Source organism: Gorilla gorilla, chromosome 2, assembly GCF_029281585.2.
Source record: "Gorilla gorilla gorilla isolate KB3781 chromosome 2, NHGRI_mGorGor1-v2.1_pri, whole genome shotgun sequence".
NCBI lineage: Eukaryota > Metazoa > Chordata > Mammalia > Primates > Hominidae > Gorilla > Gorilla gorilla.
The window spans coordinates 28,798,951-28,936,906 of NC_086017.1; the positions used below are offsets into that span (position 1 = coordinate 28,798,951).

The 137,956-nt window shown below is 37.1% G+C and overlaps 1 long non-coding RNA gene across 1 annotated transcript; it reads left to right on the plus strand.

Moving 5' to 3' along the window:
- Nucleotides 1-8,155: 8,155 nt before the first annotated feature.
- Nucleotides 8,156-121,067, plus strand: LOC134757991 (uncharacterized). Its single transcript, XR_010132681.1, has 3 exons — nucleotides 8,156-8,327; nucleotides 11,056-11,170; nucleotides 120,919-121,067. It is a non-coding gene; the product is annotated as an uncharacterized lncRNA (long non-coding RNA).
- Nucleotides 121,068-137,956: the final 16,889 nt, after the last annotated feature.

Genomic DNA, 137,956 nt, shown 5'->3' on the forward strand with positions numbered 1-137,956 from the left:
AACAGAGTAGACAATTCATATTTACACTCATTTGTAAAAATTTTCCTAAAATTGCTAGCTATGTACCTAAATTCCTTTATGATCCCCATTTCTACTGATGGTTGGAAAGTAATGTAAACTTTCCAGTTACAGGTAACTCAATATTTTCCAGTTTAAAATCTCCTCATTTAGTGAGTGTTCACTCAGTTTAACTTCTTCAGGTGATACTCACCATTTCCTGTTCCAAATGGTGTCTGGAATTGTGCAAATGTCTTCTGGGGCTTACTCTTAGTGAACTCCGATTGAAGTGTAGCTTGTCTCACCTTACTCTGGGCAATGGCCTTTTTTCCTACTGTTTCTGCTGTTCAAGTGACTATAACAGATATACCTTATTACTTGTTGTCACAGAAAAATCAAGTCTCAAGGTATCTATCCTTATAGTTATGGGTTGAATTATATCCCCTCAAAATTCATGTGACAAAGTCCTAATTCCTAGTAACTCAGAATGTGATCTTATTTTGAAATAAGGCCATTGCTGATATAAGTAGTTGAGGGGTTATTAAGATAAGTCCCAATCCAATGTGACTATGTCCTTACAAAAAGGTAGAAGTCTGGAGAAAGACATGCAAACCAGGACTATGCCATGTGAGGACAAAGGCAGAGTTGGGGGTGATGCTTCTACAAGCCAAAGAACAGCAAATATTTCCAGCAAACCACCAGGGGCTAGAAGAGAGACATGGAACAGATTCTTCACAGTCTTCAGAAGAAAGCCATCCTGGTGACATCTTGATCTTGGACTTCCAGCCTCCAGAACTGTGAAACAATAAATTTCTGTTGCTGAAGCTGCTCAGTTTGCAGTATTTTGTTACAGCAGCTTCAGTAAACTAATATATATTCATCCTTTCTTCTGGATGTTATGTTTGTACTTGGTTTTCACTGACTTTCTAAATCTTCTGATTTTCAGCTGTAACTTCTACTTCTTGCTTAGATTGCCCACTCCACTGTATCTCATATGTGATCACTTTGCAATTTGCTATATTGACCCATGGAAGACCAACTGTTTTTACTTCTTAGGTATTTCCAGTTACCCCAGTGAGAGCATGAAAGAAATTTTGAATCCCTTCCACATCACAGAGCTGTCAAGGGATATTCCATTGGCAAAATTTCCTGCTGTTTCTCTACCCAAATATGTCTATAATATTTTCCATTCCACTATAACCATCTCATATTAGCACAAGGAAGAATCTTGGAAGTCAGTCTTAGTTCAGAGTTACAACTGGGAAGGAAAATACATGCACCTTAGGGGTTCAACTTCCCTTCCAACTTCCCTGGAGTTTTCCTCTCCCCTCTCCTGTGCCCCTTGGATTACAGTTAATGGAGGTGAGTTGACTGGATTCCTGAAAAATCCAGGCTGCTTTTTTACACTATGCTTAATCCTTCCAAATGCTCTTCTTCCTCTCATGAGTGGTATCTTCTTTCCTTTTTCTGATTGGCATTCCCCATATAAGATTGCTTTCTAATTTTCCTCTCAACATTATTTTTTGGTAAAACTTAGTGATCTATGATTCCACCAAGCCTGATTTTTGATAAGCAGAAGGTCTTCAACAATTAGAAATCCATCTCTCCCACTAAAGCTAGGGGTTCAATAATTTTTCTAGCCTTCATGTTCATAGTCCTCTTTGGGAAGTTGAATGCTGAATACTGACTCTTTCTCTCCAAATTCCTGTTATAAACATCCCAATTATCTCTAAGGCATTAGGTGCCTCAGATTAAACAAGGTGAGGATCATCAGTAATGTGGAAAAGAAACACACATTAATGTCTTCATATTACCCAGGACTTCTCAAAGCTTTTCATGTGCTAACAGGTGTTATGACTCTACAAACATGGAGGATATGGTATATATAGCACTTTACAACTTATTTGAACACAGATCCTTTATCTTCAGAGAACATCTGGCTAGACTAATATCCCATTAGAAATGAACCGATGAGCAAAATGATGTGTTGCAAAACAGGAAAAACTGGAAGCAGGGTAATGAATTAAGAGGATACATCATTTGTCCAAAAGAAAAGTGATGAAGACCTGAACTGGAGAAATGGCAGTGATCATGAGATTCAATAAGGATTTAGATTTATTATTTAGTATTTATAAACTATGTAATATTGTCAGAACACTTGACTTACTTAATGAAATTGGATTCTAGATGTTTCCATCTAGCAATGTTTGTAATTTGTTGAATTTCAAGAAGACAACTGGTTGAAATCAGAGGCACATGTATTTTAAATACATGTTTATAAAACAGATGTGGAAGGAAGACATATTTCTTTTGGGCTGGCACTTAAGGAAAATTTTCTTAAGGCATCCAATTACATTTTATTCTGCCTCTCTCTTAGTTCATGAAATGTATTAGAAAGTTCTCCTTGGTTTCTCAAGGTCTTTGAAAACAGACTTACCAATGTGATGAGAAAACTTGAAAAAATTCCCCAAATTGCTAGTCAGTAAAATTTTAGATCCAAAGCAATTTTAGTGTTCTAAGCATTCATTTTTTTTAATTCTTTTTTTTTTTATTGCTTACATATTTCTTTTTTTTTTTATACTTTAAGTTTTAGGGTACATGGGCACATTGTGCAGGTTAGTTACATATGTATACATGTGCCATGCTTCTGCGCTGCACCCACTAACTCGTCATCTAGCATTAGGTATATCTCCCAATGCTATCCCTCCCCACTCCCCCACCCCACAACAGTCCCCACAGTGTGATATTCCCCTTCCACTGTCCATGTGATCTCATTGTTCAATTCCCACCTATGAGTGAGAATATGCGGTGTTTGTTTTTTTCTTCTTGCGATAGTTTACTGAGAATGATGATTTCCAATTTCATCCATGTCCCTACAAAGGACATGAACTCATCATTTTTTATGGCTGCATAGTATTCCATGGTGTATATGTGCCGCATTTTCTTAATCCAGTCTATCATTGTTGGACATTTGGGTTGGTTCCAAGTCTTTGCTATTGTGAATAATGCTGCAATAAACATACGTGTGCATGTGTCTTTATAGCAGCATGATTTATAGTCCTTTGGGTATATACCCAGTAATGGGATGGCTGGGTCAAATGGTATTTCTAGTTCTAGATCCCTGAGGAATCACCACACTGACTTCCACAATGGTTGAACTAGTTTACAGTCCCACCAACAGTGTAAAAGTGTTCCTATTTCTCCACATCCTCTCCAACACCTGTTGTTTTATGAGTTTTTAATGATTGCCATTCTAACTGGTGTCAGATGGTATCTCATTGTGGTTTTGATTTGCATTTCTCTGATGGCCAGTGATGATGAGCATTTTTTCATGTGTTTTTTGGCTGCATAAATGTCTTCTTTTGAGAAGTGTCTGTTCATGTCCTTTGCCCACTTTTTGATGGGGTTGTTTGTTTTTTTCTTGTAAATTTGTTTGAGTTCATTTTAGATTCTGGATATTAGCCCTTTGTCAGATAAGTAGGTTGCAAAAATTTTCTCCCATTTTGTAGGTTGCCTGTTCACTCTGATGGTAGTTTCTTTTGCTGTGCAGAAGCTCTTTAGTTTAATTAGATCCCATTTGTCAATTTTGGCTTTTGTTGCCATCGCTTTTGGTGTTTTAGACATGAAGTCCTTGCCCATGCCTATGTCCTCAATGGTAATGCCTAGGTTTTCTTCTAGGGTTTTTATGGTTTTAGGTCTAACGTTTAAGTCTTTAATCCATCTTGAATTGATTTTTGTATAAGGTGTAAGGAAGGGATCCAGTTTCAGCTTTTTACATATGGCTAGCCAGTTTCCCCAGCACCATTTATTAAATAGGGAATCCTTTCTCCATTGCTTGTTTTTCTCAGGTTTGTCAAAGATCAGATAGTTGCAGATATGTGGCGTTATTTCTGAGGGCTCTGTTTTCTTCCATTGATCTATATCTCTGTTTTGGTACCAGTACCATGCTGTTTTGGTTACTATAGCCTTGTAGTATAGTTTGAAGTCAGGTAGTGTGATGCCTCCAGCTTTGTTCTTTTGGCTTAGGATTGACTTGGCAATGCAGGCTCTTTTTTGGTTCCATATGAACTTTAAAGTAGTTTTTTCCAATTCTGTGAAGAAAGGCATTGGTAGCTTGATGGGGATGGCATTGAATCTATAAATTACCTTGCGCAGTATGGCCATTTTCACAATATTGATTCTTCCTACCCATGAGCATGGAATGTTCTTCCATTTGTTTGTATCCTCTTTTATTTCATTAAGCAGTGGTTTGTAGTTCTCCTTGAAGAGGTCCTTCACATCCCTTGTAAGTTGGATTCCTAGGTATTTTATTCTCTTTGAAGCAATTGTGAATGGGAGTTCACTCATGATTTGGCTCTCTGTTTGTCTGTTTTTGGTGTATAAGAAAGCTTGTGATTTTTGTACATTGATTTTGTATCCTGAGACTTTGCTGAAGTTGCTTATCAGCTTAAGGAGATTTTGGGCTGAGACAATGGGGTTTTCTAGATATACAATCATGTCATCTGCAAACAGGGACAATTTGACTTCCTCTTTTCCTAATTGAATACCCTTTATTTCCTTCTCCTGCCTAATTGCTCTGGCCAGAACTTCCAACACTATGTTGAATAGGAGTGGTGAGAAAGGGCATCCCTGTCTTGTGCCAGTTTTCAAAGGGAATGCTTCCAGTTTTTGCCCATTCGGTATGATATTGGCTGTGGGTTTCTCATAGATAGCTCTTATTATTTTGAAATACGTCCCATCAATACCTAATTTATTGAGAGTTTTTAGCATGAAGTGTTGTTGAATTTTGTCAAAGGCTTTTTCTGCATTTATTGAGATAATCATGTGGTTTTTGTCTTTGGTTCTGTTTATATGCTGGATTACATTTATTGATTTGTGTATATTGAACCAGCCTTGCATCCCAGGGATGAAGCCCACTTGATCATGGTGGATAAGCTTTTTGATGTGCTGCTGGATTCATTTTGCCAGTATTTTATTGAGGATTTTTGCATCAATGTTCATCAAGGATATTGGTCTAAAATTCTCTTTTTTGGTTGTGCCTCTGCCCAGCTTTGGTATCAGAATGATGCTGGCCTCATAAAATGAGTTAGGGAGGATTCCCTCTTTTTCTATTGATTGGAATCATTTCAGAAGGAATGGTACCAGTTCCTCCTTGTACCTCTGCTAGAATTCGGCTGTGAATCCATCTGGTCCTGGACTCTTTTTGGTTGGTAAGCTATTGATTATTGCCACAATTTCAGATCCTGTTATTGGTCTATTCAGAGATTCAACTTCTTCCTGGTTTAGTCTTGGGAGAGTGTATGTGTTGAGGAATTTATCCATTTCTTCTAGATTTTCTAGTTTATTTGCGTAGAGGTGTTTGTAGTATCCTCTGATGGTAGTTTGCATTTCTGTGGGATCGGTGATGATATCCCCTTTATCATTTTTTATTGCATCTATTTGATTCTTCTCTTTTTTTCTTTATTAGTCTTGCTAGTGGTCTATCAATTTTGTTGATCCTTTCAAAAAACCAGCTCCTGGATTCATTAATTTTTTGAAGGGTTTTTTGTGTCTCTATTTCCTTCAGTTCTGCTCTGATTTTAGTTATTTCTTGCCTTCTGCTAGCTTTTGAATGTGTTTGCTCTTGCTTTTCTAGTTCTTTTAGTTGTGATGTTACAGTGTCAATTTTGGATCTTTCCTGCTTTCTCTTATGGGCATTTAGTGCTATAAATTTCCCTCTACACACTGCTTTGAATGCGTCCCAGAGATTCTGGTATGTTGTGTCCTTGTTCTCATTGGTTTCAAAGAACATCTTTATTTCTGCCTTCATTTCGTTATGTACCCAGTAGTCATTGAGGAGCAGGTTGTTCAGTTTCCATGTAGTTGAGCGGTTTTGAGTGAGATCCTTAATCCTGAGTTCTAGTTTGATTGCACTATGGTCTGAGAGATAGTTTGTTATAATTTCTGTTCTTTTACATTTGCTGAGGAGAGCTTTACTTCCAAGTATGTGGTCAATTTTGGAATAGGTGTGGTGTGGTGCTGAAAAAAATGTATATTCTGTTGATTTGGGGTGGAGAGTTCTGTAGATGTCTATTAGGTCCGCTTGGTGCAGAGCTGAGTTCAATTCCTGGGTATCCTTGTTGACTTTCTGTCTCGTTGATCTGTCTAATGTTGACAGTGGGGTGTTAAAGTCTCCCATTATTAATGTGTGGGAGTCTAAGTCTCTTTGTAGGTCACTCAGGACTTGCTTTATGAATCTGGGTGCTCCTGTATTGGGTGCATATATATTTAGGATAGTTAGCTCTTCTTGTTGAATTCATCCCTTTACCATTATGTAATGGCCTTCTTTGTCTCTTTTGATCTTTGTTGGTTTAAAGTCTGTTTTATCAGAGACTAGGATTGCAACCCCTGCCTTTTTTTGTTTTCCATTTGCTTGGTAGATCTTCCTCCATCCTTTTATTTTGAGCCTATGTGTGTCTCTGCATGTGAGATGGGTTTCCTGAATACAGCACACTGATGGGTCTTGACTCTTTATCCAATTTGCCAGTCTGTGTCTTTTAATTGGAGCATTTAGTCCATTTACATTTAAAGTTAATATTGTTATGTGTGAATTTGATCCTGTCATTAGGATGTTAGCTGGTGATTTTGCTCGTTAGTTGATGCAGTTTCTTTCTAGTCTCAATGGTCTTTACATTTTGGCATGATTTTGCAGCGGCTGGTACCGGTTGTTCCCTTCCATGTTTAGTGCTTCCTTCAGGAGCTCTTTTAGGGCAGGCCTGGTGGTGACAAAATCTCTCAGCATTTGCTTGTTTGTAAAGTATTTTATTTCTCCTTCACTTATGAAGCTTAGTTTGGCTGGATATGAAATTCTGGGTTGAAAATTCTTTCCTTTAAGAATGTTTAATATTGGCCCCCACTCTCTTCTGGCTTGTAGGGTTTCTGCCAAGAGATCTGCTGTTAGTCTGATGGGCTTCCCTTTGAGGATAACCCGACCTTTCTCTCTGGCTGCCCTTAACATTTTTTCCTTCATTTCAACTTTGGTGAATCTGACAATTATATGTCTTGGAGTTGCTCTTCTCGAGGAGTATCTTTGTGGCGTTCTCTGTATTTCCTGAATCTGAACGTTGGCCTGCCTTGCTAGATTGGGGAAGTTCTCCTGCATAATATCCTGCAGAGTGTTTTCCAACTTGGTTCCATTCTCCCCATCACTTTCAGGTACACCAATCAGATGTAGATTTGGTCTTTTCACATAGTCCCATATTTCTTGGAGGGTTTGCTCATTTCTTTTTATTCTTTTTTCTCTAAACTTCCCTTCTCACTTCATTTCATTCATTTCATCTTCCATCATTGATACCCTTTCTTCCAGTTGATTGCATTGCCTCCTGAGGCTTCTGCATTCTTCACGTAGTTCTCGAGCCTTGGTTTTCAGCTCCATCAGCTCCTTTAAGCACTTCTCTGTATTGGTTATTCTAGTTATACATTCTTCTAAATTTTTTTCAAAGTTTTCAACTTCTTTGCCTTTGGTTTGAATGTCCTCCCGTAGCTCAGAGTAATTTGATCGTCTGAAGCCTTCTTCTCTCAGCTCGTGAAAGTCATTCTCCATCCAGCTTTGTTCCATTGCTGGTGAGGAACTGCGTTCCTTTGGAGGAGGAGAGGCGCTATGCTTTTTAGAGTTTCCAGTTTTTCTGTTCTGTTTTTTCCCTATGTTTGTAGTTTTATCTACTTTTGGTCTTTGATGATGGTGATGTATAGATGGGTTTTTGGTGTGGATGTCCTTTCTGTTTGTTAGTTTTACCTTCTAACAGACAGGACCCTCAGCTGCAGGTCTGTTGGAATACCCTGCCGTGTGAGGTGTCAGTGTGCCCCTGCTGGGGGGTGCCTCCCAGTTAGGCTGCTCAGGGGTCAGGGGTCAGGGACCCACTTGAGGAGGCAGTCTGCCCGTTCTCAGATCTCCAGCTGCCTACTGGGAGAACCCCTGCTCTTTTCAAAGCTGTCAGACAGGGACATTTAAGTCTGCAGAGGTTACTGCTGTCTTTTTGTTTGTCTGTGCCCTGCCCCCAGAGGTGGAGCCTACAGAGGCAGGCAGGCCTCCTTGAGCTGTGGTGGGCTCCGCCCAGTTGGAGCTTCCCGGCTGCTTTGTTTACCTAATCAAGCCTGGGCAATGGCGGGCGCCCCTCCCCCAGCCTCGCTGCCGCCTTGCAGTTTGATCTCAGACTGCTGTGCTAGCAATCAGCGAGACTCCGTGGGTGTAGGACCCTCCGAGCCAGGTGCAGGATAAAATCTCGTGGTGCGCGTTTTTTAAGACCGTCGGAAAAGCGCAGTACTCGGGTGGGAGTCACCCGATTTTCCAGGTACGTCCGTCACCCCTTTCTTTGACTCGGAAAGGGAACTCCCTGACCCCTTGCGCTTCCCAAGTGAGGCAATGCCTCGCCCTGCTTCGGCTCACGGCTCACGCACGGTGCGCGCACCCACTGACCTGCGCCCACTGTCTGGCACTCCCTAGTGAGATGAACCCGGTACCTCAGATGGAAATACAGAAATTACCCGTCTTCTGCTTCGCTCACACTGGGAGCTGTAGACCGGAGCTGTTCCTATTCGGCCATCTTGGCTCCTCTCTCAGCATTCATTTTTTTAAGTTGTATTTTATAGACCTGATCTTGCTCTGTCTCCCGGGCTGGAAAGCAGTGGCAGCATCATGGCTCACTGCAGCCTTGACCTCCCAGGCTCAAGCAATTCTCTCACCTCAGCCTCCTGAGTAGCAGGGATCACAGGCATGCACCTCTACACTTGGCTAATTTTTTTCCTTTCTTGTAAAGACAGAGTTTCACTATGTTGCCCAAGTTGGTCTTGAACTCCTAGGCTCAAGCAATCCTCCCATCTCAGCCTTCCACAATGCTAGGATTACAAGTGAGAATCACTGCACCTGGCCTACCAAATATTTTTAAATAACATATTGGAATATCTTTCATGGGCCTCCACTGATTTATACTTTTCACTAAGACTAGAATATTGTGTTTATTATAATGTAATTTAAGCACAAGAGGAAAAAAAAGACAAATTTAGTTATAAAATTAAATTAGTTCATATTAAATATGGCTAGAAGATTATATCTATTTAGGCCTATTAGAATAGAACTGAATCATCAAAATAGAACTGGTGATTTTTAACTAAAAACAGTATTGCAGTTCTTCCTTTTAGCAATAAAGGTAACAATTAGATAGAGATTACTAATAAGATCTGTTTCACAAAAATGGCTTATTTTTTTATGGTGTTACTATAGTAATAAAAATTTTAAGAAAGAAAAAAATAACAAAGGAAGTAATAATTTGGAGAGTGTGGCAGATTGCTGAAAAAAATGAACATAACTATTTTCATCTCTTCCTTTTACTCATGCCCCTTTGCACTGCCACTTGCAGTATCTTGAATCAAAAGGTAGGCTTTGCTTTTCCACCCGTTATATATGGTCTGAACTTGTAACTTGCTCTGACCAATGAAATGCAGTGGAAGTGCCATTGTGGCAGTTGTAAACCTAGGTTTCCTGTGCCCTTGGCAATTCTATTCTCTGCAGAAACTCTTTGAAGCCTCCACGTGGACAAGTCTAAGCTAGTCTGCTGGATGATGAAAAACCACATGGAGACCACATGTGCCATCCTATTTGAAGCCATCTTAGATCAGCCAGCCCTACTAACTGAGTGTAGTTACATGGGTGAGGCCAGCTGAAACCAGAATTGCCCAGCAAAGCCTAGCCCAAATTACCAACCTGTAGAATTGTGAGATAAATAGATGTTTGTTGTTTTAAGCAACTAAAGCATTCCAAAACTGTTGTTTTGGAATGGCTGGTTATTCAGCAACTAATTTGGTGCTTCAGATTATTTCTGTGCTTAACTATTTTAATCACCTCTCAGTAATCTTCCTCTTTTAATAGCTTCTGATTGCCCACACAGTAAAGTCTCCATAACTTTAATCAGATTTTCAAGGCCTTTCATGATTTCTCCACAAGATAAATTTGAAGTTGAAGTTTCTGCTACTTTTCTCCATTCACCTTTGAATGATTTTGCCAAAATGAATTATCAATAGTCCTTGACTATGAAACACTATCAATTGAAAAGTCTATCATTTGTTTAATACACACTTTATTTCACATCCTTACAGATGGTAAGTTTCTTTTGAAATCGATTCTAAGATAAATCACGTTTTTATAGACAGTATAGTCTAGAAATATAATGTGACTGAGAAATAAGAAAGCAGAGTCCTTATTATTTTCTACATCTTAAGTTCTCTGCTGCCTGTCCCTGTCTAGAACCATTCCCTCTGTTTTGTATGCTCCAGGTCTACAAATTCTGCTTATATATATCTACATATCCTGCTTATCTAAAAATCTACACAAATATCTTCCCACTTAGAAATCATTGAGGACCTTTGACTTCATTGAGCTAAATGTAATCACTCCTACATGAATTTTCCTCTCAAATGATTAGAACTACTCACAGGCATTTTCCAATTTTATTGGCAACTTTTCCTTTGCTATTAGACTGTATGCAGGTTGAGGGCAATACAGCACTTATTGAATATTTCACACTCTCTTTTTGCCACTCCAATGCAAAGTTCTAAGTACAGTGTCTATTCCACCTTGCTCAATATATATTTGTTCACCAAATAAGTCAAAAAAAGTACACATTTAACAAACCTCAAGGTTTCTGACTCTTCATATTTGTTTTGTCACTAATTAACCATGAGACCTTAGGCAATTTGCTTAATCTCTTGGGGCTGATGCCTCAAATTACGTAAGAGATGGGATAGTAGATGTGTGAATGTTCTATGTAAACTGGGAGATCAGTTTGGTGTTTTAGCATTGTTTCCTGTTCTGAAAAATGAGGCAGTTGAACTTGATCTAGTTTTTAAAAGCCACCTGTAAGTAGCATTCCACAATGATAATATTGCCAGTTGTTGCTTTTTCTTAAGTGTGTTGGCTCAAAGTGTGAGATGACTTTTAAAAACGAAGTACAGAACTTGCTTCCTAAAAGCTTATCTTGGTAGCTGATGCACTAGTGAACGTTCCTACTATGATTATTATTCCAGACAACTTTGCACCATGCGGACAGGTCAAATGAGACCAGAAGTATTATGAACCAATGCTAATCAGGACTGTTTCCTGCACTCTGAGACCAAAGGGGCCATTCTCACAAAGAAAGAGGTAGGTATTATTACAGCAATATAAATCACCCAAGAGTTTGGTTCAAAACTTTTTTGATTAACTAAAACTTTTATTAATAAAAGTAGATTAAAGACATATTAAGAGTTCAATATTTTAAAGAATCACCCTTAGGAAATAGGCATATAGTGATTGGTGTTGGATGTAATGATATACCATAATTAATGTGAGCACTACAGAGTCTAGAGCCCCACATCTCTGCACTGTGATGAATTTTCCAGTTCAATACTATTCATTTCAGTTAACTTTGACTCAATTTACATTTGTATCAATTCAAGGTAGCATTTGATATTGTGGAAAGAGGGTTGGCTGTTAGAATTCATGAACTTCCATATTAACTACTACTTGTGTGATGTTTAGCAACTCACCTATTGTCTCTAAACCTTAGTTTCCTCATCTGCAAAATGGGAATATTATTACCTACCTCATATTTGATATAACGTCCCTAGCACAATGATTATATCGTCTTCCTCCCACTCCTTCAATTCATGCCAGTTCAATTTTACTTAATTTAACAAACATCAACTATTTTTCAACTATATTGCTGGAACACAACAATGCATATGTTGCATCATTACAAATACGGGCTTCTGGGAAGCCTCTGTAATTGAAAAGTTTTTCCTTGGGAAAATATGTATTATTTGATTATGTAAGGAATCAGTTATTGTCATGTTTTATTTATATCTAATCCAGTGAGTTTATTAATGTCTAAATCAGTGGGAAGATCACAAAGGTAAGCTTGATATTTTCTCCAAAAATTTGGTGTCTACACCCTATTTTTCTATAAAATGAACACATTTTCTTAAATTTTAGGAAGACAGTAGTCTTCTACAACCAGGTCAGTGGACATGGCCTTACTGAAAGGCATAAGTGAAGCTAAGCATTGCAATGAATAAGCTGCCCCTGACTCCTCTTGTGCCCCACTTTCTGCTCAGCCCTATTACTTTCCCAGCCACTGCTGTAATAACCAGTTCCACATGAGCTTTTCCACTCAAAACTCAAAATACACGCAACCCAGAAATGTGAACGAATTAGGAGGCCAATAGATAAATTATTTCCTTTTCTATCTCCCAGACAGATGGGTCAAAGATGTATTTTATAAGGCTTTCCAGAAAATCTCATGTGATGAACATCAGTCACATAGCAGGGGTCAACTCGATCATGCATCCTTGTCTTAGTTTTTTCTCCTTTCCTGTTTCACTCTACCTATCCCTCATTCCTGTTTCCTCATATCACTTTAGGGAGAACTTCAGCTAAGACTGAGCACAGTGGGGCAATTTTTAAGGCTTAACTCCTCCCCATTCCATAGCTCTTAGCGTGGTAAACTGGTAAGGGTGGTCAAGTTTGTATAAGGGATCAACGAGATTCTAGGAAAGAAAAGATTAAAATGTCCTTCTCTTTGGGGTTAAAGATTATTAGAATGACTCTGATTTATTAAGATTGTCCCAAGTGAGGCTGATCAGCAGCAGAAGACACTCAGGGCCCTTAATGTGAAATTTGTTATGAGTGTAAGGGTGGATTTCAGTTGTTGCTGTAGACCAGGGTTGAGCACAGTGTGAGGATCAGGCTGGAACTGCCACCTAACCTGGACTTTGTGAATGCACTTGGGGCAGGTTACCTGTGCATATGAGTACTACACAGGCAGCTGTAAAAATGAAAGCCCAGTCCTCAGGCAGTATAAGCCATTACAGATAAGGGTAACCCTGAGGGGAGGTGCTTCTGTTTTCTGCTTTCCCTGTAAGCTGCTGTGCTGAGCAGCAACGTCAGAACTAATGCATGTGGTCATCAGTGGATGAGCAGGATTACATAAGGCCTTTACTGTGTGTAAAACAAGATTCTGCAGTTTCTTCCTGTCAGAGACTTTTGAAACCAGGGCTGGGGCCTAAGAACAGAACAAATGTGGCAATGGTAACGTCAGTGGCTGCTGCTTGGATGGAAGCATCCTTACCCTGAGGGGAGTGGGCCTGGAATACAGATGAGTCAGTGCCTCAGAGCACTGGAACTAGTTGGCTAAGGCGGGATTGAACCAGGAAGAAGAGAGATAGGTTTGTGGTAGTCAATCAAGATAGAAGCTGGACTTGCAAAATGAGTCTTTCAGGCTTTATGTAAGGGTAGCAGACAATTAGGAGGCACTATCCTATGAATATCTCATGACCCAAGTTCTATGGATTCTTCCAAGTCTCACTGAAAAACAAACAAAAATCTTGGCATGCTTCTGATCCTTCTGGTGACTCAAAGGTGGGAAAATGAAGCTATCAAGGCAAGAGATTATGACAGTTAAGATTTCTTGACTCTCAGCTATTGTGGCTCTACGGTTTTTGTTTTTTTGTTTTTTGGGTTTTTTTTTTTTTTTTTTTTTTTTTTGAGACGGAGTCTTGCTCTGTCGCCCAGGCTGGAGTGCAGTGGCGCGAGCTCGGCTCACTGCAAGCTTCGCCTCCCGGGTTCACGCCATTCTCCTGCCTCAGCCTCCTGAGTAGCTGGGACTACGGGCGCGCCCGTCATCACACCCGGCTAATTTTTTGTATTTTTAGTAGAGACGGGGTTTCACCGTGTTAGCCAGGATGGTCTCAATCTCCTGACCCTGTGATCCGCCTGCCTCGGCCTCCCAAAGTGCTGGGATTACAGGCGTGAGCCACCACGCCCAGCCCGGCTCTATTTTTTTTTTTAAATTTAGCTGAACTGCAATTACAATTCCCAGAATCTCCTTCCTTTTATTGTTCCAAGCTACCAATTGGCCATAAGAAAATTCTGCATGGGGCTAAAAGGCAGTAATAAAATAATGGTCATGTTTATGCTTGAAGGGTTGGTGCAGAGTCAGGACTGGTTGTAGCTCATGCACCTTATCACAGGTATTCTGGCTTGCCCGGTTGGTGTGAGGCAGTAGTCGAGCACTGTTCTTCCAACTCTGGCTAGGTCTCATCCTTCACCTTCTGTGAACCCTGGGCCAGGATTCTGTTTATCTCCATAAGAGGATTGGCTTCTCCAGCAGATCACTCTCATTAACCAAGCAGGAAGCATGCAATTGAGTCCCAGATCTCCTCAGAGGTTCCAGCTGGTCCTGCTCTTCCTATTTAACAGCCACTTTTCTTTTTTTGCACAGCAAGCCCTGCTGATATCAGGCCCAGAACTAGATGCAAACACAATAGCCCCACATCTACTGTTTCACCAGCTCCCACAATATTAAATGGTAAAATCTCTATGAGAAGCCCCATATTTTCAGTCACTCCTGGAACATTCACTTCTCTGATCAATTCCTGCCTGATGCCACGGACAAAAAAAAAAAGGTTTCGATGTCACAACTTTGGGCAAGAGGCATTTCAGCCTGCTTTGGCCTGATTGTACTTGTGCTGCTATATGGGGGTATGGGTGGGGACAGGTGGGGTTAAGGTAAGAATGGTGATTCATGAGGGGAAGATTCTCCAAGGGGTGTCCCTTGTGTGAATACAGCAACATTACTAAAAGAATATAAAAACACTCTACAGGGAAATGAGAAGTGAGGAAGGTAAAGGGAGCAGACTGGGGACAAATTGGAGAGTCTACCTCTTTAAGAGAAGGCAGCAAATCTGAAACCCACTGTTATTAGGTGAGAAGAATGACATTCAGATTGCTGGATCTGATTTCATAAAAGGTTGGAAATTGAAGTTCTTATACAAAATTTCCCATTTTTTAAATTGATTTTATTTAATTTTTAATTGTTATGGGTACACAGTAGGTGTATATATTTATGGGATACATGTTTTGATAAAGGCATGCAATGGAGTAATCACATCATATGGGGTACATCTTTTGATAAAGGCATCCAATAATAATCACATCAGGGTAAATGAGGTATCTTTCACTTCAGGAATTTATCATTTTTTTGTGTTAGAAACATTCCATTTCCACTCTTTTAGTTATTTTAAATGTACAATAAATTATTGTTGACTGTAGTCACCCTGTTGTGCTATCGAATACTAGGTCTTATTCATTCCTTCTACTATATTTTTGCACCTATTAATCATCAGAAAATCCTCCAAGTCCCCCGTTACCCTTCCAAGCCTCTGGTAGCCATCATTCTACTCTCTTATCTCCAAGAGTTCAATTGTTTTAATTTTTAGCTCCCACATATGAGAACATGCAAAATTTGTTTTTCTGTGCCTGGCTTATTTTGCTTAACATAATGTCCTCCAGTTCCATCCATGCTTTTGCAAATGATAGGATTTCATTATTTCTTATGGCCAAATAATATTATATTGTGCATATGTATCATGTTTTCCTTATTAATTCATCTGTTGATGGACACTTAGGTTGATTTCAAATCTTCCTATTGTGAATAATGCTGCAATAAACATAGGAGTGCAGATATTTTTTGATATAATAATTTCCTTTCTTTGGGATATATACCTAGCACTGAGATTGCTGTGTTATGTGATAGTTTTCTTTTTTTATAATTTTTTGAGGAAACTCAATACTGTTCTCCATAGTAGCTGTATTAATGTATGTTCCCACCAACAGTGTGTGAGTATTCTCCTTTTTCCATATTCTTGCCATGATTCCTCAGTCTGTCTTTTTGATAAAAGCCATTTTAACAGGAATAAGATGATAACACATTTTAGTTTTGATTTGCATTTCTCTGATGATTAATAATGCTAGCATGTTTTTATATACCTGTTAACCATTTGTATGTCTTCTTTTAGAAATGTCTATTTGGGCCTTTTGCCCATTTTTAATCAGATTATTAGATTTTTTTCCTATTGAGTTATTTAAGCTCCTTGTAGAGTCTGGTTATTAATTTCTTGCCAAATTGTTAGCTTGCAAATGTTTTCTCCTATTCTGGGGATTGCCTCTTCACTTTGTTGATTGTTTCCTTTGCTGTGCAGAAGCTTTTTAGCTTGCTGTGATCCTATTTGTCAATTTTTGCTTTGGTTGCCTGGGCTTGTGAACCATTACTCATGAAACCTTTGCCCACTCCAATGCCCTGGAGAGTTTCCCCAATGTTTTCTTTTAGTAGTTTCATAGTTTTAGCTCTTAGACTTAAATCTTTAATCCATTTTGATTAGATTTTTATATATAGTGAGAGAGAGGGGTCTATTCATTCTTCCAGGTATGGATATCCAGATTTCCTAGCACTATTTATTGAAGAGACTGTCCCTTCCCCAGTGTATGTTCTTGGAACCTTTGTCAAAAATGAGTTTACTGTAGGTAAGTGTATTTATTTCTGGGTTCTCCATTCTGTTCCTTTGATCTATGTGTCTCTTTTTATGACAGTACCATGCTGTTTTGGTTACTACAACTCTGTAATATAATTTAAAATCAGGTAATGTGATTCCTCCAGCTTTGTTCTTTTTGCTCAGGATAGCATTGGCTATTCTGGGCCTTTTGTGGTACCATATAAATTTTAGGATGTTTTTTGTCTTTCTATGAAGAATGTTATTGGTATTCTGACAGGGATTGCATTGAATCTGTAGATTGCCTTGTGTAGAATAGACAGTATAACAATATTGATTTTTCCATTTCATGAACATGGAATATTTTTCCATTTCTCTGTGTCCTCTTCAATTTCTTGCATCAATGTTTTATAGTTTTCATTGTGGAGATCTTTCCTGTTTTGGTTAAGTTTATACCTTGAAATTTTATTTTATTTTATTTATAGCTATTTTTAATGGGGTTACTGTCTTAGTTTTTTTTTTCAGATTATTTGCTTTTGGCATATAGAAAAGTTACTGATTTTTATGTAAATCAGAAAAGTTACTGATTTCATTTTGTATCCTGCAATTTTACCCAATTTGTTTATCAGTTCTAATAGTTTTCTGGTGGAGTCTTTAGGTTTTTCCAAGTATAAGATCATATTATCTGCAAACAAGGATAACTTGACTTCTTTTATTCCAATTTGGTTGTGCTTTATATCTTCTCTTGTCTAGCTGATCTAGCTAAGACTTCCAGTACTATGTTGAATAACAGCAGTTAAAGTGTGCATCCCTGTCATATTCCAGATCTTAGAGGAAAGACTTCATGTATTCCACATTTGATACTAGCTTTGGGTCAGTTATGTATGTCTTTTATTGTGTTGGGGTATGTTCCTTCTAGAGCCATCTTTTTGAAGGTTTTTATCCTGAAGAGATGTTGAATTTTGTTGAATGCTTTTTCAGCACTGATTGAAATTATCATATGTTTTTTGTCCTTCATTCTGTTCATATGATGTATCGTATTGATTGAGTCACATATGTTGTAACATTCTTGCAGCCCTGGCATAAATCTTACTTTGTTGTGATGAATGATTCTTTTATTGTGTTGTTTAATTTGGTTTGCTAGTATTTTGTTCAGAATGTTTGCATTAATGTTCATCAGCGATATTGGCATATAGTTTCTTTCTTGTTGTGTCTTTGTCTGGTTTTGTTATCAGGGTAATACTGCCCTCATAGAATAGGTTTGGAAGTGTTCCCCCTTCCTCTATTTTTTGCAATAGTTTGGGTAGGGTTGGTATTGGCTCTTCTTTAAATTATTGGTAAAATTCAGTAGTGAAACCATTGGGATCCAGAATTTTCTTTGATGTGAGACTTTTTATTATAGCATTCATCTCATTACTTGTCATTGGTGTATTTAGGTTTTGAATTTCTTCATGATTCAATCTTGGTAGGTTTTATGTATCTAGGGATTTACTTATTTATTCTAAGTTTTTCAATTTATTGGGATATAGCTGCTCATAGTTGTTGCTTCTAATGATCCTTTGAATTTCTGCAGTATCAGTTGTAATGTCTCATTTTTCATCTCTGATTTTGTTTGTTTCTTTCTTTTGCTCTTCATTTGAATAAAAGTTGCCTTTCAAAAACTTGACTTTTCATGTTTTTCATCTTTCATATTTTTGTTACAATTTTAGCTATTTGTTCTCTGATATTTATTACTTCTTTTATCTACTAATGTTCAGTTTGGATTGCTCTTGCTTTCTAGTTCTTTAAGATGCATCATTAGGTGTTTATTTGAGGTTTTTCTACTTTTTTAATGCAGGTACTTACTGCTATAAACTTTCCTTTTAGCAATGCTTTTGCTGTATCCCATGGGTTTTAGTATGCTGTGTTTCCATTTTCATTTGTTTAAAGAAATTTGCTTTATAATTTCTTTATTGACTCACTCCTCATTCAGAAGCATACAGTTTATTTATATATGCTTGTATAGTTTTCAAAGTTCCTCTTCTTGTTGATTTATACTTTTATTCCACTGTGGTCAGACAAATTACTTAATAAGATTTCAATTTTTTTTAGTTTTTAAAGTCTTTTTCTGTGACTTAACATATGGTCTATTCTCAAGAATGATCCATGTGCTGCGAAGAATTTGTATTTTGCAACCGTTGGATGAAAGGTTCTCCAAATATCTATTAGGTCCATGTGGTCTATAGTGCAGATTAAGTTTAGTGTTTCTTTGCTGATTTTCTATATGTCCAATGCTGACAGTGGGGTGTTTAGTTCTCCAGCTATTATTGTATTGAGGTCTAACTTTCTTTAGCTCTAATAAAATTTGCTTTATATATCTCATTGCTCCAGTGTTGTATACATATATATTTAAAATTGTTATTTCCTCTTGCTGAATTGACCTCTTAATCATTATGCAATTACCTTGTCTCTTTTTACAGTATTTATATTAAAATATATTTTATCTAATGTAAGTATAGCTACTCCAGCTTTTTATATTTTTGGTTTTCATTTGCATGTTATATCTTTTTAATTCCTTTATTTTTAGTCTGTGTGTCTTCAGAGGTGAAGTGAGTTTCTTGTAGGCAGCATATATTTGGGTCTTTTTTTTTTAAATCCATTAAGCCATTTTATGTCCCTTGATTAGAGAATTCAGTTCATTTACATTCAGTGTTCTTATTGATAGGTAGGAATTTACTACTTTCATTTTGTTATTTGTTTTCTAGTTGTTTTATGGCCTTCCTTCCTTCCTTCCTGGCTTCCTTTGTGGAAAAGTGATTTTTCTCTGGTGGTATGTTTTGATTTCCTGCTTTTCATATTTCGTGTATTTACTTTTATTTATTTATTTATTTATTTATTTAGGGCCACCACAATGCCTGCAAATTATATCTTATAAGCCACTATTTTAAACTGATGACAATTTAACTCTGGTTCTAAGAGAAAAAACAAGCAAAGAGAAAACTAACAAAAACTGTGTAATTCAACTTCATCACCCTACTATTTAACTTGTTTCTATTTGTCATTTTTACTGTTTTTGACAAAGCTTTTGAAGTTATTATTATTATTTTTTTTTGAGACAGGGTCTCACTCTGTTGCCTGGGCTGGAGTGCAGTAGCATGAACTCAGCTCACCGCAACCTCTGCCTCACAGGTGCAAGTGATTCTCCTGACTCAGCCTCCTGAGTAGCTGGGATTACAGGAGCACTCCACCATGCCCAGCTAATCTTTGTATTTTTAGTAGAGACAGGGTTTCACCATGTTGGCCAGCCTTGTATCAAACTCCTGACCTCAAGCAATCTGCCTACCTTGGCCTCCCAAGGTGCTGGGATTACAGGCATGAGACACTGTGCCTGGCCTAGTTATTATTCTTCATAGGCTGGTCTTTTAGTCTTCATACTCAAGATATAAGTAATTTACACACCACAATTGCAATGTTAGTGTATTCTGTGTTTGTCTGTGCACTTACTGTTATCAGTGAGTTTTGTGCCCACAGATAATTTCTTATTGCTTGATAACACCCTTTTTTTTCAGATTGAAGAACTTTCTTTAGCATTTCCTGTGAGACAGGTCTGTGTTGATGAAATTCCTCAGCTTTTATTTGTCTCAGAAAGTGTTTATTTCTGCTTCCTGTTTGAAGGATGTGTTGGATATATTATTGGATATAATATCCTAAGACAAGATTTTTTCCTTCTGCACTTTGCATATGTCATGCTGCTCTCTCCTTGCCTGTAAGGTTGCCACTGAAAAGTTTGCTGCCAGACATTGGAGCTCCTTTGTATGTTATTTGTTTCTTTTCTGTTGATACTTTAGTGTCCTTATCCTTGACCTTAGGGAGTTTGATTATTAATTATCTTATTTAGGTTACATGTGCTTGATGTTCTATGGCTTTCTTGTACTTAAATATTGATATCTCTCTCTGGATTTGAAAAGTTCTGTGTTATTATTTCTGAATAAACTTCCTACCCTAGTCTCTCTTTCTATTTCCTCTTTAAAGGCAATATCTCTTAGATTTGTCCTTTTGAGGCTATTTTCTAGATCTTGTAAGTGTGTTCCATTCTTTTTTCTTTTTTCTCCTCTGACTGTATTTTCAAGTAGGCTGTCTTCTGTCTTCAGCCTCAGTATTTATTCTGCTTGATTAGATCTGCTGTTGAGAGACTCTAATGCATTTTTCAGTTTGTCAATTGAATGTTTAAGTCCCAGAGTTTCTGCTTGACTTTTTAAAAATTTCAATATCGAGTTTTGCCCTCTCCCTCCTGAGTGTTAGTGTGCCCAGGAACATAATTACGACTCAAGACATCCTTTCCTTGGGATTTTGAAAGTATCCAGTATTACAGATAAGAAGATGAGAAGTCTTTCTGGTCACCAAATTAAGATGGCCAAATAGGAACAGCTCCGATCTACAGCTCCCAGCGTGAGCGACGCAGAAGACGGGTAATTTCTGTATTTCCATCTGAGGTACTGGGTTCATCTCACTAGGGAGTGCTAGACAGTGGGCGCAGGTCAGTGGGTGCAGGGCACCTTGCACGAGCCGAAGCAGGGTGAGGCATTGCCTCACTCGGGAAGCGCAAGGGGTCAGGGAGTTCCCTTTCCTAGTCAAAGAAAGAGGTGACAGACGGCACCTGGAAAATCGGATCACTCCCACCCGAATACTGTGCTTTTCCGACCGGCTTAAAAAACGACGCACCACGAGAGTATATCCTGCACCTGGCTCAGAGGGTCCTACGCCCACGGAGTCTCGCTGATTGCTAGCACAGCAGTCTGACATCAAACTGCAAGGAGGCAGCAAGGCTGGGGGAGGGGCGCCCGCCATTGCCCAGGCTTGCTTAGGTAAACAAAGCAGCCGGGAAGCTCGAACTGGGTGGAGCCCACCACAGCTCAAGGAGGCCTGCCTGCCTCTGTAGGCTCCACCTCTGGGGGCAGGGCACAGACAAACAAAAAGACAGCAGTAACCTCTACAAGCTTAAATGTCCCTGTCTGACAGCTTTGAAGAGAGCAGTGGTTCTCCCAGCACGCAGCTGGAGATCTGAGAACTGGCAGACTGCCTCCTCAAGTGGGTGCCTGACCCCTGACCCCTGAGCAGCCTAACTGGGAGGCACCCCCCAGTAGGGGCAGACTGACACTTCACACGGCCAGATACTCCTCTGAGACAAAACTTCCAGAGGAACGATCAGACAGCAGCATTCCTGGTTCACGAAAAACCGCTGTTCTACAAACACAGCTGCTGATACCCAGGCAAACAGGGTCTGGAGTGGACCTCTAGCAAACTCCAACAGACCTGCAGCTGAGGGTCCTGTCTGTTAGAAGGAAAACTAACAAACAGAAAGGACATCCACACCAAAAACCCATCTGTACATCACCATCATCAAAGACCAAAAGTAGATAAAACTACAAAGATGGGGAAAAAACAGCAGAAAAACTGGAAACTCTAAAAAGCAGAGCACCACTCCTCCTCCAAAGGAACGCAGTTCCTCACCAGCAATGGAACAAAGCTGGACGGAGAATGACTTTGACGAGTTGAGAGAAGAAGGCTTCAGACGATCAAACTACGAGCCACAGGAGGAAATTCAAACCAAAGGCAAAGAAGTTAAAAACTTTGAAAAAAATTTAGACAAATGTATAACTAGAATAACCAATATAGAGAAGTGCTTAAAGGAGCTGATGGAGCTGAAAGCCAAGGCTCGATAACTATGTGAAGAATGTAGAAGCCTCAGGAGCCGATGCGATCAACTGGAAGAAAGGGTATCAGCGATGGAAGATGACATGAATGAAACGAAGCGAGAAGGGAAGTTTAGAGAAAAATGAATAAAAAGAAATGAACAAAGCCTCCAAGAAATACAGGACTATGTGAAAAGACCAAATCTACGTCTGATTGGTGCACCTGAAAGTGACGGGGAGAATGGAACCAAGTTGGAAAACACTCTGCAGGATATTATGCAGGAGAACTTCCCCAATCTAGCAAGGCAGGCCAACGTTCAGATTCAGGAAATACAGAGAACGCCACAAAGATACTCCTCGAGAAGAGCAACTCCAAGACACATAATTGTCAGATTCACCAAAGTTGAAATGAAGGAAAAAATGTTAAGGGCAGCCAGAGAGAAACGTCGGGTTACCCTCAAAGGGAAGCCCATCAGACTAACAGCGGATCTCTCGGCAGAAACTCTACAAGCCAGAAGAGAGTGGGGGCCAATATTAAACATTCTTAAAGGAAAGAATTTTCAACCCAGAATTTCATATCCAGCCAAACTAAGCTTCATAAGTGAAGGAGAAATAAAATACTTTACAAACAAGCAAATGCTGAGAGATTTTGTCACCACCAGGCCTGCCCTAAAAGAGCTCCTGAAGGAAGCACTAAACATGGAAAGGAACAACCGGTACTAGCCACTGCAAATTCATGCCAAAATGTAAAGACCATCGAGACTAGAAAGAAACTGCATCAACTAACGAGCAAAATCACCAGCTAACATCCTAATGACAGGATCAAATTCACACATAACAATATTAACTTTAAATGTAAATGGACTAAATGCTCCAATTAAAAGACACAGACTGGCAAATTGGATAAAGAGTCAAGACCCATCAGTGTGCTGTATTCAGGAAACCCATCTCACATGCAGAGACACACATAGGCTCAAAATAAAAGGATGGAGGAAGATCTACCAAACAAATGGAAAACAAAAAAAAGCAGGGGTTGCAATCCTAGTCCCTCATAAAACAGACTTTAAACCAACAAAGATCAAAAGAGACAAAGAAGGCCATTACATAATGGTAAAGGGATCAATTCAACAAGAAGAGCTAACTATCCTAAATATATATGCACCCAATACAGGAGCACCCAGATTCATAAAGCAAGTCCTGAGTGACCTACAAAGAGACTTAGACTCCCACACATTAATAATGGGAGACTTTAACACCCCACTGTCAACATTAGACAGATCAATGAGACAGAAAGTTAACAAGGATACCCAGGAATTGAACTCAGCTCTGCACCAAGCGGACCTAATAGACATCTACAGAACTCTCCACCCCAAATCAACAGAATATATATTTTTTTCAGCACCACACCACACCTATTCCAAAATTGACCACATACTTGGAAGTAAAGCTCTCCTCAGCAAATGTAAAAGAACAGAAATTATAACAAACTATCTCTCAGACCACAGTGCAATCAAACTAGAACTCAGGATTAAGAATCTCACTCAAAACCGCTCAACTACATGGAAACTGAACAACCTGCTCCTCAATGACTACTGGGTACATAACGAAATGAAGGCAGAAATAAAGATGTTCTTTGAAACCAATGAGAACAAAGACACAACATACCAGAATCTTTGGAACACATTCAAAGCAGTGTGTAGAGGGAAATTTATAGCACTTAATGCCCACAAGAGAAAGCAGGAAAGATCCAAAATTGACACCGTAACATCACAATGAAAAGAACTAGAAAAGCAAGAGCAAACACATTCAAAAGCTAGCAGAAGGCAAGAAATAACTAAAATCAGAGCAGAACTGAAGGAAATAGAGACACAAAAAACCCTTCAAAAAATTAATGAATCCAGGAGCTGGTTTTTTGAAAGGATCAACAAAATTGATAGACCGCTAGCAAGACTAATAAAGAAAAAAAGAGAGAAGAATCAAATAGATGCAATAAAAAATGATAAAGGGGATATCACCACCGATCCCACAGAAATAGAAACTACCATCAGAGATTACTACAAACACCTCTATGCAAATAAACTGGAAAATCTAGAAAAAATGGATAAATACCTCGACACATACACTCTCCCAAGACTAAACCAGGAAGAAGTTGAATTTCTGAAAAGACCAATAACAGGAGCTGAAATTGTGAATAATCAATAGCTTACCAAACAAAAAGAGTCCAGGACCAGATGGATTCACAGCCGAATTCTACCAGAGGTACAAGGAGGAACTGGTACCATTCCTTCTGAAACTATTCCAATCAATAGAAAAAGAGGGAATCCTCCCTAACTCATTTTATGAGGCCAGCATCATCCTGATACCAAAGCTGGGCAGAGGCACAACCAAAAAAGAGAATTTTAGACCAATATCCTTGATGAACATTGATGCAAAAATCCTCAATAAAATACTGGCAAAACGAATCCAGCAGCACATCAAAAAGCTTATCCACCATGATCAAGTGGGCTTCATCCCTGGGATGCAAGGCTGGTTCAATATATACAAATCAATAAATGTAATCCAGCATATAAACAGAACCAAAGACAAAAACCACATGATTATCTCAATAGATGCAGAAAAGGCCTTTGACAAAATTCAACAACACTTCATGCTAAAAACTCTCAATAAATTAGGTATTGATGGGACGTATCTCCAAATAATAAGAGCTATCTATGAGAAACCCACAGCCAATATCATACCGAATGGGCAAAAACTGGAAGCATTCCCTTTGAAAACTGGCACAAGACAGGGATGCCCTTTCTCACCACTCCTATTCAACATAGTGTTGGAAGTTCTGGCCAGGGCACTTAGGCAGGAGAAGGAAATAAAAGGTATTCAATTAGGAAAAGAGGAAGTCAAATTGTCCCTGTTTGCAGATGACATGATTGTATATCTAGAAAACCCCATTGTCTCAGCCCAAAATCTCCTTAAGCTGATAAGCAACTTCAGCAAAGTCTCAGGATACAAAATCAATGTACAAAAATCACAAGCATTCTTATACACCAACAACAGACAAACAGAGAGCCAAATCATGAGTGAACTCCCATTCACAATTGCTTCAAAGAGAATAAAATACCTAGGAATCCAACTTACAAGGGATGTGAAGGACCTCTTCAAGGAGAACTACAAACCACTGCTCAATAAAATAAAAGAGGATACAAACAAATGGAAGAACATTCCATGCTCATGAGTAGGAAGAATCAATATCGTGAAAATGGCCATACTGCGCAAGGTAATTTATAGATTCAGTGCCATCCCCATCAAGCTACCAATGACTTTCTTCACAGAATTGGAAAAAACTACTTTAAAGTTCATATGGAACCAAAAAAGAGCCTGCATTGCCAAGTCAATCCTAAGCCAAAAGAGCAAAGCTGGAGGCATCACGCTACCTGACTTCAAACTATACTACAAGGCTACAGTAACCAAAACAGCATGGTACTGGTACCAAAACAGAGATATAGATCAATGGAAGAGAACAGAGCCCTCAGAAATAACGCCACATATCTACAACTATCTGATCTTTGACAAACCTGAGAAAAACAAGCAATGGGGAAAGGATTCCCTATTTAATAAATGGTGCTGGGAAAACTGGCTAGCCATATGTAAAAAGCTGAAACTGGATCCCTTCCTTACACCTTATACAAAAATCAATTCAAGATGGATTAAAGACTTAAACGTTAGACCTAAAACCATAAAAATCCTAGAAGAAAACCTAGGCATTACCATTCAGGGCATAGGCATGGGCAAGGACTTCATGTCTAAAACACCAAAAGCAATGGCAACAAAAGCCAAAATTGACAAATGGGATCTAATTAAACTAAAGAGCTTCTGCACAGCAAAAGAAACTACCATCAGAGTGAACAGGCAACCCACAAAATGGGAGAAAATTTTCGCAACATACTCGTCTGACAAAGGGCTAATATCCAGAATCTACAATGAACTCAAACAAATTTACAAGAAAAAAACAAACAACCCCATCAAAAAGTGGGCAAAGGACATGAACAGACACTTCTCAAAAGAAGACATTTATGCAGCCAAGAAACACGTGAAAAAATGCTCACCATCACTGGCCGTCAGAGAAATGCAAATCAAAACCACAATGAGATATCATCTCACACCAGTTAGAATGGCAATCATTAAAAAGTCAGGAAACAACAGGGACTGGACAGGATGTGGAGAAATAGGAACACTTTTACACTGTTGGTGGGACTGTAAACTAGTTCAACCATTGTGGAAGTCAGTGTGGCGATTCCTCAGGGATCTAGAACTGGAAATACCATTTGACCCAGCCATCCCATTACTGGGTATATACCCAAAAGACTATAAATCATGCTGCTATAAAGACACATGCACACATATGTTTATTGCGGCACTATTCACAATAGCAAAGACTTGGAACCAACCCAAATGTCCAACAATGATAGACTGGGTTAAGAAAATGTGGCACATATACACCATGGAATACCATGCAGCCATAAAAAATGATGAGTTCATGTCCCTTGTAGGGACATGGATGAAATTGGAAATCATCATTCTCAGTAAACTATCGCAAGAACAAAAAACCAAACACCGCATATTCTCACTCATAGGTGGGAATTAAACAATGAGAACATATGGACACAGGAAGGGGAATATCACACTCTGGGGACTGTTGTGGGGTTGGGGGAGTGGGGAGGGATAGCATTGGGAGATATACCTAATGCTAGATGATGAGTTAGTGGGTGCAGCGCACCAGCATGGCACATGTATACATATGTAACTAACCTGCACATTGTGCACATGTACCCTAAAACTTAAAGTATAATAAAAAAAAAAGTCACCAAAAAAAAAAATTTCAATCTCTTTGTTAACTTTCTTTGATAGGATTCTTAATTCCTTCTCTGTGTTATTTTGAACTTTGTTGAGCTTCCTTGAAATAGCTATTTTGAATCCTCTGTTCTGAAATGTTACATATGCCTGTCCTTCTGGGATTGGTCCCTGGTACCTTATTTTAGTTCAGTTGATGAGGTCATGTTTTCCTGGATGGTCTTGATGCTTGTGGATGTTCAGAATGTCTGGGCTTTGAAGAGTTTGGTACTTATTCTTATCTTTGCAGTCTGGGCTTATTTGTACCATCCTCCTTGAGAAGCATTCCAGGTATTCAAAAGGAATTGAGTGTTGTGATCTAAGTTTTTGGTCACTACAGCTGTATCTGCACTAGCGGGCACCCCAAGCCCAGTAATGTTGCAACTCTTGCGGTATCATATAAGTATCACCTTGGTGGGCTTGGATAAAGTCTGGAGAAACTTTCTTGATTACCAGGCAGAGTCTCTTGTCCTCATCCCTCAGTTTCCCCCAAACAAATGGAGTCTTGCCATGTTGAACTGGAGTTGGTGAAGGGTGATGCAAGCAATCCTGTGTCCACCACAGCTGGGACTGTGCCAGGTCATTCCTGAAGCCAGTATGGTACTGAGTCTTTCCTAAGGCCTGTGATGACTACTGCCTGGCTACTGCTGATGTTTATTCCAGGTCTAAGGGCTCTTTAGTCAGAAAGTGGTGAATACTACCAAGACTGGATCTTTCTCTTTAGGGCAGTGGATTCCCTTCTGTCCCAGGGTGTGTCTAGAAATTCCATCAAGGAGCTAGGGCCTGGAATCAGAGGCTTCAGGTGCTGCCTTATTTATTGTGGCTAAGCTTGCATCCAAGTTGCAAGACAAAGTCCTCTTTACTCTTTTACTCTTTACTCTGCTATCCTCAGGCAGAAGGAGTCTTTCCCTGAGCTGCACTTCCTGGGGTTGGAGGAGGGGTGATACAAGAACTCCCTTGGCCACCCCATCTGGTGTCTCACTGGGTCACATTCACCCCAAGTCCACTGGCTCTGAGCCCAGTGCAGCACAAGGACTTGCCAAAGTTCTGCAGTCCTTGTGGACTGCCTTTAATATTTATTCAGGACTCCATGGCATTTAGTTTCTGGTGGTGGCGCTAGGCAGAACTCAGGTTCTTGCCACTGGAGTGGAGGAGTACCCTCTGGCTGGGACTGGTTTAAATGTTTTTTCCATGGTCACTGGACAAATTCTGCCCTGTGCTGTGTTCCACTGTGACAGGGCAGGACTGAGTTTCAATACCAGTTCCCACAATCATGTCTCTGTCCCTCACCCAAGCATACACATTCTCTCTTCATGAGCTGCCAAAAGATGAGGACAGAGTGGTGTAGGCAATGCAAGACTGTCCTTCCTGCCCACTTCAGTGCCTCTTCCCTTGATATAATGTTGGAACCAGCTACCGTGATCACTTACCTGATTTTTGTATCTTATGAAGATGCTTTCTTGTGGGGATAGTTGTTAAATTTGGTATTACTGCATGGGAAGAATTGCTGGATTGTTCTATTTGGCCATCTTGCTTCCCCCAAATTTCCCAATTTTAAGTGCCTATAACAAAAACAGCAAAGTAATAATAACTTTAGAGAAAAAAATCAATGTCTAAACTGAACAGATTCTGTCTATAGGCCAGATTTGGTCCAGTGTAAGCAGGAACTCCAGTCAAATTATCTGGGTTCCAATTTTTGCTCCAGGATGTACTAGATATGTAACCTCACATGAGTTAGTTCTGTACCTCAGTCCTTAACATATAAAGTGAAACAAATAGCACCAACCTCCTACAATGTTTATGAGATGAAATGAGTTTCTAATATATTTCCACGTTTCTAAGACACCACTGAATATAAGATGCATCATTATTTTATGTACCCCTAAGAACGAAAAGATGGCTGCTAATTAACCTATGACACAATGCTTTCTTATCACTCGGAATTGTTGTTTTATAATTATTTAAACAGCTCTTTCAGAGTTATTTTCACAGTAATTTTTATCATATGTCACTCATGGGCATATATGTGTGTCTGTGTGTGTGTGTGTGTGTGTGTGTAAGAAATACTAAGTGAAATAATTTGGTTTGTATGCTTAAAACCTCCCCACATTATTAGCCTGACATGAATTAGTTTTCCATTGTGATTTAAACACAGTATTATTGTTGGTGCTATTAGCAGCACTGGTGATGTAGCAGTTAAAAGAGTGCTCCCCATTGTCTCCTGGAATTTTTTCTAAGTCACTGAAACCATAACAAGAGTTTTCATGTTGGCACTTTCTTGATCTTACTAGATGTCAATGGAGAATTTTCAAACAGAAAGACTTGTGTTCTTTCTTTAAATGGTCCTTAAGTTAAAGATTGTTGACTAAACATTCAAAGGATTTCAATTGTTCAGCCACTCACCAAGAATAACAACAAAAAATGTTTGTGCATATACAAACATCAACAGCTACATAATCACTGCTGTTTTTCTGAGAATGACTGTCAAAATTTTATTAATTATAAGATATTTTTTATTTTCCTAGTTGATAAAATGTAAAAAAGTTTATTTGAAAAGCTTTAAAGAAATATCAAAACGTTTGATAAATAAAAATAAATTTTTATAGAGAAAAAGGCTAGTCTTTTTACTTAAGTCTCAGCTCCATCATATATTATCTATATGGCCTTCTTTAAGGCATTGACCTTTTTATCTGTAAAACAAACATAATTTGACTTGCAATCATTGTATATGACTGTGTACATGGGTGAATGGATGGTCATGTGTACAGCATCTTGTGTATGTCAATTCAGCTATCTGAGTCTGAGGTTTGAAAGAACCAAAATTGGGGAAAAAAAGGAACATCAAAAGATTCATGAATTAGATCCCTTTGGAAAAGGCAGACCAAATTTAAAAATTTCATCAAAGAAGGAAATACAGATACGTAATATTGGTTTTGGCCAATAAATGTAACCTGTTGAGAACAGAGGAGAAAAGTTGATGAGGAAAGAGAGAAAATAGCTCGAAGAGAGAAGCATATGCCTGCATTGGACATTCTGGTTGGGTGATCTCAGAAAGCTTGCGTCAAGATCCATTTGTCTGACCTGGGATGTGTGGTCACACAAGTCCAGGAACAGTCATTGTTTGTGACGCTGAAGACTCAGGGGCCTCCTTTTTCCATTAAACTGGATTCCAAAGTCCCTCCTGTCAGAAAAAAAAAAAAAAAGAAACACTGCTTCAGCTTTTTTGGTTCTTATTTACAAATTGGCCTGTTGGTCTCTTCTTATCCTAAGCTCCTGAAAGTATCTGGACTTAGAAAATGAGGTCAGTGCCAGAGAAAAGTAAGGCAGAGGGAGCAAGCTACCTCCCTCCTGCCCCACATCCAAGGATCACAAATGATTCGGAGAGCTGAATGAGGCATTGTATATTTCATTTACAATGATTGTACAACAGCTGTATAATCGATGTTGTTGAAGATATGAATGTTGTTCAGAGTGTAGCATAAATGTCCACAGTGAGCTGCAAATGTGAATAAGAATGGCCCTGCCTGCATAGTAATTGGTATTATTACTGGAATGAATGGGAAAGCCACATATGGATGAATGGGTGGGGCTACAAAAGGGTATAGCCTGAGAGACAAATGGTAGCTTTTATTTTCTCTTATCCATGCCTGTTATTTCAAATAACCATCCACAGTGGGTGGAGGAAAAGGGATAGGAAGTAGGAATATAGTGGAGAAAGCGTGAAGCTGCTTATCTACTACTTTATATCATGCCCCTTCCTGTCTGCCAGTGCCCACACTTATTAATTATAATAGAGTATATCACACATCCCCTCCTGGAAAAAACAAAATCTGTCTGTTACAAAGGGTAGAAGGATAGACTCAGGTGAAGGGTGTGGGGGTGGGGGGAGACATAGGGAAGAGAAACACTTCAGGTTAATTGGAGCTGAGAATATAAAATACTCGTCTTAAAGTGTGTGCTTCAGTTATGAGAAGGAAAGTGTCGAGATCATAATGTTTTCTGTGCAAGATTCAACACAGCATGGGTGTTTTAAAACAAGCAGTAATCATTTCTCATGGAGAAATTATAAGCAGCAGCTCCAGGCTCAGGACAAGCGCATGGGAGAGCCGTTCTTTTCATTTCTCTAGAAAGGCACAAGGAGAAACACGGTAGTTAGCAGATGAGTCCCTTGAACCAAATGGCAGAGTTAGTGACGAAGAGAATTATATAGTTCAATTTACTTATTGCTTTATTCATTCAGAAAGAAATGACACTGAATTCTCCTGGAATTTTGCATATTAGGAAGGAAGAAATTTTGGTTTTAAAAATCAAACTGTCTGGCTTCTGCAGAGGTTGCAAAGCAAATTGGTCAACTTCATAATCGGGAAATAACAGAAAATTGTTAAATGATTTATTTGGCAAAGCTGGCTATGTTATTTCTTTTAGAGAAGAGACCTTTTCAGCCTGATACAAAAATAGCCTTTGCCCTGATAGACACAGTTTTTGTTTGCTTGCTGTCATCCTGGGTGCACCTATGTGGCATCTGAATCACTATTAGGTCTCTGTTTAAAGATTCATTTTTTTACCAGAAATAATTTCTCTAAAGTAATAAACAATGCGCTGCATAACACCACTTTAAAAATTCTTAGAAATAACTGCAAGGAAATTAGTTACAATTATTCACATAGTTCCTCAAAATGATAGCACATAAGAAGAAAGAGGGGTCCCTCTCACCCGTTTTTTGAAGACCATCTTTGTTTACTTCATTCCCAAGTATTAAGAGATTGCATGATCCATTTGCATAGGATAACTAACATATACCACATCATTTGCACGTCTGCAAGTACACGTGAGTAACCGTAATTACACGTGACACCAATTACTCTATTACTTTGTATTAAATTATAATGGAAAATTCCACTAGAGAATTGAAGCCTAATTGCATCTTAATTTGCATAATTTTGCATATTAATTACATCTCAGATGAATAATAAATTTCAGCAGATTTTTAATTTATGCATAGACACAAAAACAAGTGGAGAAATAATTTAGAAAAAAATACCAGCAACTATTACTTAGGGCATTCAACTAATTTTGCTTAGTTTAGCAAAACAAAACTTGGTTTGTTTAATATAGCATCTTTAGACTGATTGCTGTTTATTGCACAATATGTCAGTCTTGAAATATAGGTGCAGGCATGATTTTTCTTAATAAAAAAAGTGTTCAATTGTAGCATTTTAAGTTCAGTTTTTTATATTTTGATAAAACTGTATTGGAGATAATATTGTTTCATTGGAAATATCTTTAGTTGTGATACACTTTGATTGAGACTTAATTTCTGTTGCAGTTATTTTAAATGCAGGGGATTATAAAAATAGAATATAAAAATATCTTTGTGAAGGAGATCACTAATAAAATATATCAAGTGTTTTCTTTCTTGAATTTACTATGAAGTCACTCAAGATTGTTTTAGTGATTTTTGCATGAATGATTCAGAGTGAGAAATTCCATGTGTTTCGTTTTGTAGCATATAACAATTTAGAGGAATGGCTTTCAAAGATTACTACTATTTTCTGACTGTTTTCTTTGTTTCTCATTGCTTGCATGGTAAACAGTAACATTTGTTCTTAATTGCTAGAGACCTGGGTTTTAAATTTAGTCACCTTTACTTTGGATTTATTAAATAAACAGAAGGTATATTTCTCAGAGTTAATTAATGCATTTTAGTTACATAGCTGTATCTAGGTTGACAGTCGTTAAAAAAAAAAGAAAAAAACACCGACTTAGTGTTCCTCAAATGACAATATGTAACTGAAAATTCACTCAGTGTTCCTCAAATGACAATATGAAACTGAAAATTCATTTCGTCCACTTCTTGCCTAAACCCAATCCATATTGCTTTATACCTGCTGCCACTGTTAAAGGATGGGTGGAAACCTTTAGCTCTGCCTCCACTAAGTCTAATACTATGATCATTTGCCAAATTATACAAAAAGAGAGGATGACACGTCCTAATAAATCAGGAAACTGTCAGGATTAATAATCTCAGCCGTCATCTGTTTTCCTATAAAAGCCCTACTGGCATCAAATATTTTCCAGTTTGTTTTGCAGTTCTGTTGGTGCAGAAACTGGACCTGTGCCAGCCTGGTGCCGTGCAACCTCCAAGAAGCCGTTCTATATGTCTTTTATCACATTAGTCTGAATTTCACAATTGTGCTGGTTCACAACGCAGTGAGCAAGAAGTCTTTACAACATATGTTCCCCTTCTCCGGTTACCAATCATTGTTACAATTTGCTATTTGATAGGCAACACTTTGAGCTTAAAGGCTTAGATTTGTCTTTGTTTCCTAATGTTTCAATATTTTCTGTTTGCATCAAAAAAGTTTGCCTCATTCTTAGGCAAGCTAGAACCAATGGAAAAATAAAAACTCACCAGTGCTTTCTTTATTACATGAATTTCTTTTAGGTGTTTGACTCTGGTCTTTGGTTTCTGTTGCCAGGTTACAGCCCTAGGAACATCTTTGATTATTTGTATGTTTAAAAGCAGAAATAGTTTAGCTATCTAAAAGAACCGAATTGATGATTGCATCTGTTTTTTCACTTTTTTTGTTCAACCCTTTTGACCAGGTTCTTATATTGAAGAGAGATTTGAGCTGGATGAATGCCTCAAACCAACCCAGTCTTTCCAACATTTAAACAATGGTTCCCTCTTGTGGCTATGCTTCAATAGTGCGATTTAGGAAAGGAGGAAAGTAAAAATCTCGTGACTATAAAACAGATTTTGACAAGCATACTGTAGTAATCTACTTGCACCTTGTATTTAGAGGCATTCCCAGAACTCTCAAGTCTTTCTGATTTATTTTTCAGTAAGGTATAAGTTTTGGTGTTTGGGATGAAAGAATAGCAAAGCATCCTGATGCTTATTTCCTGGTGGTATCAGAAAAATACTCTCCTATAGGGGATAGAGTCCACATTTTGGGACATTTTTGAATATGTTAAAGTGTATGTTGGAAAAAAGGCAGTTTAGGCTGTCTCTGTAGCTTTAGAAATAAATGTATAACTTCACTATTAAAAATATAAATGATTTCCTAAAGGAACATCATAAGTGTACAATTAAATCTAGATTATGCTTGTCCTTTCAGATTTTATCCTCAAAGATCATCTGAGAGGGGGTAAAAATCTTACAATTAACCAGCTCCTCTAAGATGATCTTTCCAAGCATCTTTGATATATGCTTTTAGAAATTTATTTTGAGTCAGATTTCCCCAGGGGCCACCATCTTACACTCTCCGAATTACTGTAATAAAGAGCATTCTTCTGACACCGCAACTGTAAACAGCCCACAAATACTTTCTGTCTGTGTTAAGCTATGTTCAGAACAGCAACAGCCAAGACATGTCCCTTAAGTAGATTTTTTTTTTTCTTAAGACTGTGTTTAATGTAAAAGTAAAGTGTCGTTAGTAACAGAGACAAGAATCTGCACCACGGTCATATGACTGTATCTACAAAAGATTGCAACCATCCACGCAAGTCGGATGCGATGTGTTTCAGTACACTTCAAAATTCTGAGTAATAAAAATGCCAACTTTCAATTCTACTTTAAGGATCCTTTTGAAAGAATGAAAGCATTCGTACTTGTCAAGCCATTTTCAAGCCACAATATTTCTCATTCACCACAGAGTTTACTTATTTGGAAGTTTAACATGGAAAATGAGGTTCGGGATGGAAACGGACATGATTTCTGTGTGTCGAAGGAGGGTGATGGAGAGCTAGTCGTCAAGAAGCAAGAGTATGGCAATAATATAATTACCGACGACATATCACTTACTCTTCTGATTCCAAATGAACTCCTTCCGTTCCCTCCCTCATTTAGCACAGGCTCAGGCACCAAGTTACAAGTCTCTTCACTTCATTGCCAGGGCAGCTCCGCATGTTTTGCTCATGAGCCTCCATTTTGTTTAGAAGTGCACACCTTTCTATTGTTAATAAAAACACAGGCAGTTAATTTTTTACTATTCACCTGCAAGATGAGTCACATCAAAAGCTCTCATAAGAGAGGAAGGTTATGTATTAAGGAAATAGGACTAGCATCAACTTAAGTTTCAGCACAGATTCCAAAATTAAGAATGATTTTTCCCCCCTTAAAATAGTGAGCTTAAAAAGCAAAGTTATTTCCCATTTTGGTTCTCTGATGCCACTTTCTACCACGACTGGGCTTGGGAGGCACCTTTGCACATGCATTTCCTTTTGTCAGATTCAACCCAGGTCTGCTCTGAAGCTTCCTGTGGATTTAATGCCGAATCCACTATAATTCTTTCCCTTGGAATTTTTCCCTTTCTTTTGTTCATTAAAAATGTATAAGACTAGGCTGGGGGTAGTGGCTCATGCCTGTAATCCCAGCGCTTTGAGAGGCCTAGGCAGGCGGATCACCTGAGGTCTGGAGTTCGAGGCCAGCTTGGTCAACATGGTGACACCCTGTCTCTACTGAAAGAAAAGATACAAAAATTAGCCTGGCGTGGTGATGCGCACGTGCTGAGGCATGAGAATCGCTTGAACCTGGGAGGCGGAGGTTGCAGTGAGCCAAGATCATACCACTGCACTTCAGCTCTATCTCAAAAAAAAAAAAAAAAAAAAGATATGATTAAATGAAACAATGACCAGGAGATGTTCCTCCACAAATGTGTAGTGATTGATTACCCTCTTGTGGGTATTAAAAATGTCCATCAACTGGTTTTTTTATATGATCTGTACCATCAAACTGTTAATTGCTCCTTGCATTTGCTCACTTTTTGTCTCTGCTTCTGTCTCTCTCCCTCTCTGTTTGTCTGTTTCTCTCTTTCTTGATGAGATTATCAATGTAATTCACTTGCACAGGAAAAATAAAACCTAAAAAGCCAATTGGCTCCTTACCTTCCTCCTTCATTCTCTTAGGAAATCACAGAGGCACTTGGAAGTTAGCAAAACAAAGAACGAAATAGGGGAACTGTAACACAGAGGAAACCAGAATTTAATGATCCAGTAAAATGTCAACCAAATATTCAGGCTTTGAGACTGACACTTATTTGCCAGCTTTTTATTAATATTTTGCCAAAAAAAGGTGAAAGAAATCCTGAGGATTACCTTATATTCTGACCATTGTTTAATAAAGAGACTTCAGCAAAAAAAGAACAGGTAGAACATAATCTCAGAAAGAAAAAAAAAAGACATCCTTTTCCATTAGCTATATTTAGTTTTTAAAAATCATCACATTTATCTCATTTTTTCTTCTTTTTCTTCTTTATGCTTTTATCAATTAGATCAGCTAAACTTCAATATACAGTAGTGCTAGTCTATAGACCAAAATCTGGAATGCACAAGCCCACTATTTGTTGTTCTTTAGAGTTCTGGTCAAATTTACCTCTTTCAAGAGATTCTTCTTGATTTCCCATGTAAAAATGAACAGTTGTTTCATCTAAGCTCCTATTCATTATTTTATTTTCATCTGTTTTATTTTGAATTTGATTGATACTGCACTTACCTCCATCTCCAGATTGTAAACTCCATGAGGTCAGGAATTCTTACTACTTATTCATTTTTTAAGGAGCACTCCATAAATGCCAGTCGACCAAATGAACCCAAATCTGACAGAAAAATATATGATTTATGCAAGAGCTGGTTTTTCCTTCCACGGAGCAATAACTCCTGGTAGGCACATAGAAGGGGGGTTAGGAATGTTAGGAAGTGAAATTGATCATCATGCTGGCAATGGCACAGTGCCTAAAAGGAAGATGTAAGTTCTCCAAATTGTTCTCTCTATTTACATATGTGTATTTATATATATGTGTGTATGTGTGTATGTGTGTGTGTGTGTGTGTGTGTATTGAGGGTTTAACTTCCAATCCCCAGATATGTACACACATATGTAAATATGCACACACACATTACACATATATACATCAAGTTACTGGAACTTTGCTCTAATTAAGAACACAACCTGAAGTTTCAATATGGAGAGGAAAATATGTATTTTTTATTGGCCTTGCTCTTGGTTAACCACTTTTATTTTTCAGATTCTCTTTGCTAAACCTGATTCCTGGTGTGCTATGATACAAAGATCTGTGGCTGTCATGGGGTTGCAGATTTTAGCATTAGAAAGGTGTTAGGAATTTATCTGTCTCAACTTTCCAAATGTATGGAACAGGAAATTGAGACCTAGGAAGACAAAACATCTAGGTCTTCTGACTTGCCAGCCAGTGCTTTTCCCACTCAAACTATTAAATTGACAGAAGGGAAAATCATGTGGCAATTTGTGCTTTTAAAACAGAGAATTTTTAGAGGCAATCTAATTATTTTTATATTACATTAAGAAAGGAAGAAAGGGAAGAAGAGCGAGGCACCAAAATCAAGAAGGTAAGCTCTTTGGAAAACCTGGTTTTCATCAGCTGGTCATAACCTCTGGAGCAAAGACTGGGCCCAGAGGAATATTCCGGACTGATCTACTCTTGGCAGAAACTGCTTTTTGGGTGAGTAAGCCGCCCACTAGCCTTTTTTTTCTCCCATCATCTAGATAAAAATGAGTGTTTAAAAACTGTGCTAAAATTTTCAAAAACACCTTAAAAAGATTCCATTACTTAAAGTGATTTGGATAATTGTGTTCAATGGTAGCCATTATTTAAAAATATAATTAGTTGCTGAACTCAGAGAAGGAGGGAAATTTCTGCAGGTGTTTCTCATTATTTGCTATGCATACAAAATATCTGCATAAATTACCATTATTATTCCAATGTATACTAAGAGACAATAAAGCATTAGCAAGCAAAGAAGAACGTTGTTGACCCACAGACTGTGAGAGAGAGGCCTGGATGCACAGTAATAGTGTGTTGGCCTTCAGTGCTGTTGCTGCACATGTGCAACCGCATTCAGAATTAAAAGAAACAATTTTGCACCTGTAACAATGTTACATATGGAATGTAACTCCATCAGAAAGATATTTAAAATAGGGGAGGGGGCAGGGAGAAACAACAAAACAACTGGAAAAAAATAAGGCTATAATTGTTTCAAAAGGTTGACACACACTTAAACTAGGTATCTTGGATTTCTTTGAGTTTAAAGCCCTAGTAGAACAGACAACTGAATGTTTTTAAGTATGTGGTGCATTTGCTGTTTGTCTTTCATTATTGTTAGGGTTTGATGGCAATGTTATTGTCAGTATGGTCCAACAGAACTCTCTACAATGAAATATTCCATAGCTGCACAATCCAGCAGTAGCCATTAGCCACATGTGACTATTGAGCCTCTGAAATGTAACTGGTGCAACTAAGTAATTGATTTTTTACAGTTTAATGTTAATTAATTTAAATATAAATAACCACATCTGGTGGCTAATATAATGGACAGCATAGGGAAGTTAATTGCATTGAGTTGTCCTTGTCAATAAAAATGGTAACTAATATCTTTTGAGTATTTACTACATACCAGGCACCGGGCTAAATATTATCTCATTTAATTAACAACACAACTGTATGAAGTAGGTACTTTTATGCTTGAGAAGACTGAGGTCCGTAGAAATTAAGGTATTTGTCTTGATGTCACCAGACCAGCATATGAAGGGGTCAAGATATAATCTAGGCAGTCTAACTCCAGATTTCTCCCTATGAACTCTTGTTAAGGTGGCATCAAGAAGCAACACGCTGTTGAATTTACTCTACTAATCCACAATAAATCAACTTCTGTCAGTCTCTAATATGAAATCAAATGATAAATGAATATGTGTCACAGTGGAAGTAAAGATTATCCAGTGATCAATCCAACTCTTACCATTGACAAGAGGGAGGCCCAAAGCAGATGAGTTCAAATGTGTTAGTGCTTAGTAAGCTTAAAACCAAGGTCATTGTAATATATGCAAATGTAGTGAGTATCCCAAGCTGCACATCACATAGCAAACACTCAAAAAATGGTGTGTGTGCATCTTCCAGGGAAATTTGATACAGCGACCAAAGAGGAAGATTTGGAAGAGATGTTGGGGCCTGATCATTTGGTGATGAAAAGCAAATGAAAAATACTGCCTGGAGGCCAGGTTCAGTGGCTTATGCCTGTAATTCCAGCACTTTGGAAGGCCAAAGTGGTTGGATCACCTGAGCTTAGGAGTTCAAGACTAGTCTGGGCAACATGGTGAAACCCCGTCTCTACTAAAAATGCAAAAAATTAGCCAGGTGTGATGGAGTGCACCTGTGGTCCCAGCTACTTGGGAGGCTAAGATGGGAGGATTGCTTGAGCCTGGAAGGTGGAGGTTGCAGTGAACAGAGATTGAGATTGTGCCAATGCACTCCAAACCAGGTAACAGAGTAAGACCAAGTCTCAAAAAAAAAAAAAAAAAAGAAAGGAAAAGAAAAGAAAGAAAGAATGAATGAAAGAAAAGAAAAGAAAAATACTGATTGAGAAATGAAAGTAAGCCACTAACAATTTGATACATCATTCTGCTTTTCATTTATAATTCTTGCATGGTATGAGCAACACTCTGCCAATATAGTATCCTCAGCCTCTTATAGTTCAAGAGTTCACAAACTGGTTCATGCTTAAGACCCATCCAAACAAGAGAATGCTGCTAAGGGATAAGTCAAAGGAGAAAACAAGGCAGAAAATTGGTACATCTTACTTTTAATAACTCCCATATTATAATGGATATTAACAAAAACCTGTTTTAAGTCTTGCTGCCATAGCCTTTAGAATATTCTTAAAATTCATGCAATCTTTGTGGGGGTTCTGTACTTCTACATATATTTTGACTAAAATCGACTAGAATCTTTTGTCCAGATGGTGGAAGAAAACTTTCTTTTTGCCTTAGCTAGGTGCTTTACATATCTTAGGTAGGCAAAATTATTCACATTGGACTTCAGAGAGATTAAGTAATTCACCCAATGACATCCAGCTAGTGAGTGAGAAAATCAAGATGTGAACTCAGATCTATCAAGTTCCAAAAATTGTCACTCTCTACTGCTCTGACCTGCTCCCCACTGCCATATAGTATTGTGTGTGATCTGGGCTTAAAATTATGAATATAGTTGTATTAGTCCATTTTCATGCTGCTGATAAAGACATACCTGAGACTGGGCAATTTACAAAAGAAAAAGGTTTAATGGGACTTACAGAACCACATGGGTGGGGAGGCCTCACAATCACGGCAGAAGGCAAGAAAGAGCAAGTCACATCTTAAATGGATGGCAGCAGGCAAAAAAATCTTGAGCAGGGTAACTCCCCTTTTTTTAAAACCATCAGATCTTGTGAGATTCATTCACCACCACAAGAACAGCACAGGAAACACCTGCCCCTGTAATTCAGTCACCTCCCACTGGGTTCCTCCCACAACACTTGGGAATCGGTGGAATTACAAGATGAGATTTGGGTGGGGACAGAGGGCCAAACCATATCATTCCACCTGTGGCCCCTCCCAAATCTCTTATCTTCACATTTCCAAACCAATCATGCCTTTCCCACAGCCCCCCAAAGTTTCAACTCATTTTGGCATTAACTCAAAAGTTCACAGTCCAAAGTCTCAAACATGACAAGGCAAGTCTCTTCCGCCTACAAGCCTATAAAATCAAAAGCAAGTTAGTTACGTCCTAGACACAGTGGGGGTAGAGGCATTGGGTAAACACAGCCATTTCAAATAGAAGAAACTGGCCAAAACCAAGAGGCTACAGGACCCATGCAAGTTCAAAATCCAACGGGGCAGTCAAATCTCAAAGCTCCAAAATGATCTCCTTTGACTCTGTGTCTCACATCCACGTCACACTGATGCAAGAGGTGGGTTCCCATGGTCTTGGGCAGCTCCACCTCTGTGGCTTTGCAGGGTATAGACCCCCTCCTGGCTGTTTTCATGGGCTAGCATTAAGTGTCTGTGGCTTTTCCAGGTGCACTGTGCAAGCTGTCAGGGGATCTACCATTCTGGAATCTGGAGCATGATGACCCTCTTCTCACAGCTCCACCAGGCAGTGCCCCAGTAAGGACTCTGTGTGTGGGGGCTCCCACCCCACATTTTCCTTCTGCACTGCCCTGGCAGAGGTTCTCCGTAAGGGTCCTGCCCCTGCAGCAAACTTTTGCTGGGGTATGCAGGCATTTCCATACATCTTCTGAAATCTAGGTGGAGGTTCCCAAACCTCCATGATTGACTTCTGAGCACCTGCAGGCTCAACACCACATGGAAGCTGCCAAGGCTTGGGGCTTCCACCCTCTGAAGCAACAGCCCAAGCTGTATGTTGGCCCCTTTTAGTCAATGGCTGAAGCATCTGGGACACAGGGCACCAAGTCCCTAGACTGCGCACAGCAGAGGGATCCTGGGCCTGGCCCACTAAACCATTTTTTCCTCCTAAAACTCTGGGCCTGTGCTGTGAGGGGCTGCCATGAAGACCTCTGACATGCCCTGGAGACATTTTCCCTATTGTCTTAGGGGTTCACATTCAGCTCCTCATTACTTATGCAAATTTCTGCAGCCAGCTTGAATTTCTCCTCAGAAAATGGGATTTTCTTTTTATCAAATTGTCAGGCTACAAATGTTTCAAACTTTTATACTCTGTTTCCCTTTTAAAACTGAATGTTTTTAACAGCACCCAAGTCACCTCTTGAATGCTTTGCTGCTTAGAAATTTTTTCCACCAGATACCCTAAATCATTGCTCTCAAGTTCAAAGTTCTGCAAATCTCTAGGTCAGGGGCAAAATTCTGCCACTATCTTTGCTAAAACATAGCTAGAGTCATCTTTACTCCATTTCCCAACAAGTTCCTCATCTCCATGTGAGACCATATCAGCCTTGATTTCATTGTCCATATCATTATCAGCATTTTGTTCAAAGTCGTTCAAGTCTCTAGGAGGTTCCAAACTCTCCCACATTTTCCTTTCTTCTTCTGAGCCCTCCAAACTCTTCCAACCTTTGCCTGTTACCCAGTTCCAAAGTCACTTCCACATTTTTGGGTATATTTTCAGCAGTGCCCCACTCTACTGGTACCAATTTACTACATTAGTCTGTTTTAATGCTGTATGTCATAAAGACATACCCGAGACTGGGCAGTTTACAAAAGAGCAAGGTTTAACTAGACTTACAATTCCACGTGGCTGGGGAAGCCTCACAATCATGGTGTAAGGCAAAGAGGAGCAAGTCACATCTTACATGCATGGCGGCAGGCAAAGAGAGCTTGCCCAGGGTAACTCCCATTTTTTAAAACCATCAGATCTTGTAAGGCTCATTCACCACCACAAGAACAGCACAGGAAAGAACCCACCACCCCCACAAAAAGAATTCAATCTCCTCCCACTGGGTTCCTCCCACAACATGTGGGAATTGTGGAAGTTACAAGATGAGATTTGGGTGGGGACACAGAGCCAAACCATATCAATAATCCAGTCTCATTTTTGGTGTTCCACAAAATCAGATCTTCAAAGATACAAACCAATTCATCAGATTTGCGTGACAACATGCCTCAAAATCCTTGCTGATTCTGTTCCTTTCAAACTAAATGAAACTTCACACTCTTTTCCTGCCCCCAGCCTGTGCCATCTCCCACAAAAGTTTCCTAATTTCTAATTCTTCACAGGAATTTTACTGCACACCTGCCCCAACTGCTTTTTAGGATCAAAACTAATTACCCCTCCCTTGAGCTCTCACAGCCATTCCTCTGTGTTTGCATCCATTACACTGTATTATGGTTGCTATTTAAGTGCCTGTGTTCTCCACTTCACCACTCAAAGGTGTATTTTACCCCCTGCTCCCTTTTTGCGTGTGCGTCTTCAGTAACTGACTAAGTGTCTGCACATAATAAATGCCTAAATATTTGTTGAATTCAAATGAACTAAATAAAAACAAGCAAGTTCACCCAAACTCCTCCAAATATGAATTAAACCAGGGTATATATTCTTTTCACACTAATATATTGCTATCGAATGAGCTAGTTATAACAATGATCTCTTTATGATTGTATTTACATACTATTTTATAACAGTTTTGTTCTGACTTTGTTTCTGAACAAAACTATGAGCCCTTTAAAGTTATTATTTATATTAGTATAGCACATATGTTAAGAGCACAGACTCAAATTCATAAGTGAATAGTGCTCAGGTCTTAATTTAACAAGGTGTCTGATGGATGACATGGAGACATCAATGCCACTGAAAGAAAAGTTTAATGTCATTCACACTTTGAGAAGCAAGAGGCATGGCATACCATGCAGGGCATACCATGCAGGGCCACAGGAAGAGGCAGCAGATTTGGACAGGAGACAGAAACAGGGCTGTAGGGGAAGCCTAGGCCAGACGTTTTATCAGGGTTTCTGTAGGAAAGGCAAGGTGGAGTAGAATAACCTGTTCAGGATTGACTAGTTAGAATAATCACGATGGGCTTTGGGCTATAGGAGTGGTCTCTATTGCCTGGTATCTGGCCCTGGAATAATTTAGGTCAGGGGAAATATTGGCTTGGTGTATGAGGCTACATAAAGCAGGTGGATGGAGATTAGTTGGTTTGGGTATGAAAGGTGGGCTTATGGCCTAGCCCTTTGTTGTCTCTAAAGATTGGCTCATCCTTGGAAGGACAGACTTCCCTGACCACCAAGATTTTTAAGATTTCAAAACATTATAAGGTACAGAAAATGAAAAACATGATTAATACAATGACCTTGAACAAGTTGCTCAACCTGTCTGTCTCATTTTCCTCATCTGTAAAATGGGGATAATAATTACAACATCATAGGGTTGTGGTGAGGATCAAAAGAATTAATATATATAAGACAAATAGAACAGTATATGACATATAAAAATGATGTAAAAATTAGCGATAATATTTGTCACTACAACACCTCCCAAAATGCATCCCACAAGATAGGAGGTGCTTGAAAAGTACTGAATGAATGAATGTAGGAATAAATGAACAAGTCCTCAGGATTGCACACCTTGGTGTTAAGCAACCAACATTTTCAATTTCTTAGAAACAGAAAAATAATTTATGGCTAAAGCTTGTACTGGAGTGAAAAGATGAACTGAATCTAGAGAAGGAATAAGATTCTCACTAACTAAAGCTTTTGCTGCTGTTTTCCTATAGTGCATCTTTTAGTCCATCTATCTCTGTCTCAATATTTAAGGCAGGCATTTGTCTTTCAGGTTTCTTTTGGCATCACTGCAGTTATCAAATGAAACATAATTTCCTCCATCCATAACCCAGTGAAGTTTAGTTGGACTTGATATCACTCCCAATTTTAAAAAGAAAATTTGCATCTTCAGACATCAGCAGCATGAGGCAACCTAAGAAATAAGTGTGCATTAGGCCTCTAAATAGACTTTTCCTTTATTATCTGTATGTAGCATCTACCTAATGGAAAATGAAGCAACAGCATCCATCTCCTTCTACTGGCATTACAATTTAAAGGAATCCAGTGAACTGTCCTTGTTACAAGCATAGGATCTAGTACCATTCTTTACTTCTAATGAACCCAGCATTTCAGATGCATAGATCTTTAGAACTGGAGAACTGGATATTTTTCCACCCTCTGGATTTCCAAAGAAGAAAACAGATTCCAAGGCCCCATCTGCCATATCTTGTCAACAGTCCTGGAAAAAGGACTCATTTCTATGTATTTAGGACACCCAGAATAATGTCTTATTTTTTGAAATCAGTATGGTATCCAAATGAAGGCAGCCATTTTACTAGTATTAATACAAAAAACTTACTTCAGTGAACAATGAGGACTTGAAATATCTATCTACTATATCCCCAATGCCAACAGCTTGGAAGAGATAATCTATGGTACAACATGGATAAGTAACTATTCTTATTCATAGGTACAAATAGCTGTGTTGGAAACAGCATTGGCTGGAGACTTTGGTGGCCCAAATCTGCCAGCCTCTAGGTATGAGACTTTCTGTAAACTATTTAAATACTCAAGGTCTCTGTTTTCTTATCTGTAAAATGAGGGGATTAAATCAGATGTTAAAGATCTAACATTTCCTGATTTTATGAGAGGATTTATAATCAAACTTTATGCTACTAATTACCTACAGGTCACTTAAATAGATCTGATTATCAACACTAATTCACATGGACTTAATATAGAATTAACCAGACCACATGATAACCTCATAAACATACTCTTTATACACTTTTAATCTTTTGGGGTTATTTCCTATAACCAGAGGTCCAATTTAAAAATGAGTTGAGTTATAGGCCTTTATATAGCATTCATTTCCACACACTTGAAATAGAAAATGTTAGCTATTTAATCAGTCAGGTTCATAATTTAGTTTGTAAACTCAGAGACCATATCTGGGTTTTACATAATATTGATTACATGATCAGGGCTCATTAAAGGATAATAATTTAAAAATCACTTCTAAGTGTTAGCTTTTTCTAGCTAATTTCCTTTCCGTGTGAATGCTTCATGTTTTAATATATCACCCTTTTCTCTTATTTATTTATTTATTTATTTATTTGCTCTAGAAAACCAGTGAGAATTAATCTAGAATGATGACAAAATTAATGGGAATTTAAATGAAAGTGTAATCTTATTGGAATTTCATTTCTGATGACATAATAATAGGCTTATATAGCACCTTTCATCTATGGACCTCTAAGCACTTTACAAACATTAGTTAATTCGTACAACAATCCTGTGAGGTTGGCAATTATAATCAGCCCCATTATGTAAATCAGGGAAGTGCAATACAGGGAGGTTAAGTTCCTCAGGCAACAGGGAAGCCAGTGGCAGAGCCAGCATCAGACCACGAGCATCCAGATGCTTACAACCGCACACCCAAAGAACCTTGTGGAAAGCCTACCATCTTGGTTGGTTGCCAAGAAAAGACCTCTTTCCAAAAGAAAAAAAATCCCAAAGAAATGTCTAATCTTACCATTTTTTTCAGTATTCCACACTGGAGGTGAAAGAACTAGAAGGGTAGGGCAGTATAAAGGAGACTTGCCTCGAAATGTACTCTGTCAAGCATTTTCTCAGCAGGCCAAGACTCCAGCCAAAAGGCTATGTGCTATCCCTTTTTTCACCAGCAAAATTTGAAGGAAAAAATAACCCAAATACTAATGTGAACATTGTTTATAATAGCAGAAATTATTCATTGAGTGTTTAATGGTTGATGGGCATTGTATTAAGATGGTTTATATGTGTCACCTCATTTAATCTTTATAGTAACCTATATATAAGCATATTAATTATTGCTGTGTAACAAAGCACCCTAACACCCAGGACTTAAAAAATACGTTTATTTTGTTCTATCTGTGGGTCAATGGGAGTGTTGGTGATGTAGGCTGGACTTGACCTCAAGCTGAAGGTTGGATCCAGTTCTGCTCAATAAGCCTCTCCTACTCCTTAGACATTAGGGTAGCTGGAGCATTTTTTCTCATGATAAGCATGTTTTAAACTGTTACTGCATCACATCTGCTGATATCCCACTAGCTGTGCAAGTTCAAGGCCAAAGCCAAAATATGACGTACTTCCTGCCCAGGATGAGGTCAGCCCAGATGCATGGCTAAACCCAATGTCGATGGAATAGGAAAGTTTATTCCTGATATAAAGTTGGTAGAAACAGTGAATATTTTTGAATAATTGAACGTACCATTATAGCTATTCTTCTTTTACTTCTTTTTGTTTGTCTGTTTTCTGAGACAGGGTCTCACTCTGTTGCCCAGGATGGAGTGCAGTGGCATGATCATGGCTCACTGCAGCCTCTCTCTACTTCTTGGCTTTAAGCAATCCTCCCACTTCAGCCTCCCAAAGGGCTGAGATTGCAGGCATGAGCCACCACACCCAGTCTTGCAGCTATTCTTGTTCCATTTTACAGATGAGAAAGCAAGCTGGAAGCAGGGAAGCCTTGAGAATTTGAATGTCCGTATGTCTCCCAGCCCTGCTCTGACTGCTGTTTCTCTTTCAACAGCAAGTGTATTATAGGTTGCCTTCTCATTCCTCAGATTATCCACTCAGAAGTGACATAAACCCACCTTCTCGTCTTCACTGGCGACTGATGATTTAAATTACAGGGCCAAGGACTTGTATATCCTGGTTACGGCTTAAGCAGGGGCTAAATAGTCCTTTTTGCTTCTGTGCCTTCAGTTCCACATGGAACCAAGAAGCACTGAGCCCTCCTCAAACCTTCAACACCAGTGCATTTAAGCCATTAAACCGTCCTGCTGCATTTCAAAGAATGGATGCTGACAATTCACAGAAAGCACCCTTTAGCTTTTGGATGTATGAATTAATCATTCCAGTTAACTAGATACAAAGTTCACCTAAGGTCTCTGAACTTCTGAAGATAAATATTAAACACATCCGACTTACTCAGTAGAAACAATGCAAATTACCAACAGTCCCTGGGTCAAGGATCTGAGAGACAATAAGAAGTTCAAATAAATCAGACCATAAGGGGCAGGCAAGAATTCTATTACTGATGTGAATACTGCACATCATCCACATACAGTTCTCTCCTGCCAGTATCAGCAGGGCCACCAGAAAGTGTGAGATGGGCTGGCTCAATTTTTGTACTTTCGTCAGCTGCTACATCTTTCAACTCTATTTTTAAGACGTAGAATTATGAACACAAGAAAGGAGAACGGCCTACAACTTTATTAGTGTATGCCTACCAGTTTAAAAGGAGTTAATAATATTTAACACCTATAAAACTATGCAATGGATAGAAGTTGTGGCATTACAACATTTGCTTTTCAAATTCCATTTTGCAGAGTGTAAGAATTCCTTGGCAGGGCTACAGGAGCAGCTGCAAGAGAAAAAAGAGAGGCAGAGGTACAGTGCCTTTGGTCTCCCCTTATTCTACTGGAGCAGCTGCATTTTTATCTGCTTTATCAATTGAATTTCATGTACAATTACACTGGAATAAAAGCATTCTGCTATTTTAAAAATGGTTTTAAACCATTGGTTTTGATCATGTCTTTCTCTGCTATATTATCCATTTTCCTATACCCAACAACTGTGCTTATCTTGAACATGGCCTTAACATTTATTTATTTAAATTTTGGCTCTTTGCGTATCAGCAAAGAATGGTATTCTCTTTGCCATGTTTTTAGCCTTTTTCAAAACATGCCCCATTTTGTTTTGATTGCTTTAATCTTTTTGTTCTCTTCTCCTTATGTTCAGCATCAAAATTGCTATTTTACTCCTAGCCTGGGGACAGGCATATTTGATACCATTTCAAATAAATAATCTAACTGGAGATTGGAGAGAAAAACAACGTGATCTCTGAGGTCTGGGAATGGTTGTGTTACATTTAATTTATGCAAAACCTTCTGTATCACACTCTCTATAGGATTTTCTTTGAATTCCTGACCACTACCTTTCGGATAGTGGAGTTTTGTGGAGCACACGGCAATGATCAGTATAACCCAAAGGGTTCTTTCCAGTCACTTCCACTCTCCATCTCTTTTTTTGAAGTGTCACGTATGGATGAGCTGAGAGACCACAGGCACACTTGGGCTGCTCTCTGAAAGCCAGAGCTGCTTCATATCTATTTATATGCGGACATGGTGAGACCTCGGACAAACATAGCAACTCTTCATTGAAAATGTCTCAGTTCTCTTTTTTAATGCAATATTCCAACCCTCCCCTTTCTCTTACCATTAAGGGTACTGCCTCACATTGCACTATCCCTCAGCTTCTTGGTCCTCTGAACTGTGCTAACACTGTAACGGAGAGAGAGGAACAAATTTAATCTCCAGTGATATCAAGTAACTCCTGTGTCTTTGGCACCATTGCTGGTGGAAATTTCTGATCTATTTAAATTACTGTGATTTTAGATTTCAAGAAAAACTCCTCACTGATCTTTCCTAAATGTTCTCTTTTTTTATTTTTTAATTTATTTATTATACTTTAAGTTCTGGGATACATGTGTGGAATGTGCAGTTTTGTTACATAGATATACACGTGCCATGGTGGTTTGCTGCACCCATCAACCCATCATCTACATTAGGTATTTCTCCTAATGCTCTCCCTCTGCTAGCCCCCTACCCCCTGACAGGCCCCGGTGTGTGATGTTCCCCTCCCTGTCTCTTGTGTTCTCATTGTTCAATTCCCACTTGTGAGTGAGAACATGCCATGTTTGGTTTCTGTTCCTGTGTTAGTTTGCTGAGAACGATGGTTTCCAGCTTCATCCATGTCACTGCAAAGGACATGAATCCTTCTTCTTTATGACTGCATAGTATTCCATGATGTATATATGCCACATTTTCTTAATCCAGTCTATCATTGATGGGCATTTGAGTTGGTTCCAAGTCTTTGGTATTGTGAACAGTGCTGTAATAAACATATGTGTGCATGTGTCTTTATAGTGGAATGATTTATAATCCTTTGAATATATACCCAGTAACGGGATTACTGGGTTAAATGGTATTTCTGGTTCTAGATCCTTGAGGAATCACCACAATGTCTTCCACAATGGCTGAACTAATTTACACTTCCACCAACTCTATAAAAACGTTTCTATTTCTCCACATCCTCTCTAGCATCTGTTGTTTCCTGACTTTTTAATGATAGCCATTCTAACTGGTGTGAAATGGTATCTCATTGTGGTTTTGATTTGCATTTCTTTTAGCCAAGACAATCCTAAGCAAAAAGAACAAACCTGGAGGCATCATGCTAACTGACTTCAAACTACACTACAAGGCTACAATAACCAAAACAGCATGGTACTGGTACCAAAACACAGACATAGACCAATAGACCAGAACAGAGGCCTCAGAAATAACACCACACATCTACAACCATTTGATCTTTGACAAACCTCACAAAAGCAAGCAATAAGGAAAGGACTCCCTATTTAATAAATGGTGTTGGGAAAACTGGCTAGCCATATGCAGAAAACTGAAAGTGGACCACTTTCTTACACCTTAACAAAAATTAACTCAACATGGATTAAAGACTTGAATGCAAGACCTAAAACCATAAAAACCCTAGAAGAAAACCTAGGCAATACCACTCAGGGAATAGGCATGGGCAAAGACTTCATGACTAAAACATGAAAAGCAATGGCAACAAAAGCCAAAATTGACAAATGGGATCTAATTAAACTAAAAAGTTTCTGCAGAGCAAAAGAAACTGTAATCAAAGTAAACGGGCAACCTACAGAATGGGAGGAAATTTTTGCAACCTATCCATCTGACAAAAGGCTAATGTCCAGAATCTACAAAGAACTTAAAGAAATTTACAAGAAAAAAACAAACAACCCCACCAAAAAGTGGGCAAAGGATATGAACAGACACTTCTCAAAAGAAGGCATTTATGTGGCCAACAAACATAGGAAAAAAAACTCATCATCTCTAAATGTTCTTTATATTGGCAATCACTTTCAAATAAAACCCATGATAATTCTTAGTCACATTTTGGGGTTATTGATGAAAACTAGTTGTAATATTCATTATGAATCAGTACTAGTATTCAAAATGGGAGGGGTATATTAATTTCTATGAAATAAAACAGATTTCCCTTCCCTGTAACACAAAGGTAGGCCCAGTTGAGATCCTAATAATCTTTTAAGTTCTTCCACCAGCACTGTAGTATGGGTTAGTGTGCAAATTCTGATTCTGAGAAATACCAGTTACTTAAGTCTTGGTAGTCAACGTTCCCAGTATCCCACCCATAACTTCTTTGGAATTAACACTTTTGGGCACCTAGCACTACTAACTGTTGTCCCCTGTCAATCTTTGTCTAAATGTTTCTTCTGGTGACTGGATAACATGTTCAAATGTACAGTAGGCTGAAAGTACAGATAATTAGCACCCTTTGGGAATAGCACCAGCCTATAACTGATAGGAGTTTGGGGTATGCATATTCCATTTCTGTAACACCTCAGTGAGATAACTCTGAGGGTCATGCTTCTACACTAGTTTCTAGAATTCTCCAGTGGTATTAAGCTCCAGTTGTCCACAGTGATAGTTGTCTTGAGATCTCATCATTTTTCTGTTCTCCTTCCTTCCCTGACTCACTTTCCACATTTCCTGCTGGCATCTTCTGCAATCAGCTCCCAAATAAACTACTTGAACTCAGACCCTTTGTTTAGGATTTGCTTCTTGGGTAACTCAAACTAAAATACTATTCTAAGCCTCAAATTCATCACTGGTAAGGGAATGGCATGATAATAACTCCCCCAAAGGCTTGTAAAGATTAAATAAAACAGTATCTTTATACTCTTAGCATTTCTATGGCCACAAAGTAGGCATTTAATAAATTATACTAATCCATAGTATGTATCCTCCCATCTTACCTGTATACCTCTATTACCTGATTCCCTACCACTGTATTCCTTACTCTTTCCAATGAGGACACAGTAGTCTTCTTGCTCTTTATCAAACATGCCAAGCACACTTCTCCTTCAGAGTCTTTACACCCTCAGTCTCCTCTTCCAGATATCTGCATGACTTTCTACATTACTTCTTTTTAAACCTTGCTGAAATGTGATCTGATCAATAAGAATTTCCCTAATCATCACATACAAAGTAGTACTTCCTATAATATCTCAGTGCCCTCCTTGCCCCACTTTATTTTTCTCCATTATAGTCATCATTGTCCGCTAGATCAGAAACACCATAATGGCAGGAGCCATGTTTGTTTTGTTTCTTGCTCCATCTCCACACCTATAAAAGGACTGGGCACATAGTAAGAGAAAAAATAATACTTGTTGAATGAATAATCTTCATAAAATCCTAAATTTTAAAAGTTCTTTTAAGTGTAAAAATACTTAAAGGTATACTGATTAGGATAATCTTACCAGATTATGCCAATGGTGTGTGGGAGCTGGCTTATATATGCTCAAAATAGTGAATTAAATATTCAGCAATTTTCTTGACCAGTTGTTAAAGTGTTGCAGCTTGAAATTGGCCATGATGAAAATGTTTACACCATGGAAATTAGTAAACACTATATATGAAGACTTTATTTGGGAAGGGGGATCCTGTTTGTCACCACACTACTGATGACAGCTAAAATTCTGGAGCAAACAGAATTTTAAAAGAAAAGTGCTTTTAGGCTAGAACATAGCTTTGGAGTAGGGATAAAGGATAACATTATTGAACACTGATATCATCCTTAGGGCCTTATGTTGAGCTTTATGTATGAGAGATAGTGCAGAATTATCCCCCAGGCAGATTTAATAAGATTTTCTTCTATGTTACATTGCACCATGCATACATTTCTACTACAGTTCATATGACATGAATTTTTCATTGTTAATATGTAAACAGTTGGCTCTATGAGGACAAGACACTGTTCATCTTAATAATCCCTGGAGACTAACGAAATTTGCCCACACAGCAGGCTGGTGAATGTTTGAACCACACAGTGATAAGAGTCAGGATTATTATGACTGACACAAAAAGTAAGGCCATATATAACTGACCCCATAATGCTTCCTTTCATAGTATCTTAAATAATGAAGTTGAGCCTAACCGCACCTTGAATTTGCAGTCACTTCTATTAAAATGATGAAAACATACTGGTTTCTTAGAGAATAAGGTGAGCACGGTGTTTGAGTTTGCTTAGGACTTTTCCAGTGTTAGCCCAGAAAGTCCCACATTCAAGGCAAACCCAGATGGCTTGTCATCCTACTTAGAAAACAAAGGCAAGAGGGTGAGAGCTGTGAGTGGGAGTGGTAATTAAAAGGTGAAAGCTGATCAAAATTGAGATGGGAGTAGCCTTCTGACCAGGAAGTGAGGGATCCCAAGAGAATGTAAATTTTACTTTCATGGGAATTCTGAATGATATAGGATAGGTTGTTACACTTACCTCGAGGACACAGGAAGTCAAATTGACTATATTAATGGTAAAGAAAAGAGTAACTCCAGAGGGTTGGGGATTTGGAAACATAGAGATCCTGGTGTTGCCAGCTTAAACTAATTTCTATAATTGTGGCAAATGCTGAGAAATTCAGGGCTCACTAAGAACGTATAACAAAGCTACCTCTCTGGAAGCATCTGCAAAGTCCTCCTTGAAGACAAGGTCCTGGCTATGTTGAATTTGAAGTCTTCCAAGCAGATTCATTTTCTAGCATCACTGACATAAAGTAGTGACTTCTAATGAGTACAATTAATAGAGACTTTTTGTGACTGCACAAAGAACTTGGGACCTAGTGTGAGAATTACTATAATTCTGATTTTAGCTGCTTCAAGCAATCTTTAATAGGCCTTTTCTCCTTCTATGAGGCTATCCCATCCTCAAAATGTGCCAGACTTTAATCTCTCTACTTCATTTCTACTCAGCTTTGTCTAAAGATAAAATTTTGACATAAATCAATTCTACTTAGTGTATTATCTAGTTAGAGAGTCGATTCTCCCAGATACAGTCACATCACGTGAAGGAGTGATGATAATGCTGTATCACTTCAGCCATCAGTGTAAGGTGTTGGGACATACCATTTTGACTCCAGGAATCTCAAGATCTCTCCTGAGTAAAGCCAGTTTCCAGAATGAACAAGAAAAAACTTATCTCTAACTATATGTACCACATTTCTCAGAATCCCACTGAATTCCTTTACCCAGACTGCTTGTTTTCCATGTGGGAAAATATACCATGCAACTTTTTCAATTATACAGAAGACAACTTTCTCCAGCATGTCAATAAAATTCAGTGTTACTGGCTTCATATTCCCACTAATGTATTGTAATCATATACTTGCTATTTCTGATTAGCAGTAATATCATTGCAGCTTATTAGGTCAAAAGACCACTAAGAGAAGTTCTCTACCAAAATAGAATGTCTGAAAGGCATTTTTGAAATTCATTTTAGGAATGAGGTCATTGAAAAAACAGGTTGCAATGAAGACTATAAAGCAGACACTTGTTCTTTGGTAAAAACTTTCATACATTCTGAACTGAATAAATCTAACTTATTTTAAATATTATATTGTTTTAAAAAATAATAAACTGTCAAGTCCTGCTATTATCACTGTGTGGTCTTAGGCAAGAAACTGGAACCATAAAAGAAGTATCTGTAAACAGCATATGTGGCAGCATTCCAAAGGGCAGTCCTCTCTCACACTTTGGTTTACATGTGTATATCTTATTTTTCCCCAGCCTAACTGTAACCACCTTGAGGCAGAACCTCTTTACTCCCCCAAGGACAATCTGTGCCAGAATGCACACAGTAGAAGTCTAATATATATCTGTAAGATATAAAGCTAAATCATTGACTGTGGGTTACTCATTATGCTGTTCTAATCTTCATTACACTTTATGATGTATAAAACAGGAATATAGTTTATCAGCTATAATCTATTTTTTGAGGCTCAGAATGATTTTTGAGATCAAATAGGGCAGTGGAAAGAATTGCTGAGTTTGAATACAGCCTCTACCACTTACTTGCTGTGAGATTTGGACAAATTCCTTATTTCTCAGCTTCAGTTTCTTCATCTGTAAATAAAGACAAGAGTATCTATGATCAAGTAATTATGAAGAGTAAATGAGTTAATAAATAAAAAGGGCTTAGAATTGAGTTTGGTATAATAGCAAGTACTTCATGATTTTTTTTCTCTTTATTTTTTTTTATTATACTTTAAGTTTTAGGGTACATGGGCACATTGTGCAGGTTAGTTACATATGTATACATGTGCCATGCTGGTGCACTGCACCTACTAACTCGCCATCTAGCATTAGGTATATCTCCCAATGCTATCCCCCCCTCCCCCCACCCCACAACAGTCCCCAGAGTGTGAGGTTCCCCTTCCTGTGTCCATGTGATCTCATTGTTCAATTCCCACCTATGAGTGAGAATATGCGGTGTTTGGTTTTTTTGTTCTTGCGATAGTTTACTGAGAATGATGATTTCCAATTTCACCCATGTCCCTACAAAGGACATGAACTCATCATTTTTTATGGCTGCATAGTATTCCATGGTGTATATGTGCCACATTTTCTTCATCCAGTCTATCGTTGTTGGACATTTAGGTTGGTTCCAAGTCTTTGCTATTGTGAATAGTGCCGCAATAAACATACGTGTGCATGTGTCTTTATAGCAGCATGATTTATAGTCCTTTGGGTATATACCCAGTAATGGGATGGCTGGGTCAAATGGTATTTCCAGTTCTAGATCCCTGAGGAATCACCACACTGACTTCCACAATGGTTGAACTAGTTTACAGTCCCACCAACAGTGTAAAAGTGTTCCTATTTCTCCACATCCTCTCCAGCACCTGTTGTTTCCTGACTTTTTAATGATCGCCATTCTAACTGGTGTGAGATGATATCTCATTGTGGTTTTGATTTGCATTTCTCTGATGGCCAGTGATGGTGAGCACTTTTTCATGTGTTTTTTGGCTGCATAAATGTCTTCTTTTGAGAAGTGTCTGTTCATGTCCTTTGCCCACTTTTTGATGGGGTTGTTTGTTTTTTTCTTGTAAATTTGTTTGAGTTCATTGTAGATTCTGGATATTAGCCCTTTGTCAGATGAGTAGGTTGCGAAAATTTTCTCCCATTTTGTAGGTTGCCTGTTCACTCTGATGGTAGTTTCTTTTGCTGTGCAGAAGCTCTTTAGTTTAATTAGATCCCATTTCATTCAAATAAATTTATAAAATCATATGATTTACAGAATTGATCTGTAAAAAATCACTATATCTACTTTCTTTCTGCCCAAGCTATTACTAAATCCGTGGTATACCTTACAATCAATGATATCTAAAAAACAAACAAACAAACAAACAAAGAAATAGAGTTGCTAAAGAAAAGCAGAAGAAGACACAACGAGAAAAATGACTAAGGAAAATGGAGTCAGAGAAGTGAGATGAAGTGATAAGATGCACAGAAACCAAACTCAAAACCTGGCCCACTGCTGTCCTCTGGTTACCAGATTTTGAAAATGATACTGATCTTATAATTTTACTTGGATAAGAGGACAAAGTAGCTGATAAGAACTGAACATTATTTCAGGTATAGTTATTTAGTCGTGTCCTGACATATAGGGGTGGTTGAAAGGATTTGTTCACTTTTCCCCATAGCTCCTCCTTTCCGATGTTTGCTTTTCACTGGGGTGGTTGGGGAGGAAGTTGTGGCAACAACAAGGAATGTGAGAAGTTCTGACGGTCTCCTTGCCCTTTACCTAGAAACATCAGTATAAATATCATGATCATAATATTTAAATCGATGAATGGAAAACCTATAAAACTTGGTGGAAAACAACATAGGGTGCCTTTTTATTTCATATTGACACGATTCAAGCTTTAGCCTAAGAATACATATATAAAAATAAGCAACTTTTCTTTTAAAAACTATGATGTCTTCACATTTCATTTCAGGGTCACATTTGAAATAGTTTTCTACCCAGCTTCTTAAATTATGCTTTATAGAAAACTGGTTCCATGAAATATTTGTTGTTTTATATTTTTATGTCTTTTCCTCTCATGGCTAATGCCATTTTTTAAAAAAGTTCAGTGGTCAAAGAAGTAAGGAAAACATTGAGTTAACCAAAATTTAACAAATGTCTTTTTGATAGGAATTTTCAGAATCTTCATTATGCCAACAAGCATCATCCATCTTTTAGAAGAAGATACCATAGGCAGTTTTTGCCAAATGTATTCGATCATGTAACATTTATAGCATTTTTTTCCATGATGCATTGCGATGGTTGATGGACATGCTTTAGGAAGAACATTATGAAGGGCTGACTTAATGCAATGATGCAATGCATTTAACATTCTGTATTTTTCAAAAAAAACAAAACCCTTTCACATATATAGTAATAATTCTTCATCACAACAGTCCCTGGGAGGCAACAGAAAAATAATTAATATAGCCATTTTATGGATCTCATAAACAGAAGCCTTAAAGGTTGAATTATTTTCTCAATGTCACATCATATGACATAGAGGACTTAGGTCTCTTGATTCTGTGCCTTATCCTATTGAACGTCTTATTCAGGATATATTTTTTACCATTGTAGTCTTACACCAGCTCTCATCTGTCTGCTGCAAACCCAGTGAGGAGTTATGACATCTGAGGGCACATAGTACTCTGGGTCTCGGTCCCTGGGTTACACTGGAAAGGGATATTTCTGAGAAGCCAGTAGCCATTGGAGACAGCTATGAAGCAACCATAAGAGAAGTTAGAGCAGGCCTTCTGATACTGATTGACAAGAGACTGGTATAGGGCTGGAAACTGGAGCTATGATAATCAGGTTATGGTTTAGGAGGTGATAAATAAGAGCCATGTTGGCCAAAACTCTGTCTTATTAGTTGTTGGCCACAAGCCCTGTAAGTAGATCATCATATGATGTCACAATCTGCTAATATGATGCAGGGTGGACCTTCTGCTTATCAGCTCCCAGGTCTGGAAGGTCAAGAATCGCTGAGTGAGGCCAAAAGAAAGAAATCATGGTGCTAACTACTTTGACTTCCATTTGGAGCTTTAAAGGTAGAAGACATTTTTGGTGATGATACTTGGTTTAGCCCAGCACATCAAGATAAAAAACAACAACAACAACAACAACAACAAGAAAAAACAGACTTGGAATTCAACACCAAACACCATTATTATAGGCAATCCACTGCTATGGTTTGGATGTGGTTTGTTCCTGTCAAAATTCATATTGAAGTTTTATTGCCAGTGTAGCAGTATTGAAGGTGAGGCCTGGTCAGAGGTGTTTGAGTCATGGGGGTGTATCCCTATGAATAGGTTAAGGTCTTCTTGAAAAGTGAGCTCTTGCTGTCACAGATATGGATTAGTTCCCACAAGAGTAAGTTGTTTTAAAGCAAGTTTCCTTTACCTATTTGGCCCCTTCTTCACATCCACTCCCCTGTTGACCTTCCGTCATGCTATGATGCAGCATGAAAGCCTCTCTAGAAATCAGCACCATGCTCTTGAACTTCCCAGCATGCAGAACCATGAGTTAAATAAAACTATTTTATTCATAAATTACCCAGCCTCCGGTATTCTGTTTTAACAATACTAACCAGACTAAAGCATCCACCTTCTCATCATTCAAGTCTCCAAAGCTGAAAGGAATGTGCAAAGTTAAGTACAAACCACAGCTTCCCAGGGAAGAGAACTCTATTCAGCCAAAAGTCAGTTAATCTCATAATGTGTTTTTGTGTGCTAAGTGGTATTTCACTATATAAGTTTTCTAAGCAGCACACGCTGAATTGTCACCAGCCTCCAGAGCTGTAGGAAAAGAAAATGATCGCTTATGTATCTTGGTGGCTTATCAGGGAACATGGAAGAATTAATGTATTTATTCTTTCTTCTGAGATTAAATGTAATTGCTTTAAAAAGATAATCATGCTATTGTTTGAATTGTATGCATTTCTTATGAAGCACTAATACATTTTCCTGTAGTCTGACAAAGTGTATGGTCTCTTATCCTCATTTCCCTGTGGATAAATACTTTGTTAATTAATAAAGTATTATATGAGCACTTAGTGTCTGCATTTAACTGTGCAAGGATTTCATTCAGATTATGTTAATAGATTGTTCACATTATTCCTTGCATTAATTACAACTTCTTTCTGTGGTTTCATCATAAGAGCATTGTCATTGTGAATACAGGGGGCTTTTTGGATTATATTCTTGTTTGACTGCTGAAGTAATGCTAGGAAAATATTATTATATTGAGCACTACTCTCGAGGACTTGGCAAAAAGCAAAAACAGATTCAATTATTCTCCAATCTTAGAGAGAACACAATTAGTTACAGTCTGGCCTACCTGAATCAAAATCAAGCAATTTGGGAATTTCTCTATTACCTACAATATCTTAGAAAAAATTTATAAAATTAGCATTTCATATCATGATACCTTAGGCATAATTATCAGAAAAAAAAGGTTTCCTCCTAGTAATTGGTAAATGTGGAATTCAAATTAAGCAAACATGAAGCATGGGCATAAATCTTAGGCCACATGTGTGCAAGAAATTTCACTTTCTTTTTCTCAAATCAACTTAATTCTGATTCATCTCACCTTATCTAAATAAGCTCTAGATATCTGCTGTGCTGGTGGGAAACTTAATCAGAGGTATGTGGATCACCCCCTCCACCCAGTGTTATGCAAAGGTTCCCAGGTCTTAGGTAATATCTGGAAATGAGGAAGCCCCTGGGTCATCAGCTATCAGTCTGTCATGGTTACCACTGAGGCACAGCAGGCCTAGTGCTTAGGCTCCCTTCAGGTCTACCTGTGCTCCATTTCTACTTGAGCTGTTTGATGTACTTAGGAAGGCTGGGGATCTCTATGTCCACCCTGGGGATAAGCCTCCCCAAGCCATATCTCAAGGAAATCATTCACTCACCAGTCTGCAGGCAGACAGAGTACTACCACAAGGAAATATGCCAGTCCTCACCCTCCCATTCTCCTCCTCCATCTCTTTTTCTTTCCTGGGAAATATTTTTCTTCTTCATCCCTGTTGCTCTGATAGTCACTTACTTCCTCTGTCTCTAGTCCTCATAAGCAATCTTAGCATTTATCTTTTTAGGCTTTTCCTAGCCAGGCGGAAACTGAGGATTCATCTCAGAGGTCTATCTGCAAAAGTGTCAGCTATGTGCTTAGAATACAGGTGTGGCGAATAAATATACAGGGCAAACCCTATAAATTATCTTGAAACAAATCCTAGAACATAAACTATTTTCCAAAGACATGCAATTTTACTAAAAAAATAAACTTTACAAAACACAGTTCTGATGTTACTATTTCAGATAAAATGAGAAATGATTTGTAAAAATAAAACTAACTAGTTTGAATTCAGAATTTATAAAAGCCCACATTTGGTGTTTTATATAGGAATGTGATAAAACATTAACATTTGATGTTTTGTCTATTTGTTTATAAAAATGATTGTTATTTTCATTTTATTTCTTAAATATTCTCATGAAGTGTAACTGTAGAAACTAAGAAGCAGGTTTTCTTTCCTCCCTTTTTATGCTCACCCCATAGTCATTCTGGCCTCTAGAGTCTTCCTGTTCCAACTCCTTCCAGATGTACCCAGTTCCACATGCAGTTTTTCTCACTCATGACCACCTCCTGCCCTCTGTACCAAGACTTCTCCCATATCTAGGGCTGCAGATTTAGCAAATAAAAATACAGGACAACAATTAACTTTGAAGTTTACATAAACAATGAAGAAATTTTTAGTATAAGTATGTTTCAAATATTGCATGGGACATACTTATGGAAGAAAAAATTTCATTGTTATCTGAATTTCAAAGTTAACTGTGCATTCTGTATTTTATCTGGCCATTCTACTTATATTCCCAGGTCACTATCTCCCTTTTCTCCAACCTTTCCCACCTCCTATCACAGAATATTGTTCCATGTAACTAATCAATGGGTATGAAGTTTTAATTAAGCAAAATAAATAAGCTCTAGATATCTGCTGTACTGCATTCAACCTACAGTCAGCAATAATATATTATACACTTAAAACTTTATTAAGAAGATTGATCTTACCACAATAAAACAAAATTAGAAAAAGAAGAGGCATTGTAGTAAATATGAAAGAAACTTCAAAGAAGAGGTACTTTGATTGAACACCCCATAATCTTCGATGAATTTCTCAATCTGTTCTCTTAGACCCTGAACGGTCTTAGAAATAGGAAACTGGCCTCAAAAAGTATAATCTAACAGCCTCAGAATTCCACACTTATGGTGGAAACAGAATCAAGATAAAGAGTTACAATTTAAGTCAGAGGACTTTGTGTGATGTAAGATAGAAAACTTGAACAGTTTATAATAATCAGGCATTGTGAAATCATAAAATAAAAGGAAAAAAATCACACTGCAGTTGGAAAAAAAGAAAAGGAGACTATTTTTTTTTTAACTTGATAGCACTAGAGTTAGAAAAGTAAGCTGATAGAATGGTTCTCTTTAGAAACCATCCAGTTGGAATATGAAGACCCTTGTTGTAAAGAGAGGAGTGGCTGGGGAGGCAAAGCCCATTAAAGTTGGCAGTTGTGCTTTGTCAACCATTTAGTGTGGTTGAAGCAAAGGTAAAGTAGCAAGGATTGTTCCTGCGGGAAAACATATTTAAGCTTATAGGCCAGGTTTTACAAGTAAGAGTGCAAGGACAAGAAAAGTAGAGGTTTTATTTCAGGGCAAAATAAGAAATGCGCAGGATATAGTCCTTCTGGTTCAACAAAGTCTCCAAGATGCTTTCAAGTTGAACGTGTTTCTGAGCATTGCAAGGATAGCTCATAAATGGTTATTCTTAAGCTGTTGCTTATTAAATCAAATCTGAATCTGGCAAAGTAACAGCAGAAGCCAGGGGAAAGCCAGTAGATGATGCATTAATGCGGCCTTGAAAATTATTTTCAAGTCTTACTCAGCAACACAATTTGGTTATATCCTGCTTCATGTGGAATGATTTCATTCCTTTGTTGGTTTTTTTTTTTTTAACAGTCGGCCTTCTACAATAGCTATTTAAATTAAGCATTAAATTTATCAAAAGTGTATTCTTTACTGTAATTAATTCTAAAAAATAGAAGAATACCATCTTCTTCTGCAAACACAGAGTGAGCACCTATGGAATTCAACAATATTTATGAAGAAAGAAATTGTATTTATACAGGAGGGAAAAAAAGCAGTAGATTGAGGCAGATCTGTGTTTAAAACACAGCTCATTTACTAGCTGTGTGGCTTTGGATGGATCCATTAACCTCTCCGAATTTCTTTCCTTAATTATAACATGCACTAATAATGCCTGCATACATGAGAGTTATGAATTAAAAATAATATGTGTAAAGTGTTTCACACACAATAATAGCTACAATCTAATGAGGCCTATTAAGATATCCTGAGGCTCATAAAGGAGAATTGCTGAGACCTCTTGAATAACATTTCTGAAAATGTGTTGGGAAAACATTAGTCCCTACTGATGGGTCTGCTATTATCAAATCTGGGAAATGTGTTTTATAGGCTTCTATTAGAAATTAGTAAAGACTCTGAGAAGCTCTGCAGCTAAGAAATCTGCTTCAGTTCAACACTGAGTTTTCCAGGCCTAAGAATTCTGCAACCTTTTATTAGGCATCAACAGGAATTCCAGTCTTGGGTGAACTTTGCCCCTGACATCAAAAAAGAAAGCCGATTTGTTACAGTTTGTTCAGCTGAGGATGTGTTTCTTACTATGTTATTTTGACATAGTTACCTTTCTTTTTCACTGATTTTTTAACCTCCAATTTTAACTCATGAAAAGAAATTTGGAGGAAATGTCATTTATTAAAAGTATACCCTTTGTCAGATAGATAGATTGCAAAAATTTTCTCCCATTCTGTAGGTTGCCTGTTCACTCTGTTGACAGTTTCTTTTGCCGAACCAGAAGTGCTTTAGTTTAATTAGACCCCATTTGTCAAATTTTGGCTTTTGTTGCCATTGCTTTTCGTGTTTTAGTCATGAAGTCTTTGCCCATTCCTATGTCCTGAATGGTATTGCCTAGGTTTTCTTCTAGGGTTTTTATGGTTTTAGGTTTTATGTTTAAGTCTTTAATCCATCTTGAGTTAATTTTTGTATAAGGTGTAACAAAGGGCTCGAGTTTCAGTTTTCTTCATATGGCTAGCCAGTTTTCCCAACACCACTTATTAAATAGGGAATGCTTTCCTCATTACTTGTTTTTATCAGGTTTGTCAAAGATCAGATGATTGTAGATGTGTGGCGTTATTTCTGATGTTTCTGTTCTGTTCTGTTCCATTGGTCTATATATCTGTTTTGGTACCATTACCATGCTGTTTTGGTTACTGTAGCCTTGTTGCATAGTTTGAAGTCAGGTAGCGTGATGCCTCCAGGTTTGTTCTTTTTGCTTAGGATTGTCTTGACTATATGGGCTCCTTTTTGTTCCATATGAAATTTAAAGTAGTTTTTTCTAATTCTGTGAAGAAAGTCACTGGTAGCTTGATGGGGATAGCACTGCATCTATAAATTACTCTGGGGATTATAAATAATTCTACTATAAAGACACATGCACACATATGTATATTGCAGCACTATTCACAATAGCAAAGACGTGGAGTCAACCCAAATGCCCATCAATGATAGACTGGATAAAGAATATGTGGCACATATATACCATGGAATACTATGCAGCCATAAAAAAGTATGAGTTCATGTCCTTTACAGGGACATGGATGTAGCTGGAAACCATCATTCTCAGCAAACTACCACAGGAACAGAAAACCAAACACTGGGTGTTCTCGCTCATAAGTGGGAGTCGAACAATGAGAACACATGGACACAGGGAAGGGAACATCACACACTGGGGCCTGTCAGAGGGTGGGGGTAGGGGAGGGAGAGCATTAGGACAGATACCTAATGTAGATGACGGATTGATAGGTGCAGCATACCACCATGGGACGTGTATACCTATGTAACAAACCCACACATTCTGCACATGTATCCCATAACTAAATGTATAATAAATTTTTTTAAAGATATACCAATCTATTTTCTTACTATGGGACTTTTCTTATGCAACTTTCAAGTTTAAGCTTTTGTTATCTGACCTAATTCATTTCTTTAAGGAACTATTATATTTACAACAAAGAAAATGCACTGATCCTTTGTCTTATGAAGGTCTTATGAATGCTACTTTCCCAGCTTCTGTAGATACAGATCTTGAATTGCCTCAGCTCACATACTAAGCCTTTCTACTCACCTCATTCTATCAAATTCCACTGGTTTTTGCCCTCACTGTTCTTTCCATCTAAGGCAATACTTCACTATCACAACATAAATATAATCTCCACTCTTTCACTTGTTTTGCTCACAAACTTCCTCTCTTCCCCAACTAGGCATCTTATTCCCATGAGAAACTGGGAAATAGCATCTCTACAACAGCTGTACACAATGTACATGAACCAGGCCATTTACTCCCACCCTGGGCTTGCAATTCCATGATCCATCCCTCATCAACTTGACTCCCCTGCTTCCTGGAGCCTCAACAGAAAGAGTCTCACCTAATCAATCGCAACTTCAACAGTTACATTTAGACATTTTTAGCAACTCAGAAGCAAATTGTTGGTAACTAGAGAATCAAGTATTTTTGGCAATAGATATATAAAATAGCAGCAATTATTATATGGCTGGGAAAGTACATATGATTATCTTACAAGCTAAGACTTATCTATAAGCAGGCTGATAACACAGTCTTACTTAGGTACTGTTTTTGGTCTTTGAATGAAGCAGTCTATTAGTAATACACTGTAAACCAGAAGCTGCCAAAGTTGCTCCCATCTGTCCTTTTTGAGCATTTCATATGTGGCCATGATGCAATGAGCCCAGAGACCAACAGCTCCAATCCTACAGGCCTTGTAAAAAGCACTAGTTGTGAGATGCAGCCAGAGAACTCATAGATGATCTCAATACCTAAAACACTGCACCATCAGACAGACATGCTGGATTGGCAATGGCTGGCTCAGTGATGTCCAAGACCACAGTCATGGCAGTGAAAGGACTGAGGCGTTTTGGCACCAAAGGTGGTGAATGGTTCCTCCACGGTATGCTTGCTTCCAGGTGCTATGATAAAAACCTTGGCTTTTTAATGACTTCCTAAAATTATTCCTCTACCCAACATAAGACCATAAACAAAAAGGAATATGGATGAACTCCCTGGATGGTGAAGCATAAGATCACTATTATGGCAGAATGTTATACACCTACTCATAATCTATCTTTAGTAGTATTTTTAATATTGTTATTTTCATGCATATGAAAACTCACTGTAATAAAATTCCAGTGTAAGGTTTTTTTTTATTTTATCAGGTTTCACCTTCCCAGAGCAGGAGGCTTTTGAATAAAAAAGTCTAACAATAATATCCAGCACACATAGCATTTTTCCAATACAAACACTACTCTAAATATTTCACATGTATTGACTATCTTAATCCTCACACCAATACTATGAAGTAGATACAATTATTATTCACATTTTAGAGATGATAAGTGAGGACAAATCATTTGAATTGTGTAGACTGAAGCACTGTGATTGATTGTGAGCAATTACAGACCTCACAGCCCTGTTGGAGTTAGGCAACAGAGGTGAGCATGAGAAAGACTTGAGGTTGACATCGTCCTTGCCTAAATGATAACTATAGGAATCATTCTCATCACAGTTGCCTCAGTTTCCTAATCTGTAAGATAAATATATACTTATCTCTCCCCCCAGAATATTTTAAAATGTACTTACAAACCTCATAAAAACCCATGACAACCACTACCAATAGCATTGGAACCATTATTAGTAAGTAACCTAAGAGTATGGAAATGGAAGAACCACCATTTAAGCCACAATTGTCCAAATCCCTGTGCAATACTATGTATCCTACAAGGAGAATTATGAAATAAAGAGTGTGTTATCTGGAACCATTCAGAGGTCAGGATTCTGGGGTAAATTCTTAGGGAAGAGAGGCAGTTGTAGTTAATTCAAGTTATTTTTCTAGTTAGGGCCAAATATTAGGATGAGCCAAATCAAATTATCTATATGCAACCACTTTTGACTTAGAAAAATGACAATTTCATGTGGGTCAAAATAACAAAATGTCTTACTTTATGGGGGATCTTAGGAAAAAGGATGTAGATTAGAAGGAAATCTGTAACAAGACTAAGCTGAAATATCTAGCTGAAAACAACTAATCTATATCAAACCTGTAGCAACTTTGAATACATGATGGAGTAGTGGGTATGTGAACTATACTTATTCCTATGCAAATTTGAGTCAGCCTATGAGATTATAATTAGCCCAGGTGATGCACCTGGAAATCTATAATTTTTGTCCTCGTGTCTGGTATTCCAGAAAACCTGGTGTAACTATACTCCACCTTTCCTGGCAGGAAATTTTAAATGCAAATTTTCTAGAAGTTCTCTTGCAAAACAACAAAATAAAATAATAAGAACTACTTATGATTTTTTTTAAACAATGAGGTAATGTAATGGAATTCTGAAATATATTCTGTAACTGCCATTGTGTTCTGTGAGATATCCCTACAGAAACAGATTTGGAGTCACTCCAGTTCATGCTGTCAGTTTGGACTAAGACAGGCAGTACGAATGGGCAGACAATTTTTTTGATAATGAAATCTAGAAATTTGTTTGGAAGACCCTGAACAATTTCACTGGTACTCTGATGCTGCAATGCCATCAGCATGAAATGGAATAGTGCTGCTTTAAAGTCCTTGGCAAAAAGAGGCGCATGTCTCTGCATCTCAGAAGCACAAGGCATAAACATCATGTTACTGTAAATTCCATTTTTTACAGCAGAGATTAGTAATGTATGAGAGTGCATTTCTTATTGCCATTCCAATGAATTTCCTGAAGACTTTTAATTCTAAATAAAAGAAGCCATGTTTATATTTTCTGCATTGTCATGTGTGTGCAGTACATATAGTAAGAGCTACAGACACTCAGAGAAAAGGAAAATTATGAATCTTGGAAGAATCATCTTTCTATCCATAGGCAGTTTTTGGTGTGTCTGGAGAGATCAAAAGACTCTGTACATATTTTGGAAAGTAAGAAAAGAACAGAAGCGTAATGGTGTTGTATCTTCCTGGGGATTTCATTACTTTCAACAAGTGAATTTTGCAGGTGAGTACAAGGGAATCGTTTCTCAGAATTCTCTCTAAATCCCTTAGGAATTGAAAATTAGTATGAGGATTGACTCCAGAATATTCTGACTTTAAAAAAATGCCATGTATGTGAGGGTGCATACATGCATACACATACACATGCACACACAAACACAGTATGTGTACAAATAGAATATGATGGCTAAGACAGTTTTTCTGAAGTTGAGATTTAAGATGTTAAACTGAGGACTTCAATTTTCACTCTATAAAGTCATTCAACCTCATACGTAGACTACAGAAGAGAAATTATGCTCAAAAGGCCCACCTGAAAGCTCTTCTGCTTTCTGTGATTAAGCCTAATTAGCTATGCATTTGGGTAAAAAGTACTGTCCTATTGTTTGGATTGTTGCATGAGCTCTATACCTTCTTGCATTTGTGTTTCTGGCTCCTTCTCTGTTATGTTATCATGGGTTTTTAATTGATTTCATTTTTATATTAGTCACATATTGGCATACTGTTAGATAATACCTACCTGCCTCTCCAAATACACACACACACACACACACACACACACACACACACACACACATCCACCATGTAGGTAGCCCTCTAACTGCATGAAAACACAGGAATAGTCACGCACTCATCCCTAGGGTCCAGTCCTCAGGAATTAATTTTACAAAATGACCTTAGAGAGATGCGCAAACCCTAATGTGAAATAATTTGAGTTTTACTCATGTTCACTTTATGTGGCAGAAAGTAATTGTTGACCTACTATTAATTCCTAAATCCTTTCTTGTTTATTCAGGGTGGTAATGTACCCAGCTAACAATAGTCTATTGCATGTACAGATGACCACGAGACATAGTTCTAGCCAGGAGAAATACTTGAGGGTTTCTGGGAAAGTTTAGATTTCCCAGCATGACTGCGATGCCTTCTTTCTGCCTGCAATAGAAGTGAGATGAGGGTGTGTCAGCTATATTACAAACAGAAGATGGCAAGCATAAGTACAAAAGATGCTGAAACACAAAAGTAGGCAATATCTGGGTTCTTGACGTTATTGCTAAGCAGTTGGAAGAGACCTGCATTCACTGCCTTATATTTTATGATTTGATAAAAGCAAATCTTATTCATTCAAGTGACTGCAGTCAGTTTATTTGCAGCTGACCCTTTCTCCAATTGACACAGCTTATATTGTAGTAACAGTTTCAGGCAACCAGATGTGTTCTCTGTGGGTTATTTTGAGGGTTGGGTAAGTGTCTGATGTAGCGAAATGGTCAGAGCCTAGCTCTTTCATATTCCTCCTTTCTGAGCACATGAACCCACAATACCGCTGGAGAACACTCTGTGCGTGGAGTGAAGAACATCCCCATTTCCCCTTCCATTCTTTCAGTTATTCTGCATTACTATTTTTCTCTTTCCCTCAATGTTTCTATCTCATTTCAAAAGAGGAAACACGAAGTCAGAGGTTTGATTCAGAGGTAGCAATATTTTTATTTGGGTTTCCCCAAAGCAGACATTGGGTCAATGATATGGTACAAATAGTTTATTTGGGAGATGATTCCAGAAAGCACCTGTAGGAAAATGGGGAAGTGAGTCAAGGAGGAGAAGGAAGCAAATAAAGGGTGTGTTATTGTGCAGATAACCATCAGTGGGCAACTGAGGCTTAGGGACACAGTGTAAAATGTGCCTCAGAGTTAGCCCAACATGCCTAACTACTAACCCCAGCAAAGTACCAGGAGCATTTTATGCACCAATTCCTGTCAATCATTGGTTGAAGGCTGTTGAGGAGGTGGGCTACTACCTGATACCTCTAGCCTGTGGAATGAATGGCTCCAGATAAAGAGCTGCAAGCGTTTGTAGCTGGAAGTTATTGGGTTGGTGTGCTCATGAATAAGTGCCGGAGGGATACTGACAGAGCATCACCAATATCAGCTATACTTAAACCCTTGCACCATTCAGATCCAATTATGCCCCCCTTTAAGTTCACTGTGTTGAGTTAATGCTTCAAGGTGGTGTCTAGTTTTAATTTTTTTAAAGGAAAATTTTACACAGTAGGTTTAGTAGAACAAGTTACTATCCTTGTTGCTTCAGTTTATCTAAATATTAATGTCTCCCATCTTTCTCCTCTACCACCCATTCCAGATCCTTTATCTAGCATGTTGCTTGCATTATGGGGTAACTCAGGCCTTTATTCCTATGTTGTCTAAGCCTCTAGTTATATTCTTTTGTAAAGTTATGCTTGCTGTAGTTGCCCGATCATAATTACTCCTGGGCAAGAAAGCACCAGGAGATATCCCAATGGACCCCCTGAGCTCAAGACATTCTTCTTTTTGCCTTCATTATGTAGCACAATTTTTTCTCTCCTCAGGACAATCAGGGACAATAATCCCTGCCAGCATAGCAATTTTGTTCTTTTCCTGTTTCTGCACTCTCATGAGGGACTTCATAACCAGATGACAGCTATAGCTTTAGGTTTATTAGACTCTTATTGCGTCTTCTGATAGAAGAATCCCTACCCAACCCAATTCTAAAAAACTAGGACCTCTAGTTCCTCAGAGGCTGAAATTTTGGAGATAGAAAATACACACAGTACAAGTGGATATTGGGGGATTGGTGGTAAAATGGGTCACTCTAAGTTCTATTTCTTATTTTCTATATCTGCGTTTTCTAGTAGTTTGGAACAGTGCTCCACACAATGGCTCTTGGTTCAAAGTATATGCCATGCTTTCAATAATAGTGCTTAAATAGTGAGAGATGTCATTCCCCTTCTGGAACCTTAGCTGTGCCTACAAGATGCCATTCCATTGTTCTATCAGATCATCAGCTTCTGGGTGATGAAAATCTCATGGTCATGTGCAGGTCACTTGGTCCAAGGAGAGCTCATCATGGTAAGTCAGAACCACCTTGGATGATGGTGCTGAGCCACTATGGGCAGAAAAGACTAATCCATACCCTAAATACACATTAATTTAAATATTAACAAATTACTGTTCTTTCTGGGATAGAAGAGGTATAATATATTAACTTTCAAAATCTGGCTGGTTTTTCTCCTTGGAGAATGGTGCCATATAGCAGTAGAGGGCTTAGCATCTGACTGTAATGCTAGCAGGTAAGACATTTAGCAGAAGCAGGAGCTGGTTCAACTTTGGTAAAAGGAAACCCCTATTTGAGGACCTTTCTCTGCCTTCCTCTCTGTCAACATGGCTATTATGCGCACTAAATGCCATCTAAAGAATTATCCTATTCATCTTGTGTTCAATGCCTGCTCTGCTGTAAACTAGTGATAAATGACATGGGAACACCAACATTTTCAAGACTTTTAGCTTAGAATAGCATAAAATTGATACCACCCATTCCCATAGGTCCACTCACATCTTGCTTTCCAGACCTCTTTATTTCTAAACGGCCAATCTTGTTTCTTGTAGCCGCTAACAAAGCAACCAAATCATTTGTCTCTCCTCAGGGGTCCATATATATTCTTACCTAAGACCACTTCTATTTACAGACCATGTTTAGGTACAGATGTAACTTAATAGTATGCTTTCTGCTCACTGGGAAGTTTTTCCATCACCATTTTTTTTCTAGGAAAACTTCCTCCTGAATGGGGCTGTAGTAAAGCAGCATTCCAATTTAAACCCACATCGATTGTAATCAAGTTGTGATGATTAATTTTATGGGCCAACTTTGTGAGATGAAACTAACATTTACATCAATGAACTTTGGGTACTGCAGATTGTCCTCTATAATGTGGATAGGCCTCCCCCAATCAGTTGAAACCCCAAATAGAACAACAAAAAAAAATGGACTCACTAAGCAAGAGAGAATTCTCAGGTAGATTGCCTTTAAACTTCATCTGTACCATTGGTTCTCCTGGGTTTCCAGGCAGGCAGCCTTCAGATGAGAATCGTACCACTGGCTCTACTGGGCCTTGGTCCTGCCAGTCTCCATGGCAGATATGAACTTGCTAGCCTCTAGAATCATGTGAGCCAATTTCTTATAATAAATTGTGTTTTACATATACATACATACACACACACACACATATACATATACATATGTTCTATTGGTTTTGTTTCTCTGGAGAAAGCTGACTAATACATAAGCCAAACTAGTGTGTGAATCAGACCCAGGTGTTTTCCTTTTCCTACCATTTGGTATATTCATCCCAATAATGCACTTACAGATTTTTTTTAAAAATCACAGGGTGTATCTATGAACACATTAGAACCTCTCTGAGATAGACTGGTACCAGGACTCTATTTATCACCTTTGCGAGTTTCTATACTATCAGAAGGGCCATGTTGCCATTTTTGAGCCATCTGATTATAGTGTCACCTGAGATTATGTAACTAACAGCCATTGAAAGATCTCAGTGTTCCACTTTCCAGAGCTATTTGGCAATTAGCCATAAGGCCCTTCAGGGAAAGAATGGAGAAACTGCTACTACATACCCTTGCAGTGGAATTGCAGGGTTCTTCCTCAAGGGAACTTGAAATGTCCTTTCATTAAAGGGAAAAGCTGTCTGATGTCTTGGTCAAAGAACTGGCTCATGTCTGGAAGCTAGGTGAAAAATTGTATTTTTAAATTTTATTTTGCTGGCTCTCATCAATCTTCTTGGTCACTTACTCAATCTTTTGTGGTTTTAGTAGACAAACAGCATCATCGTTGACTACTCATCTATCTCACCCCTAGACTCACCATGCTTTATATGCCTTTGTCACAGATTGCTGCAAGTCAAGGCCCCTTGGCCTATACTGGCCTTAATGCTAACCAGGTAATTACATCTGCCTTGCCTTTGATGTCTTGGTGCTGCTGTCAGTTTTCTCTCTCCTGGTTCATTATTCCCATTGACAGAAGCAAGCCTATTTCTATAAGTATCAGGAAACTGCCACTACTGAGCTTCTCAATGATGCCAGTGTTTCTCTCCCTAGTGAATGCCTTACCACTTACATGACGGACGTGTCCCCTAGACCCTCTCTGGAAATATAGTTAGCTAGTGGTTTCACTTATCTTATAAATAATCTTACTTAATAAATTCATTTTACACACTCTTCTATACTTTTAAATCCTTGGTCAAGTCTGTGCCATAGTATTCTGATGTCTATACATTTACTGGCATTTTTTCTAGCCCTAAGGAACTATCTCAGCTCAAGAATCATAAAAACTAAGGGGTCATTTACAGGGCACCAATAACAGGTGCTCCAAAAACAAAAAGAGAAATCCTTTCCTATTTTTTATTGTCTAATATATGGCCCTAAATTCTGTACTGCCCAATACAGTAGCCACTTGCCACATCTGACTATTTAAATTTAAATAAATTAAAATTAAATCAAATTTAAATGTCAATTTCTCACTTACACTAGCTACATTTCAGTTGCTCAACAGCCACTTGTGGCTAATGACTACTTTCTTGGACAGGGCAGACAGAAAATATTCTTCCTCACAGAAAGTTCTATTGGAGAGTACTGCTTTAAAGTATCTCATATTTCTTCTACCTAAAAATATTGTTAGCTATCATTTTCATTTATTTATACACTACACTATTGCCACCTCTTTACAATGATTTCTTGCAGCAAGCTTCTGAGACAGCTTCTATTTCTATCCTCACCATCAATATCACAGATGGCAATCTCTAATATATTAAGATATGAGTTTTCCTAAATTTATGTAGCCAAAAAGTGGTGGGTCTGGGAAATAAACTCAGATCACCTGTCTCCAAATCCACTTCATAATGGTGCTTCCAGAGATCCTATTTTTCTTCTGACTTATATTTATCACTATTATTTGATGTTAATATATACATTGAAGAGGAGTCATGGATCCTGGTACTGTGTGCTGTGAGAAGATGATAAATTTAATGTTTATGCGTGTGTGAGAGAGAGAAAAAAAAGGTGACACCTAGCAGTAATAACTAATAGAAAGTAGAAAAATGAATACAACCTCACAGAAATGTGAGACAACTTTAAGTACACCAATAAATATGTAATGGGGAAATCAGAAAGAATGGAGAAAAAGAAAGGAATATAAAAATATTTGCAGAAATAATGACTAAAAGCTTTTCAAATTTGCAAAAAAAAGACATTAATCCACACATTCAAGAAGCTCAACAAACTCCAAGTAGGATAAATTGAAAGAAATCTACACCCAAACACTTCAAAAAAAAAGTTGAAAGACAAAGAGAAAATCTTGAAAGCAACAAGAGAAAAATGACCCATCACATACAGGAGAGCCTCAATAAGATTAGCAGAGGATGCCACATCAGAAACAATGAAGCCCAGAAGGCAATAGGATATTCAAAGTGCTGAAAGAAAAAAACCAGTGCATATTTGTCACCCAAGAATCTTACTTCTAGCAAAACTATTTTTCAAATAATGAAGGCAAAATAAAGACATTCCAAAAATGCCAAAGCTGAGAGATTTATTGCTAGCAGATCCACCTTACAAAAAAATACTAAAGAAAGTTTTTCAGGCCAAAAGTCTATCAACATGAAAATTCAAATTCACATGAGCAAAAAAAGAGCACCAATAAATTTAATAGTGTAACTATAAAAGACAATATAAATGCTATTTTTTATTCTCTTTAATAATTTACAAAGTGATTATATAAAACAATATGCAAAGAATTATATTGTGGTGCTTATGACATATAGAAATATAGTATATTTGACAAGAACAGAAAAAGGAGCTGGGTAGAAGCAGAGTTGTACTGGAGTAAGGAAATGAAACCAGATGTTAAATCCACAGGAACAAATAAAGAGAAACAGAAATGGGAAAAAAGGAGGTAAATGTAACAAGTTCTAGAAGTATGCACTTGCTCTTTATTTCTCAGTATTTTTAATAGACATAAAATTATATAAAGTAATAAGTTTTACAAGGTATTATTGGGTTTGTGACATAGATGGGTGTAATACATATAACAGCAATACCACAGAAAGAAAGAAGAGGGAATAGAGCTATATAGAAGTAAAGTTTTCATATTATATTGAAATAAAGTTAGTATAAATCTGATAGTAGATCCTAATAGTTAAGATGTATATGGTAAGCTTGAAAGCAACTACTAAGAATATAGCTAAAAATTTTAGTAGAAAACTATTACAGGCATTAAAATATTACAATAGAAAATGTTCACTTAATGCAAATGAAAGCTGGAATGGCTATACTAATGTCAGATAAAGTAGACCTTAAAACAAAAAACAGATAAAGAGGGGCATTTTATTACAATGAGTGACACTGGAAATGAATTACAGAAATACATTTGGGAATTTCACAGATATGTGGAAACTGAAAAACATACTGCTAAACAACCAATGAGTCAAAGAAGAAATCACAAGGTAAAGTAAAGAACACTTAAGATGAATAATGAAGACAGATGTATTAAAACTTACAGAACGCAGTTAAAGCCCTGCTAAGAGGTAAATTTATGGTTGTAAACACCTACATTAAAAGAGAAGACTGACCTCAAATCAACAACTAAGTATCCCTGTTAAGACAACAGAAAAAGAACAAACTAAATCCACAGCAAGCAGAAGGAAAATAATCATATGTATTAGAATGAAAATTAATAAAATAGATGATTGAGTAACAATAGACAAAATCACCAGAACGAGGAAGCAAGATGGTTGAATAGAAACCCTCCAGTGATTGTACCCCTTCAGGAACACCACATGGATCAACTATCCACACAAGAAAACACCTTCATAAGAAACAAAAATTAGGTAGGTGACCACAGTGCCTGGTTTTAACATCACATCAAGGAAAGAGGCACTGAAGAGGGTAGAAAAGACAGTCTTGTGTAGCCAACATGCTGTCTCCCACTTCCCCTGGCAGTGCTCCATGGCTTAGGGAGAAAGAGTCTGTGTGCTTCGGAGAGGGAGAGCAAAGTGATTGTGGGATGTTTCATTGGAACTCAGAGCTCCCTTGTCAGAGCAGAAAGCAAAATAGGGCAGAATTCAGAATGCACCCTTGGAGGGAGCATTTAGATCAGCCCTAGCCAGAGGGGAATTGTCCATCCCAGCCATTGAAACCTGAGTTTTGACTAGTCCCACCACCATGGGCTAAAAGACTCTGGGTCCTTAAATAAACTTGAAAGATGGCATAGGACACAAGGACTGTAATTCCTGGGAAGTCCTGGTGCTGTGCTGGGTGCAGAACCAGTGGACTTGGGGTGCATAAGATTCAGTGAGACACACCAGCTGGGATGGCCAAGTGTGTGCTTGGGCCACTGCTCCCCCAATTCCAAGCAACATAGCTCACAGCTTCAGGAGACACTCCTTCTGCTTGAGGAAAGGAAAGGGAAAAATAAAGGGGACTTTGTCTTGCAACTTGGATACCAGCGAGGCCACAGTACAATTAAGCACCAAGCAGAGTCATGGAGCCCCCATTCCAGCTGTAGCTCCTGGACAACATTTCTAGACCTACTCTGGGCCAGAAGGGAACCCACTTTCCTGAAGGGAAGAACCTAGTCCTGGCCTGTTTAATTACCTGCTGACTGAAAAGTCCTTGGGCTGTGAATAAACATCAGCGTTAGTCACAGAGTAGTTGCCACAGGCCTTGGGTGAGTCTCAGTACCATGCTGGCTTCAGGTGTGACCTAGTGGATTCCCAGCTGTGGAGACCTTGGGGAGAGAATCCTTCTGCTTGAGGAAAAGAGAAAAAAGTGAAGAGGACTTTGTCTAGCAAAGTGGGTACAGTTTAGCCACAGTAAAATAAAGTACCAAGCAGATTCCTAAAGTCCCTTATTTCAAGCCACAGCTCCTGGACCACATTTCTAGACCCTTCCTGAACCAGAAGGGAACTTAATTCTCTGAAGGGAGAGACCCAGGCCTGGCAGGATTTACCACCTGCTGACTAAGGAGGCCTTGGGCACAGGCTCTGGGGAAGACCCAGTACTGTGCTGGCTTCAAGTGTGACCCAGCATCATCCCAGCAGTGGTGGCTATAGGAGGACTTGTGTCATTCCTCCCCCAACTCCAAGCAGCTCAGTATAGAGAGACAGAGACTCTGTTTAGGGGAGAGTTAGGGAAAGGACCAAAAGACTTTGCCAGGGAATTATCCTGAATCTTACGGAAGATCATCAAGGTGGTACCTTTATAATTCTGCGAGAGTCACAGCATTACTAGGCTTGGGGTGCCCCCTAATGCACATAAAGCTGCAGTGAGCAAAGATTTAAACCACAATACTCAATTTGCTTTGAATACTTGAAAAGCCTTCTCCGGAAGGATGGGTACCCAGACTCTGAAGGTTAGAATATATACTTAACTCTTCAATGCCCAGACATTGACTAACATCCACAAGCATCAAGACCATCCAGGAAAACGTGACTCACCAAATTAACTGAATAAGGAACCAATGACAAATTCCAGAGTGACTATATTGGGGAAGCTCAAGGAAATTCAAAATGACACAGAGAAGGTATTCAGAATCATATCAGATGAATTTAACAAAGACATTGAAATAAATTTTTTAATCAAGCAGAAATTCTCAAGTTGAAAAATCCAATTGACCAGCTAAAGAATGCATCAGAGCCTCTCAATTGATCAAGCAGAAAAAAGAATTAGTGAGCTTAAGAGAAACTGTATGAAAATACACAGATGAGAAAAGAGAAAAAAGAATAACAGAAAAAAGCATGCCTAAAATATTTGGAAATAGGCTCAAAAAGCCAAATGTAAGAGTTATTGGCCTTGAAGAGAAGGCAGAGTGAGAGAATGGAGTAGAAAGTATATTCAAATAGATAATAACAGAGAATTTTCCAAACCTACATAAAGATATCAATATTCGAGTACAAGAAAATTATAGAACACCAAGCAGATTTAATCCAAATAAAACTACCTCAAGACATTTAATAATTGAGCTACCAAAAGCAAGCATAAATAAAGGATCCTAAAAGCAACAAGACAAAAGAAACAAATAATATACAAAGAACCTCCAATATGTTTCAGCCTTCCCAGTAGAAATCTTACAAGCTAGGAGAGAGTTGCATGACATATTCAAAGTGCTGAATGAAAAAACCTTTTATCTTAGAATAGTATATTCAATGAAAATATTCTCCAAATAAAGGAGAAATAATAATATTCCCAGACAAACAAAAGCTGAAGGATTGTCAACATGAGAACTGTCCTACAATAAATGCTAAACACAGTTCTTCAGTGTGAAATAAAAGGGCATTATCAAGCAATAAGAAATCACCTGAAGGTACAAAATTCATTGGTAACTGTAAGTGCATAGACAAAAACAGTACATTAACATTGTAATAACCAACTCATATCTTATAGGAAGACTAAAAGAGGAATCTATGAAAATAAATAACTATAACAATGTTTTAAGAGACAGACAATATAATAAGATATAAATGGAAACAAAAAGTTTAAAAGTAGGGGAAAATAAAGTTAAACTGTAACATTTTTATTAGTTTTGTCTTTGATTATTTGTTAGTTTTTTTTTGGCAATCAGAGTTAAATTGTCATCAGATTTAAATAATGAGTTATAAGATGTTATTTGAAAGCCCCATGGTAGCCTCACATCAAAGAACCTACAACAGATACAAATACACACACACATACAAAAACAAAAAGAAAGAATTTAAATTGACTACCAGAGAAAAATCATATTCACAAAAAGATAGACAGGAAGGAAGAAGGGAAGACCACAAAACAAACAGAAAATAAGTAACAAAATGGCAGCACTAAGGCCTTACTTATTAATAGTAACATTGAGCAAAAGTGGACTAAACTCTCCAGTCAAAAGACATGGAGTGGCTAAATAATAATAATAAAAGAATCAACTGTCTGTTACCTACAAGAAACTCACATTACCTGTAAAGACAGACATAAAGTGAAAATAAAGGGGTGGAAAAAGAGATTCCACACAAACGGAAACCAAAAAGGTACAAGAGTAACTATACTTAGATAAGACAGATTTCAAGACAAAAACTATAAAAAGAAACAAAGAAGGTAATTATACAATGGTTAAGGGATCAATTCAGGAAGAGGACATAGGAATTATAAATATGTATGTACATAGTACTGGAGATACAGATTTATAAAGCAAAATTTATTAGAGCTAAAGGGATAGATCACAATGCAATAATAGCTGGAGACCTAAACACCCCTTTTAGCACTGGACACATCATCCAGATAGAAAATCAACAAAGAAACACCAGACTTAATCTGCAGTACGGACCACATGGACCTAATAGATATTTACAGATCATTTCACTCAATGGCCGCATAAGTCTCCTCAGCACACGGATCATTCTTAAGAATAAAGCATATGTTAGGCCACAAAACAAGTCTTTAAAAAATTCAAAAATATAATTATATCAAGTAACTTCCCTGACCACAATGAAATAAAACTAGAAATCAGTAACAAGAGAAACTTAGGAATCTATACAAACACATGGAAATTAAATTATATGCTCCTGAGTGACCAGTGGGTCAATGAAGAAATTAAGAAAGAAATTTTTAAAATGTCACGAAAGAAATGAAAATGGAAATACAACATACCAAAACCTACAGGATACCGCAAAAGCAGTACTAAAAGGAAAGTTTAAAGCAATAAGTACCTATGTCAAAACAGTAGAAGAACTTTAAATAAACGATCTAATGATGCATTTTAAAGAATTAGAAAACCAAGAGCAAACCAAACCCAAAATTAGTAGAAGAAAAGAAACAATAAATATCAGAGTAGAAATAAATGAAATTGTACCAAACGAAAATATAAAAGATCAAAATAAAAAGTTTGCTTTTTGAAAAGATAAACAAAATTGCGAACCTGCAGCAAGACTAAGAGAAAAAAACAGAAGACCCAAATAAATAAAACTGGAGATGAAAAAAGAGATATTACAAGCTGTGGACAGTGGCTCACACTTGTAATCCCAACACTTTGGGAGGCTGAGGTCGACAGATGGCTTGAGTCCAGGAATTAGAGACCAGCCTTGGCAAGATGGCTAGATCCCATCTCTACAAAAAGTGAAAAAATTACCCAGGCATGGCAGGGCGCGGTGGCTGATTCCTGTAATCCCAGCAGTTTGGGAGGCTGAGGCGGGCGGATCACGAGATCAGGAGATCGAGACCATGCTGGCTAACTTGGTGAAACCCCGTCTCTACTAAAAATACAAAAATTAGCCGGACGTGGTGGCGGGCGCCTTGTAGTCCCAGCTACTCAGGAGACTGAGGCAGGAGAATGGCATGAACGCGGGAGGCGGAGCTTGCAGTGAGCCGAGATAGCACCACTGCACTCCAGCCTGGGCGACAGAGCGAGACTCCGTAAAAAAAAAAAAATAATAATAATAATTACCCAGGCATGGTGGTGTGTACCTGTAGTTCCAACTACTCAGGAGGCTGAGGTGGAAGGATCGATTGAACCTGCAAGGTCAAGGTTGCAGAGAGCTATGGTTGCACCACTGCACTCCAGCCTGGGGGACAGAGCAAGACCTTGTCTCAAGAAAAAAAAAAAAAAAAGAAAGAAAGAAAGAAAAGGAAAAAAGAAAAGACAAAGGAGACATTGCAAGTGACAATGCAGAAATTCAAAGGATCATGAGAAGCTATTTTGAGCAACCATATGCAACTAAATTGGAAAACCTAGAAGGAAATCAACAAATTCCTAGACATGTACAACCTACCAGGATTGAACAATGAAGACATCCAAACCTAAAGAGACCAGTAACAATTAATGAGATAAAAGTGTACTAAATAGTTTACCAGCAAAGAAAAATCTGGGACTCAATGGCTTTACTGCTGAATTTTACCAAACATTTAAAGAACTAATACCAATTCTACTCAAACTATTCTGAAAAATAGAGAAGGAAGGAATACTTCCAAACTCATTCTACAAGGCCAGTATTATCCTGATACCAAAACCACAAAGAAACATCAAAAAAGAAAACTACAGGCCAATATTTCTGACGAACATTGATGCAAAACACATCAACAAAATACTAACAAAACGAATTCAACAACATCTTAAAAAGGTCATACATCATGAACAAGTGGGATTTATTCCAAAGATGCAAGGATGATCTAATATATGCAAATCAATCAATGTGATATATCATAACAGAGTGAAGTCAAAGAATCATATGATAATGTAAATTGATGCTAAAAAAGCATTTGATAAAATTCAACATTCATTCGTGATAAAAATAAAACCTTCAAAAAACTGTCTTTAGAAGGAACATACCTCAACCCAATAAAAAACATATATGATTGACCCACACCTAGTATCAGATGAATGCCTTTCCTTGAAGATCTGGAACATGACAAGGATGCTCACTTTCACCATTGTTATTCAGCATAGTACTGGAAGAGTATTAGCTAGAGCAATCAGACAAGAGAAATAAATAAAGGGCATCTACATTGGAAAGGAAGAAGTCAAATTATCTTTGTGGATGATATGATCCTATATTTGGAAAATATCTAAAGAGTCTACCAAAAAACTGTTAGAACTGATAAATTCAGTAAAATTCTAGGATAAAATATTAACATCAAAACATCAGTAGCATTTCCATATGCCAAGAGCAAACAATCTGAAAATGAAATCAAGAAAGCAATCCCATTTTCAGTAGCTATAAATAAAATAAAATACCTATGAATAAACTTCACTAAAAATTGAAAGAGCTCGACAATGAAACCTCTAAAATGTTGATGAAATAAATTGAAGGGGACACAAAAAAATGGAAAAATGTTCCATGTTCATGGTTTAGAAGAATCAATATTGCTAAAATGCCCATATTATGCAAAGTGATCTTCAGATTCAATGCAATTCCTATCAAAATGCCTATAAAATAATTCATAGAAATAGAAAAAGAAATCCTAAAATTCACAGAGAACCACAAAAGACCCAGAATATCTAATTCCATCCTGAGCAAAAAGGATAAAACTGGAGGAATCACATTACCAGACTTCAAATTATACTACAGAGCTATAGTAACCAAAACAGCATGCTACTGGCATAAAAACAGATACCTAGACCAATGAAACAGAATTGAGAGTCCAGAAATAAATCCAAACACCTACAGTGAACTCATTTTTAACAAGAATGCCAAGAACATACATTGAGGAAAGGACAGTCTCTTCAATAAATGGTACTGGGAAAAATGGATATGTATATGCAGAAGAATGAAACTAGTTTCCTATTTCTCACTACATTCAAAAATAAAATAATAATTGATTAAAAACTTAAATCTAAGACCTCAAACTATAAAATTATTAAAAGAAAACTTTGAGGAAACTATCCAGGACATTGTAGTAGGCAAAGATTTCTTTAGTAAAACCCCATAAGCACAGGCATCCAAAGCAAAAATGGGCAATTGGGATCACATTAAGTCAAAAAACCTTTGCACAGAAAAAGAAAAGAAACAATGAACAAAATGAAAAGAAAACCCACAGAATGCGAAAACTATTGGCAAACTATTCATCTAACAAGGGATTAATAACCAGACTGTGTAAGAAAGTAAAACAACTCAGTAATGCAAAATCTGATAATCCAATTAAAAAATGGACAAAATATCTGAATAGACATTTCCTAAAATAAAACATACCAAAGACAAACATGTATATGAAAAGGTACTCAATATCATTGACCATCAGAGAAATGCAAATCAAAGCTGCAATGAGATATTAATGGTATCCCAGTTAAGATGGCTTTATCCAAAAGGCAGGCAATAGTGAATGCTGGTGAGGATGTGGATAAAAAGAAAGCCTCATACACTGTTGGTGGGAATGTAAACTAGAACAGCCACTTTGAAGAACTGTATGGAGGTTCCTCAAAAAACTAAAACAGAATATCGTATGATCCAGCAATCCTACTGCCAGGTATATACCCAAAAGAAAGTAAATAAGTCTATCAAAGAAATATCTGCGCTCCCATGTTTATTGCAGCACTACTCACAACAGCCAAGATTTGGAATCAACCTGTGTCCATTGAAGGAAGAATGGGTTAAGAAAATGTGGTACATAAACACAGTGACGTGCTATTCGTCCATAAAAATGAAGGAGATCCTGTCATTTGCAACAACATGGATGGAACTAGAGGATGTTATATTAAGTGAAATAAGCCTAACACAGAAAGACAAATTTTGTATTTCCTCACTTATTTGTGGGAGCTAAAAATTAATATATTTGAATTCATAGACAGAGAGTATAGTATGATAGTTACCAGAGTCTGGGAAGGATAATGGCAGGGCGGAGTAGACATTGTTAATGGGTACAGAAATATAGTTAGAATAAATGAGATCTAATATTTGATAGCACAGTAGGCTGACTTGGTCAACAATAATTTATTGTACGTTTTAAAATAACTAAAAGACTATAAGCATAATGTTTATGACACAAAGAAATGATAAATGCTTGAGATAACGGACATCCTATTTACTCTGATATCATTATTACACATTGTATGCCTGTATCAAAATATATCATGTAACCCTAAATATATACACCTACTCTGTATGTATAAAAATTAAAAATTAAAACATTTAAAAAATAATGAAAATAAATGCCATTAATTAAAAAGTAAATACTATTTTTAGAAACATTTCTAACTAATTGTGGCTGGTGAATAGAAAAACAGTTGACTTCTTAATATTAGCTTAGTATAATCCAGAAAAAGTGCTACATTCTTCTTGTTTTCTGTGTAAAGAACTGTATCATTTCTGAATGACAGATTTGTTTGTTTCTTTACAGTTTCAATAACTTTAGTAAATATTATATTAACTAAAAATGATGATAGTAGAAAAGAAAATCAACAAAACCAAAGTTGGTTATTCGAGGAACTAAACTTATAGGAATACAAAGCATTATAAAGGAAAAATAATGAACAACTGTAGGTCAAGAAATTAGATATGTTTAATAAAAAGTACAAACCTCTAGAAAGACAAACAATGGCCACTTTCTTTAGAATAACAAAAAAACTCTGAATACAATCATAACAAGTGAAGTATTTCTGGTTCTAGGTCCTTGAGGAATTGCCACACTGTCTTCCGCAATGGTTGAACTAATTTACACTCCCACCAATGGTGTAAAAGCATTCCTATTTCTCCACATCCTCTCTAGCATCTGTTGTTTCCTGACATTTTCATGACCGCCATTTTAACTGGCATGAGATGGTCTCTCATTGTTGTTTTGTTGTGCATTTCTCTAATGACCAGTAATGGTGAGCCTTTTTTCCTATGTTTGTTGGCCACATAAATATCTTCCTTTGGGAAGTGTCTGTTCATATCCTTCGCCCACTTTTTGATGGGGTTGTTTTTTTCTTGTAAATTTGTTTAATTTCATTGTAGATTCTGGATACTAGCCCTTTGTCAGATGGAGAGATTGCAAAATTTTTCTCCCATTCTGTAGGTTACCTGTTCACTCTGATAATAGTTTATTTTGTTGTGCAGAAGTTCTTTAGTTTAATTAGGTCCCATTTGTCAATTCTGGCTTTTGTTGCCATTGCTTTTCATGTGTTAGTCATTAAGTCTTTGCCCATGCCTATGTTCTGAATGGTATTGCCTAGGTTTTCTTCTAGCATTTTTATGGTTTTGGGTTTTACGTTTAAGTCTTTAATCCATCTTGAGTTAATTTTTGTATAAGGTATTAAGTAAGGCATCCAGTTTCAGTTTTCTACATATGAGTAGCCGGTTTTGCCAACACCATTTATTAAATAGGGAATCCATTCCCCATTGCTTGTTTTTGTCAGGTTTGACAAAAGTCAGATGGTTGTAGATGTGTGGCATTATTTCTGAGGCCTCTGTTCTGTTCCATTGGTCTATGTATCTCTTTTGGTATCAGTACCATGCTGTTTTGATTACTGTAGACTTGCAGTATAGTTTGAAGTCAGGTAGCACGATGCCTCCAGCTTTGTTCTTTTTGCTTAGGATTGTCTTGGCTGTATGGGCTCTTTTTTGGTTCCATATGAAATTTAAAATAGTTTTTCTAATTCTGTGAAGAAAGTCAATGGTAGATTGATGGGGATAGCATTGAATCTATAAATTACTTTGGGCAGTATGGCCATTTTCACAATATTGATTCTTCTTATCCCTCAGCATGGAATGTTTTCCCATTTGTTTGCATCCTCTCTTATTTTCTTGAGCAGTGGTTTGTAGTGCTCCTTTAAGATATCCTTCACATCCCTTGTAAGTTGTATTCCTAGGTATTTTATTCTCTTTGTAGCAATTGTGAATGGGAGTTCACTCGTGATTTGGCTCTCTGTTTGTCTATTATTGATGTATAGGAATGTGATTTTTTATCCTGAGACTTTGCTGAAGTTGCTTTTCAGCTTAAAGAGATTTTGGGCTGAGGTGGTGGGTTTTCTAAATATACAATCATGTCATCTGCAAACAGAGACAATTTGACTCCCTCTCTTCCTATTTGAATACCCTTTATTTCTTTCTCTTGCCGATTGCTCTGGCCAGAACTTCCAATACTACATTGAATAGGAATGGTGAGAGAGGGCATCCTTGTCTTCTGCCAGTTTTCAAAGGAATGCTTCCAGTTTTTGCCCATTCAGCATGATATTGTCTGTGGGTTTGTCATAAATAGCTCTTATTAATTTGAGATACATTCCATTAATACCTAGTTTGTTGAGAGTTTTTAGCATGAAGGGGTGTTGAATTTTATCAAAGGCCTTTTCTGCATCTGTTGAGATAATCATGTGGTTTCTGTCATTGGTTCTGTTTGTGTGATAGATTACGTTTATTTATTTGCATATGTTGAACCAGCCTTGCATCCCAGGGATGAAGCTGACTTGACCATGGTGGATAAGCTTTTTGATGTGCTGCTGGATTCGGTTTGTCAGTATTTTATTGAAGGATTTTCACATTGATGTTCTTCAGAGATATTGGCCTGAAGTTTTTCTTTTGTTGTTATTGTGCTCTGCCAGGTTTTGGTATCAGTATGATGCTGGCCTCAGAAAATGAGTTAGGGAGGATTCTTTCTTTTTCTGTTGTTTGAAATAGTCTCATAAGGAATGGTAGCAGCTCTTCTTTGTACCTCTGGTAGAATTCAGCTGTGAATCCGTCTGGTCCTGGGGTTTTTTTTGGCTGGTAGACTATTAATTACTGCCCAATTTCAGAATTTATTGGCCAATTCAGGGATTCAACTTCTTCCTGGTTTAGTCTTGGGAGGGTGTATGCAACCAGGATTTATCTATTTCTTCTAGATTTTCTAGTTTATTTGTGTAGAGGTGTTTATAGTATTCTCTCATGGTAGTCTGTGTTTCTGTAGGATCAGTGGTGATATCCCCTTTATCATTTTTTATTGTGTCTATTTGATTCTTCTCTCTTTTCTTCTTTATTATTCTGGCTAGCGATCTATTTTGTTAATTTTTTCAAAAAATCAGCTCCCAGATTCATTGATTTTTTGAAGGATTTTTCATGTCTCTGTCTCCTTCAATTCTGCTCTGATCTTAGTTATTTCTTGTCTTCTGCTAGCTTTTGAATTTGTTTGCTCTTGCTTCTCTAGTTCTTTTAATTTTGGTGTTAGGGCATTGATTTTAGATCTTTCCCGCTTTCTCCTGTGGGCATTTAGTGCTATAAATTTCCCTCTGAACACTGCTTTTCAGAGATTCTGGTATGTTTTGTCTTTGAGACAGGAAAACGTAAAATTAAGAAAACAATTCAATTCATAATAGCATGAAAAAGTGCTCAGGAAAAATTTTTTTAAAAAGAAATGCAAGACTTACACTCTAAAAACTTTAAAATAATATTGAAAGAAATTAAAGATGACCTAAATAAGTGGAAAGATATTATATGATCAATAATCAGAAGATGATATTGTTAAGATGGAAGTACTCCCCAAATTGATTTACAGTTTCAGCAAAATCTCTATCAAAATTCCAGCTGTCTTCTTTGCAGAATAAATTGGAAAGCTGTTGCTATAATTCCTACATAAATTCAAGGAACCTAGAATAGTCAAAACAATCCTGAAAAAGAGCAAAGTTTGAGAATTCACATTTTCTGATGTTAAAATTTCCTATAAAGAGACAGTAATCAAGACTGTGTGGTATGGCTACTGTGTGTGTGTGTGTTTGTGGTGTGTGTGTGTCTGTGTGTGTGTTTGACATAGAATTGGGAGTTTAGAATTAAGCCCTAACATTTACAATCAGTTGATCCTCAACAAGGGTGGCAAGAGAATTCAATGGTGCAATAATAGTCTTTTCAACAAATGATGCTGGGAAAACTGAACATCCACATGCAACTGAAGTTGGATCCTACCTCACACCATATAAAAATTAACTAAAAATAAATCAGAGACCTAAAAGTAAGATCTAAAACTATAAAACTCTTAGAAGAAAATTTAGGCATAAATATTTATGACGTTGCATTAAGCAATGTTTTCTTAGATATAATACCAAAAGCACAAGCAAAAAAAGATAAGATATGCATCATCTACATCATCAAAATTAAAAATTTTTTGCTTCAAAAGTATACCATCAAAAACATAAAAAGGCTACCTACAAAATGGAAGAAATTTTTTACAAATCGTATGTCTAATAATAGCAATGTGATACTACTTCACACCCACTACAATGGCTATAATATAAGAAATAACAAGTGTTAGCAAAGGTTTGGAAAAATCAGAACCTTCAAACATTGTAATGTAGGAGTATAAATTAATGTAGCCACTTTGAAATCAGTCTAACAGTACTTCAAATATGATACAGCAATTTCACTTTTAGGTTTATAACTGAGAAAAATAAAAGCATAGGTCCACACAACGTGTACACACATTTATAACATTTATAGCAATGTTATTCACAATAGTCAAAAGGTTAAAACAAGTCAAACGTCCATCATATGATAAATGCATCAGCAAACTGTGATATATCCATACAATAAGATATTATCTGGCAATAAAATCAAATGAAATACTGACATGGGAGAATCTTAGAAACATAATTCTAAGTGAGGAGATTGGTCAAAAAGGATCACATATTGTATGACTCCATTTATATGTAATATTCTAGTGTAAGCAAATCTATAGAGACAGAAAGTAGATTAGTGATTGCCTAGGGCTGGAGGGTTAGAGTTGGGGAGTATTGAGGACTATAGGTGACAATTAAATTGTGTAGGATTATTTTGGGGGGTGATGAAAATATTCTAAAGCTGATTATGGTGATAAATGCACAACACTGAATGTGCAAAAAGTCCTTGAATTGTACACTTTAAATGAGTCAATTGTAATAATATTTTTTATAATATAGAAAATGACATGTGGCATGCTATGGTACCAATAAAGCAGTTTAAAACAGAATAATAGCTAAATGCCAGGTTTTCTGTAAAATGAGAAAACTAAGAGCAAATATAGTAATATATAAATCATATAGACTTTCTCTGTCCAATACAGTAGCCACTAGCCACATGTGCCTATTGAAATTTAAATTTTCATTAATTAAAATTAAGTACAATTAAAAATTAAATTATTTACTCACAGTTACCACATTTCAAGTATTCAATAAACACATGTGACTAATGGCTTCATTTTGAAAAGTGTATATATAACACACATCCATCATCTCAGAAGGTTCTATTGTACAGTATTGATGTCTACAATCTAAATATCATAGACTTATTTTTACATTTCCCAAGTATATTATCTACTTAAGAACTATTTTTTACTTTCAGACTTTTGTCCTTTTTGATTTAAAATAAATTTTCTTAAATATAGATATAATTTTTTAAAGATGTTTTTACCTTGAAAAAAACATGGTTAACCTATATTAGCTCCCTGTTGCCATCTCCATCTCTCACAAAACAAAAACCGGTCTGGATCACTGAAGTATAATATTTTCAATAGCACTCAGTTTGAATGTTTACGCAGAAAAAAGGTAGTTTATAAGACTGAAGGTAGAGAAAGATGACAGTCTGGCATATTATGATGAATCTTATTGGTATGTAAATATTGGGTATTAATTTAGAAACAAAGGTGGTTATGACAGTGAAGCGCTAATATTTCAACCTCATTTGAGGAGGAAATATGCATTTGATTGAATCAAAGGTGTTCAAAAGGAGGGTTATTTTAATTGCTATGTCACTGAAGAATAAGAAAAAGGTAAAAGAAAATACTCTATTGATATGTGTTGTCATCTGGATTTGCTTTTCTGTAGTCATCTGTGTGTGCATTTGATTGTATTTTATGTCACCCTGGTGAACAATACCGCAATATGTCAAGACCATTTAGAATTCAACTACAAAGGAGCTAAGAAAAGGGTTATGGTTTTCATGTTGATCAGCATCTTCTGCTTAGATTGGGAGGCCTTAAAATTAACTCCAGTAATATAAAAAAAAATCAGACACAATGCAAAACAGGCAATCTCACAAAAGACTTCCTTTATGGCTCATCAGAGTAAATTTCCTGTCAAAATACTCTGCGCTAAGTAAAGGTTATCTATTCATATGAACACCTGACTTATAAAATCAATCAGGGCACAATAAGAAAGATGCCTGCTTTTTTGCATGCATTCAAATTGTTGTTCCCATTAACTTAACTTCCTAAAAATATATTTCATTTTTTCAGTCTGCTCTGCATAACTCATTAACATCATAATCGCCAGCAATAATTGCCTAAAGTAAGTAAAGAAAATCGCTAAAGATGAAGAGTTGAATTACCACTTAATGAAATAAGAAAAAAAGAAGACAATTTAAATCAACAGTCTAAGATGCTGCAACCACTCCCTTCCTTCAGAAAATGTATAGTAATTGTGTTTTTTTGGAGCCTGTTGTGTTTATAAATGAGGATTCGCAGACAGTCAATTCTCAAAATGATTCTACGAGTTTAATTGATGATATGAATCAGATGAACTTAAGAATATTTTCTCAGCAATCTAAAGCTGCATTTTTATAACAAGTTGCAAAATAAAACTATTTAAGATATTTTTGAAATCATCTCTATGCTGATTAGAAGGCCTGACCAAAATGAAGTGTTTCTTCTAGACCTCAAAAGGTGTGGATTCTCTCAAAGAAATGTTTAATCTATTTGGGGATTTGTTGGTTATCCCTTTTTTCCAGTATTCTTCCATTGTAGTTGATTTCTACTCCCAGAAAACATTTGACAATGTGTGGAAAAGAATTTTATTATTCACAACTTAGTGATTGCTACTGAGATCCAAGACAGCTCCCTGTAATAAAGAATCACCTGGCTCAAAATGACAATAGCAACAAGGTGGAGAAGCCCTGATTTACACCAACAAAAGGACCTAAGAGAGTCTTATAAAAGGCAGTGAATAAAATAAAAAGATAATGTCTCAAAATAACAAAAAATAATCTGTTCAAAGTCAAAATAGTAATGCAATGTTTTACAAAATGATAATTTATTTTACAATTTAGAGAGCAAACTGGAGATAGGGAGACAGAAGAAAGGGAATGAGGATACATTCCTCCAGCTGCCCTTATTGGCCAAAACTTTAACTCATGTCAAATAATCAGACACTAACTGTAGTAAAGGATAATTATGATTTATCATTTTTATATTTATTTATTGACTCTGTAAGTATATGAGTTATTATGAGAAATAGATTAAGTGGGTTGACGGCATCAGGCAAGTACACATGTAAAAGGATAGTAAAGTGGAATTTTGGCAGATGCTTTAATACAATGGTTATCAAACATTACCATGCATCACAATTAACTGAAGGACGTTAAAAACACAGACTAATGGCGGCCTCATCTCTATAATTTCTGACCCAGTAGGTCTGGGGTGGGTTTTAAGAATTTGTAGCACTTTTAATAAGTTATTCAGTGGTGGTGATAGTGCTGTTCTGTGGCCACTCTGAGAACCACTTCCCTAATTCAGTAGATACTGCATCCTTAATGAAGTGCAGTACAACTATGATGCAAATTTCACTTGCAATAATAATATAAACAGTTATATATTAGGAGACGAGGAAAGTGGAAGTTATTTTAGAGAGAACTCTAAATGTGCGCTGTGGAGTCCTATCCCCTCACAAGTGGTTGAGGTGGGGCTGGAGAGTACAGGCAGCTTCCATCAAGACTAGGGAAAGACGCTTCAATGCAACCACTTGGAGGGATATGTTTCTCATAGTTTGCAGCATAGAGGGGAACTCTGTCTCTCACTTAAGAAATCCAAAGAACAGGAGAGACTGGTTGACTAGCTGATCAATGGCAGGCAAAAATGTTAAGTTTCTAATATGGTGGAATTAACCTGCATAGTTGGAATTTGTCAAGATGAATGAGTGTTTCTCACCTGGAGATCGTGCGTGGCCTGTGTGCAAGGGACACAGTGTTGGGGCAATCTCTTTTTTTTTTTTTTTAGATGGAGTCTTGCTCTGTCACCAGGCTGGAGTACAGTAGCACGATCTAGGCTCACTGCAACCTCTGCCTCCTGGGTTCAAGCTATTCCCGTGCCTCAGCCTCCCGAGTAGCTGGGACTACAGGCACACGCCACCATGCCTGGCTAATTTTTTTGTATTTTAGTAGAGACAGGTTTTCACCATGTTGGCCAGGAAGGTCTCAATCTCCTGACCTTGTGATCCACCTGCCTCGGTCTCCCAAAGTGCTGGGATTACAGGTGTGAGCCACTGCACTTGGCCGGGGTAATCTTAAATTTTGTCCAAAAGGGAAGACTACAAGGAGTTAAGGGACCTTAATAGAAAAGGCTGGAAATATTGCTGGATTGGTAGGGGCTGGGAGGAAGTAAGAATATCAGCCATAATAGAGATGCCTTTGCAGTAGAGTCAACAATAGTAGCTAGTGTTTGGATAGATATTTAATCATAACCTCATTTATATTTATGCCATGCCAAAGAAGAAACATTCTATCAAAGCTGCCCATTTAGAGATTGTATTAGTCAGGGTTCTCTAGAGGGAAGAGTCACTAGAGTCTCAAAACTGAAGAACCTGGAGTCTGATTTTCTAGGGCAGGACTCATCCACCACAGGAGAAAGATGTAGGTAGGCTGGAAGGCTAGGCCAGTCTCGCCTTTCACGTTTTTCTTCCTGCTTTATATTCGCTGGCAGCTGATTTGATTGTGCCCACCAGATTAAGGGTGGGTCTGCCTTCCCCAGCCCACTGACTCAAATGTTTCCTTTGGCAACACCCTCACAGACACACCCAGGATTAATACTTTGTATCCTTCAATCCAATCAAGGTGATACTCAGTATTAACCATCACAGAGATATTTATGCCTCCTGGCAAATTTCTTCTTATGTTAGAATACAAATTAGAAGGTATAGACCAATGTTCAGTTTCAAATTCATTATAAAGTGACGGTGGTACCATTATAATCCATTACATGCATTGAGTTCTTGTTTCCCACTTGTTGAGACATGGATTGCTCATATATGTGACTGATCAATAAATCCTCCACAGATGAAAATATATCCTGGAGAAGCACAAAAGACAACTTCTTGTGGGATACCTTTCGCATTAGGGGTCATTAGTAAGAAAGCACTAGTAGTATCTATTTAAAGCTCTACTACTGAACTATTGCATGGCTGGAAACTACTAATAATTAGAGAATTAGGGTTACAGACTTGACTACAAACTGTTGAATTATGTTTTCTTTTGGTTTTCTGCCAATTTTAGTGTCTAAAATAACATTTGTCCTTTCAATGTTCCCAGAAGATTGAAGATGATAGGGACAATGTTAATGCCATTGTGATTGTAATACTTTATGTAACTGTTTTATAATATGTATAGTAAAGCGAGTGCCTCTATCATCGGAGACTTATCTGAGAATATCCTATAAAGAAAACATATTTACTCATGATATTTTAGTTACTGGTATAACACCAGCCTTCCTATATAGCAAAGCTTCTATTGAACCAAATAACATACAGATAATTACAAGAACATTTTGATAATCCATGGAGGGTGGAAATTGAATGAAATCCATCTTTAAGTGTTCAAATAATCCAGTAGGTGGCAGAAATGTAACACTTGAGGTTTTTATTATTTTACTAGGATTAAGAGTTTTCAATCCAATCAGTGGTTATAGACCATTTTAGAAATTCTTAGAATAGTTTCTATACCAATATTTTTTGTATCATTTTGACTACTCCATCATAGTCGCAGGGTGCAGAGCTCCTAATAATAGAAACTTTAAAGACTCAGGAAAGAACAGGCAACCATCAGGGCCCTCTATGAGTCCACACTCAATTTTGAATATACATTATTCTAAATATCAATTTTCATTCTCTAATTCTGGTGCACAGCACTGTTTATTAAATAGGTTATCTTAGGTAATTTGACTTGGATCAATCCTGTGGAGTTTATTCAAATTGCATATTTTAACAGTTTCAGTCCTAGCTGGTTTAGCATGAAAATCTGCCAAAGTGTTTATTTGATACTCAATTAATTCTTGTCCTTCTTGATGTTAGGTTAGCAGTTTCATGAACCAATCAGTTTCTTCATTAGAGTTATGGCAATTATCATCCAGCTTAATAGTATGATCTTAAAGTTATCAGAAATGTATACTTATCAAAGTCTGTCCCATGAATTTCCTTAAAGACACTTTACATTTATAGTTGCTTCAATAGTGCTCAAGAAAGTACCAGAGTAAAATTATTAACGGTAGTAGAAGACAATACTTAAAGTGGCCATGCAAAATATCTGATGAGAAATTATTATAAAGCAATTTTCAGGGAAATTACATTTTTTCTGTGATATACAATATTGTAGGATACTAACTAGAATTATGACTGACAGCATTATTGTAGGACCATCAGATTTATAGGGGTTTTGCACAATTTCTGGAACACATATTAATAACATTTCCATAGCATGGTTTGAAAAAGGTTCAGCATCACATTATTTGACCATGCTTCCCATGCAATTTAACATATCATATAAGACAATTAGTTTAACACATTTCCTTTTATAAGACAAAAATTCTTGGAAGAGGTGGGGATGGTTAATGGGTACAAAAAAGAGTGAAAGAATGAATAAGACTTATTATGATAGCCGAATAGGGTGACTATAGTCAAAAAATAACTTAATTGTATATTTTGAAATAACCTAAGAATGTACTTGGGTTGTTTGCAACTCAAAGAAGAAATGCTGAGAGGATGGATAACTCATTCTCCATAACGTACTTATTTCACATTAAATTCCTGTATCAAAATATCTCATGTATGACATAAGTATATACATCGATTTTGTACACACAAAAATTTAAACAATAAAAAAATTTTCTTTAATTCTTTTGAGATATTCCAGGGGTCCATCTGAAAACTCCCGAAGTTAGTTTGAGATCAAAAGATCTTAGTTTACAATTTGATTTTGGGAAGTTGTCAAAAATGTTAAAAGATTGGAAACACTTCGTTAAAATAGAATCACAGATCACTGTGAAACAGTATATATTCATTTAACTGCAGAGATTATTAAATGATTTCAATGGCAAATACAGAAAACCACATACTTCTAGGAAAAGCCTTAGCTTTTATTAAAGAGGACTCAGTTTTCTTAAGTAATCGAAAGCCTAATAAAGCCAACATGAACTACAGGAAATCATCTGGATAAAACACAGAATCTTTGTTTCCTAGTCCAATTACTAAAAAGCTAAAGAAAAACCTTTCACAATTTATTATTAAGCGCAGACCAATACCAAAAGCAAACAAACACAAACAAAAACAAACAAAACTTGTTGTTTTAAGAGATTAAACTAGGCCGGGCACAATGGCTCACGCCTGTAATCCCAGTACTTTGGGAGGCCGAGGTGGGCGGATCACGAGGTCAGGAGATCGAGACCATCCTGGCTAACACGGTGAAACCACGTCTCTACTAAAAAATAAAAAAATAAAAAATTAACCGGGCGTGGTGGCGGGCGCCTGTGGTCCCAGCTACCTGGGAGGCTGAGGCAGGAGAATGGGGTGAACTCGGGACGTGGAGCTTGCAGTGAGCCGAGATCGTGCCACTGCACTCCAGCCTGGGTGACAGACCAAGACTCCATATCAAAAAAAAAAAGAGCGATTAAACTAAAATCTAATTTTGCATTAGTATACTTTTGACATTAAAGCTACATTTTAAAAACTTACAAATAATTTCCTTTCAAATCTTAGCCAACTTGAGCACACATAAAATTTCTTTATCAAACTTCCTTTTCCACAAACCTATAACTTTCTCATATCTATTCAATTTTTGTCTTTATGTTTTTCCTCTTTCTCACTGTGGAACAGCCAGTCCTTCTATTTTGGGACAAAAATTACTATTTTTCTCTTAACTAATCAAAACACACTTTCATACTTTATAGGTTTTCTAACAAAATACACCTTACTTTCTTTGTATACATGCACATAGAGTTGTTTCCTTTATTATGTAAAATAATTTTAGTTATTTATGGTTGATCTTTGAATGGCACGAGTTTGAACTGCACAGGCCTACTTCTACATGGATTTTCTTCTGCCTCTGCCACCCTGAGACAAGCGAAATCGACTCTTCCTTTTCTTCCTGCTCCTCAACTTACTCAATGCGATGACATTGAGGATGAAGACATTTATTAACATATAGTAAATATATTTTCTCTTCCTTGTGATTTTCTTAACATGTCTCATTTTCTCTAGCTTACTTCATTGTAAAGATATAGTACATAGTACATATAGCATATTAAATATGTGGCAATTGTGGCCGGGCACGGTGGCTCACGCCTGTATTAAGAGCAGACCAATACTAAAAGCAAACAAACACAAACAAAAACAAACAAAAACAAACAAAACTTGTTGTTTTAAGAGATTAAACTAGGCCGGGCACAATGGCTCACGCCTGTAATCCCAGCACTTTGGGAGGCCGAGGAGAGCGGATCACGAGGTCAGGAAATCGAGACCATCCTGGCTAATACAGTGAAACCCCGTCTCTACTAAAAATACAAAAATTAGCCGGGCGTGGTAGCGGGCGCCTGTAGTCCCAGCTACTCAGGAGGCTGAGGCAGGAGAATGGCGTGAACCCGGGAGGCGGAGCTTGCAGTGAGCCGAGATCGCGCCACTGTGCTCCAGCCTGGGTGACAGAGAGAGACTCCATCTCAATAAATAAATAAATAAATAAATAAATAAATAAATAAATAAATGGCAATTGTTTATGTTATTGATAAGGCTTCTGGTCAACAGTGGGCTATTAGTATTGTAGTTATGTTTGGGAGAATCGAAAGTTATACGCAAATATTTGTACATGGGGAAAGGTACCACTAACTCCTGCATTATTCAAGCGTTAAGTGTATATCAATTTGAATTTTTAACCCTTAGAAACTTCAATTTCTGGTGAAAACTAAGAAGTGTGCAATTGTGAACTGCCTGTCACACCAACATTCTATAGATTAGCAAACCTATGAATCATAATTTCTTGAAGCATGTGCTTCCTCATAGCATAATTTTTCGTTTTGGCACAGAACATATTTACTAACAAACACAACTATCTTTAGTCTCTGTGCAATAAGAAATTGTAGGGGACCCAACATTTTTGTCTCTGTCTTCTTAGTTTTTTTTTACCTTTAACTCAAAATAGACAATATGTCAGAGCAATGTATTTGAGGGGTATCTTATGAACTTCTTCAAAGCAAAGAGTAAATAAATTTAAAATTATGTCAAGAAATAAATGTTTTGGCACATTATCTTATTTGTAAATGATTGAAATATTCAATGAATATGCATTATTTAATTTAACTTCATATAACTTTAGATGTGTAAGTTACCAAAGAGATTTGGGAAATCTTTTTTTTTAAGTAGGCATTATAGAAACATAATTATTGTGAAGAGCTTATTTATAAACTATTATCTTACATATATTTAATTCATTTATTTTTAACAATATTGCCTGGATTGCTCATAAAAATGAGACATTAAACAACTAGTCATCATCTCAAGTTAGTTTTCTGGCTGATAATTTTATAATGTAAGAGATAACATCAGTTTATTTTATTTGTAAACTTAGGTAGGAAAAGTTGTGTGTCATATTATATTTAATGCTGACTACTCTAAAGACATGCCTATATTCATCAAACTAACAAACTTGAACTAGCTTTTATTTACTGAAGATTATCCCAGATTACATGAACTTGAAAAACATTTTAGGTTAATTTCTATCTTTCTAAGAGTTTAAGAAATGCTTAATATTTATCAATACTTATTTTTCTTTAAGCCAACTCAATAGGGCTCTTTTATGATTTAATTTTGGTGATACCATCCAGAGGTGGAAAATGTATCACGTATACATACATAAACATGCAGGTAGAAGCAGATCTTACAGCTTTCATTCTAAAATTTTAGCCATGTGCCTTGTGTAATAATAAAAGCTCACTATTTTATTAAAGAATACCTGGAATTGATTTTTTTTCTGGCCAGTGAGATAAGATTACCTGCACATATAGCTAAAGCTTTTTATTAATATTGGAAAAAATCGTTTAAGCTTTCTCATTTGCCTTTTATAAGAGGTCATTTAGAGGGGCAGCTTTTGACTCGTTTAGTCTTTTGGAAGGCTCTACATTTCAATAAAATATGCATCCTATTGTTTCTGAGGCATCTTAGATTCTTGTTTTTCTAACATGACTCAAGAATTCAAACTTTTTTGTTGTGGGCACTGTATTTCTCAGTTGTTCTTAGTAAAGTCAAACCATTTTTGTAAAAATACACAGGCTTTGGGAGTGTAATTTTTTAAGATAAGATTAGTTGGCATCCCAGAAAGTGAAGTACTAGAATCCTGGAGTCCTTAAATTCAGAGGAACTTATTTTCAGAAGGTACCTATCTGAGACCTCTAAGCCCAGTCAAGTTAGCTATCAAATCCAATCTGATTCTGAACCCAATCCAGTTTTTTTAATGCTCAATAAAGTCAGAGGGCTCAAAAGTGAAATTTGCTGACTCAAATCTGGCATAGTACTCACCCACAACCTCCATTTGCAGTGACAGAACAGGGGGTACAGTGGGCCAGCGTGTACCTTCATTTGGTTACTGGGTGTTTCTAGGGGTCACTGAAGGTCTCCTCTGGATCCCACTTCTAATGACAAAGACTGTTAAAGACAAACTTTAGGCAAATTAGATTTAAAAGAGTTAATTTGAGCAAAGAGCAATTCACGAATCAGAACCAGAACCAGAAGAGGTGCAGAGAGCTGTGAGCAGTGAGCTTTTATAGGCTGAAGACAGAAGCAACGTAGATAAATTATTTGATTGGCTATAGCTAAGCATTTGACACAGTTGGACATGGTTAGATCAGTTAGCTGCTTATGGTTGGCTAAAGCTTTATTGTTTGTGATTGGCTAAAACCTGACTGTTACAAAAATTATACCTCTAAATTAGGTTACGGTTTATTACGTAGGAACCAAAAGTATGGGAACAGCCCAAAGCTAATGGCATCCTACTTATTTAATTTAAGACAAAGTTTGTCAGCAGATGGAGAGCAAATAAATTATGGAAAAGATGCCAACTATACCCTCATCCCTGACAAGAGGATGTCCTGGCTACAGGACAACTAACCAACAGGAGGATGAGATATTTTTAATTACACATAAGACTGAACTTTTAAATTACTAAACTGAGGATATATTTGTAATTTTGATTGGCTATGGTTAATTTTACTGGAAAGGAATCAGAAAAGCCAAGGGACTACCTGCAATTTGATGCGAAGGCAGGGGAAGAATTGCCACACAATTCTTGGACTGGTAAGATTTAAAATGAGAATCAAAAGCTAAAATTAAAGTTGTGTTGCTTTGTCATTGCCCCCATGAGTGAGGCATCTTTAGTAATGGCTATACACACAGAACCTATTATGCCTTCCTAAGATCTTTGAATGAGATTTTTGCTACAGAAATTCATGTCTAACTCACTGTTCCACATTTGTAGTCAGTTTTCTTCTTTGATAGAAGAATCGAGGATTATTGTATAAAGTGTGGCTAATTGTAAACCAAAGAAAATCTAATAAGTGGTTGTTTGAATAAAGAAACACCATGCTACTTTCCAGGATAGACAAATAGCCCAAAGAATTTACCTGAGGTGTATTTGATAGGAATTCAAACTCTTCTGATAACCCTAATACTTGAACCATCAGTTGGGTAGGCCATTTCTAAACTTAGTTTTAATTTATATAGACAATTACAGAAAAGAAGGAAAGAATATGTGAGAATTCTAATAGATACACGTTGTCAACTAGATATGAGTTGCGTATTTGGGAGTTCACTGTGATCTGTGACAGTGAACTCCTCATCAGGTTCCCTGATTTCTTCATCCATCTTTATTGTAAAACCTACTCACTGTCACCGTATCAGTGTTACGGATGGAAATGCCATTCTGTTGGCATTTCTCGGTTAAAATACCCCATTAAAAAAGGTCAATAGATCCTCATTTCTAAGGAATAATAATACTCAACATTAGTATTGTGCTGAGTTAGAATATGCTGAGTAAGACATTCTTATAAACCATTGATATAATAATTCTGGAAAGAAATTGGCTACTGTATCAGCCAGGGTTTCACCACAGAAGCAGAGCCAATATTATATACGTAGTATATATGACATATGTTTATACATGCATGTGATGTGTGTGCTACACATATATGTATGTGCTAACATATATGTATATATTTATATGCATATGTATGTGTACATATATACACAGAGAGGGAGAGAGAGCAAGAGACAGAGAGAGAGAGAGACAAAGCAAAGCACTGAATAGCTAGACAAACCTGAAATCTGCAAGGCAGAAGACCATTAGAAAAGGGGAGGCTGAACATTCTAGGGCAGGAGCTGAAGCAGCAGTCCACAGATAGATTTTCTTCTTCAGGAAAGCCTCAGTTCTGTTCTTAAGGCCTTTCGACTGATTGGATCATACCCACCCAGATTATTGAGGATAATCTCCTTTACTTAATGTCAACTGATTAGAGATGTTAGTCACATCTACAAAACACCTTCGTAACAACACCTAATTTAGTGTTTGAATAACTAGAGACTATAGCCTAGCCATGTTGACAAACAAAACTGACCATCACAGCAACATTATCACAAGGCTTAATAGATTCATACACTTGATGATGGATTCTAACTCCCAAAATCTTTCCTAAAGAAAATATGAAGAACTGTGCACATTTTATATGTGTTAGTAGTCACTCCAGTTACTACAATGAAGCAAAGCTCTGTTCCACCAGCCATAGGCACAGACAATTTACCCAAGAAAGAATACTAATTTGGCAAGTTCAAGCCAAAGTCATGATTGAGTCACTGAATAGTAAGCTGAGATTTTGATTGAAATAGAAAAGAGTTTAAATGATGGTAAGTCTGTATACCGTTGTTACTTACCTCTTTACACTATAACATTTTCCAAATATTTTATAGTAAGCATGTACATTTTACATTCTGAAAAACAAACATTTTTATATGTTTTAAATAACTGTGAGACATTTTAAAGCACCAATAAAAGCAAAAACAACTTTGTAATTAAACTAACTACAGCACTCAAACTATGACAACATAATTTCTATTTATCACAATGTTATGATTTTAGTTCAGTGATACCACACAGTGTCTAATATTAGGGAATCAAAACTGGATATTATAAAATTGAGCTGAAACACCTGAGATCCACTGTGGGATAAGCCAGTGATAATTAAAACAGATAGTACAATGAAAACAACCTTTCAGTAATTAGTGAAACTTAGAGTCTATTGCTCCTTGACATGGTACCCACCAGGCCAAGAACAAAGAAAACCTAAGTACCAGCATAAGCAGCTGCTACAAGTCACCTGATCTATTCTTTGCCATTCAAAGATATGTTTACTGTAGTTAAGCCACCTCCCAAAAGAAAATAGGCCACATTTTTAAAGCATCTGTGGGCCCTCCCCACTAAACCAGAGAAAAAAAAAACCTGCCCATCATCTTACTATAGGCCTTCCTAACTTCTCCCACTACAAGAAGAGGTCACAATTGACCATAACTCAGGATATTCATTGAATCAGATCATATATAATAATAAAAATGGCTCCCATACATTAATTTTATGAGCTTAGTTTTCATCCTTTATTCTGACTTTCTGACCTTACCCTTAGGGTAAGACAAATCATTTAGTCCTTTGAACTTCTTTTTGTATTCCATGTGTCTGGTTGAGTGGACTCAGAGTCTTTCTTGGTTCTTTCTCTTGCTCTCTCTCTTCAAAGTTGTTTGGTCACATTGATTCCAATTACATAATTTGAAGCTGGGAGTGGAGAAGAAATGTCAGAGTTTAGAAGCTTCCACATAGACCTCAAGTTTTAGTACCATTTTCCCATTCAGTGTTTATGAGATTGCCTATAATGTAGTATTGAATATTATCCCAAATATCAATGAAGGGCTACTTTAATTCTACATTTTGCTATTGTGTCTTTTAAACATAGCTCTCTTAGGAAGTCAAAGGGATTTAAAGTGATTGTCAAGGCAGGATTCAGATATCTCCAAATTCCTTACTCTTATTCAGGCATATTTTATTTATTGGAATGAAAATATCACTCTTAACCCTTAAAAGAGCTTAAAATTTGGCCCTCACTTTTATTTTTTGTATCATATGCACATGACACTCTGTTAGGCACACATCATTCTTAATACTGGATAGAAAAACAGACCCTATGCCACAGTGATTCCTATTAACGTTAATGCCTTGCTCTGTTCTAAATTTCGAACCTGAAGCTTTTCTGTGCAAAATTTTGATCTTTCTGAGTTAATCTTTCAGTCTCATCTCTGTTCAAGTCAAGCCCTGTTATTCAATAATGAGTTGCTTCCTGTTAGATTTCAGTGTTTACCTTCTTTATTCATCCTTGCCTTTAGTGATTTACTCAGCTAGCTCATACTGAGACGTGTGGTAGGCAGAATTATAAGAGAACCCCCAAGATTAGCACGGATTCCTGATGTATACACCCTGTATAATCCCCTCCCATTGAGTGTGGATGGGAGTAAGGGAATATGATGGACATAACTCCATGGTTAACTTGTGTCACATGGCAAAAAAGGATTTTGCAGGTGTAATTAAGGTCCCAAGTCAATTGATTTTGAGAAAATCAAAAGTAAGATTATTCTGGGTGAGTTGGCCTAATATAGATCAATTAAAACAGAGTCTAGAGGTAAGAAAAAAGGCACATATACACCATAGAATACTATGCAGCCATAAAAAAGGGTGAGTTCCTGTCCTTTGCAGGGACATGGATGAAACTGGAAACCATCATTCTCAGGAAAGTAACACAAGAAGAGAAAACCAAACACTGCATGTCCTCACTCATAAGTGGGAGCTGAACAATGAGAACACATGGACACAGGGAGGGGAACATCACACACTGGGGCCTGTCAGGAGTGAGGGGGTGGGGGAGGGATAGCATTAGGAGAAATACCTAATGTAAATGATGAGTTGATGGGTGCAGCAAACCAACATGGCACATGTGTACCTATGTAATAAACCTGCACCCTAGAGCTTAAAGTATAATAAAAAATTTTTTAAAAAGCATCAGAGATGCTCCCATTCACCTTGGAGAAAGAGATTGCCTCGTTAAAGACAGAGCTGTGTGGCAGATAATGCTGGCTGACCTCTAGGAGATGGAGATCTCTGTCCTTCTACCACAAGAAATTAAGTTCACCCAGTAATTATGTGACCTCTGAAGATCTCAAGCTCTAGAAAGGCATGCAGCTGAGTTAGCATCCTGATTGCAGCTTTATGAGATCCTGAGCAGAGAATCCATGTAAGTGCCTAGACTCTTGACCCACAGAAACTGTGAGATAATGCATGCATGTTGTTTAATATTACTGTTTGTAATGTGTTTTTACACAACAGTGGAAAACCAATGTAAGTTCTCAGATTGTTGCTTTCACTAGAAACATAACTGAAGAATGCAGTACTTAAAAAAATGTAATTCCAGGATCAGCAAGTAATTCTCTTGGCAACCTCAACTGCCAACAAAAAAAAAAGAATCACCCCGCCCACACACATATACACAAACGCACTCCTCCCTCTTGAAACTGCCAGTATTTCTTCTCCTCTAGGAGACGATGGGTCTAATTTCAGACTCAGGTTCCTCCCCACCCTGCATTTGAGTGATACCTGCAGACTACACATCATGACTTTTCTCTGAATCCTGAGCTAAAACAACATTGCCCTTGGGGACTCACAGGCTCAGCTGGGGAAGTTATTTCCATTAATTACAGTAAAAAGAAACCTCCTGAATATGGTATTGTGAAGTTTGTTTTGAAAATCATATTCCTTTTAAAAATCATCAGTCATTATGCTTCATAGAAAAATCATTTTACTTAGGAGCAAAAACATGATTTTCTACCAGCTGAACGGTCTCTCTACAATGAAGCTAGAAAATCATTACTTAAGCAAGACTGTTTCTACTAAAGCTAAGCTATTCTTGTATATGAGGGGGGAAATGAACAAATCACATATAAATAAAGAAACAAATCTTTGAAAGCAAGAGAGACCTTCTTTTCAGTTCATTTCTGTGTGTATCCTTTTCTTGTTTTGCTTATGAAATGATAAACAATATAACTATTTGGGGGGTGTGTGTGTGTGTGTGTAACTAATTCATCACTTCAGAATTCCAATCTTTCTCTCTGATCTGTAATTTCTCATGACCTCTATAATAAAATCAATCAACTCAGTATGTCTTAACTATGCCATACTTTGTGATAGTCCCATTTAAAATCATTTTTGTCTTCTTGATGCTGTAGTTTCTTGATATATGCAATGCCATATTTAAAGCTATGTAATGTATTTACTGGATAAACTCCAGTGATTTGTATAGTGACTTGTAATGTGTGTTCCTGAAAGAAACCGTACAGAAATAAATAGCATTATAAAAACCACATTTGATGGTCCTATTCCTTATAATTGTGAAAATTCTGCCACACATAGGTCAGAGATACTGCTTTGCAGCCATCAGTATTTCCATCCTCATGGATTAAGAATTTCTGATTTTTTATTATATCCTAGCCCCAACTGAACACCAATAATAAAACAAAATTCATAGCAAAGTAGCTTATCTGATTGTAAATAAATAAAACTAGTCTTCTGATTAGGACCCTTGCATGGGTACATAAGCTCCAAGTAGGCAACTTATTGAAGAGAGTGAGAGCTTGTCATAGAGACAAAAGAAACAGCAAAATTCCTTTCTTTGCTTTGCTTTTGTTTCATCAAGGAATAAAAACAAGGGCTTAGTAATCCACCATGTTAGTCACTGACAAATGAATACGTAAATAAATAAAAAACAAACATGTCCTAAAATACCAGGACTGTCTTTTGCAACAGCAATCATTGCCTTCAATATTTCAGAATCTCACTAGGTATTTTAAGCCACATCTAGGGAAAAATCGTCTTGATATGGCCAACAAAACCAAGTTTTTTAAAAAGAAAAAACTTATATTACCCCTCTTCATATTTGCCTCAGTCCCTGAATATGGATTCCTATGATTTTTCTCCCTTCTTTTATCATGCCTAGGAAGTTGCAATTTCCCAGGAAGTAAAAATGTTGACTTTCTTATTCATGTTATTTTTCCACAGTTTAGCAAAGTGTCTGATGCATAGCAGGGCCTTTATGAATAATTGTATGTGAATGTCTCTAAGGATTTAGAAATGTGGGACTCTAAAATTAGAAAATTAATTCGATAAATCATGTTAAGATAGAATTTTTACATCACCCCTTTAATATTTAAATAATCACTAAACTCTGCTGACCCACATGAAAAAACTCTTAAAAATAAAGGCAAGAATTAAGGTTTTTTTTTTTAAAAAAAGGCAAACACATCAATAGTCACAGCCTGCAGGGGCTTTAAACACTATAGAATTAGTTTAGGAAAATCACTAAACAAATACACAAGTTAAAAACAACAACAACATTCACAACCCCTGAGAGAGGTGAAAATCAAAATCTAGAGTATACAATATATTATCTAAAGTATTCAATTTTCAACCAAAATATTATAAGGCACGACAAAAAATAAGACTATGTGACCAATCCACAGGAAGAAACTGTTTCTGTTTCAACAGAAACTCTCTGAGGGAACACAGATGTTGGATTTAGTAGACAAAGAAAACCAGCTATGTTCAAAAGCAAAAAGAAGCCATGCTCAAAGAATTACAGGACAATCTGATGACAATGGCTTATCAAGTACAGAATATCAATAAACAGATGTAAATTATAAAAACCAAGTAGAATTTCCTGAATTGAAAAGTAAATTTAAAGCAAAAAATTTGCTAGAATATCACAACAAAAGATTTGAGCTGGCAAAAAAAAAATCAGCCAACCAGAGTGGACGAATGAAGATTGTCTAATCTGAAGAACATAAAGAAGAAAGAATTAAGGAAAAAAAGATGGGATAGACTTAGTCACATGTGAGACAAGATAAAGCATACTAACATAGGTGTAAAGAGAATGTCAGAAGGCAAAGATAGACAGGGGAAGAGAAAATATATGAAGAAATAATGGCTAGCCATCTCTAAAATTTGATTACTTTGTCCCCAGAAAGAAACTTTAATCTACATATCCAGGAAGGCTAACAGATTTCAAGTATGACAAATACAAAGAGAGCCACATCTAGACCTATTACCAAATAAAACCAAAGAGCCAAATGAAAAATCATATTCCAACTCCAAAAAAAACCCACACTCCAACTCATCATGAACAAGAGAACCACATTAAAATGAACAGATAACAGAAAAAAATTGAAGACAGAGGCAGTAAAGTGATATAGTCAAAGGGCAGAAAGAATAATACTGTCAACAACTAATTCTATATTAAACAAATCTATCATTCAAAAATTAAGGCAAAATTGAGACATCTCCAGATACAAACAAAAGTTGAGAGGATTCACTGCTAAGCTACTTTCAAAACATGAAATACAAAGGAAGACTTCAGATGGAAGGGAAATGACATCATATGGTAACTAGAATCCATACAGAAATAAACAGTACGAGTAGATCTAATTATGTAAGTAAATTTAAAAGAGCAAGTAAAAGTATATATACCTACATGTAAGTAGAAATGTAAATAAAAATACATATATAAATATATATATATGTCTTTGCTCTTTTCTTAACTGATTAAAAACACAAAACACAATTGCATAAAACAGTTATTATAAGACTGTATTATCAGGCTTATTACATAAAGATGTATCTATATGGCAAGAATAAAGTTATTGGATAAAGTTTCTATATGTTATTCCAATAGCTAGGAAATAGTCATTTGTGGGCTGAATAGGGCAGTAGCAGTAGACTGAAGAAAATTTCAATAGGTTAAAGAGATATAATTAGCATAATTTAAAAATGACTTTTGGAAAAATGATGCACGCATAATTAAAGAAAATTTCAATCAGGGTGAAAATGAGGAAGGAATATCCATCGACATAATTGGACATACTGATGCTTTATTTATTTAGATTATTTATTTATTTAGATTATTTTTCAGCCTGAGAACTAACCAAAAACCAGGTCCTTGAGGAATGAGAGATAAGTAGATAAGTTTCAATAAGCATAACTCTCCATCTCTCCCCATACTAGTCATTGTTATGGGAAAACATATTCAATATGACATGCGGGTGATGAGTTGCATACAAAGAGGAAACAAACATAAAGTATGCCAAGCTAGAGCATTAAATCAAAGTTATTCATATTTCCTAGTACTATCTGGCATTGCTGCTGTCGATGAGAATAATTCTATTTCAAATCAGTCTCAATTAGTTTTTTATCTTTAATAACAGTGTAATAGCTTGATGGTCAATATGAAGTAAACCTCTAAGATTTCAGGTTTGGAAGAGGTTGGGAGAGTAAATGAGGAGAAAAGACAGAAAAGTAACTCAATTGACAGGTTGAGGGAAGGATTGGGGCTTCCATCTGAATACTCAACTAACCTTCACCTTTGACTTTGTTCTAGTCTGTTACTCTCTACAGGTTAAATGATGATCTCATTTTTCCTCTTTTCTTCCTGGTATGAATCATTATTTGAATATCTCCTTGAACTTATGAGAACATTAAAAAATTTCAGAGCACATTTTTATTGTACCAAAAGGTAATTTTTTTCTATATTCCATATCCCATTAAGATGACCCTGGAAATTTTGATTGGATGCCTGGATCTCTGGAACCCACAAATCTACGTAGATAAGCCCCTCCCTGGAACATAGAAGTCCTGAATCTTCTTTTGGTTTATACTTCCTCACTGCAACACAGATAGGATTTGTGTAAATTATGTTAAGCTATTTTTTTTAGGTTAGAGAGATTCTGGGAAGTAGATAATTGTTACAGAACCTGGAGTTTAGACAAGTAAGTGGTAGATAATGCTAGGATTAATAAAAATGGCAAGTGGTATCTCCAAGGACTAATAAGTCAAGACAACTACCTTATATTTGTGTCCTCTTCCCTCATATTAAAACTCTTTCTATTCCTTTGCCATTGTTTGCTTACATGGAGAAATATTGCCATTTCGAAAGTTGCTTTGGTTATCAGAAGTAGCAGAATGTACTATGAAGACCTGGCCAAGCACCTTTGAAGTAAATGGTCTCTCTTGTTAAAATGTAGTAGCCCCTAAAAGAAAATCTTGGCTGAGAGAGAAAATTTCAACATGAATTGTAGCCATCAACATGATGAAAATCCTCAAACACTAATCAGAGATGTTTTTGACTCACTCCTTGGGAGAAACTCAACTTTCCCAACAAACAGATGGCCCACTAAGTATTTTTCAGCAAATACTGAAGGCCCACAGGAGAATCAGACTTTATTATAACCATAGTTTTTTTTTGTTGTTGTTGTATAAATTTACAGTGTAAAACGTGATGTTTTGATAGCTGTAGTTTTCATGTTATAATAATTTGTATCACTTTACCCTACTGAAAAAGTATGAATGGTTCCGTTTGCTGAAGGTGAGAGAAGTAAGCTAACTTGTGTTGCATAGCTATTCTGGACCAAGGACATTATAGTTTTATTTAATTCAATTCTCTCAATCATTCTGTGAGGAAGACACAATTATCTACATTCTATGGCTAAGGTAACCAAGGCTCACAAGATTTAAGTGGCTTTCTCAGTATCATACAATAGGCCCAGAACAGATTAAGGAGTGGGATACATGGGTATTTTCTATGTTTCTGTAACCGACATTAAAACATTTGGAAAATTTCGTGACAGTTAATCTAGGAATTCACATTAGATTCCTAGCCATCATTTGAAATATGTAATTAGTCCTCTAGGGCCGAAGGAGAGAAAAACAAAAGCAAGAATATAACATTCCTCATTGGTGTTGATCCTATCCCCAAGGGGTAAATGCTGATCAAACATTAAAAGAATGTTTTTGTTTTTAAATTAGGACTGCATTTTTAGTTTTACAAAAAACTCCCCTGTGTCAATCAGGCATAGTTATATAGTGTCGTTGGTTGTTTCCCAGGAGAAGGACAGTGCAATGGAGTTAAAGGGCAGATAATTTATTAGCGCATATTCTCAGGATCAACACCTGTAGACAAAAAGGAAGAAAGCAGAATTGTGCCAAGGGAGAGAGTAGGCTGTGGTGAAGATTCAGCAAGGGCTTTAACCAACTCCAAGTGAAGCCTTGGAGCTGGGCCCTTCAGAGTTGTTTTGACTTGGGCTGGGATGGTCAGGTCTTTATTCAAGCAAGTAAACCAGCCATTGAATGATGTGGGTCAGCTGCCTTAGGATGGCATGTGACTGTGGGCAAAGGAGTACTGAGGGATCATGGAGAATAATTTCTGGAGATAGCTGACAGCTTAAGACCACTAGCTGACAGACTCCCAACCACTGGGAGAAAACGTCCCTCATCTCTAAAGGAAGTTCTGAGTGGATCATCAAATACACGTAACTCTTTAATGATTAAGCTAGTCTTTAAAATCAGACCTACGTAGTTCTAAGCACATGCTTTGTCTCATATTATTGTGCCTGTGTGAATGCACAGGGAACACTGTTTATGACTACTACCAAAGTTTTAACCTCTCTAATCAGACTTCAGAGTATCTTAAAGAACAAAACATATGGGCCTGGTTGCTCTAGTATATGTTTGGTTTGGCTGCAACAATTGTGAACTAGACATGTGAAGGGTCAGGCTATAGCATAATATTTCCCCCCTACTCTCCACTCTGAGAAACCACTCTGAGAAGAGTCACATGGAGATGTACACAAAGGCTGTGTCGCAGGCCCTGGAACCTGTCCTAATCCCTGGGAAGTACTATACAGGAAAAGAGCTTGGTTCATAGTAAACTCCCTCTAGCCTTTGTTTCCCATCTTGAAAGAGATACTTGCAGCTTTGCAGTAAAATATAGTAAATGCTGATGGACGTTTGCATTTATTTCCCTCCAAGAGATGTCAGACAGCCAAAGATTCATTATAGGTAAGCCAGGTAAGTTAATAGTGATCCTTGAATGTTTCATCTGACCAATGAAGAATAACTCAAAGCAGGGAGCCAAAAATTATCCAGACTATAATATTGGAGTCTTTACAAGCACAGCTTGAAACAAGGACTCAGATGCAGGTAGATTTTTTTGGAGAGGTAATTCCAGAAAGCAGGAAGGAAAGAGAAAGGGAAGCTTTTAAAAGTGTCTGTTATTTGAACTGGTTATTGCAGTAGCCAACTGGGGTGCAATCCCACTAAGGACTTTTGAGAAACCTTGCAGAATGCACTTCAAAATTACCTGATGAAAAGGTGGGTGGTTGAGACATTTTTCTAGTGACTCCCATCTCCCATTGTATAATGATCTCCCCTGGGAAGATTAATTCTCCCACATGTTATGAGTAAGCTCCCTTGGTTTTTGAGAAACTGTTGAATAATAACATTGGAGAATCCAGGTGGGAAACTGTCAGCCTGAATAAGTGCTGTCCACCACACCTGCTGCTGAAATACTCTTGCGCTGTGGGATTGTGGCATAAGACACCAAAGGTGTCTGCTATAGCTAATGGTTGCCCAGGTAGTTATCTAGATGGCTTTTGAGGAATTAGCTCCCACAAGAGCAAGAGTGGAGAAGTGATCACCTTGATTGTCAAGCTCTTCAACATTTCTCCTCTCTGGTGTTCGCAGGAGCTTTTTTCTGCTGATATTAAAAAATATTTGCGCCCTTAGGAATTGTTTTTCTAGGACATTTCTGGGTTTCTTACATTTAGTCCTGGCTCAATTCTCCAAGATACAAGAGCAATTTACCCTTACTGGGCCTCCCTTCTTGCCCCAAGTAAATATCTGTGCCTATGCCTGCTGAGAAGAACACAGGTAAGGAGATGTGTGAATAAATGGTATTTGCAAAGCTGGAGTAATTTCTCCCAATTATATATGTTTTAATTAATTGGCCTGATCAATGCTTACTAAAAGAGCTAGTTATCAATAAAAATGTCATTTTAGTGACCTTTATTTTGTCTGCTGAAGTCTGTTTTGAGTACTGAGAAGCGCCTCTGGAGTTAGCCTTCAGCACTAACTAACTTTGTTACTTTTTTGTGTTTCTGCATGTCTTTTCTGTAAATTCTATGATTTCATTATACGACAAAATGGGCTTCTGTTTCATATTTTTTTTCAATTACTCAGGCAGTTGAGATATGACATTTCACTTCATTTTGATTCATTGAATGTAATTCAATAAAGGGTGGAGAGGGAGTGAGCTAAACTCTATGAGCAGACGCTTTTCATTGCAAACCAGTTGGCTTTTCTCCTACTTTTTGAAAAATTCTGATAACATTCATGCTTCCAGATTCCTCTCCCTCCCCTCCTTTTTTGGCTATTTCCTCGCATTGATCCTTGAAATGCAATTTTTCAGCGCAGAAAACAAGGCCGCTTCTTTGGCTGATGTCTAAGGAGAAAAATAAACATAAAAGTAGATTTTAGGCTTCCTTCTTTATTAACTACCAACTGTATGACTTTACATAAAGTGATGCAGTCTCTAAAACCCAAATTCTGGCTATCCTTGGTTATTCAATAAAGGGAACAATATTTATTTTTTTAAAAGAAGCAAAGTAGATTTCTTTGTATATCATAACTCTCTTAATTTTCACAGCATCCCTGTGACTAACTGCTATACTAGTCCCATCTACAGATGGTGAAACTGAAGCATGCAGGCATTAGGTAACAGTCTCACAGTCTACGCAGCTATTAAGTAGGGAAGCCAGCATTTAAACCCAGACAGTCTGGCTTTAAATACCCATGCTCTTTGCCGCCATTTTATACTGCCTCTTTGCTAAACCTCTTTTTATAAAAGTCTTTGGTGTGAGTTCACCAATACCTTGTCAAGTCATAACGGAGTTCAGGACACCAACGTTATTTATATAGACTGTTTAAATTTGTTTGAAAATTGTCAGTGAAGCAAGAAAATTTTTGCTGATTCTAATCTTTGTACATACAATCTAATTTCAGCAGTCCTGATTTCTTTCACAAATCAGACTCTAACGATGTGCATACATATTTTTCTCTGATTCTGCAAAGTACTCCAAATGTGAGGGCTACAGTTTGGAGATATTTTTTAATTATAGTATGTAAAATGTGATGGAAAATAGTAATTCTGTTAGTGAGTTTTGACTGGCCTGCATCTTAAAATCACCAGAAAAACCTCACTAGCTAATCGTAGTGGTGCAATTCTGTTATAATTTTTTTTTCTAGTTTCAAGATGTAATGAAGTCTATAACACACTAGATGGTAGCCTTGTCACATGAGCCCCCAACCACAGAACACAGGCTGAAAACTAAAGTGAGAACAATTCTTTTTTCAAATTAGAACATTTAAAAAGATAGATGTGAATGCAGGGCCAATAATGGGTCTACTTTTTGATTTCAGGGTTGGAGTCCAAGACTTGTGGAGGTGAGAGAATTGTTTTCTGCTCAGTAGCTCAATAGTGTCAACAGGAGTTGACTCAGAGAGTTTTTCCCTGCATGGTTAGGAAAGGTCACTCTCTGCTTCTTGTAGAGTTGGAATTATTGTAAAAAGCTTTTTAGGGAGCTCATCAGAAAAACACCAATAAATAGTTCATTTGCAATTATACACTAAAGTAACAGATTCCTTATAGCTGTTAAGTTTTATGCTTAATTTATGACTATATGTATAACTATATGACTATAGACAAAATATATGCTAGACATCGTGTGAGTATTTTTTCCCTCCAATACATAAGAAAGTTGAGGAATGAATAAAAGGCTAATAGTCTCAATATTATTATATACAGTCCATTAGGATCACTGAACATCTCTTGTCTTTTTCCTCATCCCAGAAATGATTCCTCTAATCTTTACCCCTGTTAAATTCAGTTCAAGAGCAAATGTTGCATACCCGAATCTTCCAGTTAGCATGTCCTCCTGTCTGCTGAATGGGAATTGAAGTGGTTAGAAGCAAGAAAGGAACTTCCTATCTCACAGAATCTAGAAAGATAGACACAGTTCTAGCATCCCATGCGGAAACCCTGATCACACTGCCCTGTAAGCACAAAGACTTCTTCAGGTGAACTAGCCATTAAACAGGCTTTGGTGGGTTGGCTTTGGAACCAACTACCACATATATACAATAATGTGCTTGTGAGACATAGATTTGTTGAATAGTACAAATTATTCAAATGGTTGGGCTGCAACCAACTTCTCTATTAGAGACTAAAAATAATGTTTATCTGTTTCATTTTCCATTGGGCTCCTATAGTTTTAATGAGATATCCCAGGTCAGATGGCTGCTGCTGTTCTCAGTTATCTTGCTGCAACTATTTATTAACAAAACAATAATTATGACATGACTTAGGCTCAGTAGGATAATCCTGCATTATGATTATTTTCTTGGTGATAATGACATAAAGCTTTCTGTACAACTGCATTTTTCTGGGCAAAATTTAGATGAGTGTTTTGTATAATGTTGAATAAAGACAACTGATTCTGAAATACCATCATCAAACTCTACTTTAAAGAGACATAACAAATCTTTAATGCACGTAACAACATAGTTTCAACTTGTTCTGCTGGCCTTTAAACCAGTTTCTGATTGTATAATTGTTGGTCATTTCATGGTTACTTCTGCTTTCTTCTTTCCTTCTCTTCTTCCAGCAAAAATATAATGAGTACTCATGTGTCAGTTACTGTGTAAGAGCCAAAATAAAGATACACGTCATAAAGGCAAGGAACTCTTTGCCTATTACCTAGTAGATAAATTGAAACTACAGAAAAGCATTAAAGATAGATTGAAGTAACATTTGAAGATTCACATTTCCAGCTCCTTGCTGTATGCTATCATGTATGATATAACATTCAACACTCACAACAATCTTTCAGTGGGAAACTGAAATACAAAGATGTTGAGAGTCTTGATTCAAGGATGTGGTGAATTCTAGAGCATTCACCACATGTGGAACTGTGAATCAATTAAATTCTAGAGAATTCACCACCTGTGGAACTGTGAGTCAATTAAACCTCTTTTCTTTATAAATTACTCAATCTCAGGTAGTTCTTTGTAATTGTTTTGCATTTATGTCCAGTGTACTCTTATTGATTGCAATCACAAATGAATGCCTAGACATGTTCTCAGTTTTAAAACTAAGCCTCACCTAACCTCTCTCTAAGTGCCTAAACCAGAAGACTTGGCGAATTGTAATAAAACCTGCTGTGTTCAGGAGAATCAGCTTCCTATAACTGTGGCTCTATCAGCTATGTGTTTAGCTTATGCAAAGTTTCCCTAATGGTCTAAAGGGAAAATTCAAAATCAAAAGATTAAGGGTATTGCCTACATCATTACAAATAAAGGAATAAGGTATTCTATAGAATTGTTTATATTTATCCCTCATTGTAGAACAAATTCATCAGAACAAAAATGTTAACCAGAGGTGGCCCAAATATGTTCTACTTACTTTTATTTTTCTGTGAATTCCTTGACCCTCAAAGCTGGATATACAAATCAACTAAGCTATGGCCAAGGCCAGCTATAGTTCCCAAGCCAAGGGCAAGACAGTGTTAGCTGCCTCTGTCCTGTTATGTACAGGGATTTGGAAGAAAATCCTACTCCCCAGGACCTAAATCAAAATGTTATCATAATCTAAGAAGAATCGAGTCCAGTTCTATGAAAATTTTAACATGAATCTGTTTGAAAGTCAAGTTTTGTCTATAATTTTGAAAGATGAAAGATGTAACAAAGTAAGGATTTCTCTTCTGGAGATGAGGATGAGATAGGGGTCTCCAGGTACCGTAATCAAGAGCAGAGGTGGTCTGGGTATGGTGACTTACACCTCTAATCTCACAACTTTGGAAGGCTAAGGTGGGAGGAAATGCGGTGAATTCTAGAGAAAGTGTTTGAATTCAGTTGTCTTTCATTGATGTCCAGTATACTCTTATTGACTGCAATTACAAAAGAATGCCTGTACATTTTCTCAGTTTTAAAATTAAGCAACCTTTAGTCCAGGAGTTTGAATCCCCATGTCTGGGGAGGGACCTGGTGGGAGGTGATTGGATCATGGAGGCAACTTCCACCATGCCGTTCTCATGATAGTGAGTGAGTTCTCATGAGATCTGATGGCTTAAAAGTGTGTGGCAGTCCCCGCCTCACTCTCTCTCCTGCTGCCATGTAAAACATGCCTTGCTTCCCCATTACCTTCCTCCATGATTGTAAGTTTCCTGAGTCCTCCATAGCCATGAAGAACTGTGCAGAAACCTCTAACCAATCTCAGGTAGTTCTTTATTGCAGTGTGAAAATGGACTAACACAGAAAATTGGTACCAGGAGAGTGGGACACTCTTATAAAGTCACCTGAAAATGTGGACGCAAATTTGGAACTGGGTAACAGGCAGAGGTTGGAAAATTTTGGAGGGCTCAGAGGAAGACAGGGAGGTGTGGGAAAGTTTGAAACTTCCTAGAAACTTGTTGAATGGTTTTGATCAAAATGCTGAGAGTAATGTGAACAATGAAGTCCAGGCTGAGGTGGCCACAGATGGAGATGAGGAACTTATTGGGAACTGGAGTAAAGGTCACTGTTGCTATGCTTTAGCAAAGAGACTGGCAGCATTTTGCCCCTGCCCTAGAGATCTATGGAACTTTGAACTTGAGAGAAATGATTTAGGGTATCTGGCAGAAGAAATTTCTAAGCTGCAAAGTATTCAAAATTAACCTGGCTGTTCCTAACTTCATACAGTTATATGCATTCACAAATAGATGGTGTGAAATTGGAACTTGTGTTTTCAAGGGAAGCAAAGTGTAAAAGTTTGGAATATTTGTAGCCTGACCATGTGGTAGAAAAGAAAAACCCATTTTCTGGGGAGAAATTCAAGCTGATGGCTGCAGAAATTTTGCATAAGTAAAGAGAAGACAAATGTTAATTGCCAAGACAATGGGGAAAATATCTCCAGAGCATGTTGAAGACCTTTGCAGCAGACCTTCCCATCATAGGCCCTGAGGCCTAGGAGGGAAATGTAATTTAATGGGTTGGGCCCAAGGCACCCCTGTTTTGTGCAGCCTTGACACAGGGAACCTTGTGTCCCAGCCACTCCTGCTCCAGCCATGGCTAAAAAGGGGCCACGGTGCAGCCCAGGCCATGGCTTCCGAGGGTGCAAGCCCCAAGCCTTGGCAGCTTCCACACAGTGTTTGACCTGCCACTGCACAGAAGGCAAGAATTTGGGAGCCTCCACCTAGATTTCAGAGGATGTATGAAAATACCTGGATGTCCAGGAAGATGTCTGCTGCAAGGGCGGAGACCTCATGGAGGACCTCTACTAGGGCAGTGCAGATAGGAAATGTGGAGTTGGAGCCACACACAGAGTCCCTGCTGGGGCGCTGCCTAGTGTAGCTGTGAGAAGAGGGCCACCATCCTACAGACCCCAGAAGCCAGTGACAGCTTGCACCATGTGTCTGGAAAAGCAACAGATACTCATTGCCAGACTTACTTGAGTAATACAACATCTAACAGAGTCCAGAAAGACAGATATATTCCTGGCATCCCATGGGCAATGGGGTTGGAAATTCAGAAAAAAACATGAGGCACAACTAGTCCCTGCTCCATCATGTCTGGAGCATACTCTAGGAAGGCTTTGAGGGGCATCTCGATGTTTGAGGCTAAAATCGTCTTCTCATCCAAATGCCAGGCAGTGATTTTGGCTGTTGGCTGAGACCTAAGCTGGGGCTGTCAAATAAAACACCTGCATATGCATTGTCTCCATGTGATCTCTGCTTCTGTGTAGCATGGTGGCTGGATGCCAAGAGAAAATGCCCTGAAAGATAGCCAGTTGGAAGCTGTCAACTTTCATAAATTTGTCTCAGATTTCACATTGTATCACATCTACTGTAGTCACAAATTTGCCCAGATTCAAGGGGAGAGAATATAAATCTCCCTTCTAATATTGGAGGAATATTAGAGTCACATTGTATGAAGACCATGTGCTTTGGGAGAGAATGTGGTGATCATTGGAAAATGCAATCTGCCACATCCAGTCAACAGAATTCCCTTTCTCACACTTAGTATTATTTATATGCTTTGTAAAGTAAACTCAGAATTAATATAATACAAATATAATTTGATTGATCGTATTTTGGGTACATTATTTATTTGGTTGTGTTCTATGCAAACAAGCCATATACTGGGATAAGAAGCAAAGTCCTTTTTTGAAAGTGGATATGATACTTATGAACTGAACCATATAATGTGATTACAAATCCTGACCTGCTTTCAATAATTTTGATGTATTGAATATATCTAGAATAACCTTATATGTCTATTCAGATATTTAAAATATTGTATTATACTCTATAATTAATTTTATAATGTAAGGATACATATTTGAAAAATTCTGTTAAATTTTTTTTTTCCTAAATGGTTGTGGTAGGGGAATAACATTTTGTATTTTCCCTAAAGGCGAGTATGGAATACATAATTATGTAGTGGTAAAATATAATTCAATTACAGAGAATTTGAGTCATAAACTGGATGTACTACATATCTCTGAGTGATTCATTATTTGCTCCATGCACAGTTCCCTAATTAAGGAAAAGAACTTCCTGTTGGGATTGGATTAAGTCCTGTTAAAGGTATGACTCAAAAATCAAAATATGGGTAGACTTAACACTCTGTATTGCCTTATTTGACATCAGTAAATGACAATTCTCCTCTTTGAGGAAATAAACCAATGATCACGGTTAAAAGACAAGACAAGTCTGAAGAAAACTTTTAAACAAATAAATTTAGGTCAGTTGTGTAGAACGATAGTAAGCTAGTAAAGCAAGGGACATAAAAAGTTTAATCAACAATTCAGTTATGTATTTAAGGAAACATAAACACTTCCATGAAAAGAATACCTTGATATGTATTTATTGTATTTGTTCTTAATGCATAGTTCTCAAATACTACCATAAAAATAAGGAAGAATATAGACAATCTAGATAGGCCTATATCTATCAAAGAAATTGAATTAATAATTAATAACTTTCCAAAACAGAAAGCACCAACCCCAGATGGGTTCACTAATGTATTATACCAAACATTTAAGGTATATGTTATATTAATTCTCTACAATCTCTTTTAGAAAATAGAGGCTGAGGGAATATTAACCTCATCGTATGAGGCCAGCATTACCCTTTTACCAAAACCAGACAAAGATACTACAAGTAAAGAAAATTGCAGATCAATATATCTCATGAACATACATGAAAAATCCTTGACAAAGAATTTAAAAATTGAATCCAACAATGTATAAAAATAATTATACCTCATTACCAAATGGCATTTATTCCAGGTATGCAAGGCAGGTTCTACATTTTAAAATCAATTAATATAATTAATCACATCAACAGCCTATAAAAGAAAAATCACATAACTATCAAAAGATGCAGAAAAGATATTTGGCAAAATTCAACACCTATTCATAATTTTAAAAAAAACTCAGCATGCTTACCTAATTTGATTACTATACATTGTGTCAAAACATCACTATGTATACAATAAATGTGTATAATTACATGTCAATTAAAAATATGTCACTGTGTTTAGGGGAGGAAAAGGCCAGTTTGGGCTAAGGTGATCAAGAAAGGCTTTAGGGAAAGACAATACCTGAACTGGATCCTATAAAATGTTTAAGACGAAAGCAGACCAATCAGAGAGCTAGTACATTCCAAGCAAGTTTAGAAACATAGATTTGAGCTCAAACTGTGAGCAGATTTATTTTCTTCAATTTAGAACACTTTATTAATTAAAATATTTTATTACATTAAAAAAACTATCAGCAAACGGTAAGTAGAGCAGAACTCCCTAACCTTGAAAAATAACATCTACCCTAAACCTACTGGTTACATTACACCTACTAATAAGAAATTAGAAAATGTCTTCTCTTGCTACTTATTTTACCATTGTACTAGAAGTCCTAGTTGATGCAATCAGACAAGCAATAAAATAAAAAATATACAGATTGGGAAGAAAAAGATATAACTGTGTTCAATGACATGATAGTGTATGTATAAAATTTGAAAGAATGGACAAAATTCCTCTAGGTGATAAGAAATTATAGCACAGTTGCAGGATGCAAGGTTAATGTACAAAGGTCAATGACTTTCCTATATGCTAGCAATGAACAAGTGGAATTTTAAATAAAAAACACAATATCATTTACATTAACACCAAAGAAATTAAATTCTTAGGCATAAGCTTAACAAAATATGTACAAGACCTACATGAGGAAACCTACTGATTTAAAAAAAAAAACAGAAAAGAAAAACTAAATAAATGGAGAGAGATTCCATGGTCATGGACAGAAAGATTCAATATTGTGAAGATGTCATCAGCTCTTCCCAACCTGATCTATACATTCACTACAATCTGAATTGAAATCCCAGAATAAGTTATTTTGTGGTTATTGACAAACATTCTAAAGTTTATATGGAGAGGCGAAAGATGCAGAGGAGCCAGCATAAAGAACAAAGTCAGAGGACTAATACAACCTGACCTCAACTAATACTGTAAAGCTACGGTATCCAGGACACTGTAATACTGGCAAGGGTATACATAGATCAACCAATAGAATAGAATAATTCATCAATAGACAAGCATAAATATAGTTAAGTGATGTTTGACAAAGTAGCAAAGGCAGTACAATGGAAAAAAATTGTCTTTCAACAATTGGTCTTGCAACAACTAGACATCTATATGCAAAATAATGAATGTAGATGCAGACCTTACACTTTTCACAAAAATTAACAAAGTAAATAATTATCCTAAATGTAGAACGCAAAATTATACAACTCTTAGAAGATAACATCTGAGAAAATATACGTGTCCTTGGGTATAAAGCTAATATGTTAGATCCAATGCCAAAAGTATGACCTGTGAAAGAAAGAATTGGTAAGTGAAACTCCATTAAAATTAAAAACTTATATTGTGTAAAAAACACTATCAAAACAATGAGAAGACAAGCAACAGACTGGGAGAAAGTATTTGCAAAAGATGTATCTGATAAATGACTGTTATTGAAAATATATGAAGTACAATAAAAACTCAATAAGAAAATGAACAACACAATTAAAAATGGACAAAAGATATGAAACAGACTTCTTATCAATGAAGATAAACTGATGACAAATAAGCACAAAAAAATTGCTTGACATCATATGTCATTAGGAAATTGCAAATTAAAACCACTACACACCTGTTAGAATGACCAAAATCACAACATAGATAACATAAAATGCTGGTGAGGATTTGCAGTAACAAAAGCTCTCATTCATTGCTGGTGAAAATGAAAAATGGCACAACCATTTTGAAAATGAAAAATGGTACAACCACTTTGAAAGACAGTTTGGCAGTTTTTACAAAACTAAACATATTCTTAACATATAGTTCAACAATTATGTTCCTTGGTATTTACTCAATGATTTGAAGATTTATATTCATATGAAAACCTGTGCATAAGTGTTTATAGCAGCTTTATTCATAATAGCTACAACACAAAAGCAACCAAAATGTCCTTCAGTAGGCAAATGGATTAATAAACTGTGGTATATGCAACAATGGAATTATTCAGTGTTAAAAAAGAAAGGAGTTATTGATATGGTTTGGATGTTTGTCCACTATAAATTGCATATTTAAATGTAATCTCCAGTATTAGAGGTGGGGCCTGTGGTGGGTCTTTGAATTGTAGGGCAGATCTCTTTTGAATGGCTTAGCACTACCCCCTTGGTAATGAGTGAGTTCTTGCTCTATGTTCATGTGAGATCTGGTTGTTTAAAAGTATGTGACACATCCTCTTCTCTCTCTTGCTCCCTCTCTCTTGGTTTAGCTCTCGCCATGTAATAGTTTCACTATTTAAACCTGCCCAAGTCTCATGTTGAAATGCAATTCCCAATGTTGGGGGTGGGGCCTGGTGGGAGGTGACTGGATTATGAGGGCAGAGTTCCCATGAATGAAGTAAGTTCTCATGAGATCTAGTCATTTTAATGTGTGTGGCAACTCCCCTCCCCTCACTCTCTTGCTCCTGCTTTTGCCATGTGACATGCCAGCTCCCCCTTTGCCTTCTGCCATGAGTGTAAGCTTCCTGAGTCCTTATAAGCAGATACCTCATGTCATGATTCCTGTATAGCCTGCAAAACTATGAATCAATTAAATCACTTTTCTTCATAAATTATGCAGTCTCCAATGTAGCAATGCAAGAATGGCCTAACACACCATGTGATGCGTCTGCTCCCCTTTCACCTTCCTGCAGTAACTGTAGGCTTCTATGACTGTAAATTTCCTCATCAGAAACAGATGCTGGCACCATGCTTCTTGTACAGCCTGCAGAACCATGAGCCAATTAAACTTCTTTTCTTCATAAGTTACCTAACCTCAGGAATTCCTTTATAGTAATGCAAAAATGGTCTAGTACAGAATATTGGTCCTGAGGAGTGGGGCATTGCTCTAAAGAGAAGTGAAAATGTGGAAGCAGGTTTGGAACTTGGTAACAGGTAGAGGCTGAAAGAGTTTGGAGGGCTCAGAAGAGGACAGGAAAATGAGGGAAATTTTGGAACTTCTTAGAAACTGGTTAAATGGTTGTGATCAAAATGCTAATAGAAATATGGACAGTGAAGTCCAGGCTGACCAGGTCTTAGATGGAAATGAAGAAGTTATTGGAAACTGGAGTAAAAGTCACCCATGTTATGCCTTAGCAAAAAGCTTGGATGCATTGTGCACATGTTCTAGGGATCTGTGGATACTTGAACATAAGAGTGATGACTTAGGGTAACTGCCAGAAGAAATTTCTAAGCAGCAGAGCATTTAAGAGGTGGTCTGGCTACTTTTAACAACCTATGATCAGATATGGAAGCAAAGAAATGACCTAAAGTTGGCACTTATATTTAAAAGGGAAGTAAAGTGTAAAAGTTTGGGAAATTTGTAGCCTTGCCATATGGCAGGAAAAGAATCCAAGCAGGCTGTAGAGTAACCACTTACTAGAGAGATTAGCGTGACTAAAAGGGAGCCAAGTGCTAATATCCAGGACAATGGGGAAAAGGCCTTGAAGGCATTTCAGAAATCTTAGAGACAGATGCTCTCAGCTCTCATCACAAGCCCAAAGGCAGAGAAGGAAAGAATAATTACAGGCGCCAGGCCCAGGGCCTCATTGCCCTGGTCAGCCTCAGGACACGGCTCCCAAGATCCTGGCTGCTCCAGATCCAGCAGTGGCTCAAAGGGCTACAAGTACAGCTCAGGCTGCCACTCTGGTGGACATATACCATAAGTCTTGGTACGTTCCACTGGGTGTTAAATCTGCAGGCATATAGAATGCAAGTGTGAAGGAGGCTTTGCAGCTTCCTCCTAGATTTTAAAGGTTGTTTGAGAAAGCCTGGGTGCCCAGGAAGAAGCCTGCCACAGGGGCAGAGCCTTTACAGAGAATCTGTAATAGGGCAGTGCAGAGGGTAAATGTGGGGTTGGAGCCCCAACACAGAGTCCCCACAAGGGCGTTGCCTCATGGAGGTGTTGAAGGGAGCCACCACCCTCCAGGCCCCAGAATGGTAGGGCCACAGGAAGCTTGCATCATGAGCCTAGAAAAGCTGTAGGAACTCAGCTCCAACTCATGAAAGCATCCATGGGTGCTGCACCTTACAAAGTCACAGCTGCAGAGCTGTCCAAGACCTCGGGAGCCCACTCCTTGCACCACTCCATGTACTGGATGTGGGACATGAAGCCAAAGAAGACTATTTTGAAATTTTAAGATTTAGTGGATGCCCTGCTGGGCTCTAGTCTTGCATGAAGCCCATAGTCCCCTTCTTTTGACCAATTTCTTTCTTTTGGAATGGATATGTCTACTCAATGCCTGTACTGCTATTGTATCTTGGAAACAAATAACTTGGTTTTGATTTCATAGGCTCATAGTTGGAAGGACCTCCATCTCCAGATGAGACTTTGGACTTTGCACCTTGCCATCTTTGAGTCGGGACTGGAACAATTTAAGACTTCTGGGGACTGTTGGGAAGGCACTATTGTATTTTGCAATATGAAAAGTACATGTGATTCGGCAGGTGGGGAGGGGCTAAGTAATATGGTTTGGATGTTTGTTGTCTCCAAATTTCATGTTAAAATGTAATACCTGGCATTGGAGGTGGGACCCAGTGGAAAGTGTTTTGGTCATGGGAGTAGATCCCTCATGAAAGGCTTAGTGCCATGCCCTTGGTGCACGAGTGAGTTCTTGCTCTGTGTTCACATGAGATCTGGTTATTTTAAAGGGTGTGGAACCTTCTCACTTTCTCTCTTGCTCCCTCTTTCTTGCTCCAGCTCTTGCCATGTTACATGCCTGCTCTCCATCTGCCCTCCAACATGATTGGAAGCTTTCAATGCCCTCACCAGAAGCAAATGCTGGTGCCATGCTTTCTGTACTGCCTGCAGAACTGTGAGTCAATTAAACCTCTTTTCTTTAAACATTACTCAGTCTCAGGTATTTCTTTATAGTTACGCAAAAATGGCCTAATACAGCTATCAACCACGGAAAGACAGAGAGTAACTTTAAATGCATTACTACTAAGCAAAAGAAAACAATGCGAATAGGCTACATACTGTATGATTCCAACTACGTGACGTTGTGGAAAAGGCAAAACTATAGAGACTGTGAAAAAAAGATCAGTGGTTGCCAGGGCTTGAGGGAAGAGAGAAATGAATAGAAAAAGCACAGAGGATTTTTTAGGACATAGAAACTAATCTGTGTTACTACAATGGTAAATACATGTAATTATACATCTGTCTAAACTCATGGAATATAGAACACCAAAAGTGAACCCTAGTATAAACTATGGAATTTGGGTGGTAATGACATAGCAATGTAGGTTCATCAGGTGTAACAAATGTACCATTCTGATAAGGGATGTTGATAGTGGAGGAGGCTGTGGGTGTGTGGGGGGCAAGGAATATATGGAAACTGTGCCTTTTGCTTAATTTTGCTGTAAGCCTAAAATGGCTTTTAAAATAAAGTCTATTAAAAGTAAAAAAAAAAAAAAAAAAAAAAAAAGACTACAGCAGTATAGATAGTAACATAATCTTACTAGAATATTTATCCTATTTTGTATTAAAGGGAAATTGTTGTACTCCCATGAATGGGCACACCATAGTCAACCTATTGGTGGTAAACCTAGAAATTAATTTGAAGTCTTCTAACCTCATGTTTTGGTAGCAGTAGGATATGTTAAATCTAGTGTCCAAAGCCAGGGAGCTTTTTTTTTTTTTACTAATTTTTGACTCAGAGCTGGATGTGGGGTAGATTCATGGTTTGGGCAATGCCAGCTCCTCTTCAACGTCATTCTCTAAGTCATAATTTCCAAGTATGCTGACAGACCCCGTTCATGGGAGCCTTTGTATAGTAAAGTTGGCTTGGTAAATGACACAGAAACAGGTATGCTTATCTCATGGAAAAGATCTCTACCACAACAATCTCCCCATCATATGATGTTTTTTTCCTTGAACCCACAAGGAACATGCATAATTTGATTAGTACACATGGTAAATGTAGCTTAATATTGGGCATTTGAAACCTAATATTCCATTTCCTTGAAAAAAGTGTCTTCGGTATGTCTGTGGTACCTTACAGGAAGAAAGAGCTTGAAACGAAAAGGGCTAGCAATTCTTACAAAGAGCATTTTCATTGTATAAAAAAAATAGCTTTAGATTTCTGTGTTCATTATTACTTATGACTTCGAAAATATCACTTGAGAGCAAAGACATTTCATACGTAGATATTATATTTTAAATATTTCTATAAAATCCAATGGCACATATAAATAACCCATAAGCAATATATAGAAATAGACAGCATCACCAATTTGATTGATGCTAAGGAAGAATACTGATTTGGAATTTGGCTGGCTGAGCCACACATTATTCTCATTTCCAACTGGGACATTTAATAGCCCTTATTGTCACCGGAAAATTGCATCCTTTTTGAATGACTAGAGAATGAGCTTGAGTCTTTTCAATCAGGATTCAGGAAGATGCTAATGTATTCTCTTGAGCACAGAAAGAATATATTTTTCTGGGGTCCAAATGATCAGGCTTCCCTTTTGCTAGCTGTAATTTTATGAAGGTATTTTACTCAAACTAACTTTTCTTGACTGTGGCTTTATGATCTTGGGGGTAACTCAAGCGATCTCTCATCTTCATTGTACTACAAGGAAAGAGGCAGTCTAATGTGAGTCAAAGAAGTACAATTAATTGTAAAAGGGAGATGAAAAACCATTGTTCCCTTTTCCCCAGTGGAACCCCCGCCTTGGCACAATTCTGGGATTGCTTCCCACCTCCCTGGCCACTGCCCCTGTGGGTTGCTCTGACTGATCTAGTTTGGTCTGCTCATGAAAGCAGCCCTAAGCTTTGGGAATAGGTTTATGGATATTTTATCTTTTTTTAATTAAAAATTCATTCAGTTTCAAAAAAAAATCTTCTGATTAATCCCCTTCTGACATAATTTTCTAAAGCCTGTATCAGTAGACTTAAATAAAATGACACATGTATTTATCATGTCGTTTATGAAGCACCCTCACATATTGTCTCCTTGCCAGTGGCCCATTATCTCCATTTATCTTTTACAGGGGAGGACTCAAGTTCTAAGAGGTCTAACTCAAGGCCACAGGGAAGCAAATTGCAGAGCCAGCACAGGAGACTTTGTTCTCCAACTTCTTGTGACTGGTTCTCAAATTTGAGCATGCATTAGAATCGCCTGGGGGACCTGTTATTAAAACACAGATTTCTAAGCCCCACAAGCAGAGTTCTTGATTCAGTAGTTCTTTGATGGAACCAAGCATTGCATTTCAAACAAATTCTCAGGTGATGCTGTTGCTGCTGGTCTGGGAACTACACTTTGAGATCCACTGGTCTAGAACACACTGTAAGTGTTAGTCTCATGTTCCTTACACCAGACCAAGAACAATTTCATGAAATAAAAACAAGTATGTAATACAAAGGACAGGATAATATTATAAAAATATCTTCAGACCCATGGCCTCCCTTCTTCTGACCCCTTACCAAAGAAGTTCAGAGTTTACCATCATTGCTGTCTTACTGTAATGCCGTGAGGTTGAAGTGGTAATAGCCTGATGGTATGGAGAGAGGAGACTCTGTGGTCTTTGTGTTAGCAAAATGTGTTTCCAGAGTATGATCATTTTCATCTTTTCTGGTGATTCATCACATGCTGCTCTCTCAGCAGGCTTTCGGCATTTGGCCTCCACAGGAAACTCCTGCTTGACTTAAGGAGTGAGGTAAGTCTTATTTTCAGCAAGGAAATATTCACCATTGCTAAATTAGTTTGGATTTGCTTTAGATTTAAACATGGGTTTATTTTAAAAGACACTGAGGCTGAAGGAAAAACAAACAGCCCTGCATGTGTTGAGGAAGCACTGTCTTATTGACAGAGAAGCTGGCTAGCTGAAATCAAATGTTTTTCAGAACAAAGATATTATGGTCTTAAGATTTCACTTGAATTTAAATTCTAGAATATTCTAACAATAATGAGCATTTAATATGTGCTAGATTTTTTAAAATTTTACTTTAAATTCTGGGATACATGTGCAAAACATGCAGTTTGTTTAGGTATACATGTGCCATTTCTGTGGCATTCTTAGCAAATCTAAGAAGGAGGATTTTAAATATCTCCATTTTATTTATGAGAAAACCGAGGCCAAAAGAGATGAGGTGATCTACCTAAGATCACGTAGATTATTAAGAGGAGGGATTTGAACCCAAACTTAGTCTGGATTCTGTGTTTGGGCTTACAACCATTATTCACTAAATGACCCATGATATCTGAAAAGAATCCATAGGGAAAGAAGAAGCAAGAATGAGACTGAGCCCAAGTGTAATGCTTTCCCAGGACTGAGCCAGCAAAATGTAATAATTTTCCATCGTAATTCCTTTGACTTACAGCTGGGAACCAGTATTCTGGGTCCAAGACAGACAACCTCAAACCTTGGATGACTCATGGATACTTTTAGCTCATCTAGGTAAATTGCCTTAACAACAACAACAACAATAATAAATTAGTGAGTAGTAATGGGAAAGAAAACTAAATGAAATAATTTGATTCAGATACATAGAAAATTAAGGAAGAAAACAATTCTGTTTCACCTGATGGGTCTTAATTTAATCTAGTATCAAGGTCTGGTATCAATCATTTCTCTCTCAAAAGAAAAAATAATAAGACTTTTTTTTTGTTACATGAGTCATTTTGTGAAACTAATTAACTTCCTGTGGAACACAATGCTCCCCCATTATTTTTTGGCTGAACTATCAGGTGGTTAACTCCTTTATTTATTTCTTCTTTTTAAAAAATTGTCTACCAAACTAAATTTGAGAAAGAGGAGAGGGAGGGTCAGAGGGTGTCACAATTGTTACCCTTCTCAACATTCATATTATTACTTGGTTACCAAAGACCTCAGCTTGAAATGAAGGAATATTAGCTCAAGTTATGGACTCTTTGCTGCTTTCAAATTGTTTTTAACTATGCAATTGTCAAACTTTCTTAGGAGTTTCTGGAGTTCTTCATTTAGTGCTGAGAAAATAAACAACTTTAATTGATATATCAATTTAAATTTATGAGGAATTTCATATATATTATTCAGTTTGATTCTTGTAACAATTCATGACCTAACTCATGTGGGTACTATACTTCTTATTTTTCAAATGCAGAAACTAATACTCAGGGAAACGCATGTGGAAAAACTTTTATTTAGTAAATGACAAAATTCAGATTTGAATCCCAGCTTTAAAACAATAAAATTTTAGTTCTTTTTAGTTTTTGTACTATAATGTAATACCAGATTATATAAAATAACCTTATTATAGTTTTTCTTGTAATCACCATTGAAAACAGGTTACGTATGTATTTTAAAGGAAAACACAATCCATTTTTTCCCAAGCAAGTTATTAATATTTGAGGAATGTGGAAACTCAAATAAAAGTTCTGTTTTAAATTTTGGAAAGTAATTTCAATACAAAGTCTTTAAATTACAAAAAAAACTTTGAAAATCATTGATAAACTATTTTGAAAGTGTTATATTTGTAATTTGTTGACAAGTGCTAATTTTCCATTTCAAAGATATGATTAAAAACAAAATGAAGTTCAGTTTCCAGTTCTGCATGCTTGGAAGTTGCCACTCTGTCCAAACAATAGGTAAAAATAAGTAAAAAGCTAAATAAACTAAAAAATAAATAAATAAAAACAACTTAGATACTTCACAGAAGCAAAGTCACAGGGTAAATCTGCTATCTCCCAAACTGGAAATACGGGCAGATAGAGAGACTCTCCATATACCAGAGAACAAATCTCCCCAGGAATCATTGCTGAAGTAGAAAAACCTGAGCTATAATTGACAAATTCCTGGAGGCTAACTGTGGACAAGTCTGAGAGTTAAAAACTTCAGGCGGACCTAGTCATAGGAGGGTACTGACATGTTTGTGAGTTTTATCACCAGGTTCTCACAGAAAACATCAGAAAGAAATACTTCCATGCTTCCAGCAAGGGAGAAGGGAAAGGATCCATTCTGAATTAAGTGCACCCTGTTCTTAATAAGGTCTGTCCTCAAAAGAAACCAGTTAACCAGAGCCTAATTTCCTAGGGAAAACCCAGCTGACTTGGGAGAAGAAAAATACCCAACTCAAGCCTACTTTAGCCATTTTGTTCCACTTAAGGTTTGGGGAAAGGATGGAGAAGCATGTGTAAAGTTCACAGTCCAGAGAGACAAACTCACTAAAAGACTGAAACCTACTTGTAGAACTATATAATCCTTCCCTTCCCACACACCTCACCACCACATTACTAAAGACCTATTTACAGCAGTCGCTTTGATCCAATACATTAGGTTTGACTATCAAGAAAAAATTCAAGGCAAACTGAAAGGCAAAAAACATTATGAAAAGACAGTGAAAGCATCAGAACCAGACATAGCAGGGAATTTAGAATTATCAGGAAATTTTAAAACATTATTAATATGGTAAGAGCACCAATGGGTAAAGGAGACAACATGCAAGAACAGATGGGCAATGTAAGCAGAGAAACTGCAATTCTGAGAAAGTACCAAAAGAAAATGCTGGACACAAGAAAACACTAACAAAAATAAAGAATGCCTTTGATGAGCTTTTTAGTAGACTAGACATGGCGGAGAAAAAGGTCTCTGAACTTGAGAATATATTAATAGAAACTTTCAAATCTGGAAAGCAAAGAGGAGAAAGATTGGGCGGGGTGGAGAGGTGGGGACAGAGGGAGAATAAAATATCCACAAACTGTGGAACAACTACAAAAAGTATAACTTACATGTAGTGGAAATACTAGAAGAAAAAGGAAAAAACAGAATATTTGAGACAATAATAACTGAGAATTTTTCCAGATTAATATCAGACACCAAACCACAGATTCAGGGTGTACACAGAACACCAAGGAAGATAAATGACAAAAACAAACAAACAACAAAAAAAAACTACACTTAAGCATGCCATTTTCAAACTACAGAAAATCAAAGATTTTTTTTCTAAATCCTGAAAGAAGCCAGAGGGGGATAAAACAGCTAATTTTATTGCTTTTAGTTTGTGTGTGTGTGTGTGTGTGTAGATATATAGTAGGTGTATATATTTATGGGGTACATGAAATATCTTGATACAGGCATACAATGTGCAATAATCACATCAGGGTAAATGGGGTATTCATTACCTGAAGCATTTATCCCTTCTTTACATTACAAACAATCCAATTATACTCTTTTAGTTATTTTTAAATGTAAAATAAATTATTGTTGACAGGAGTCACTCTGTTGTGCTATAAAATACTAGATGTTATTAATTCTATCTAATTGTATTTTTGTACACATTAACCATTGTCTCTTCCCCTAGTCACTACATTTTCTAGCATCTGGTAACCATTGTTCTATTCTCTATCTCCATGAGTTCAATCGCTTTAATTTTATTTCTCACAAATAAGTGAGAACATGAAAAGTTTGTCTTTCTGTGCCTGGCTTATTTTGCTTAATGGCCTCCAGTTCCATCCATGTTGCAAACGACAAGACCTCATTCGTTATTATGGCTGAATAGTACTCAACTGTGAATATGCTCCACATTTTATTTACCTGTTTGTCTGTTGATGAACATGTACATTGCTTCCAAAGCTTAGCCATTGTGAATAATGCTGCAATAAATGTGAGTGTGCAGATATCTGTTTGATATACTGATTTCTTTTCTTTGGGGTATAGACCTAACAGCGGGATTGCTGAATCATATAACTCTATTTTTAGTATTTTTTTTGGAAGTTCCAAACTAAAAAACAGCTAATTTTATAGAGAAACAAAAAAGAAATACATCTGATTTCTCTTTGGAGATCAAGCAAGCAATAAGAAAGTAGAGTGAAATATTTAAATTATTGGGGAAAGAAAAACCCACCAACCTAGAATTCTGTACCCTGTGAAATTATCCTTCAAAAATGAAGGAGAAATAGACTTTGGCAGACAAACAAATACTGATGAACTTGCACTGCAAGAAATGTTAAACAAAAAAAGATTTTTAGAGAGAAAGAAAATGATATAGGTCAGAAACTCATATCTACATAAAGAAAGAGCATCAAAAAAGGAATAAATGCAAGTAAAATAGAAACTTATTTTTGCTATTCTTCATTGACCTAACAGATAATAGTTTGTTCAAAATAAAAACAGAAACAACATATTAGTTATGTATGCATATGATACAAGAGGCAGGGAAATGCTGGGTAGAAAAGGGAAGGGTCTCTGGTGAGGGCTCCACCCTCAAGCCTAAACCCACAGCCCTAAGTGAGAGCTTCACATCCTTGTTTTCCCACCTGAATGTTGCCTTTTGGCTCACCATGCCCCCTATCCTATGCCCATAAGAACCCTAAACCCCAGACTCAGCTCACACACACACAGAAGAGAGAAGCATCTGAATGTCGAGAGAAGAAGTAGCTGGACATTGGAGACTACAGTCAGAGAGGAGTTTGCCAGGGATGGTCAGTGACTGCTGGGGAAGGCTGAACTCCAGGGCAAGACTGCCTTCCCACTCAATACCCTTTCCAGCTCCCCATCCCTCTGAGAGCCACTTCTACCACTCAATAAAATCTCCACACTCACCATCCTTCAAGTCTATGTGGCCTCATTCCTCTTGGGCACCAGACAAAAATTTGGGATGCACTGGGTGCGGGAACCCAGAAAAGGCTGTCACATTGGCCCTTCGCCCTCACTGGCAGTGGGCAGCTGCCTCATACAATGAGGCAAAAGGCTCACTGGGCTGGTAACATGCCCTCTGGGGCTCCGGGGCTCACAGGCACCCCCTCCCAGATGGCAGTGCTAAAAGAGCATGGTAACGTGCTAGGATGCTGCCAAGCGGCCTACAAAGAGCCTCCTCCCACCAGAGAGGAGCCATCAGACGGTTCCAGCATTTGTTAGCTTTGTCTCCTGCACCTACTCACCTGCATGCTCCCCATCCCATGAGGGGTTCAGAGCTGCAGGCTGAGTAAATGAGCCTCCCCTTCACAAGTCCCACTCCTGAAGGGGCCAAGGGAACTATCCCATTTTGTGTATATATATATGTGTGTTATAAACACTTATATATAAGTGAAATAAATGATAACAATGAGATAAAGGATGAGAAGCAGCAATGAGGATTATTTCGTTGTAAGGTACTCACACTGCCTTTGAAGCAGTACAGTGTTACTTGAAAGTGGGTTTGAATTAGTTGTAAATGTATTTGCACACTCTGGGGAAACCACTAAAATAAGTTTATAAATGAATGTAACTGATATGATATTGATACATTACAATGCTGTATGATATTGATACATGATAATGATATTCATACATTATAAATGAATGTAACTGATATGCTAAGAATGGAGAAAAAATCGAATCATATAAAATTCTCAATTAAAATAACAAAAAGCAGAAAGAAGACAAAAATAAGAACAAAGAAAAAGGGAACAAATAAAACAGCAATAAATGTGGCAAATATTAATCCAATTATATCAATAATCATTTTGAATGTCCGTGGTCTAAATGCAATACTTAAAAGACAGAGATTGTCAGAGTGGATCAAAAAATAAGTCCCAACTGTAAGTACCCACAAGAAACCTACTTTAAATATAAAGGCACATTTAAATTAAAAGTAAATGAATGGGTTGGGCACCATAGCTCACACCTGTAATCCCAGCACTTTAGGATACCAAGGTGGGTGGATCACTTGAGTCCAGAAGTTCAAGACCAGCCTGGCCAACATAGTGAAACTCTATCTCAACTGAAAATACAAAAAATTAGCTGGGTGTCATGGCACATGCCTGTAATCCAAGCTACTTGGAAAGCTGAGGCAAGAGAACTAATTGAACCCAGGAGATGGAGGTTGCAGTGAGCTGAGATCATGCCACTGCACTCCAGCATAGGTGACAGAGATAGACTCTGTCTCAAAAGAAAAAAAATAAAAATAAAAAGTAAATGGAAGGGAAAAGCGATACCATGCTAACACTAACTAAAAGAAAGCAGGAATGGTTATGTTAATCTCAGACAAAGGAGGCTTTAAAGTTATTAGAGATAAAGAGGGGCATTACATAATGATAAACTCATTATCAGTTTTATCAGTTCTCCAAGAACACATAACAATCCTTAATATGTATGCACCTACAACAGAGCATCAAAATACATGAGGCAAAATCTGATAGAATTGCAAGAAGAAATAGATAAATCTACTATTATAGTTGTTGGAGACAACAACATCTTTCTATCAAAAACAGGCAGATCTAGCAGGCGGAATGTCAGTAAGATGTAGTTGAACTCAACAGCACCATTATTCAACTGGATATAATTGACATCTATGGAGTACCTCATCAAACAAAAGCAGAATGCACATTTTTCTCAAGTTCACATAGAACATTCTTGAAGATAAACTACATTCTGAGCCACAAATTACACCTTAACATATAAGTACCCACAAGAAACCTACTTTAAATATAAAGGCACATTTAAGTTAAAAGTAAATGAATGGGTTGGGCACCAAGTAAATGGAAGGGAAAAGCGAATAGAAGAGAGATCATACAATATCGGCTATCAGATCACAATGGAATCCAATTAGAAATCAACAACAAAAAAATTGAAAAATCACATATACATAGAGAATAAACAATATCCTTGTAAATAATAAGTGGGTCAAAAAAGAAATCTCAAGATAAATTTAAAAATACTTTGAACTAAGGGAAAATGAAAATACAACATCAAAATTTACGGGGTGCTGTGAAATCTGTAGTTAGAAAGAAATGTATAGCATTGAATGCATATATTATAAAAAAGAAAGACGTAAAATCAATCACCTAAACTTCCGCTTTAGGAAACTAGAGAAGAAGAACAAATTAAATCCAATGTAAGCAGAAGAAAAGAAATAAAAATTAGAGTAGGAATCAATGAAATTGAAAACAGGAAATCAATAAAGAAAATAAATGAAACCCAAACTTGCTTCTCTGAAAAGATCAATGAAATGAATAAGCTTTTAACCAGTGTATCTAAGAAAAAATAGAAAAAAGAGAAATTATTAAAATTAGAAATGAAAGAAGGAACATCACTACAGATTCTATGAACATTAAACGAATAGTAAAGCAATAATATGAACAACTCAATGCCCCATAATTTGATAACCAAGATGAAATGGACCAATTCCTTGAAAGACAAAATCTGCCAAAACTCACACATAAAAAAGAAAATCTGAATAGGCCTACATATGTTAAAGAAATTGAATCACTAAACAATATACTTTCAAAACAGAAAGCATCAGGCCCACATGGATTAACTAGTAAATTCTACCAAACAGCTAAGGAAGAAATGACATCAATTCTCTACTATCTTTTCCAAAAGACAGAAGCAAAGGAAATACTTCCTAACTCATTCTATGTATTGCCCTAAAGCAAAAAACTATACAGAAATATTACAAGAAAACTATATACCAGCAATAAACAAATGGAATTTTAAATTAAAACCACAATATTATTTACATTAGCACCCCCCAAAAGGAAATATTTAAGTATAATTCTAACAAAATATGTACAAGATCCATATGAGAAAAACTACAAAACTCTGACAAAACAATTGGAATAACTAAATAAGTAGGGGAAAGTTTCAATATTCATGAATAGGAAGACTCAAAATTGTCAAAATGTCAATTCTTTCCAACTATAGATTCAATGCAGTCTCCATCAAACTCCTAGCAAGATATTTTGTGAAAACCAAAAGCTGATTATAAAGTGGAGAGGCAAAAATCCAAGAGTAGCCAAAACAATATTGAAAGAGAAGAACAAAGGTGGAGGCCTGACACTAGCCAAATGCAGGACATAAAACTCCAGTAATCAAGACACTGTAGTATTGGTAAAAGTATATACAGATAGATCAACGGAACAGAATAGAAAACTCAGAAACAGACCTACATCAATTTAGTCAAGTGATCTTTGACAAGGGAGCAAAGTCAATACCATGGAGAAAAGAAAGCCTTTCAACAAATGATTCTGATACTACTGGGTGTCAACATGCAAAAAAAAAAAAAAAAAAAAAAAAAAGGCATCTAAACACAAGCCCTACACTCTTCAGAAAAACTAACTCAAAATAAATCACAGACCTCCATGTAAAACACAAAGCTACAAAACTCTTGAAAGATAATATAGGAGAAAATCTAGATGGCCTTGTGTGTGGCAATGACTTTTTAGATATGACCTCAAAGTCATGGTCCATGGAAAAAGGAATTGATAATCTGGGCCTCATTAAAATTTAAAACTTCTGATTTGCAAAAAACACCCCAAGAGAATGAGAAGATTACCCTCAAACTGGAAGAAAATATGTTTAGAAGACATATTTTGTAAGGGATTCTTAAAAACGTACAGAGAACTCTTATAAATCAACAATAAGAAAAAATAAAATAAAATGAGCCAAAGACTTGAACAGACACCTGACCTAAGAATTTATGCAGGTGATAAATAAGCATACAAAAAATTGTTTAACATCATGTGTCGTTAGGGAATTGCAAATTAAAACAACCATGAGATACTACTATACACGTATTTGAATGGCCAACATCCAAAACAGACAGCACCATATCCTGGTGAATGTATGGAGCAACAGGAACTCTCATTCATTGCTAGTAGGAATGCAAAATGATACAACCACTTTGGAAGATAGTTTGACAGTCTTATATAAAACTACACATATTATTAACGTATATTCCAACAATTGCATTCCTTGGTACTTACACAAAGGAGTTCATATATTTTGTCTTCAAAAACCTGCACATGGATGTTTATAGCAGCTTTATTCATATTTACCAAAACTTGGAAGCAGACAAGATGTCCTTCAGTAGATGAATGGGTAGGTACACTGTGGTACATCCAGACAATAGAATATTATTCAGTGCTAAAAAGCAAGAAGCTATCAAACCATGAAAAGATAGGGAGAAAACTTAAGTGCATATTATAAAGTCAAATAAGACAATCTGAAAAGGGCACATACTGTATGACTCCAACTATACAATATTCTGGATAAGAAAAAAACATGGAGACAGTAAGAAGATCAGATGTATAGAAGAAGCACAGGGAATTTTAAGGGCAGAGAAATCATTTTGTAAAACTCTATATGGTGAATACATGCCATTTACATTTGTCCAAACTCGTAGAATGTACACCACCAAGAGTGAACCTCAAAATAAACTATGGAGTTTGAATGATAATAATGTGTCACTGTAGGTTCATCAGTTGTAACGAATGTACCCCTCTGCTGAGAGATACTGATAGTGGGGGAAGCGATGTGTGTGGGGGTACAGAGGGTATGTGGTATATCTGTTTCTTCTTCTCAATTTGGCTGTGAACCTAAAACTGCTCTGAAAAAAAATTTTTTAAGAAAAGCAATAAAAAAATGGATGCATATAGATAAACCCTGAAAACATCATGCTAAATGAAATAACCTAGTCACAAAATACCATATGTTGTATGATACCATTAATTTGAAATGTCCAGAATAGGCTTGTATACAGAAACAGAAATGAAATCATTTGTTGCCTAGGGCTGGAGTGTTGGAGGAAAAATGCGAAGTGATTGATAACAGGTATGGATTTTCTTTTGTGGGTGATGAAAATGTTCTAAAATTAATTGGACTGGTGGTTACACAACTAAATACACTAAAAACTGATGAATTATATAATTCAGTTGGATAGATTTAAAGGTGTGGTATATGAACCATGTCTTAGTAACATTATGATGTCTTAAAACTAAATAAATTGGAAATGTAAAATAATAGACAAAGAAGACAAAGAAAATCTTGCAAATGGCTGCTGAACTTTATCAACTAAACATAAAGAAAAGGCTAAAGACTCAGTGTCAATAACACAGTGGTGGCTGTGGCCAGTACCTTAGAAAAGAGAAATGTGTCTCCCTAAAATACATAATGATATGAACAAAAAGAAATAAAAACAGGAACTTAATTTAACAATGGCAACTAAATAAGAATATTAATTTCATCCATTACAAAAAGTAGTGATGTAAAAATTAAATGGAAATGTCTAGCTTGCTTTGTATATTTCCTAAGCCTTCTCTGGTTTTGAGAACCAATAATGTGGAAAGAACATGAGTAAAATAAATCCCAAGAATTATTTCTACCAATTAGGAGAAGAAGCAACTGAGAGTGAGAGCAGGCAGGTTAGAGAAGAGAAATGAAAAGTCACTGGAGTCTGGAAGCACCTGCCTTCTACTATAGACTCTCAATGCTGGCAACAAAAATTGCCAGAAATCAGTATTTTTCAGGTTTTCATGATGAATAGAAAAAATGATCCAAAACCCAAAGCCATTTCCCCAAGGAAATAGGCAGCATTGCTGTCTGAGAGGAGTGAACCCAAATACAAGACTTTGAACACAATGCAAAAGACCTAGGACCATCAACAAAGACTATGGTTAGCTCTTCTTCTAAGGCCATCCCAAGCTATGGAAAATTGGGTACAGAATAATTCCCATGCTTCAATATTTACTCAAAGGAGAAGACAAAAAAATTATATAATTATATAAAGTGTGCAGAATATTGATGATAAACTACTCACATTATAGTAAATGAAATAGAATACCTAGACAGATAGTACTACAATATGCATGAGAAAGGTGAGAAAAAGGAAGGGTTGGAGGGAAGGAAGAAGGAAGGAAAGAAGGAAGAATTCGGAAGGAAGGAGAGAAAAAATAAACGAAGGGTAAATAGATTTCTTTGTATTTTAAAAGACTTTTTGTACTGAATCAGGAACTAGAAGATGCATGAAGAGGAGGCCTAAACACTTGATTGGAAAATGTATCAAAGAAGAGAGAATTGTATTTTGCTTAAAAACATGATCTGAGTGTCAGCCAAATCTGTTAACATTGGCTAAATTAGTGAGTCAGTGACACATAACGATAAACAGTACTCTCAGTGATATGCAACTATCTCAAACTTTGGGTTGATTGAGGCATCTCTGTTGTGCTCAATTGCCTCACTCAGGTCAGTGGGTCAGCTGACTCAGGCTGGGTTAGGTTGGCTTAATTCTACTTTATGTTTCTCATTCTAGGACTCAGCCTGAGGAGCAACAGCCGCACAGGGAGAGCTCTTTTCTCAGTAATGGCAGAGGCACAAGAGTGCTTGACAATAAATGCACTTTACAAATCTCTGCTTACATCACATCTGCTAATCTTCAATTGGCCAAAACAAGTTACATGGCTGAGCCCACAGTCAAGGATTAGAGAAAAAGATTCTACCCATGGTGGTAGGAAAAACTGCAAAAGTACATGGCAACAGGCTTGTTTGTGAGAAGGAAGATGTGCTGGGGCCAACAATTCAATCTCCCACTTGTTATTTTAAGCAAGAAACATATACTGTTTTCTCCTCAGAAAAATGGCGATAATAGCAGCAACTTCACAGTGTTAAGAGAAATGAATAAATTGCTGTATAGTCAGTAACTAGAAACCAAAAATGTAAATGAGAAAAAATGAGTATCTATCATTTGTTTAATATTTGTTCCAGCCACTGTGTGATAAATCCTAGAAATGTTATAGAGAACCACTGGTTAGCTCACAGTATAATGGGAGAGGCCAAGATACAAAAATATAAAATGCAATGTCTTTGAAAATTTATAAATCTGTGTACTTTTGATATATATATATTTCTGATGTATATTATATTACAGTAAAAAGTTTTTAAAATAGTATGTGTAATAAATGGAGTGGAGGGAAAAGTAATAGATACAGAAATGACATGAAATACAGACAATACAACTCTGTTTACATTCTGGAAACTTTCCCAGGAGAAATGATATATGAATTGGGGTTTTAAAAGAAAGAATATAAAAGGGTAGTGGTCCAGGTGGTTGGGATGTAAAGACATGTACAGAGGCCATATTCTAGGAAAAGAAAACATCATTACAAAGTGGATGTGAGCTCACTGCTTGACTCCAGCTGTGGGAATCAAATATAGAGACTAGAGCAGAAGGCAATACTCGAGCTAGGTCACACATGAGGGAAGAGGCAGTCTTCAGTTCATTGAGCTCATGAATCCAGATAATCTAGACATGAGGCTTAGGGATGGACTTATGTCAAGTTCTGTCTGCCAGTTAGAGTACAGCTTATTATACACTTTCAGTCCCTGTTCTCCTTGTTCCTAGGATTACTGAAAACTGATCTTACTGAGATGTTTTTAGATTTTTTCTCTAGGAAAAAAAAGATTAACTACCACAACGGATGGGTTATGAGACACACACATTTTCTTGATCCTTGTAAGCAAATGACATAACTGTTTAGAAAAATAAAATGATTTGAGAAGAGTTTTTATGTTAAAATTAAAAAGACAGAAAGAAACAGAAATTTTGATAATTTCAGAAAACCAAAAATACAAATCTTCTTACAAAAGAAATCACAGGACAAGACTGGTTTTACTAGAAAATTCTACCAAAGTTTCAAGGTAGAGATAACTTGAACCTTACACAAGAAGTAACTCCCTCTAATTAATTTTATGAATAGTATAAACTTGATACCCAAAACCAGCAAGGCAAAAATGAAAAAGGAAACCTGCAAATTGATCTCATTCATTAATAGGTGTAAAAGAAATCATAAATGAAATATTAGCAAGTCAATTCCAACAACATACAGCAAAGATATATCACGATCAAAATGAGTTTATGCTGGGTATACAAAGTACATTTAAATTAGAAAATCAATCTATTTGATTTATAAAATTAACAGATTGAAGAAAAAATATGATAATCTGAATAGATGCAGCAAAGCATTTAATAAAGTTAATGTATATTCATGATTTAAAAAAACTATTAGCTAACCAAGGATTGATTGGAACTTCTTTAACCTGATAAAGGCAGAGACTGCTATTTGCCTATTTACTTTCCAATATTCCCTTCTATTTTAGTTAAATAATCTCAATTTTGATGGGATATCTGTGTAAACTATAAGAAGACCCCACATTTTTTAACTTACTTGTAGCTGATTACTCATGAAATATGAGGGTTTTGCAAGCTCTTTGAGAAGGCCTCTTTTTTTTTATTATACTTTAAGTTTTAGGGTACATGTGCACAATGTGCAGGTTAGTTACATATGTATACATGTGACATGCTGGTGTGCTGCACCCACTAACTCATCATCTAGCATTAGGTATATCTCCCAATGCTATCCCTCCCCCCTACCCCACCCCACAACAGTACCCAGAGTGTGATGTTCCCCTTCCTGTGTCCATGTGTTCTCATTGTTCAATTCCCACCTATGAGTGAGAATATGCGGTGTTTGGTTTTTTGTTCTTGCAATAGTTTACTGAGAATGATGATTTCCAATTTCATCCATGTCCCTACAAAGGACATGAACTCATCATTTTTTATGGCTGCATAGTATTCCATGGTGTATATGTGCCACATTTTCTTAATCCAGTCTATCATTGTTGGACATTTGGGTTGGTTCCAAGTCTTTGCTATTGTGAATAGTGCCGCAATAAACATACGTGTGCATGTGTCTTTATAGCAGCATGATTTATAGTCCTCTGGTTATATACCCAGTAATGGGATGGCTGGGTGAAATGGTATTTCTAGTTCTAGATCCCTGAGGAATCGCCACACTGACTTCCACAATGGTTGAACTAGTTTACAGTCCCACCAACAGTGTAAAAGTGTTCCTCTTTCTCCACATCCTCTCCAGCACCTGTTGTTTCCTGACTTTTTAATGATTGCCATTCTAACTGGTGTGAGATGGTATCTCATTGTGGTTTTGATTTGCATTTCTCTGATGGCCAGTGATAGCATTTTTCATGTGCTTTTTGGCTGC